The sequence below is a fragment of the Gorilla gorilla genome, chromosome 16, assembly GCF_029281585.2.
Source record: "Gorilla gorilla gorilla isolate KB3781 chromosome 16, NHGRI_mGorGor1-v2.1_pri, whole genome shotgun sequence".
NCBI lineage: Eukaryota > Metazoa > Chordata > Mammalia > Primates > Hominidae > Gorilla > Gorilla gorilla.
Window position 1 is genome coordinate 57,391,892 of NC_073240.2, and position 144,179 is coordinate 57,536,070.

At 35.7% G+C, this 144,179-nt stretch overlaps 1 protein-coding gene across 15 annotated transcripts; it reads right to left on the minus strand.

The window, feature by feature from the left end:
- Positions 1-9,294: 9,294 nt before the first annotated feature.
- On the minus strand, positions 9,295-111,574 carry ZNF280D (zinc finger protein 280D). Of its 15 annotated transcripts, none has more exons than XM_063699014.1 (22): positions 111,206-111,226; positions 85,711-85,754; positions 85,530-85,591; positions 82,548-82,694; positions 79,620-79,685; positions 79,380-79,519; positions 72,074-72,191; positions 68,366-68,536; positions 68,107-68,216; positions 61,418-61,641; positions 57,800-57,957; positions 56,712-56,812; positions 55,808-55,954; positions 48,134-48,268; positions 45,993-46,300; positions 45,710-45,850; positions 37,720-37,782; positions 33,690-33,808; positions 33,503-33,539; positions 22,232-22,277; positions 14,313-14,368; positions 9,295-11,239 (listed from the first exon to the last, which is right to left on the minus strand). In XM_063699014.1, the coding sequence occupies exons 3-22, from the start codon at positions 85,555-85,557 to the stop codon at positions 10,615-10,617; spliced, it is 2,940 nt and encodes a 979-aa protein (XP_063555084.1). In that variant the 5' UTR covers positions 85,558-85,591; positions 85,711-85,754; positions 111,206-111,226; the 3' UTR covers positions 9,295-10,614. The 15 variants fall into 15 exon arrangements, 14 of the variants coding, with proteins under 14 accessions (XP_063555084.1, XP_063555082.1, XP_063555083.1 ...); XM_063699012.1 differs by having other exon boundaries at positions 85,530-85,598; positions 111,206-111,224; XM_063699013.1 differs by lacking the exon at positions 111,206-111,226 and adding an exon at positions 102,586-102,941.
- Between the last annotated feature and the right edge of the window lie 32,605 nt (positions 111,575-144,179).

The window sequence follows — 144,179 nt, forward strand, 5'->3', positions numbered from 1 at the left end:
TAACGCTTCAGTTTAGAAGTGACATGTCGTATTTGCCCACAGGTCACAATCCAAAACCAGACAGATGGTCCCACTCAACCATGAGGAAAGTGTAATCCTGCTCTGTCTGGTTCTCTAGGGAGAACCACTATATGGCAGATAACCCTATGACTACAGCCAAAACATTATCTCTTCTAAAGAGAGATAACTCCAAAGTCCCATTGCCATCAAATGGCATCAAAAGTGGCACTGAAAGTCCTATTGGCATCGATGGCATCAAACTCAAAATCCACTATCTCCTTCTAGTCTCTAAATCAGTAAATGGTGTGCCCTAGTCTCCTCTTGATCTGTTAATCAATGATCTAAAAAGTTGTTCATACCCTACACATACAAGATTGAAGAAGAGATAGAAAAACTGTAATGAACACTTCTATTCAGAAAGGGAAAGATGGGAGACATAAAAGCAGTTAGTGGGCCAAAGCAATTCTCTGCTATGATTTCCTCTACAATGGGGGTGCACAAATTCCTGATTCAAGCCTGATTCTGTTCCTCGGGAGGTGATCCCCAATTTATTAGTGTCCAAGGCTCTTGATCCTATCATCCAGGAGGTCCTATCTCTTACCTTTATCCTTCTTGGCCACCTTTGAGGCAGACATTAAGGAATATGTCCTATTTGGGGCCCAGGGAGCTTTCTCACTCTGCTGCTTCCTATAGAAAGTTGGGGGCCCACAGGTCTCAAACAGTCATAAACTTTTAATCCAGGCCCATGGTTCCTTTAATGGTACAATTCTCTCAAAAAGTTTGTTTTTTGTTTATATGATTCGAGTCAGCAACGAGCCAAGAGGCACACCACAATTTTTAAAGATAGGTCTCCCCCAGCTCCTCCCACACTTGACTGGAGTACCTTGAGACCATCAGGCATTGGTGGAAATCTGACCCTTTAGTACCTGCTTCCTAAGCCATTTTGTCTAACTGAAAAGATATATTGGTCATTAGCATTTCCCAATTCCTGACATACTAATATTTGGGATGTGAGAATGAGGAATCAAAATTTCTGAAAATTCTCAGGAATTCCTAAATTATACAGAATCAGCATTCTGTAGTTTTCATAACATTATACTTAATGTATTTTTAAATAATTGTGAGTAACCTTAATAAATACGGAATAATTTTTCTGTAGTAGTTATACTAAATGTTTCAGAAATTTTTTTGCTAAAAAAATTAAAATGTGGTTTATTACTATGAGCCAATATACTGTGACAAGACGATATATTTTAATACCATTATTTCTACCTGATTTATTGACAACAGAAATGAAGGAAACAGTAACATAAATGTGAAATAAAAAATCATTTTAAAAACTGGAAGACTACAAATATTTGTTTAAAAGTTATTCCCAAAAGAAAAATTTAAAGCACATAAAGCATTAATTGTCCTACACAATAGTCTTTATCTTTATTTGGTTATGAATGTTTCAGATATAAAAATTTATTTTATTTCGCATTGATATGAGTCAAGTTCAAAAACCATGACTGGCCTCTTACTTTTTTTAATGATGAAAGTATTTTGTCTGCCCTGATTTTGATCTTGCTGTTGAAACTGATACTGCTTTTGTTAATTTAGAGTTTAGATCCATTTCTGATTTCTTTTTAAAATGTTCCATAACATTCACGTCTTCTTTTCTTTGCATTTCTTGTTAAAAGTATTTGCAAAGAACAGTAGAACACTGGGAAGTGCCAACAAATTGATTTGGTAGTATTTGAAATACGTAACATTTGGATCTCTTGGCAAGGTTAAAGCATTACACAGAAGCACTGTCAAAATTGCCAATTTAAGGGCTTATTTTGCTCCTACGTTGTGCTATTTCTTGGAACACCATTGATAGGATTCATATAAAGTATACTATCTACATAAACCTATGGATATTTATTATATTTACAAGAATGACTAACCCTCAGCAGCAGATGGGGCATGAACACATACTTACAACATGGCAATGGCTACAAGTAAGACCAAGTGATTCGATTGTGACCACTTTCCTTCTAAGTGCTCCCGTTCTGGTTCCGGGAAATGTTGACCTTACCCTTGAACTCCACATGTCAGCATTCCCTGCTCTTGCTTTTGAGCTTGACTTAAATGAATTCCTTCAAAGGATAATGGCTCTAAGTTGATTACTAAGCTTTAATTCTAACAGGAGAGTTACAATACTTTTCTCTGTCTCAACAATTTCTTGACTGATTTGTCTTGAAATTCAGAAAATACATAAATTTCCCAAAATATGCTGTTAGGAGTTCTCATATAGAAACACTATAGGACCTCTCTTTAATCTAGTTAAAAGTTTTAGGCCGGGCGCGGTGGCTCACGCCTGTAATTCCAGCACTTTGGGAGGCCGAGGAGGGCGGATCACCAGGTCAGGAGATTGAGACCATCCTGGCGAACACTGCAAAACCCCGTCTCTACTAAAAATACAAAAACATTAGCTGGGCGCGGTGGCGCGCCTGTAGTCCCAGCTACTCGGGAGGCTGAGGCAGGAGAATGGCATGAACCCGGGTGGCGGAGCTTGCAGTGAGTGGAGATTGCACCACTGCGCTCCAGCCTGGGCAACAGAGTGAGACTCCGTCTCAAAAAAATAAAAATAAAAGTTTTAACAAGTACTGTAATGGCCATATTCTTTATTTAATTAATTTCTGTTGCTTAAAGGCCTTCTTTTAATGGTTGGAGGTAAGAAGTTGTTGCCTCTCCAGCCTTGCATATATCTGAATTTCTAGAGTTCCTGTGTTCTCTTTTGTTCTCATTTGCAATCCTACCTTTTCTCATTTCTCAGCTGAGTTAATTTCTTTCTCAAAATACATTGTCAGGCCGGGCGTGGTGGCTCATACCTGCAATCCCAGCACTTTGGGAGGCCAAGGCGAGTGGATCACCTGAGGTCAGGAGTTTGAGAGCAGCCTGGCCGACATGGTGAAACCCTATCTCTACAAAAAATACAAAAATAAATAAATAAATAAATTAGCTGGGCATGGTGATGGATACCTGTAGTCCCAGCTACTCAGGAGGCTGGGGCAGGAGAATCACTTGAACCCAGGAGGCAGAGGTTGCAGTGAGCCGAGATCACGCCACTGCACTCCAGCCTGAGTGACAGAGCGAGACTCCGTCTAAAAAAAAAAAAAAAATCTTGTCAAATGCAGCTAATACAGTAATCAAAACATGCTGTTAACATTCTGTTATCCAAAGTCTTCTGATAGAGATACAAGTTTATTAAGAATATTATATGTCTTCCAAGTATTACAGGCAATAGTTTACCAAATCTTGCACATCAGAATATGGATCACCTCATGTAGCCACACCATCTGTCACCTAAGCCACTGTAATAGTTTAAGTTTGATTTTTTTTTCATGGTAGCACTCCACTTCCAGGATTCATGACTGTATTGATCAAGATAGGCCAGGTTATGTTGCAGAAACAGAAATTCCCTAACTATAGAGGCTTAAAACAAAAATACTCATTCTCTCTCATGTGCCCATCTGAATAAACAGGGAGGCTCTGTTCATAGTAGTCCCTCAGTAACCCAGCCTGATGGAGCAATCACCATCTCAAATATGACAAGGCACTACGACAAACGAAAAAAATTCTAAAAAGTTTCACATCAACAATTATATGCTCCAAACCAGAAGCCACTTTCACTCACAATGCACTGACCAGGAACTAGTTACATGGCCACACACACTAGAAATATTTGGTGAACTGTAGGAATGAAAATCACATTAGGTTTTTAAAAATTAATAAATGAAACTGACTTTGAAGAGGTGAAGAAAAAAAATCTAGATGAAAACATCAAGTCTTAGAAGTGTATGCCAGGACAAGAAGCTTTCCACTAGTATTGTGGTAAGAGAATTTTCCATTTTTACCTTACAAACTTAAGTATTGTTTTACTATTTTTCTATAAAGAGTATGTTAATATAATAATGGATATTTTGGCTGGGCTTGGTGGCTCACGCCTGTAATCCTAGCACTTTGGAAGCCCAAGGTGGGTGCATTACCTGAGGTCAGGAGTTCAGGACCAGTTTGGCCAATATGGTGAAACCCCATCTCTACTAAAAAATACAAAAATTAGCCAGGCATGGTGGCCGGCACCTGTAATCCCAGCTACTCAGGAGGCTGAGACAGGAGAATTGCTTGAACCTGGGAGGCGGAGGTAGCAGTGAGCCGAGATCGTGCCATTGCACTCTAGCCTGGACGACAAGAGTGAAACTCTATCTCAAAAAAAAAAAAAAAAAAAAAAAAGGCCGGGTGCGGTGGCTCACGCCTGTAATTCTAGCACTTTGGGAGGCCGAGGTGGGTGGATTGCCAGAGCTCAGGAGTTTGAGACCAGCCTGGGCAACACAGTGAAACCCCGTCTCTACTAAAATACAAAAAATTAGCGAGTTGTGGCAGCGTGCACCTGTAGTCCCAGCTACTCGGGAGGCTGAGGCAGAATTGCTATAACCCGGGAGGCAGAAGTTGCAGTGAGCCGAGATCACGCCACTGAACTCTAGCCTGGGCAACAAAGAGAGTCTCTTAAAAAAAATGATATTTTTTAATTAAAAAACTGAATAATCTTCAAAAAACTGCAAACTTGTAATTCTAGAACAGGAAATAGTAAGAAATGTGAACCAAATTTATAAACTAAGTTCCACTGTAATGTTTACAATAATGAAAATTAAAGAATGGTTATAAAGGTATGATATGGACTACATGGAAATATAAAGTAAGAGCTGGCAAACTTTTTCTTAAAGGACCAGATTGTACATAACTTAGGCTTGTGAGCTACATGGTCTCTGTCTTATATAACTGTGCTGTTGTAGTGCAAAAGTAACAAGAGACAACATGTAATTAAATGGTATGGCTGTTCTAATATTTTGTTTATAAAAATAGGTGGTCAACTGTGGGTCATAGTCTGCTAACCCCTAATACAGAGAATCAAAATTTTTTTAAGGAAGTGGAGGCCGGGCGTGGTGGCTCACGCCTGTAATCCCAGCACTTTGGGAGGCCGAGGCAGGTGGTTCACTTGAGATCAGGAGTTCAAAACCAGCCTGGCCAACAAGGCAAAACCCCCGTGTCTACCAAAAATACAAAAATCAGCCTGGCATGGTGGCAGGCGACCTGTAATCCCAGCTACTTGGGAGGCTGAGACATGAGAATTGCTTGAACCTGAGGGGCAGAGGTTGCAGTGAGCTGAGATTGCACCACTGCACCCCAGCCTGGGTAACAGAGCGAGACTCCATCTCAAGAAAAAAAAAATGTTTTTGTGGCACCGGATAAAGATGAAATATTTTAAAAGTTTAAAACTGGCCCAGCATGGTGGCTCATGCCTGTAATCCCAGCACTTTGGGAAGCCGAGGCAGGTGGGTCACCTGAGGTTGGGAGTTTGAGACCAGCCTGACCAACACAGAGAAACCCAGTCTCTACTAAAACTACAAAATTATCCAGGCATGGTGGCACATGCCTGTAATCCCAGCTACGCAGGAGGCTGAGGCAGGAGAATTGCTTGAACCTGGGAGGCGGGGGTTGCGGTGAGCCGAGATCACGCCATTGCACTCCAGTCTGGGCAACAAGAGCAAAAACTCCACCTCAAAAAATAAAAAAGTTTAAAAGCATACTTTATACTTCTCCAATCTCCACAAATAGCATGCTTTACTTTAATATTTCGGGGAGAAAAGTCATTTTAAGAAAGATGTTGGAGTGAATCAGCAATACAGTCAATTTTTCTATTCTGTTTTTGGTAAAGTCTAATGATCCTAGATGTACCTGGGGCATTTTCCAGAAACCAAAATCCAAGGTAACTTCTGTGATCAACTATCTTTCAAGCCATTAACTTCTGCAGCTACAGCATCCCTTAAAGTGTGGCCCAATAATCTTCATAATAATGGCACACTGTGCCATCAATGAAGACCAAATTATGTGTAATATATTTTTTAAAAATAAAGGCAATTTTACGGTACTTTTAACAAGCAATTAAAAGTTAGCTAGAGCTAATTATAAAAGTAATTTCGCCCAACATATCTCATTTCTTAAAGATGTTATAGTTGTTGCTACAGATGTGTTTAGTTCCTCACAAATGATCTGAGTGTATCTTTTAACTTGAAGCTTTTAAGTTGAAAATTAAATATTGTCATGGCTTTCAAAAATCTATTCATTTTGTCTACATTGATCTGCAGATGTGCATCAGTCAAAAAAAATAGTTATGCATCGCTGAATGATAGGGATCTATTCTGAGAAGTGCATTGTTAGGCGATTTCAGCGTTGTGTGAACATCATAGAGTGGTCTTACACAAACCTAGATGGTATTGCCTACTATACACCTAGACTATATGGCATAGTCTATTGCTCCTAGGTTGCGAACCTGGGCAGCATGTTACTGTACTAAATACTGTAAGCAAGTATAATACGATGGTGTTTGTGTATCTAAACATAGAAAATGTACAGTAAAAACATAGTATAAAGATAAAAATTGTACACCTATGAGTACTTACTATCAATGGAGCTTGCAGGTCTAGAAGTTGCTCTGGATGAGTCAGTGAATGGTGACTGTGAAGGCCTAGGACATTACTGTACACTTGCGCTAAATTTAAAAATGTTTTTCTTCAATAATAAACCCTAGCATACAATAACTTTTTTACTTTATATATTTAAAATTTTTTTACTTGACTCCTGACACAGGGTCTTTCTCTGTCCTTCAGGCTGGAGTACAGTGGCTTGATCATGGCTGACTGCAGCCTTGAACTCCCAGGCTCAAGTGATCCTCCCACCTCAGCCTCCTGGATAGCTGGGACCACAGGCAAGTGCTACCATGCCTAACTAATTTTTATTTATTATTTTTTGCAGAGACGCAGTTTCACCACATTTTCCTGGCTGGTCTCAAACTCCTGGGCTTAAGCAATCTGCCCATCTCGGCCTCCCAAAGTGCTAGGACCACAAGCGTGAGCCACTATGCCCGGCCTTTTACTTGACTCTTTTGTAGTAACGTTTCGCTAACAACACAAACATTTTACAGCTGTACAAAAGTACTTTCTTTATATCCTATTATATAACCTTTTTTTACTATTAAACAAAAAAATTTTGTTCTTAAACTTTTTTTAAAAAAACTAAGACACACACACATTAGCCTAGGCCTACATGGGGTCAGCATCATCAAGATGTCACCAGGCAAGAGTAATTTTTCAGCTTTATTATAGTCTTATTGGACCACCATCATACATGGGGTACGTCATTATGTGGCACATAACTGTACTTAAAAGATAATTGTTTTTCCTCTTAAGTTTAGAAACAGGTAAATCAAGTGTTTCACTTCTTAGCTGAGTAAACAAGTCTTACTGTTATAATAGTCTAGTAAAAATAAAACACTTGCAATCCTCTTCTAGTGCATACAAACTTCCTATTTCATTAGAGTTAGTATAAAAAGTAGTCTTGTCAACCATGAAGTCAAACAATGACCTAACAGAAGCCTACAAAAATGTAACGATATTAAAACTTCAATAATTATTTTATAAAGTATATCTTTACATGATATACTATCTTGCCTATTAATAAAAATGATTCACAACTCCTTCTCTTGAGGAAAAGTCCCCTCTTTCTTCAGGTTAAGAAGTCTTTGATTCCATATGCATTTAACAAGCAATTAAAAGTTAGCTAGAGCTAACTATAAAAGTAATTTCACCCAACATATCTCATTTCTTGAAGATGTTACAATTACAATTAGTATCATCCATAGGAGGATTATTTGCAAAAAAAGAAATATTTTAAAAGGAAATGTTTAATATAAATGCTAGTAACTAGATGTAATGGAAAAACAATAACTTAAGAATCAGATCAAACTGGGTTCAAATCTAGGCTTTGTAACCCTAGCCAAATAATTGCCCAGATATTTGGTTTCCTTATCTTTTTACTTCTAACCAAAATAAAGTGACTCACATCTTGTTAGTTTCTTTTAACAAATGTTTAGAATAGTTCTTTAAAACTTCATGGGGTGAAAAAAATTTATAGTTTCTTCCTTAAAACACTGAAGAGATGGAAAGGGGAAGAAATAACAAATAAATATGGTATTCAGATTTTCAATATAAATTAGCAGTGCATCCTACAAAATATAATGATTCTTGATGTTATTAAACTGCACTTATAATCCATCATAATCCTGTTGTTTTAACAGGGAACTATAACACACTAAGGTGTCTTGATAGTTCTCAGGCAGTCACTAGAGTGCATCACTGGCTTTCATATTCTTATCAAAGGAGTTTAAGCACTACAAAGCAGGAGTAGGCAAACCATAGTCCATGGGCCAAATCCAGCCAACATCCTATTTTTGTAAACAAAGTTTTACTGGAACACAAATAGGTTCATAATTTACGTATCATCTACAGTGGCTTTCATGATACAAGGCAGAGTTGGGTAATTGTAGCACATGGCCCACAATTATTTACTGTCTGGCCCTGTAGAGAAGGTTTCCTAACCGCTGCTCTAAAGCACTGCTACCAAAGGTTTGGTTTGCATACCTGGATTGGTTGTTCCTGATTGGAGATAAGGAGATTGAAAGAGAATGTAAACCAGCTATGGTACCAAATACAATTCTTAATTCAGCTATTTTTTTTTTCATTGCCAGACTTTCTCAATGAAGCACTTACAGTCCAGTATAGGTTCCCTTTCTCATAGTATATAGGTAAAAACAGTTCATTGACCTGCTACTTTGAATACCACTACTCAAAAGGTACATGGGGGCTGATGTAGCAAAGCTCCAAAGGGATTATGGTGTCATAATGTGATAATGTGGCAACAGACTGAATGAGACTCACAAGTGGTCCTTATAGAGACAGGCGTTTTTCCTAACCCTGCTCTTCTAAGGTGTATATTATTCCAAACATCTTCCATGATACAGAATTACATTTTAACAAGGTGAAGGATGAGAGCTAATGGCTCCCTCTCTCCCTACCTTTTCTTGGGAGCAGGAAAGATAAAAATATTAGCTCTCCTCCCCAAAATACTCAAAATAATTCATAACATATTTTGCCTATTTAGCCTCTTTAAATTGTTGGGCAGATAGAAAAGTATAATATTAAATTCTATTTCTCTTGAAGTAAAAGAATTTATAAAGCAAATCTATTCTCATAAATATTAGCAATATTGTCCCCTGTACTTTAAGTCCTAATTTAAAATAATGTATCAGCAGTTAAAGAATGTAGAATGGAATCCTCACCACTAACACTGATATTAAATTTCTTGAACAAGCATATAATTTCTAAAGGCACCAAAGGTAATCTGAATCAAGCAGTGATTGGAAAAATAGAATTATTCAGGGGCAGATTTTTATTGCAAATATTTACTCAAAAACTACTATATACAGCAGAGTTTTAATCGCCATTTAAAACATTGAACATTCAGTGAAACAAAATTTAAGAATCCAAAGCACATTTTAAGAAGTAAAAATGAAGCATTTGAAATAAAAGTTTATTAGTATTTCAAAGCAAACTACTGTTCTTCATATTATTCATTTCTATATCTATTATATTCTAGATGATAAAAAAAACTGAAAAATCAATTTAGCAGCCATCTTATAGATAAATTAGGCTAAATTTCCAAAACCAGTTCTTTTACATCACTGTTTTAGGTCCCATTTGAAGTTTTTATTTTACAATTACAGAAAAGTCACTTAAACATGGCTGAATACATGCCAGGACATGTTTTCAGTTTACTGCTTTACAATATCTACATTATACCATACTTTGGTTTGGCTTCCAGACCATTTTTATGGGCCTATTTCTAAGGAAGATCATTAAAACAATATTAAAAGCATAATAGCTACAGGAGTTTCAACAATGGGTTTCTACTTTACATTAATACAACTAATACATCAAAGAATTTCTACACAGCTTACACACTGACAAAAAGCACAAATATAAATTTATATCTTAATAATTCCACTTTCACTGAAAGTTTAATTAAGGTAAGCTTACAGCCTGGCAGGCTAACACTTGTATGGAGGTACAAAGATTCAAATATTCTGTTTACATGCGTCTGACTGGAATGTTATATTAAATCCAAAATTAAGTTTACGTTCATCCAAATTCTCATTAGATCAATTTAGTACTCTAAGCATGCTCCATTTACCAGCATCATCCTCACAAATAAAGCCTTCGTTAACAATGCCAATCAGCCATTGTTTTAAATCAATTGCTCCCCAAAAGTACATGGTTTCCAAATCCCTTCCTCTCAGTTAACTGAAAAGGATATACAGGTAATAAAGATTTTTAGCTTAGGATTGATGGAAGTTTGAAAGGCTTTATAAATATTACTAATATCATCAATTCATGTCAGCAACCAAATCCCATTTCCTTGAAAACCATTAAATGAGACCTTTCCACTGCAAATTTAATTATCATTAAAATCCTGTTCGTGTTTTTAAAAACTTTTTGGGAATCCCTACTAATCATGCTATTATTGGTGAATTGATTTGTTTGATAACATAGGTTGAACATACAGGTAAAGTGTATGTGTGACCTCCCTTACATATTTCCATTTCTGAACCTACAACAGCACCACTGAGCTCACCTGATAGCACTGTTCCAAATGCCCTTATCGTTGGTACACTGAAACTTAAAATGACTAATTTCAACTTCTTTCTTTTTCATCTTCCAGGTCTACTGTTGCCTCTGTTGTGCCAGGGTTTTTTCCTCCAGGAATGTCATCTGTTTGATCAGACACTACTTCATCAGTCTTGGCTGAAGGATCACCACTACCTTTCTGAAGAATCTCTGTGGCTTCATACTCAAGTACCTCGGATGGAGTCAGAGGTTCCAAATGAATACTGCCTTGCTCGCTAACATCAGAACTAACAGATTCAGGTTCATGTCTTTTTCTCAAAAACTGATCAATGCTTACATTATCTGATGCTAATCGCAAATCCTTAATATTCTTTGAAGAAAATCTGGCTTCACTGGAGTTGTGATCTTTAATCTGATCAGATAAGATTATGTTTTCTGAACTTTGGCACATCTTCAACTCCATTTCCTGACAAACGTCTTGTATTTCTTTTTTCTTTCCCACTTTATCTGCACCAATATTTGAATCACAACTGACGATGTTTTTTGAGCCAGTTTCCTGGTCTGCAAGACAGGTTTCATTTTCCTTATCTGAAACTGTTACGCTTTCTTCACTTTTTGTTGTTGATGAGCCTTCAAATGAATTTGCATTACATCCATTTTTTTCTTCTGAAGAAGCAGCTTTATCCTGTTTACTGAAAAATAAAGTCATTTATTATGTATTCCTTCATAAAGCAATGTTTTTGAACACTATCAAAATAAAGACATGTTCTAAAAAATAAAAAGTCAAGGTACATTTGCCCACCAAAAAGGAAAACAAGTCCAAGTTCCCAATCCTCGCTATGGCAGTAAAATTTAGGAGGAGACCATTTTCTTAGGCAAGATTCTGAGAAACTCTGGAATCACATACTAAAAGATGTCTATCAACTAGTTTTAGTCCTGGCTGTCATTATTTTCATCTGTTCATATCTCTTCCCTGTTTCTAGTTTAAATTTAAGTATTTTTATTAACTTGTAAAAGTACCTAAAATAAAAAAATATATTTGGAAAAAAATCTATATTTTTTTATGATTTTTTTTTTTTGAGACAGGGTCTTGCTCTGTCACCCAGACAGGAACACAGTGGTGCAAATATCTCACTGCAGCTTTGACCTCCTGGGCTCAAGTGATCCTCCCACCTCAGCCTCCCAAGTAGCTAGGAATATAGGTGCACACCACCAAGCCCAGCTACTTTTTTTATATTTCATAGAGACAAGGTTTTGCCATGTTGCCCAGCCTGGTCTCCTGGGCTCAAGCAATCCTCTTGCCTTGGCTCCCAAAGGGCTGGGACTACAGGTGTGAGCCACCATGCCCAGTCTCCTTTATGATTTAAATAGCTTCTTAGGTTTAGAATGTCTTTCCATACATAAAATCAGATAAGCATTCAAACATATTTTTCTAATTTTTAATAGCCCAATTTAAAAAAAACACATGCCTGAAAAACTATATGTAAATACATAACATACATACACATCTAAGTGTGTGTGCATGTTTGTACACATATATATATGTGTGCTTCTGTGTGTTTATTCTGGCCCTGAAGTGTTAACAGAAACTATCTAGTGAATCACAAAATATGAGAAACAAGATTTCTAAGAAGATCACCAGTCCATTATCTAGATCTAAGGATGCTTATTTTATGAAAATAAATTTAATGATTACATATACCTTATTTCTTACATTTAATCTGACATTTAGACGTATTCCCAATGAATTGCACAAATATCCTAGCAACATTTCCAAAAGGTAATTTATTTACTAAATTACTATTTATATAAGGCTATTTCTCTGCTATTTGTTTTGTTCTACTGATTTGTCTTTAGACTATTCCTAAACCAGTAGCACCCAGTTTTAACAATTATTGATTAACAATATACTTTAGAACTAAACAAATCACCTACAATCTACAACTCTTCCCCATAAATTTCATACTTTTAAAATGTAAAAGATATTTATCAAGGATGCTCATTAAAACAATGTTTAAAATAGTGAATATGAAAAGTCTAATACCTTTTTATCTTTTTTTTTTTTTTTTGGGGGGGGGGACAGTCTCACTGTGACGCCCAGGGTGGGGTGCAGTGGCATGATCTCAGCTCATTGCAACCTCTGCCTCCCGGGTTCAAGTGATTCTCCTGCCTCAGCCTCCCGAATAGCTGGGATTACAGGCACGTGCCACCAAGCCCGGCTAATTTTTATATTTTTAGTAGAGACGGGGTTTCACCATGTTCGTCAGGCTGGTCTCGAACTCCTGACCTCGTGATCCACCCACCTCGGCCTCCCAAAGTGCTGGGATTACAGGCATGAGCCACAGCGCCCAGCCAAAAACCTAGTATGTTATCCAACAAGAAAGGAATGATCAAATACATTATGGTATTAATAGAAAAATATAAATCTTTTTTTAAGTTTGTCAGTTTCCAAAACAAATCCCATGTTTATTAAATTCATAATTTAATTTGTAAAATAGTCTATCATGTAGTTAATATATTATTTTTTATCATGGAAAATTTTGCTTTTCTTCATCTGGATCCTGGCCATTTCTCTCTCTATATATAGATATAGATATTTTTAAGGCTAGTCAAGTGAATCAGTGGGAGTGGAGAAGGAACAAAGAACTCTGCGACTGGCTGTGATCAATTATTTGTACGATTTTTGTTACATTATGATTGAGTGAGTCTGTCCACTATATTTTGTAATCATATGATAGTGGTAGATTAGAAAGATTCTGATTTTTACACCAGGCTACTTTAATCAATACTCTCATTAATTTCAATCACTTAACTCATTTTTTGGATCTTAACTGGTCAATTACATATGGAAAAAATTATTATTTTTTTCCTCATTTCAAATTTGTATAATTCTTAGTTTTGTTCAGATCATAATGGACTAACTACAATTTACAGAAAATGTTAAATAATACAGAGATGACTAGTCCACATTTTCTAACTCCTTAGTTGATTTTTTGTTAACATTCCCCCAAGAACTTATAAAAAATTCAAGGTGAAGAAAGGGCGAGATAACTTTACTATTGAAGTATAAGAAACACCTTCATAGGAACTTAATCCATAACTAGCTTTTAGGGACAAAAGATTAATCTCAACAGACTAACAGGCAACCTACAGTAAAATATATAGCATACAGATATAAATGGGTCAAATTACTTAAAAGACAAAATAAAATTACCCTTCTTTGGAATAAAGTTCTAACTGGAATGTTCAGATTCTCTTCTGCTAAAAGACTTTGAAACATCTTGTGTTCTCTAACATTCTATCAAAGTATGAAAATTTTAAAAGCCAAACCCTGAGTTTTGAAACTATTGTGATCCTACCATATAAGTAGTCTTATAGCTTTTTGAAAATACTTTAAAAAATCTTAAGATTACCTATTTGCAACAACTGTTCCTGTCCAGTAACATGTAGCATCTTGTAAATGTTTTCATTTAATAGGGGCAAAGAAAATCTGCCAACATTTTACTTGCTGGTAAGTAGTTTTTCAAAAATTTAACAACATAAAATATACTCTATATGTTTAAAAGATTTAAAAACGAAGGATACAGAGAATATTTTTCTTGGATTAAAGTTTTTAAGTTTTATTTTAATTAAGAGCCATTACAGAAAATAGCACTATATACAAAAATTTAAATAGTCCTTTGCCAGTTAACTGTGAAATAATGCAGCTCAAGTGTTATTTTGTATACTTGAATTTTATGAAATTCAGTTTTTCCTTATATTTACCTTTCAGAATTTGATGTTTCTGTTTCTCTTTCAGCCATGTTAGGTCTTGCAATTTCCTGAAATAATTAATAATACTTTTCTTTTACATTCACAGTTCATCTTAAAACTATTTTTATTATACTAAACTTTCTGGATAAAAGAAACAAGTGTGCAACTTAATATAACAAAGAAATAGAAAAATAATTTATTAAATATAAAATATAATTAGAATACTCCACAATTATATGCAGGTTTTGAAAATGTTTTTAAACCTATAAAAGTTTCAGTGTACCAAAAGTTTCTGATTCAAGGTAAAAAAGCAGTTACCCACTCATGTCAATATCTGCTTTTTGTAACCTCTATTTCAAATGTGGATCATAATTACAATTACTTAAATAGAAAACTAGTAAAACACAACTTGAATTTGAATAACAAGATGCATCCATAGTATTTTATATAAATATATTAAGCACAGATATTTAGATAAAACATTTCTGAATTTATGATTTCATATTGAGTGACGGTAACCCTTCCACTGTCAAACCAAAAACATGAAACAGTACACAAAGTAAGAAACATTCTACTTATTTCAAATGTTTTACAGGGAAGAAAGAAAAGTGTAAAACCTCAGCAAGCCATAGGCCAACCTAACAGCTTGTAACAATTACCAGCTATGGAGTACATATGATGCATGAAGCAGTATATTAAGAACTTTACATTCACTATCTCATTTAATCTACATATTAGATTTTATAAACACTATTTTAATATATGAGAAATAAGACTTGAGTGGGAACCCAAGGCAATACCACAATAAGTAGTAAAGATTCAAATCTATATCTACCTCTTAACCACTATGGTAGATCGACTCAAGCCTGTAAAATTGATAATGGTGTATTAATCACACACACTTATCTACTCACTGTCTCAAAACCCTGCTAAAACAAGGGCAAAGAAATAAAATATTTTTCCTCATAAAGATGAAGAAAACACCAAAGTATACTAATTGCTAAACAGATTTCACTAAATGTTTAGAAATAGGAAAGTCATTGGAAGAGTGGTTACTGATTTAGCAGTATGGAGGAAGTTACAATGAATGTCTGCAGTGGAGGAGTGCAAGGAAAAGAGATCAATTTGCCCAGAGAACCAAAAACACCTGGTATTTGCAGGTGGTCAGTCTACTATTTAGTACATAAAAAGTAAAAACAAAGCATTGCTGGGAAATCTAAATGCTCCTTCCCCGCAACTTACACAACAGGCACCTATCCCTTCCCTTACCAAAGAGGCTAAAACTTAACTTCCTTCCTTCCTATTTTTTTTTTTTTTTTTGGACAGAGTCTAGCTCTGTCACCTAGGATGGAGTGCAACGGTATGATCTCAGCTCACTACAACCTCCAACTCTCAGGTTCAAGCGATTCTCCTGTCTCAGCCCCCTGAGTAGCTGGGATTACAGGTACCCACCACCATGCCCGGCTAATTTTTGTATTTTTAGTAGAGACGGGGTTTCACCATGTTAGCCAGGCTGGTCTCAGACTCCTGACCTCAGGTGATCCACCCACCTCGGCCTCCCAAAGTGCTGGGATTACAGGAGTGAGCCACCGTGCCCAGCCTAAAAGTTAACTTTCTGAAGTGGAGATAGTCTAGACTTATAAACACCAGGAAAAGAAAATACTGAGAAAACAAATACTGAGAAAACAAAGTTTTAGTAAAAGTCCACGTACTTAACAATCCTTCTCCCTGCCTGGCTTCCAGAATGCCAACAGCCAGAGAACTCACTCCCCAACCTAGCACCCTCAGCTAGAAGCTAGATTTCTCTCTGGAGAAAATGACCAACCCCAAAGAAAAAATTTTCCAGAATGAATTTTTTTTTTTTTTTTAAGAGACAAGATCTCACTCTGTCATCAAGGCTGGAATATAGTGGCATGATCATAGCTCAACTGCAACCTCGAACTCCTGAGCTCAAGCAATCCTCTCACCTCAGTCTCCTGAGTAGCTAGGACTACACAGTATGTGCTCACCATGACTGGCTAGTTAAAAACATTTTTTTTTTTTTGTAGAGACGAAGTCTCCAGTGTTGCCCAGGCTGGTCTCAAACTCCTAGCCTCAAGGGATCCTCCTGCATTAGCTTCCCAAAGTGTTGGGATTACAGGCATGAGCCACCACACCTGGCCTCTCCATAATGACGTTGAGACCATCCTCCTCAACAAAGAATCAGTCAGTTCAGCACCTAATTTTCCCACACTGAAGTCTACGCAATTTTCATGCAGATTGTGCACACAGTACAGTGCACAAATCCAGAGGGCAACACATTGTAATTCATATCATCCGTTCCCAAAGTATGACATATGGACACCTGGGGAATCCAAGCCACTTTCAGGAGGCATCTGAAGTCACAACTCTTGGCATAAAAACAGTAGTGTGTAAAAATGGTGGCAAATTAATACAAATCAAGGCAGTAGCACCAAACCCAACCTGTACTAGTAGTCATTGTATTCTTCACCACCATACACATTGTATTCTTCACACCACACTGAGACAAATTAAAAAAAAAAACTTTATTAAATCTCAATCTTTGAGCTCATATCTTTTTAATATTTTGTGTGACAAAATGCAAAGAAAGTATGCATAAGTCACAACCATTGCCTACTGAAAATATTTGGGTCTGTGATTGAGTTGTGAGTTGTACTTAACCACATTTTTTTCACAGAACAGGATCATTTTTATTTTAAAGAATGACTGTCAAACTATGAATATCTAGACTAGAGTTTCAGTAGACTTTTTCTTTTTGAAAAATTAACAAAGTGAGCCTGTCATATCAAGGAAAACAACTGACAGTATTCGTTTCCAGTAATAAAATCAAGCAAAAACTCCTACCCACCACTGATTAGATTAATGCTAATATTTACTGTGAGTGCTTGATATTATATAATGAAATATTTCAACATTTGGAAGATCCAGGGCACTTAAGGGGCCAATAAGTTCCAAATGACCAATGCATGATATTACAAAATTAGGCATGGATAAAAGATCCATTCAAAATATAAAACAGACAAACAGATTTTGATGTAACAAAGCAAAAAAAGTCAGTGATACGGAGTTAGATTCCACAGTGCAACAAGCAAGAAAACTTCCACTTTTGGTGCAGTATCAAAGGAGAATAATCACAATTATTGGAAAAGATTATTGAAGTACTGGGTGAGGCTGGGTATTCTTCATACATTTCAACCAAAAGAATGTATCACAACAGATTGGATTCAGAAACATGAGAATCCAATTTTTTTCTACTAAGCTTGACATTAAAGAAATATGCAAAAGTGTAAAATCAAGACATTCTTTCTCACTAAATTTCTGTTGCTTTGGAAAATAGTTATTTTTCAGAAAAAAATGTGATTTATGTTAACATATATTTATTATTTTTATTTTTGACAACAGTTTTTAAATATCATTATTTCAATTTCTAATATGGTAAACATTAGTAATTTTTGAGACTACAAAGGATATATTTAAATAGTATCCGCAGGAGTTCTGCAGTGTTCAACCTGAATGGCTATGCAAGACAGCCCTGTCTCCATTCAAACACATAGGGTTTTCAATGATTATTTTAGCCTCATTCTTTAATTATGTATGGGCAGGTAAGGATCACCACATAACAAAAGACATACCTTAACATGAAAAATACCAAATAAACAAAAAGGAATAAAGAAAGGGGCTTGGAGACATCAGATACATTGCTGGGAACAAAAGAAAAAAGTATATATACAATATTTAATATCTCCAAAGAGGTATATGTTATTATATCCATTAAACAGTAACAAAAACTGTAAAAAAGAGAATTAAAGAACAAATAAAAAGTTACAGAGCTCTTCAAAATTACAAATATGGCAACTAAAATAAGTAATTAAGTTTAGAAAATTATTGAAAAAGATTGAAACAAAAAGATGAAAGGCCAGAAAGAAAATAACATACAATCAAATGAGCTAAAAAAAAAAGGAGTTGATGCAGGAGGCTCAATGTCAGAACAATGTCAGAACAATAGGAGTTTCTTAAAGGAGAACACAGAAAATAAAAGTGAGCATTTACCACAGAAATGAAACAAGAAAACTTCTCCCAAACAGAAATCTCCAAACTCCAAAGGTTTGTCAGATGCCTAATGCAATGAATGAAAAAAGGATGGGTGAACATATCATGAGATTTCAAAACACCAGTGACAGAGATAATCACTAAAGTTTCCAAAAAGAAAAAAAGTAACCTAAATACCAAGAAACCGGAGCAAGACATGCATTAGACTTAATACAAATATTGGATATAAGAAGATAGTAAAAACAACATTTTAAAAACTGCATGGGAATTATTTTTATGTACTTCAGCCAAACTATCATTCGTATAAATATATTTTTAGACATGCAAAAACTGAAAAAAGATGCACACCTTCTGAGGAAGCTAGTAGAGGACACAATTCATCAAAATGATGAGTAAGCCAAGAAATGAGGAAGAATTCATGGTTCAGCAAACAGGACATCCAATACAAGAGAGTGGCAAAGGATAATCTTGACATAACAAAACTAAGCACAGGCTTAGGGAGCAACTAGTTTAAGTTGAGGCGGGGAGTCTGAGAGGAGATCTTCAGACCCCTTCACTCCCCAACAACTTTTTTTTATGCGTGTGAACACTGGAAAAACTATTTCCAAATATTTGAGAGAGAAATTGCAACATTAGAAAAAAATACAGCATTAGGTGCACAGAAAACTAAACAAACGAGTAAAAAAGATACATATTTTTAACTCCAGAAAAATAACATAAGGTACAGAAAAGGAAAACAAATCATGGGGTACTTTCTGGCTCAGCATAACAGTCTCAAAAATTTTCATGTGGCTGGGCGCGGTGGCTCACGCCTGTAATCCCAGCACTTTGGGAGGCCGAGGCGGGCGGATCACGAGGTCAGGAGATCGAGACCATCCTGGCTAACATGGTGAAACCCCGTCTCTACTAAAAATACAAAAAATTAGCCGGGCGTGGTGGCGGGCGCCTGTAGTCCCAGCTACTCGGGAGGCTGAGGCAGGAGAATGGCGTGAACCCGGGAGGCGGAGCTTGCAGTGAGCTGAGATTGCGCCACTGCACTCCAGCCTGGGCAACAGAGCCGGACTCCGTCTCAAAAAAAAAAAAAAAAAAAAAAAATTTTTGATGTAACTATTCTGCAATCAGTGCTATACCAAGCCATATTGAAGCCTGAGTTAAAGAAAAAATGAATGCCCCTATAAGTTTTGCTTTGTGTGTGGTGTGTTTTTGTTTTGTTCTTTGTTTTTAGCAACAGGGTCTCACTTTGTTTCCCAGGCTGGTCTCTAACTCCTAGACTTAAGCAATCCTCCCAGCTCTGTCTCCAAAGTGATGGGATTACAGGTGTGTGCCATTGTGCCCAGCCTGTTTTTGTGTATTTAAAAAATTTTTTTTCTAGAATGTCAGAAAAATATTGAAAAATTTAAAAGTAGAAGAATTAAACTCACATTAGCTTAAACTTAAAGATTTTATTTACGCCAAAAACAGTATTATTTTATTCTCCTGGCTAATGGAAGCAAATGCATCAACAGTACATTTTTAAATCTAATTCTTTTCTTATTTTGTTTTCAAATGAGCAAACTGTCATGTACAATTTCTCTTGAACAAGTGATAATCATAAAAAAATGTTATATTAACTTCAGTTTACAGTAAGCTTCATTTGCAGGATTCCACTGTGGCTGGAATTGTTTAAAATTTTTGAATACCATTTCCAAATCTGTTTAAGATTGCACTAAGCAAAATATGTTAAGAAGGTTTAGAAGACCCAAACACAAACTTGATTGTATGTTACTGATATCAAATACTGCTTCAAACTATTTCATATAGAATTTCTATAGAATTTAAATCATCAGGATATTTAAGTGCAAACTTAGTGGCTCGTCTTTGTAAATCAGATGTATTTATACAAAACAATTTTTCTCCAGTTTAGAAATTCAAAATCTGAAAACATTTCACTGAATTTTTTATATCTCTATACAAAATATGAAATTAGGGCATTTATAATCTTAATTTCTATTTAATAAGCACTGCCCTCATAATTATCAATACTCTTCACCCAGTGACATGCATTTCTCATTTGTTTACTTTTTTCATTTATTTTAAAATTTGAGAATATGCATATCTCTTGCTCAAGTTTTATGTTCATCAAATACACTTTCAAAATTACCTTCAATTGTTGTAAGCAAAGGGATAGGCCTTTTATTAAGCGTGTACCTTTATATATAGTCATGTTTACTGATTGTAAAGCTTTAGCTTCTTCCACTTGGCTCAAAATATCCATACAGATAATCTGCATAACACTTTGTAATCTATTCGTACCAATATGCTTTCAATTTCAGCATAATGTATTTTGTCACTTGATATTATATCTTTTAATATTTGATAATCATCTTTAATTTGTGTGCAAAGTGTCTCAACTGCATTTATCTTGATGCCCATAAGGTAACTATATGTGATTTTAATGTCGTTTTTAGACCAGACAAGAATATCCCGTTTGGTCACTGAATTCCCCTACCCCTAAACTATATATCCTTTGTACAATACTAAAAAAGTTGATCATATTTAAATTCACAGAATGCAGCATTTTCTTCTGTTAAATTATGATGAGTTAAACAAGGAACAAATTTGGCATAATTATTTTAGGGGCAAACAGTGGCTTGTATACCCCTGTATAAACCTGAAACATTTGCTCCATTATATCCCTGGCCAGAATTTTTAATGTAAATGTGATAAACAGAAATGAAGACTACATAAAGAAATGAAGAGCATAGGAAATGGTAAAAATAAAGCTAAATATAAAGCTAATTTTAAAGTTTTTAATTGCCCTAAAAAAACTGTCTAAAGTAAAAACTGTAATACTGCATTCTGTGTATTTACAACATCTTTAAAATTAAAATATATAATAAGAATAGAAAAAGCACACAAATTGTCAATATCATGAATGAGAGGGGATATCACTGCAGATCCCAAAGATTACAAAGACAATAAGGGATACTATAAGCAACTTTCTCAATATACATAAGATTCGAGTTCAACGTATTAGGTAAAACGAACCCATTCCTCAAAAAAACTACAAACTACCAAAACTCCCTCAAGAAGAAATAGATTAAAAAATTTAAAAATCTGCATCTGTTAAAGAAATTTGTAGTTAAAAAACTTTTAAACAAAAGAAAACTTTCTATGGTACAAAAGAAAGCTGCTTGGAAGAAGGCTGATACTTCTGCCTGGATTTCACTTATATTATGCACCATTCAAGACAAAGTATTCAAAAGATAAATGCCAAATCTACCTCACTTCATTACACTCAAAAAGAGGCAAACAATCATTAAGTAATACCAACATAAATTGACATCAAGAAAGCAAGTAGTTGAGCAAAACTATTTCTACACTCACCTATTAGACTGTCCGGTAAATAACATTTACATGATAATTCTGAGTTTTGCATTCAGAGTACTTGTTTAAAACATATTTAAGATACATCCAAAATATTTCTATTTTAAAAATTAGTTTAACCTTTTGACAATTAAAATATCCCAGAAAATTAAACCTGGAAAGATTAATTTTTCCAGTGTGCCAAACGATTGAGGTTTTACTGATTTGGGGATTTTTAATTCATAAATTTATCTCCATTACTCACTAGTTGAACTAAATAACAGGCAAGTGAAATATAAGATGTCTTTGTCAAAACAAGAATACCTTAAAATTTTACTTAGGGCTAGATATTTTTATACATAATGAAAAATTTTAAATCTTGATTTTTTTTCTTCCTCACAACATCCCAAATATTGTTGATGTATGCATGCTGAAATTGAAAAGAAATTTTATATCATACCAATAATACTTTCAAATGTATAAACCTTTAAGGTATAAAGTAAAACAAACTTTACCTTAGACACAGGTTCTTGTTCCTTTGTGGGAGCTTCTTTTTTTAATCTTGAAAACAAGATAAGTATTGAATATTTTATTTTATACGTACGATGGTAAAATATGAAACAGTTCTTTCTCTGCCAGCCTAAAATAATTAAAATGTAGATCGAAACTAATGTACATTTTATACTTTAATAGTAAATTGACCTCTGTAAATGTTTTAAGGTAAAAGTTAAACGTATGAGACTAAATAGTAGATTTGATAAATGTGCTAAATCAATAAAGACATTTATTTCCTTGTTCTCTAAAAACAAGGACACTTAAGAAATGTTCTCTTGGCTAAGTACAATTTAAAATAAAAGACATACACATTAGTAAAACAGTTTCAAAACAAGAATTACTCTTTAAAAATTAAAAGCAGGTTATATGCTTACATAAGTAATATGCATCAGTATTTACGATTACAGGACTTAAAAAGTGAAAAAAGATAAATATTTTATCTATTGTGAAATTCAACATGATAATGCCATTTAAATATATATTATAGTTAACTTACTCTGGAGGCAGTAAAATCACAGAAGTAATTAGAATTTTGAGGAATATATTCTCTTTAAAACCTCCATAAGCACTGCTCAAATATTAAAACTTCTTGATTTCTAAAAATATTAATTATAACTTATTAAAACATTAACAAAGGTATATGCCATCCAGAAAATCTTGTAAAATAATCAATTTAATCTAAGAACTAGCTTATCCAAAGGATCTTTGTTTTAGAAGCTGCAGAAATGACTAAATATTATTTGTGATATTATATATTAAACTCAATTTTAATCTGTATAAGTAGGGTACCTACCTGATCTGAAATGTCATTAATCAAGAGTTAAGCGATACATAATTTTATGAAGGCTTAATAGCTATACCTAAGGAATAACATATTTAACATAAGCAGCAACTATATTATCTTAAATTTCATTGACAAAAAAAAGATACCTAATAGGATAGAAACGTCAACCATCCTAAAAGCTACTCTCATGGCTAATCAATGAAACAGAGTTGGCAAAACCCTCCTTCTTCATTCATCCTTTGAGGGCATATTTGAAAAATTAGGGCTATAAATGTTTATACTTTGTTAAACATTAATAATTAACTGCATGAAATTACTTATCTGTATTTTAGCTATTAGGCCAAACTGCTACTTAATATAGATTATGTCCTTTGTAAAACCACTATATTGGCAGTGCACTACAATAATTTACAACCAACTTGTTAAGCCAATTAAAATGAATAAAACTTGCAGAAAAAATTCACAAAAGACACAAATGTCAATCATTTTGGAGGTTGAAGATTTTGTAATTGTCTCAAGTATTTAATTGTGCACAATACTTATAAAGATGAGATCACATCAAGTATACAGTGTAACTTCACTGCTTTAATGCAGTATAAAGGAAAATAAGTTTTAAGAATAAAATTAGTTATAAAGTAGTAAGAAAACATGAAACATTAGTCTAAAAAAGCAAAAAGCATGAAAAAGCAAATTAATGAAGTTTTCAAATAAATGTGTATATTACAACTCATTTTTATTTCTAAGCATTTAGTCATTTTAAATTCAGTTTGAAAAACAAATTGGTGACAGAACAATTTAAATATTTCATGAAAGATTTTTCTCCCTCAGCTTATCGTAGTAAATGTTATCAAGGTAAGACCTTTTATATTCTTATAAAAGAAATATTACCATGCTAATCATTTTAGCATATATCTATTATAATAAATTAATTGTATGCAGCTATTAAAATGAGCCCCGTTAAGTATGTGCTGGCATTTCAACAGAGGAAACACAGTCCTCTTGCTATCTCTGCGATGGAGGTTGGTGACAGAGGTTTTTATCACTCTTTATTGTACTGGCAAGAAACTGGTAGGTGAGAACAAAGTAAGTTATTGAAATAACTTGCATTAAGAGGCCTATGATTTCAATCTTGTTTTGTGCCTTTTACCATATTAGTACTCTCTTTAAGGAACAGAATCGTAATAACTAGTGAACACATTTAGAAAAATAAATCTTAAAAATATTTAGAAAAGCACACAATAAATTTTAAATTATAAAATGCATCACTAAAATGTACACTCAAACTTTGAACTACAAAAGTATACTTTAAGATTAATACTACTAACACATCATTAACACCTTTAGAAAAGAAAAATTTTCTTACCTATAATTCTTATTTACTAAAGATACCTGCTGAAATAGTCATTATTTTAGACATTCAATTACTTTGGTAGAAGACAGGAAATTTGCTAAGCTCAAAGTTCTGAGCTAATGACCCACCATTAGGTAATTATACTTTCCACCTGTGAATGTTACAATACTTCTTAATAGAAAAATATAGTGTAGTATTTATAGCAAACACTATTTAAAATTTCAATGCAAAGAGAACAGGACTGACTAGTGATCAATTTCAACATCATTACTGATCAAGATTGCAAGAAATAACTTTTCCCCTCTATGAAAACCTGCTGAAATAGATCTTTCTGATGTATTTCTACAGGACAAGCTTTTCCCTCTAAAGACTAAAATGACCCTATTTGCATTTTTCTGCAGGTCTTAGGAGCAATCCATACAAAATTTTTGTTTTGTTTTGCAGACGGAGTTTCGTTCTTGTTGCCCAGGCTGGAGTGCAATGGCATGATCTTGGCTCACTGCAACCTCCACCTCCCAGGTTCAAGCGATTCTCCTGTCTCAGCCTCCCAAGTAGCTGGGATTACAGGCGCATGCCACCATGCCTGGCTAATTTTTGTATTTTTAGTAGACACGGGGTTTCATCATATTGGTCAGGCTGGTCTCCAACTCCTGACCTCAGGGGATCCACCCGCCTCGGACTTCCAAAGTGCTGGGATTACAGGCATGAGCCACCGAGCCCAGCCAATCCATACAAAATTTAACATTCTGGCTCACTTATAGTAGTATGTTCCTTTGAGGTTTCATTCACACTATAAACATACCATGGGGTGAGGGGAAGAACTGTAAGGGGAAAAATACTCAGATTCATTTCAGCTAGGCCACATTCTTTCTTTCTGATGACATTTAAAAGCCAAAAATGTCAATGCTGATGTTAGAAATGTAATCTTTAAGAATATTTGTCAGCATACTAAAAAAGTTGAAAAGAGGCTGTAAAGCAACCAGTAGTAAAGTCAGCCAGTAATCATGACCTTCCACTTAGCCCAGGCGTGGTGGCACATGCCTGTAATCCCAATGCTTTGGGAGGCCAAAATGGGAGGATCGCTTGAGACCAGGAGTTTGAGACCAGCCTGGGCAACATAGTGAGACCTCATCTCTACAAAAAAATTTTTAAAAAATTAGCCAGGCGTGGTTGTACATACCTGAGTCCCAGCTCAGTCTCAGGAGGCTGAGGCAGGAGAATTGCTTGAGCCCAGGACTTTGAGGCTGCAGTGAGCCATGACTGCACACTGCACTCCAGCCCGCTGGCTTGAGCAAAACAGCAAGACCCTGTCTCAAAAAAACAAACAAAAAACAGCAAAATAAAATAAAAAGACCATTCACTGAGACATTCAGGGACTAAATTTAATATAGTAATCATCAGACTAAGACATAACAGTAAAACATCTACTCCACCATTTCTGATCATTTGTTCTGAGAATTATCAATATATTTATATGTGGAAAGGATGCCTGAGCAAAACATTTACCAGGTTGTACATATTTCAGGGATTGTACTAAGTGTTCCAGTCCAAAGTTAAAAAAGACTGTCTCTCCTCTCAAGGAGTTCACTGTGAAGAAAACACAATGAAGCAAATGTTTACATTATGAAAAGGTTTAGAAAAGACATCTTTGTTCAGAGACCTAAGCTACTATGAAAGGGAAAGAGGCAAGGAAGCAGTGAAGATACTACAGTGAACTTGGTTTTGCAAAAAGAGCAAGAATTAGCAAAGCAGAGTAAGGAGATCCAAGGCAGAGAAAAAGCAAAGAAGTATGAAACAGAGAAAGTATGAAAAAGCAAAGAAGTATGAAACAAGACGACAATATGAGAATTGGTGGTCTCATATCACTGAAATGTCAGGCACAAAGCAAAGTAGTCCAAGATGAAACTGAAAACATACAAGAGCCTCTTCAGGGAAGGTCTTGATTGCCATGCTAAAGTGTTCATGCTAAGAACTTTAATGCTAATAGGAAAGTATGACCAAATTTGTGCATCAGAAAGACAAAGGTCTGTATTGGTAGAAGACAAGCTGAGAGTCCAGTTAAGAGACAGTTAATGACTTTCTCAATTAAAACAGTAACAGTGTCAATGGAGAAAAGGTTGGTTTAGGGAGATGAGAACAAGTTAAAACCAAAAGAATGTAAGTATACACTTGATAAAGGTAAATGTGGAGAACAAATATGACCCCCTCAAATGCCTGCCCTAGGTGGTAAGAGATTATTCATGATATGGAATTCGAAGAAGGGAGAAAGCATTCTTTGAGGGAAAAATAAATTCAGTTTTGGACATATTGGATTTGTGGTGCTTACAGAACATTCATATGGAAATATTTACCACTCAGACCTGCCTCTTGTGTATCTCATCCTTATACACAATTCCAACCACAACTTCTATTTATTTATTTATTTTTTTAAACAAGGTCTCACTCTGTTGCCCAAGCTGGAGTGCAGTGGTACGATCACGGCTCACTGTAACCTTCACATCCCAGGCTCCAGTGATCCTCTCATCACCATCTCCTGAGTAACTGGGATTACAGTCACACCACAACACTTGGCTAATTTTTATACTTTTTTGTAGAGATGGGGTTTCACCATGTTGCGCAGGCTGGTCTCGAACTCTTGAGCCCAAGTGACCCACCTGTCTTGGCCTCCCAAAGTGCTGGGGTTACAGGTGTGAGCTATCACACCTGGCCACCAACCATCACTTCTCTTCATATAACTTCAAAATCAACATCCAGAGAATGACTCCTCCATTTTTAATACAATTTGTTATTTTTCAAACAGTTGACAATTCAGTTCAGAAACATCACAGTGTATTAGACTTGGGTCCTAACAGATTATATTATTCAACTACCCCCATCTTGCAGATAGGAAAATCTGAGGCCTAAAAATGCTGAAGATATAAAGCCATTAAGCAATAGAAGGATTAAATGTGTGGGTTCTACTTCAAATTTCCACTGCACTGCCTCAAGCCAATTCCTCTCCTGTGAACCAGGCTCCCTTATGATCATGCCAGGAAAACTGAAAACCTTAACCGATCTCTCTGCCTCTACATGTTTTCCACTCTAAAACATGCTGAGTATCACTGCTAAATTAATCCTACTAAAAGACCAGTTTATACCATTCTTTGCTCTAATGTTATATTGCCCAAACATCATTAGGGCAGTTATTTCTATGAAGTTTGAGCAATAGAACATAGGATTGGGACAGTAAACTGGTATGCTAGATTACTGTCCCAATCGTATGATTGTGTCAGTTGCTGCCTACCCTTCTGCAAAAAGAGGGCCTTAACACTGAAGCTTAGTCCTATCCAGTTTCTTGGCCAATCACAAACAAGGCAGGATGTACACCTGGAACTACAAGCAGAAGCAGAGAAGCAATAGAGGATACTACTGAGTAGTTTAGTCTCTGAAGACAGACTGACAGAATTTAAATTGAGGCTCTCCACTTAACAGGTATGTGCGACCTTGGGCAAATTATTTAACATATCTGTATCTCAGTTGTCTCATCCATAAAATCAGACAGTAACAGCTCATATCTCACAAATATGTGAGAATTAAATGAGTAAATAAATGCAAAACACTTAGAAAAGTGTCTGCCACACTGTATGTGCTCAGTAAATGTTAGTTATTATTGTCATGGGTATGGGTAGAGTATAGAATCAATCTTCTTGCTCAGAATCTGCTTGAGAGTATACAACAAATTTAGTATACCATCTAAATATCTCTACTCCCATGTTTCCACCTCACCCTCAACCCAACAGACATTAATTTTGATTGCTGGTCTATTCTCCTTAGGACCAGTTCTATTTTTTCTAGTATGAAATGATCTGCTAATCTTAGAACACCAGGGTATGATTTGGCCATCTAAAGCTATTATAACAAAGAGCAGAAAAATCATTTTAGATAGACAGAAGAAAGAACTAGGTAAAGACAGAGAGACAAGAAATAAAAAAGACCAAAATATTCATGTGTAAAAATGTGAAGAAAAAAAATAAGACCATCAATGTAGGCAGAAGACTTTAATGACAGTCTAGGACTCTATTTTATTATTTTGGTTTGTTGGTAATATTGAATTATACCCTGGATATTTAATTTATAATCTATAAGCAACAACCCTCAGGAACCAGAGACTGAAAAAAATGGTAGTAACCTCAGAATCACTGGTAGAGATTGGTACAGTTTGTCCTAAATGAAAGACTACACTAAAGTTTCATTTATTTTTCCATCTCACTGGGTCTCAAATTCTCCCTGCTTACCAGATATCAAAGGCAGAAGTCCAAATTGCCAGAAACCACTTGCAATTACATACCAGGAGCAAATATATTAAGTCTATTTTGAAAAGGAAGAACTATTTTACAGTTCCTAAAGATCGGTTTGAGATATTAATGTCTATGGTAGGATGATAGAATCTAGGGGCTACAATCCCGGTCACATTTCAAAAGTTTAAAGAAGGAAACAAGCCCAAAATGAACTCAATAGATCAGTTTGGTTTTTTTTTTAATCTTGCTAAATAAATGAAATGAAGTCTCCCGACAATTTTGAACACATAAGAGCTATAGAGTTATAATTTAGGATTATGACCAGAGCCAATAATTCCTCCAAGTAAGTTCAAAATTTCACAGGAAAATAATGGAATGAACCCTTATATATCTTCAATGGTCACAGGTTCAATGACAGTAAGTATCTCTTAACAGAAATAATATTTTAAAATATAAGATTTATAGAAAAAGGCTGCCATTCTGTTCCTAAGAGTTTACTTACTGATTACATTTATGAAAGATAATTAATGACTTATTGGTTTGAGAATGGCAGAATAAAGTGCTATTTCACCTTGAGAATAGGTCCAGATTCTCTTCTGATACAGCATTTCACAAAAAAAATCCCACAATGCAATATATACATGATATTAGTGGTTTAATTGATTATGAAATCAGTTGACTATAGTCCCTGTAAAAAATGTGGATTCAGTGTCTACACTTCTAATTCCCTTATTCTGTAATTGCTTTGGTGCTATAAACCATGTTTTATTCATGTTTCCAACACCTGACACAGAATCTTGCACACATAAAAAGTAGGGTATCAATGTTCAGTGACAAAGAATATATGGGAAGGTTATCTATATCATACTGTGAATGAGCCAGGTAGTTACTACTGGTGCTAAGTATAAAGCTCATTAAATTAGGGGGATTTAATAAAGTATAATACACACATTAACATCTGTAAAACACATTTTACATATTTCTAACATCTTCAAAACAAAGATATTTTCAACTCGATTTCACAGAAAAAGAAACTGAAGTAACTGTACCTTAAATAAAGTTAGTGAGGCAGCTGGGTCCTTTAACTCTAATATTTTGACTGTCAATGTCTTTCCCATTGTACTTTGCTTAGAACAAACATGGATGTCACTCAGAGAACTAAATCAACTTTTAAAATCTCTTCAAATTGTGGCTTTTAGGATATTTGATTCAACAATAAAATAGGCAACCAGTTAAGTAGCCTAGTTTAGCAAACTTGAGTTATTATGTATTTACCACAGATTCTTACACTCTCAAGATCTGTTAGAGGAAATTATCATTCTATTCTCAACTTTTTGTCAAGAAAAAGAAACTTACAAAACTCAAACCTTTACTTCTATTTTGTTATAATTCATCCATCCAGGTAGATATATAAGAAAACAGAGGAGGGGAGAAATGGAGGTAAGGGAGAAACAGAAAAGAACAATTTCATGACTGAGTTTGACTCTGCCTGTTTCATGTCTTCACTCAAATGTCATCTCTCAGTGAGGCCTCACTAAATTAAAAATGGCAGCCTTCCATCACCTACCCCATACTCCTTTATCACCCTTCTCTGATTCATATTTCTCCATAGTATTGATCATCATCTAACATATTATATGTTTTATTTACTTTTATTGCCTTTCACAAATATAATGTAAGTTCCATAAGAGCAGAGATTACAGTCTATATTTCTAGCAACTAGAACAATGCCAGGCACAAAGTAGATGCTCAATAAATATTTGCTGAATAAATACATGATGCCCAAAGAGGCAAAGTGTTTTGCCAAAATGTGACAAAAATAGGGCAAGAATCTGAGCCTCTGTAGTTTAATAATTATTTTTCTAAGAATGATGATGGACTCAAACTGAACCAATCACATATTTTATTCAACAGTAACCAAAAAGCACATATGCATGAAATGGCTATCTGACCAGATGAATAAACTAGAATAAAATGATGGTAAGGAGGGATTAGACTCAAACTAAAACTCATTAGCACCAAACTGAAAATTCAACTAATTGCTTACAATAAGCAAACTTTGTACTGACTGCCAAGTGTTTTATTTGAACCTTTTTTTAAAAATGAATTTACTGGGAAAGAACTTTAAGAGTTCATACTTTAAGAAAATGAATTTGATACATACTATAAAAAATAAAAGTCTATGTAAGACCACAAAGCAGTACAGTCATTCCCTGGTATTGGTAGGGGATTGGTTACAGAACCTGCCCCCACCCCACAGGTCGCCCCTACCTCCCCAAACCTCCACCAGGAATAACAAAATCCTCAGATGCTCAGATCATTTATACAATGTAAATGCTATGTAAATAGTTGTTATACTGTATTGTTTTTTTATTTGTATTTTTTATTGTTATATTGTTATTTGTTATTGTTTTTCCCCCCAAATATTTTCAATCCATGGTTGGCTGAATCTGCAGACACAAAACCCAAGGATATGAAGGATTGACTGTACTCCTACATTACTATATTAACAATGTGGTTTATCCTGTTTTTGACCTATGGCCAAGGTAAGGTGAATATCTGTAAATGAACTAATGTTAAAAATGGAAAAAGTTATTGTTTCTGGATAAACTTTTAAAAACTGGGTAGAGAGAGGAGATAACAAAAATTCCTAGAGACAAATAAGAAGAAAAAAAAAACTAGTATATCACTAAGTCCACTACTAAGAAACAAACTACTTGCGGAGATTTTGGAAAACCTTTCACTTAAAACATAAATTAGTTTGGAAATTCAGAACTATTAGATTCAACTCTTTTGATAATTAATTGCAAGAAACACGTCATATAATATGTGGTCATCTAAACCGGCTTTAACTGGTCATCTAAACTGGCCTGCCTATCCTTATGGCTATTAAGATCACAAAAGGCATTTTGCTAGTCTTTAAAATTTAAGAAATTAGTATAGTAACCTTTTCATTGTGCTGCAAGAAAAAAATGCAAGGTATACTAACTAGATATAGCACTGTCTGCAGCCAAGTAACAAGGCTTCCATATAACAATGAGAGCAATGTTCCCATTTATAAAATAAAATCTACACCCTTTATTCATTAGCAAATAATTCCTGAGGCACTTAAACAATATAATTTTTATTAAAAGGATAATAGTATAAAAAGTGTTTAGATCTATATTCAATGTAACTAAAATAAACACATGACAAATTTAAAATATATAAAGGAAAGAAATACATGCATTACTGGTTACCATATGCATGTTTTTTAACATGTTACCTTTACCCAAAGGAGCTACATTAATGGCTAAGTAGACATTACATCTTAGACGCACAAATACGTAACTTTAAAACTGGCTCTTAAGGTCTGCAAGTAGTATTGCCAATTCTTTACACCTAAGAACTCACAATTAAGGTAATATTAATAATAATCCCAATAGGACAGAGTATCTAATAATGTTTAATGGGCTTAGTAATGGCCAAATTTAAAATCTACTAATAGGCAGCTACACAAAATCTGTAGTGAATTCTAAGAAATCTCTTGGAGTTCTTAAAATAAACACTAAACAAATTTTAAATAATATAAAAATAGACATCATAAAATAGACATTAATAAATTTTGAGAACATAAAACCAAGCGATTAAATTAATTTTTAAAAAATCAAAATGCAAGAATCGGTATTGTTAAAAAATTACAGAATTAATACTGGTTAATAGATTTTATATGTCAGTAAAAATAACTGCAATTTTGGAACTTAATTGTGGAGACCTGTTGTTCCAAGGATATGAAAGTAGCCATGGTTTCCTAACAACTAAAGTTTTTATATTCCTTGGACTGCATTCATGCTAGAGAAAGATTTAAAGGCAGCAGCCAAAATGACTAAACTTCAACTTGGATGCTGAAGCAGTGGTTTGATGGGCTTTTCTTGGTCTGGTCATAATTGACTCATAAGCTTAAGATCATAAGCCAAAGCCCCCAGTGGGAAGTATGCTCAATTTGGTGGGCCTTAAAGCCATCTCTGGCCAAACAACATCAGCCTTATGGGAGGCCAGCCATGTAGAAAGGGAGTCTCCCCAAGATCTGATTCCTTGAGGCCACAACCTAAGAGCAGGTCCCACAGTCAAATTATTCACATTCCTTGGAAAGAGAGAACAGGCATCAGTTGTGTCCATCGAAGGGGGACACTGTCCAGGTATACCCTGGATATTTTTTGAAATCTCTGGGCTGCTTCTGCATCTGAAAAATAAGAAAAATAGCACAATGACAGACAACGAATGAGGAAAAAGACAATTATCTGGCCTAAAACTTAAGACGTATAAGAAATTAAGAAAGCAGACAAATAGACAAAAGACAAACAGCCATATAATTTGGAATCTATTATTCTGAAGGCAAGTACAGCAGAGAAAAACAAAAATTATTGTAAGCAAAGAAAAGACCATAGCAACAAACGTTATTTTTAGACAGCGCAAACTGGAGAAAAAAAAATATGTTAAGATATGTCAACCTGACACAAAGATAAGGTGGAATAAGAATCTAGTCCCATTTGAAAGCTGAAAAGAGCTGAATAATGAGAGCTAGTGTCATGAACTTGGCTGCTCAACTGCCTTTGTGTAAGAAAACATCTCAGAACTTTGAACTTAGGAAATTCCAACTTGTCTTGCACCAGGTCACGAGCTCCATAGAGCAGGAACCTATTTCAACAAGCAGCTTTAAAAAAAAAAAAACAACAACAAAATACTTTAATACTTTTCATTCGTATTAATGATACATTTAAAAATGCAATAGTGCTAAAATCCATCAAAGTAAAATGCACTGAATAAAAATTAAACTTACTCAGAAAGGTGCTCAGAAGTTGGGATACAAACAGAAACTGAAATTAGAAGAAAAGTTTTACATTTACAACAGCATATGAAATATGATGAGTGAGAATAATGATTTAGTAAAGAGACCATATTGTGGATGACCAAAAATACCGGAATAAAAGTCAAAAATCTAAAGTAGCACAGTTACATATACGTACCTTTCTGCATTACAACTTGGCAAGTATGAGTTTTATGTTGACTTAAGTGTGTAGCCATATTATCTAAGCCAGAAACATCACTTAGGAAATCACAATTAAGGCACACTAGAGTAATGCCCCTAAAAAAAAAAAGCATTAAAAAAAGATTTTTATCTTTTATGAAAATCCACTTATAAGTTTGATGATTATTTTTCCATAATTTGCTTTTTGTGCCATACATAACTATAACTTCCCATTTTTGTTATATAAATTTGACAGAAACTGAAATTATTCTCTGGAAAATGACATAGCCATGTCCAAATTATGCTACCATTTATTTACAGAAAGTATTTATTTTATACTTTTACCTGTCATACCAATTGTTAAAAGTTAGGAGTCAGAAGACCTAGAGTCAGTCTTGGCTCCACAACCAACTTGTGTAACTTAGGCAAGTCACATTCTATTTGTCCTCCCACGCATCTGCAAAGTGAAGATAGCGTATTCATTCACTTGATATTTACTGGAGCTATTTTTATATATACTGTACTAATAGGTATTGTGAATATAATGGTGAAAAAAATAGCACTGTCTATGCTCGAATGGAGCTTACTTAGAATCTGGTGTTTTATTCAGTTGGAGATAAAATCAGAAGAAAAATGGGAAGGCTTTAAAAACAGATCACGTTTTAGCCACCATCGATTGTACATTCTGTGTCAAGAGTTTTCCCATTTATTATTTCATCTGATTCTCACTACAACCATCAAGGTTGGTATTATTCTTACTTAACACTGAACTAGCTAAACTAGTTAATAAAATACTAAAATCTGCAAACTTGAGTTCCTCATCATCTCAGCACTGTGAACTAGGGAGTCTCACTCTGTCACCCAGGCGGGAGTGCAGTGGCTTGATCTCAGCTCACTGCAACCTCCACCTCCTGGGTTCAAGCGATTCTCCTGCCTCAGGCCCCTGAGTAGCTGGGACTACAGGCTCATGCTACCACACCTGGCTAATTTTTGTATTTTTAGTAGAGACGGGGTTTCACCATGTTGGTCAGGCTGGTCTCGAACTCCTGACCTTGTGATCAGCCCGCCTCGGCCTCCCAGTGCTGGGATTACAGGCGTGAGCCACCGCGCCCGGCCTGAGTGCTGTAGTTCTTAAATGAAATGTGTAATTATTATAAATTTTTAAAGAGGTTAGGAAACAATTCCCTAGTTATCAATACTTTATTTTTGAGTACAGGAAGAGTTTTTGTCCTCACTGGATCTAGTTGTTTAGCATTTGCTATTTGAAGTATTTGAATATACTTGACATAAAGTACATTAAGATTCTAATTTAAAATGCATTTAGACTTGCGTGATTTTTAGCTGAAAGGTGTTTTAAAATATTAAGCCTGTAAAAATACTAAAATGCTTCAGATAACTTAGCCACTATATGTTTAATTTCTTATAAGAGTTAAGCACTTGGGAGTTTGTTACACCAAGCATTTGAAGTGCTATTTAAAAGAAAATCAATTATGTTAAATGTACAAATGCTGTTAAGTTGCCTAAAGTAATCTGAATTGTAAACAGAACTCTTGAAAAAAATTTAGTCTATTGAACTAGAATGCCCCGTGCCTCTTCTACCAGTAGAAACAATACCCATCCTTTAAAGCCAAGTAGGCCTAATACCTATCCAGATCACTACAAGAACTGTAATATTTTTCCTCTCTGAAATAAGTCTCATTGCACTTATTAAAACTCATAGTTATTTATGTTCACACCTTAACTCCCACCCAATAAACTATACTGCACATTCCCTGAAGGCTGGTTCCAACACTGCTTCATCACTGTCATCTTTACAGGACCTGCTACTTCATGTGCAAGACAGATACGTAATAAATAGTTACGGAATGAATAGTCTATTTCAATAAGAATAATTACATTAATCATTGTCATATAGAATTATAAATATGCTAAGCTCTATTCACAGAAATTGAACAATTTTCAATTTGAGACTAGCCAGGTTTAGTGAAAAAACATCCCAGATCTTTAAAACCACATAGTTCATTGAGAAACTAAACACACAACTGAGCTTGACAACAATGAGGTAAAAACTGAATTAAACTCTCATTCTTAGAATGCAATAAAACCATATTCACTCTTGTAACTGTTTTTAGTAAAGGTAACATCTAATGTAGCTTAATTATTTCCCTAGATTCAGTAAATATTTTAAAAGTAGTACTAACATTTTAAAAATTGAATATTTTCTCTCCCTGTGAGCTACTAGTCTAACATCACAGATGGGACCTATTTTCCACGTACATCATTTTCAATATATACATTAATTTATTGAACAAATATTTACTGAGTGCCTACTATGTGCCAGGCACAGACAAAAAAACCAAACCACACACAATATAGTGAGAGAACACAGGCAATAAGCAAGTAAAATAAAAGTATGTTAGATGATCTAGAGAAAAGTAAAACATAAACAGGAGATAGGGAATGCTGGGATAAAGCAAAGGGAAGAGGATACAGTTTTAAATTTTGTAGTCAAGGAAAGACTCACTCAATCAAAGTAGAGGCCTAAAGGAGACAAAAGAGCTAACCATACAATATCTGGGGGAAAGCAAACTAGGCATAGGAAATAATAAATGCAAAGGTCCTGAGACATACTATCCCCTCTTCTACATTTTCCACTAATCAAAAGCATCAAAATAAGTATTGGCTAAACTTATCTCTACAGATCAGCTTGGTGGAACAAAGACACTGACATTTCAAGGAGCAATGGCAACATAAAATAAAGAAAGTTCAAGAAATCAGAAGAATATGAAACAATAGTGCTCAGTGGATTCTAAGTGTGTGGTATAACCAAAGATAACTATCAATGCCTTTAGAAAATTTTATCAACAGTTCTTTCTGTATAGTAAAATTGTATAATTCTCTTTATTTTCAAAAGAAAATATTAGAATTATAAAAATCATACACTGATTTCAAGAATTCCAGTGGTTAAAGGAAATTTACTTCAAAACTAAAAAAGTGTTCATTCCTTTACGAGATAGCTTAGTTATCTTTATAATATTCAAATATTGTTGGAGAGCCTTATTTTTGTTCTCATTGTACAATGCAAACGCATCAAGGTTTCCTCTGGACACCACCTTTCCACCGAAATAAATTCAGCAAGAGAACAATGGCTAATCATACTTCTGGTCTAAGAATACAATGAACACAACTCTCTAATGTCCAGTAGCAATCATTTACATTTTCAAATTAGGTACCCTAATATCAGGTTTAAAAAAAGTTATAGCAAACCACAATGAGATACCACTTTATACCCATTAGGGTGACTATAATCAAAAAGAGATAATAAAAAGTGCTGGCAAATATGTGGAGAAATTGGAACACTCAAACACTGCTGGTGGGAATGTAAAATAGTGGAGCTACTTTGGAAAACAGTCTGGTGCTTCCTCAAAGGCTCAGCATGGAGTTATCAAACAGACCAGCAATCCCAATCATAAGTATATACTAAAGAGAAATAAAAATACATGTCCATACAAAAACATGCACACACATGTTCACAGCAGTATTATTCATAAGGGCCTCAAAATGAAAACAATCTAAATAAATAAACTATGATGTATCTTTACAATGGGTTATGCAGCAATTTTTAACAATGAAATACTGATACATGCTACAACATAGATGAATTTTGAAAACATTATGCTAAATGAAAGAAGCCACAGAGGACCACATCATGTATCATTTTTTATATGAAATGTCCAGAATGGGCAAATATTACACAGACAGAAAGTAGACTAGTTGTTGTTTAGGGATGGGGAGAGCTGGAGAGAAATGGGGATGACCACTAATGGGTACAGGGTTTCTTTCTGGAGTGATAAAAATGTACCAAAACTAACTGGTGATTGCTGCAGAACTCTGTGAATATCCTAAAACCTATAAACACATAAATTGTATGGTATGCTAATTCTACCTCAATAAAGCTGTTGTGTTAAAAAAAATTTAAGTCATTACAATTTTTCAATAGAAAGAGTAAAAAAAGATCAACTAGTTACCTGAGATTTTCTGAATGCTTCTTAAAAATACAGAACCTTTTGCTTGGACGGTTACTATGAAAGCTGGAGAAACAAAAGAGAGAGTAAAAATTTTATTATACAATAAGTCACATTAATTTATAACTATATTTCAAGTCCATACTTAAGTTTCTAGTTTTTAAATAAAAGATTATAATGTAAATAATAAAATAATGCCTGTCACTTCCATTTAATTCAATATTTTATCTAATATTCTATTTTACCTATTATATTCTAATGACACTATTTTCCTAGGCATATTCTTAGATGGTTAGCACTGTACCGTACCATTATATTAAAAAAGGAAATACTGAGAATTAAGAAAATGTAAAGAGCATCAAATTACATATTTTGATTTACTGAGTTGAAAACAATTCTAAATTTTTGTTAATAACACGTGTGCTATAATATGAACAGTTATTAATAGTAATTCTTTTTTATTACTCTCCAATTTTAACATGTTTATGTAGGGGGAGTGGGGTAGGATCCAAATGATCTGGGAAGTAAACAGAACTTGAGCTAAATGCCACTGTTTACCATCTGTAAATTCAAACATTGACAGTGTTCCTTGTAATTACTAGTAGACTTTTTTTCTTCTTAAGAGATGGATCTCACTATGTTGCCCAGTTGGAATCAAACTCCTGGGCTCAAGTGATCTTTCTGCCTCAGTCTCCTGGGTAGCTGAAACTACAGAGGGAGGCCACCGAACCTGGCTTTCTAGTAGAGGGTTTTTTATTAAAAAAAAAAAAAAAAAAAAAAAAAAAGGAACTCATGAGTTAAAACAATGTTTCCTCTAAGCACAGAAAAGAAAACTAACCCAATTTTGTAGCCCATGATAATAGCTTCTATATACCCTTTTTAATTCCAGTAAGGAAAGTTTCCTGTACTAGAAAGCCAGTATTAGACCAAAAGCGTAAATATCACCTAACAGCTTACAGTTGTCCCTCCTCACCACCGTTAACCACATTTCACTTTCTGTGGCTTCTGTTACCCACATACAGCACAATAAGATATTTTAACAGAGACAGACTACATTCATATAATTTTTATTACAGTATATTGTTATTATAATTGTTCTATTGTTGTTAATTATCTTACTGTGTGTAATTTATAAATAAACCTTTATTATACATAGTATGTATAGGAAAAAAAAAGTATAGTACACATAGAGCTTAACACCATCCACAGTTTCAGGCGTTCACTGGGGGGTCTTGGAATATATACCCCAGCAGATAAGGGGGACTACTGTATTTCAAAATATAGTCTTCCCCCACCAACAACCCCATCCCCCGTGACAACCCCTCAACCTACAAAGGGCAGAGGAGCTCAGGAATTTGCTTTAAGAAGCATTTTCAGTGATTCACACACACGCTAAAGGTTAAGAAACAGCAGCCAACACACCTGGGTCAATGCTTACTCTCAGATACAAGGTAATTGTCCCCAGCACCACATGTATGTATAGGAAAAAAAAGGAAAAAATATATATATATATACATATATTCCTACCCATCTATCTGCAGCTTTCCTTCATGCAATCACAGACTCTGTATGTGTCACTAGCTATAATCCCCAGAAAATATCCTCAGATTTCTAATAGTCATTTCTTCAACCTAGGAGTAATTACTATTAGAGTTTACAAATTTAAGATGGTATCACAAAAACAAAGTTTTGTTAGAAGAGTACATTGGGAAGTTGGGAAGCTCTGAAATTATATGCAAAAACTTGTATACACAACTATATTTCCTCAGAGAAATAAGTCCAAGATTTTGTTTGATTACTAAAACATGTGAACCAAAATAAGTTATTTTTAAACGAGATTTAAAAGCTCTTTATTCTTTCTCTTCAAACAAGCAGGCTATTTTTGGTTTATTTATCTATTAAATATAAGAGGAGAGAAAATCTTATAGTATAGGGTCTTTTGATAGCCTCTGCATCTGTCTACAACTTATACCATATCATAATGTTGACCATTTTAAATTTTTAGTTACCTGAATTGTTTTGGAGTTTCTCATCTATAAAAAGGGATTTCTACCACCTGTTTGATTTCTCTGTATTTAATTCCATACTTATAGTTTTGTGTATCACAGGAAGGGAAAAGTGAATTCACAGCTCACACATAAAAAGGAAAAAAAATACTACCCTTCTTCCTATTAGCTCTCCATAAAGGTAATAGCAATATAGAAATAAATCTAAGAAAGGTTTTTTATTACAATATAGTAAAAATATAATGTTAAAACCTAATTTTTTAAAAAAAATCCCTTACCTGATTAGCTGACAGTATATAATTATCAAAACTCATTAAGCAATTCTCTAAAAATAGGTGAATTTTATTGTGTATAAATTATACCTCAAGAAAACTGAGGTCAAAAACCTCCTGTAATCATATTTTCTTCATAATCTTGATTCCATATAAGTAACAACCTTACTTTCTAAGAAACATAAAAGGAACAATTTCCTTAAAAATTTTAAGACATTAGACTAGAGGCCGATGATACAACAACAAAGGCAAGCTGCCTGCCCTAGAGTTTATGGTTGCTTGAGGGGAGTGTTTGGGGGAGAAAGGGGATGGCACAGAATGAATGCCCAATAAATATTTGCTAAATCAATGAATACATATTCATAAATAATTAACACAAGATAAAAGTCAATAGTGACACATACAGAGTTTGTGGTTGCATGAAGGAAAGCTGCAAGACAGATGGGGTAGAAGCCAGCTAACAATTAGGAGTTCACTGCAGTTACAAGATTCTTACTGCTTCACTTCCAGGCAAAGCAAAGAGTAACTGTGAAGATATAGAAGGATTTTCAAGAGAATAAAAGGAGTTGAAGGAGTTGAAAAGTAGTTAGGAATTTGATATGGAAAGGTGTTATATTTTCCAGAAAATCTGAAGTTCATTCTATCAATGTTAGGAAAGGATTTTAGGCCAAAGAATGACCTGACCAGATCTGCCTACAGCAAAAGAAAGGATGAACTGGAAAAAAGGGGGAAAACTGCAGGCAGAAGATATAATAGTCTAACTAGTCCTATGATTATCATTTAGTGTCAATAAATTTCTGTAAAATTTATAATGAAGTCAAGCAGACCTTTTTAAAATTCAGTACTCTGTCGTACCTACTGTGTAAGAAACAAATTTTTATACTAGCTTTCTTTTTCCTTGGAAATTTTTAAAATCATCCCTCAAAGCCTAAGTGAAATTTACAGAAAATCTTCCCTTATTTCTTGTTTAAAGATTTCATCTTTACCTCCTCTGTACTTTCACAGTCATTTGTTTATCACAATAACCTAGGTAAATTTATTTCCCCTTCTAAATTGTGAAAATTACAGTCAAGAACTCCCCCAATCCTAATAATGACAACTTAGAAATTAACAGCTATCATTACTTGAATATCTCTTAAGTGCAAATTGTTATTAAGCACTTTAATACAGTTTTTCTAATAATCACAATAACTTTCTTTTCAAGAAATGCAATCTGAGAGTCAGATTAAGTAACTTGTTCAAAGTTCCACACGTATACAGTGAAGGTTGGATTCAAATCCAGACTTGTTTGATTCTTCATCCCCAGCTTGCCATACTTCTTAGCAAATTGTGTTAAATACCTTCCTAGTAGGTACATAATAAAATACATGAACCTGGTTGAAATAATAAAACTCTGCTACAAAAAAGAGATACTGCTTATGTATGTTAACTTAATTCTATGTAAAGAAAAATGCTTCTTATACATCATTTTGAGGAATAATAGCAACATTATAGAGCAATTTATGTGCATTTTTTTCAGATAATTTCTATTACTACCTAAAAGCTATAAGCCAATAAGGTACAATAATTTAAAGAACTGAACCTAAAAAATGCTCCTTAAAAAAATTAAAAATTACATATTTAATGATGCTTTTCTTTGAAAAGATCTTACTCCAACAATACTCCAACTGCTTCAAGATTTTTGAACACCTTCTTCTGAGATTTTATTTAGGACCTTTTATAATTAAAACAAATAATGACTATCACCTGCAGTTTGTAATGTGCTAGGTGATATGATAAACACAAAGACCCCCTTCTTCTCAGGAAGATAATACAAACACAAATAAATACAATAAAAGGCAAAATAGGGCCAGGCACGGTGGCTCATACCTGTAATCCAGCACTTTGGGAGGCCGAGGCGGGTGGATCACCTGAGGTCAGGAGTTTGAGACCAGCCTGGACAACATGGTGAAAGCCCATCTCTACTAAAAATACAAAAATTAGCCGGGCATGTTGGTGGCACCTGTAATCACAGCTACTTGGGAGGCTGAGGCAGGAGAATTGCGTGAACCTGGGAGGGGGAGGTTGCAGTGAGCCAAGATCTTGCCACTGCACTCCAGCCTGGGTGACAGGTGACAGAGCAAGACTCTGTCTCAAAAAAAAAAAAAAAAAAAAAACAGGCAAAATAGATGAATAGTACACAATTCAAAGAAAGTAATGGCTGTGGTGATCAGACACTTGAAAAAAGAAGGTAAACTGAGAGGAAGGAACAGGGTATTCTGGGAACTAACAAGGAATACCGAATAGTCACTGTAGAAAACAAACATGGGGCCAGGTGCAGAGGGGGTGCTCAGCTATAATCATTGCACTTTAGGAGGCTAGAGTAGGCAGATCACTTAAGCCCAGGAGCCCATGACCAGCCTGGGCAAAATGGAAAAAATCCCATCTCTACAAAAAAAAAAATTATCTGAGCATGGTACTGCATGCCTGTAAGTCCCAGCTACTCAAGACGCTGAGGTGGGAGGATCACCTGAGCCCAGAAGGTTGAGGCTGTAGTGAACTGTGATGGAGCCACTGCACTCCAGCCTGGGTTGGAGTGAGACCCTTTCTCAAAAAAAAAAAAAAAAAAAAAAAGGAAAAAAGAAAGAAAATTAATATGGAAGAAACTATAGTCTGTGGAAGATTAACCAACTTACAGGGATGGATTGGGGCAGGTATGAGACCAAAGGGAAAAAGACCAATTGAGAGGCTACAGAGTTAGTACGGGATAGGAATTAAAGGTTCTCGTGCTTAGGAGAAAATCAGGCTTCTGTATATATAAACCTCAAACTTCTAACAAGAATCAACACTGCAGAGAAGAGTTCGCCATTCAGTGGGATGCACCTAATGCAATGAGGGAAGCAAGGGTACCACTGAGGTTGAGAAAAAGACAAAAAGACCTACCAAACCCTAAGAGTGGCAATGGAAGCTTTTAGTTTCATATGACACTAAGAGCTGTGTGTGATGACAATGAACAAGAATTTCTTTTATATTGCAAACCAATTAGAAGAGTATATTTTGAATGTTCCCATCACAAAGAAATGATAATTGTAGCTGGGCATGGTGGCACACACCTATATGGCTACTCAGGAGGCTAACACAGGAGGATCACTTCAGCCCAGGAGTTTGGGGTTGCAGTGAGCTTTGACTGCAAGACCTAGCACTCTGGGGTGACAGAGTGAGATCCCATCTCACAAAAAAAGAAAAAGAAGAAGAAATGAAGAAATGATAAAATTGGAAGTGATGGATATCCCTGGGTTTATTACATATTGTATGCTTGTAAAAAATATCACATGTACTCCACAAATATGAAGTAGTCTCTATAAAAATTTTTAAATTAATTAATTTCACATGGCTGCCAGGAACATTAAACCAATTAAGTTTTAAAAAGTGAGTGACAACAATGTCAAATACTCTAAAGAAGTCACAGAGGAGTAAGAATGAAAAACAGGGAGTAAATATGGTGATATGTTCATAACAGATAATCTTTAAAACAGGAATGTTAGTTGGTAGGTGGGGGCAATACTCAAAAGGTAAAGAAATGAATCACAATAAAGCTGGTAGCAAACACTTTTTACAAATGTTAATGGTAAAAAGGAAGACAAGAAATAAGGAAAACAGGCAGTTGGGACAAACTGTCCTCTTACAAAAAATTTTTTAAATACCTGAAAATGTTTGTAAGCAGAAGGAACCATACAGAGACAAAGAGATGAAGATCCAAGTTAACTGAATATGGTCATGGTGAACTGGGGGAGAAAGGACAGTTAATGGGGAAGTGAGACATGTTAGATTTTTAAGATTAATGTCTGATTGAAGGTAACAGAAAAAATATGTGGGGTTGAAAAGAGTTAATTTTAGGAAAAATAAAAAGGATGACCTACAATTGACTAATTAATAGGCCAAGTTAACAACTGAGAAACTAAAATAAAATCTTTAGGGTACTGAAGAAGGATTAAACAAATGTTGCAGGTAAAAATAGAGAGATCTTTTTTAAAAAAATAAGACCTAATCAGAATTAAAGTTTTTGAAATCAGAGTTGATTAAATCAAGGACCATTTGATAGTCTAGAAGTGAGCACAGAGAAAGTTCAAAAGAGAAGAGGTTCAAATCTTACCTCGGCCTTTATGCCAGTGAGCATGACTAAAGATGTAAAGGATTCTAGGACAAAAAGCCACAATCAAAACAGATGATCCTGAGAGTAAGGTTGACTACAAAATTAAGATGGGTGCTACTAGGCTGGAAAAAGGATTCAAAGCCCTGAACATCATGGGGTAATGGAAATCCAAAAGGAATGAACAGTTTATAGGAAGAGATTTAAATAGTACTGTAGTTTCAAGAAAAAAAAAAGACAGTATATGAACTTAAAAGTTGATGTGAAATGCTGGCACTAAAGAAGCAAGATACCATGAGGTCAGGCCAATCATGAAGACATGGAAAAACCGAGAAGTGCCGAAGCCACCAAGAAAGGTAGAAGAATCCTTGAAAGCAGTAGTTGATAATGACCAGCAAGTAACAGAGAAGTCATGTGTAATCTGCAAGAAAGTCACTTATAATACATTAATTCTAATTTTAAACAAAAATTGAACAAACTTACTTTGAATAAGCAAACTCTCAGGTTTATATCTAAACAACTTTTGCCTACTTAAAAAAAATACAAACCCATTCTGAAGGAATAAAGTATTCCCCTAATGAGATCTAAAAATGAAAATAATGCAGACTCTGAAGGCTTTTCCTAACATAGTGTAAATAGTAAGTACTCAAATAATCTAAGTTGAATGAATTAATGAAAAAGAATTCCAAAAGTGGCATCATGGTGGAATGGTGTCTCATTTTCACTGAATGGATGCAAGTATAGATGGCCTGACAGATGGATAAAAAGACAGCTGGAATACAGAAAGAGAAACAGACTCCACTGAAAATCTTAAAGTCTCTCAAAGTGACTGCTTTAAAGAGGATGACGCCACTCCAGCCTGGGCGACAGAGCGAGACTCCGTCTCAAAAAAAAAACAAACAAACAAAAAAATGGAGCATGACGCTCATGAGATTACAAGTATTTATTTAGTAAATATATTTAAAAATTTAAAATTCTGTTGGAAAATAACCATTATTGAAACACCAATGGGGCAATAAAAAGTTCCATGGAAAAACTATTTCCCAGCCGGGTGCAATGACTCATGCTTGTAATCCCAGCACTTTGGGAGGCCAAGGCGGGCAGATCACTTGAGGTCAGCAGTTTGAGACCAGTCTGGACAACATGGTGAAACCCTGTCTCTACTAAAAATCCAAAAATTAGCCAGGCATGGTGGCTCACACCTGTTGTCCCAGCTACTCAGGAGGCTAAGGCAGGAGAATTGCTTGAACCTGGGAGGCAGAGGTTTCAGTGAGCTGATGCCACTGCACTCCAGCCTGGGCAACAGAGCGAGACTCCATCTCAAAAAAATAAAAAAGAAAAACTATTACCCTAACAAACCTATTCTAATTTCATTAGCTTAATTTTTCTTACAATTTTAGTCCCATAATTTCTAGTTACTATGCTGAGAAATAGGACCAGGCAATATCCTAAAAGTTCCTTATTGTTAGATCCTTTTAGCTCCTTGAAGAGAAAAACTGGCTTCTAATAGGATAACTTTGTTTTCGAAACAGAAACTTGCTGAACTATAATTTTAATTGGCAATTTACACATTTAATTCATCTTACCTCATCATATGATTTACATAGGCTTTGCTACAGCTAGTGTTGTATCTGCAAAAACTACAGTGGACGTACGTAGGAAAGTGGTTTGCAAAATCTTTTATTTCGGAACAACACTCAATGCATTTGTGAATGCCCCGACGATACCTTAGGGAGACATAAAAAAATGATAAAAATATATTTTAAAACAAAAATAATAAGGAAGAGCCTTAATAATGTTCTCTTAACTAAAGTATAAGTTTTTATACTTAAGTTTAAATTATATTGTATATCAGGAATAAAAGATTACCTTAAATTCCTCAATGCTGTATTGACTTTACTTTTTTTATTGCTACTAGCCAATGTGCTTTGTTTCTTTTGCATATTAGAGATTTTTGGTTTGTATTTAGATTTACTTCCATTAGGCTTACTTGTATTAGGTTTACTTGCGTTGGATTTGATTGTATTAGGTTTACTTGTATTAGATTTTGCAGGATTTTTAGAAGTTATATTTTTAGTCCTTGGAGGTGAGAGCTGAAGGGTAGAAGCACTTGCACTAATGGAAGGTGTAGGTGAAGCTCCTGATTGCAGAGGTCCAACTGAAGCTCGAATAGTAACCTACAAAAATAAAGAGAAGATTTGCTTTAAGAGATTAATCAGTACATTAATATTAAAATATCATGGTACAAAAATAGTTAAAAATCAAGAATTTTGAAAAAAGCACATATAAACTACAATCAGGTAAGTCTCCCATTTATTCTAAATGTTCAAACTATTAAATGATATTAAACTTGATATTAAGTTGTAATATTACATTTTTGTATTGATATCAGTTATATGTTAACACAGTTATCAGTGAATAATTAGGAGTTAATACAAATTATATGAATATACAAAGAGCACATTCCATAGCTATTTTTATGCCCTGACTTAACTTTAAGAAATTCACAAACATAGAGCTCAAAATTTAAATCTCAAGCCTGAAAAATAATTCTAGAAAGGCCTAAATTACCCTTTAACAACTATAAAAGAAGCAGATCTACAGTAAATGTGATCTCCTCTTTCCAGGGGCTCAGTACCCAAGATTTATGCTTACAAATGTTATGGGAGGAGTTACATCAATTTATTATACTGCATAGAGAGCTAAATAATATTCAGAATTTTCTTAAAGTAAACTAATACAAAGTTCATCATTTAGTATTCAGAATGAGAAAATGTTTAATTTCATCTGTTGGTTGACAATGAAAAACACAAGTGCCTACCAACATTCTGGTTAATCATTTGACTATACCCTCCTCCCGTATTTGAGGAACAGTCAATAAGGAAGTCCTATGACATACATGTGCTTGGGTAACATACAATGGCACTGGACCAGGGATCAAAAGGCCTTCCTAGCCATGTGACCTTGAACAAGGAACTTATCCTCTCTATGCTTCTTCACATCTATAACATGGGGCAATACCTGCCTTATTAACCTCAGTGGATTGTGGTATGAATTAGACAACAGAATGTATGAAAAAGTACACTGAAAGTCTAATTCTAAGGTGCTATAAAAACATTTAGTATCATTATCATTAATATTATTATTAATAAGGGAAAAAATGAGAGAGGACTGCACTGCTTACATTAGTGTTCTGCATGTCTAGTCCCAACATGGAATGAATGGATTGCAGGGAAGGATGCTGGATAGCTTCTCTTGCTATCATGTCTTCAGAGCATGGCTTTATATTGTTTTAGTTAATTCAAATAACAGACATACCCACATTCAAAGGAAAGTACCCAAAGCCAAAAATAAATGTTTTGGGGATTATTCACTTTGGATTATCCATGCCTCTGTTTCCCTCCACTGGAGCAAATATTCAAGAGCTGACTGTATATAAAGAAGTCAGAGAAAACAGATGTACATAAGGCAAAAAGGGAAAAGTAAATTACAATCATCAGTATGCAGTCAGACATGTGTTTGCTCACTTAAAACACAATGCTATCCAGCAGTAGAACTTGCTTCTCAGAGTAAACTCAGTAATAACAACTGCAACAAACATCTGAGAACCTATGGCACTCAAGGCACTGTACCAGATGCTGGGGACACAAAGATAAATAAAACATGATTCCTGATCTCAAGCATCTTATAGTTTAGCAACTAAAGTCAACATATACACTTTCAACTGAAAGCTCAAAAATAGCCTATAAAATATTGAAACAACCCACTGACCCAGGAAAAGTTAATTGAGTTGTACTTTTTAGAAAGGACTACTACTCTAACCTAACAGCTATCACTGAACTCAAAACAATGGTTAGAAGTTTTTCCTTCTACACATAAAATTAAAACCTAAAATTAGAGTCTGAGCAAAAATCTGAAGTCATTTAAAAATACATTCAATACATAAAGCCGGGCAGGAGTTAATTTCTATTATCATACAAAATGTTAAAATACAATATATTTTAACTCACTTTTGTTCCAGGAGGCAATCCTTCTAGTTGTTTAGGTTTTATAAATGTTCGATGGTGTTGAGTCTTATGATCCATTTTCTCCTTGCATGTCAAAAACTGCAGCCTGCATTTTGTACAACGATGTATTCCTTTTTTCTGTTTAGAAAAAAACAGAAAAAGGGGGAAAAATAATTTCAACAACTACAAATCCTGTGTCCTGAAACTGCTGACTTAATTTTAATGATACCTAAATAATGTAAAAACTTGCGGTTTAACATCTCCTATCATAATAATATAAAATGCCTCATTTTTTAAAAGTCATTACATTAGTATTTGGGTTTCAAAAGTGTTCGCTACTATGTAAGAACTGTACATGAAAGTTCTATCAATAGGTTCTAATAAAACTTCTACTAATTGTGGTGAGAAATCTCTTTCAATTATAAACTTGAAGTAAACACATACTTTGAAAATGAGATGTACTACGTTTTTATCCTAGAAAAAGGAAATTATTTCTAATTTTTGCTATTTCTAGGTGGCTGAAAAGTTGGTAAAATAAATTAAACTCTCTAAAACCAAATAAATCTAACCAGACATTTCAAAGAAGGTTATTTTATAGAAGTGGTTACATAAACCAATGCTGTCCAATAATATCTCCTATGATAATGAAATATTCGAGAGCTGTATTGTCCAACACAGTAGCCACTAGCCACATGTGGTTATTGAGCACCTGAAATGTGGCCACTGTGACTAAGGAATTACATTTTTAATACTGTTTAACTTTAATTAATTTAAATCTAAAAAGCCATATGTGGCTAGTAGCTACTACATCAGACAATGTGGATGAAGAGGCATAAAACAGAACAACTGAACTTACTGAGAACCCCTTGACTGAGTCCCTCCTCAAACCCAGTCCTGTCATTATTCTACAGATGGGAAATGGGACCGAAAAAAATGCTAAGGCACTTCCCCATAGCTAGTTACTGACATTATCAGACCCCTGATCCACTGTTCTTTCTACTACAGATTATCAACTGCAATTTTTACCCTCATTATGGTTTTAGAGAAACCACTCTTTTGTAGTTATATGTTGTTTTACATATATATATATATACACACACATGCACACACACATAATTATACAACATATAATTATAAAGGAATGCCTTATCTAAAGCTGTATCTCTGCCAGATACATCACTATGTCCATTGAAATACAACTGTTTGTTTATTTATTTATTTATTAACTTTTAAGCTCAGGGAACATGTGCAGAATGTGCAGGTTTGATACACAGGTAAACATGTATCCCGGAGGTTTTTTGTACATATTATTTCATCACCCAGGCATTCATTAGTTATTTTTCCTGATCCTCTCTCTCCTCCCACCCTCTGCCCTCTGGCAGGCCCAAGTATGTGTTGTTCCCCTCTATGTGTCTTGTGTTCTCATCATTTAGCTCCCACTTATAAATGAGAAAACACGGTATTTTTCTGTTCCTGCATTAGTTTGCTAAGGATAATGGCCTCCAGCTCCATCCATGTCCCTGCAAAGTACATGATCTCATTCCTTTCTTTGGCTGCATAGTATTCCATGGTGTATATGTACCACATTTTTTTCATCCAGTCCACCACTGATGGGCATCTAGGCTGATTGCATGTCTTTGCTATTGTGAATAGTGCTACAAAGAACATATGTGTACATATGTCTTAACAGAACGATTTATATTCTTTTGGGTATATACCCAGCAATGGGATTGCTGGGTGGAATGGTATTTCTGTCTCTAGGTCTTCAAGGAATTGCCACACTGTCTTCCACAATGGTTAATTTACACTCCCACCAACAGTATAAAAGCACTCCTTTGCTCCATAACCTTGCTAGCATCTATTATTTTTTGATCTTTTAATAATAGCCATTCTGACATGTGTGAGATGGTATCTCACTGTAGTTTTGATTTGCATTCCCTAATGATCAGTGATGTTGAGTTTCTTTTCATATCATTGTTGGCCGCATGTATGTCTTCTTTTAAGACATGTCCATATCCTTTGCCCGCTTTCTAATGGGGTTGGTTTCTTTCTTGTAAATCTGCTTAAATTCCTTATAGATGCTAGATATTAGACCTTTGTCAGATGCATAGTTTGCAAAAATTTTCTCCCATTCTGTAAGCTGTCTGCTTACTTTGTTGACAGTTTCTTTTGCTGTGCAGAAGCTCCTTAATTAGATCTCATTTGTCAATTTTTGCTTTTGTTGCAATTGCTTTTGGTGTCTTCATCATGAAATCTTTGCCTTTGCCTATGCCTATGTCCTGAATGGTATTGCCTAGGTTTCTTCTAGGGTTTTTATAGTTTTAGGTTTTACATTTAAGTCTTTAATCCATCTTGGGTTAATTTTGGTATATGATGTAAGGAAGGGGTCCAGTTTCAATTTTCTGCCTATGGCCAGCCAGTTTCCCAAGGACCATTTATTGAATAGGGGAATCCTTTCCCCATTGCTTGCTTTTGTCAGGTTTGACGAAGATCAGATGGTTGTAGGTGTGCGGTTTTATTTCTGGGTTCTCTATACTATTCCATTGTTCTATGCGTCTGTTCTTGTTCCAGTACCAAGCTGTTTTGGTTACTGTAGCCCTGTAGTATAGTTTGAAATCAGGTAGTGTGATTCCTCCAGCTTTGTTCTTTTTGCTTAGGATTGACTTGGCTATTCGGGCTATTTTTTGTTCCATATGAATTTTAAAATGGCTTTTCCTAGTTTTGTGAAGAATGTCCATGGTAGTTTAATGGGAATAGCACTGAATCTATAAATTACTTTGGGCAGTATGGCCATTTTCATGATATTGATTCTTCCTATCCACGAGCATGGAATGTTTTTCCATTTGTTTGTGTCATCTCTGATTTCTTTGAGCAGTGATCTGTTTAATAGTTCTCATTGCAGAGATCATTCACTTCCCTTGTTAACTGTATTCCTAGGTATTTCATTCTTTTTCTGGCCATTGTGAAGGGGAGTTCATGATTTGGTTCTTGGCTTGCCTGTTACTGGTATATAGAAAAGCTAGTGATTTTTGCACATTGACTTTGTACCTTGGGACTTCGCTGAAGTTGCTTATCAGCTTCAGAAGCTTTTGGGCTGAGATGATGGGGTTTCTACATATAGGATCATGTCATCAGCAAACAAAGATAGTTTGACTTCCTCTCTTCCTATTTGAATGTGCATTATTTCTTTCTTTTGCCTGATTGCCCTGGCCAGAACTTCCAGTACTATGTTGAATAGGAGTGGTGTGAGAGGGCATCCTTGTCTTGTGCTGGTTTTCAAGGGGAATGCTTCCAGCTTTTGCCCATTCAGTATGATACTGGCTGTGGGTTTGTCATACATGGCTCTTATTATTTTGAGGTATGTTCCTTCAGTACCTAGTTTATTGAGAGTTTTTAACATGAAGAGATACTGACTTTTATCGAAAGCCTTTTCTGCATCTATTGAGATAATCGTGGGATTTTTGTCTTTAGTTCTGTTTGTGATGAGTCACATTTATTGATTTGCATATGTTGAACCAACCTTCCAACCTAGGGATAAAGCCTACTTGATCATGGTGAATAAACTTTTTGATGTGCTGCCGGATTCAGTTTGCCAGTATTTTGGTGAAGATTTTTGCATTGAGGTTCATCAAGGATATTGGCCTGAAGTTTTGTGTGTGTGGTTTTTTCTGTGTGTTTGTTTGTTTGTTTGTTTTTGGCACAACCAATTATTTATAAAAATCAAGTGAAGTAATATATAGGGAAGTACCTAGCACAGTTACTGGCATACAGCAAGCACTTCATAAATGAAAGTTCTTTATAAAATTCAAAGCAATATATAAATATGTGTTACAATTCTATTAATAGCTGGATCTTAAGTTTTTTTTTTTTTAACACAAGGTCTCACTCTGTCATCCAAGCTGGAATGCTGTGGTGCAGTCTTGGCTCACTACAGCCTTGACCTCCTAGGCTCTTAAGACTATTTTACAAGTGTGATACATTGGATTACATCACAGGTACAGGCAATTTAAACAAATTCACTCATATGTGCTCAAGGAAGAAGAGAAAGACCAAAAAATAGATACCAAAACAATAGAGCAGGTAAAAAGTTCACCAGAGTTGAGTTCCCAGAAATCTTTTCTCTATCTGTAACCACTCAGTAGGTTACATCATCCAGTTTCATAGTTTTTAAATACCATCTATCCAACTGCCTATGTAACATTACTGCTTGATGTCTAATACGCTTCTCAAATCAACCTGAACAAAATTGAACTTGAGATTTCCTTCCTATATCCCTGTCCCCCTCCTACAAAAAAAAATCTGTTCCTTATTCAGTCTTCCCCATATCTCAGTATATGAAAACTCCATTCTTGCAACTGCTCAAGGCAAAAAAATTAATCTCTTTCTCTTACATCTACTGTCAAACACATTAGTAAAACCTCTCAGCTCTACCTTCAAAATCATTCATAATCTTTCCACTTCTCATTACCTCGTTCGACCATTGCTACCATACTGGCCCAAGCCACTTACCTGGACTACTATAAAAATTTTCTATCTTCTCCCCCTAATATCCTTTCTTCTCTATGGACTTTTCTTTCCATAGCTGCCAGTAATAAAAACATGGCACATCTTTTTATATGCTTAAAAATGTCTAGTGCCTTTCCAAAGTCTTGGCTGTGGCTTACAAAGCTCCACATGAATTGGCCTGCATTCTATTGCTATAACCTCATCTCCTATTATTCTTCCTCCTATTAATTTACTCTGCTCCAGCCACACTGGCCTCCTTGCTATTCTTTGAGCATCCCAGGTATACACTCACCTCACTGCCTATATAATGTCACCTCACCGAGGTAATTCACATGGCTTACTCCTTTATATCCTTCAGAGAGGCCCATGTTTGAACATTCTTTATACAACATCCTTTTTTGACCACTCCTGTACTCCTACCACCTCCCCAATCTTTAGCACTCCTCATCTTCCACATTTTCCTCCCACAGTACTTATTGCCAGCATATACATTCTAACACACACATACACAAATATATTATCTTTCTCTACTATAATGTAAATTCCAGAGGGCACAAACTTGGTTTTGTTCAATGCTATATGATACCTAAAGCAGCCCCTAGCACATACTAAGGCACTCAGTAAATTGTTCTTAAATGAATAGTGAGGCAGAAAGCAAGAGATTAACAGAGAAAATGCATGTGAGTAGCATGTACAGTTTAGTTCAAAATATCTGCCTTTTCATTCAATGAACATTTGCCCAGAGTCCTAAGGTAGAATACATTAATCTACCAGTTCCTTAGTTGGACTCAAGTCTTACACATCTCTTTTATGTATGCATGCATCTCAATGCACTAAGGGTGATGAAGATACTTTTTTTTTATAACACTATGTTCAACAAAAGAAACAGTGATCTATTCCAAGAATAAATAAATATCTGTATTAAATTTTTTATAAGTGTACTATATTGTTTGGGAGACTTGAGAGATTTACAGGTAATTCTTACTATATGTAATTTCTACCTTTAGACCTAATGCCAATGTGAAATCCAACTCTGGTAGAGCAGTAAAAGCTTCGATGCTAAGTCAAACTTTGACTCTGCCTTTATTAGACAATGTGACATTAGGCAAGTTACTTTCTCTAAAGCTCTGTCTCCTCATCTATAAAACTGAAATAATAATATACATCTAGTGGTTGAGAGGATTAAACAAGAAAATGCATGTAAAGTACCAGCTGCTGCCATAAGGTAAGTAATTAGTGTATGTTAACTGCTTGTTTTATTAAAGCTCTAATGAGCATATTTAACACATCTGGAATTTCTATCAATATTTCTTAAAAGTCACACAAACTGGGTTATTAACTCTAAAATCACTAAAGACATAATAATATAATCTTTAAAAAAAGTTACGACTGAGTTCTTCAAAGACAATAAAATGAGGCATGGAGTCAACTATTCTGATTGTCTAATACTTTGGTAATAATGTTATCTCAACTATAAGTTTATAATCCCACTCAGCTATGGTCTTCCAGTCTTGTAAATCATTACACAAATTGTAAATACCTTCAAAGATGCCCGATGATCCTTACTAATAGACTGCCCCCTCTTTACTGCTGGCTATCTACCTCCCAGGCACTCCAAACAAAAAAGAAAATTGGCAGCCATGGCAAGTTAAAACATACAACTCAGGGCATGACAACTTGCTTATAAATCACACAGGCACATAGCAGGTCCCCAAATCTCTACCATAGTTACTATTCTTCCCACATCTCTATCTCACTCTATAGTTTGGCAAAGCACCTGGGAAAGATTATGTTTAAAAGCCCCATCATGAACTGGAGCTACTGCTTTACACCTCATTCTCCCTTTCAAAATTAAAGTCCAAAGATGAAATACAGGGTATCAAGAATAATGTTTCCCAAACTCTGTTCATAAAGAAATGCACTAAGGGTGATGAAGATACTTTTTTTTTATAACACTATGTTCAACAAAAGAAACAGTGATCTATTCCAAGAATAAATAAATATCTGTATTAAATTTTTTATAAGTATACTATATTGTTTGGGAGACTTGAGAGATTTACAGGTAATTCTTACTATATGTAATTTACTATACGTAATTGGGGAAACCTTAGAATAGATCTTGCCAGAAACTCTCAAGGATGTGTGGCATCCTAGTCACAACACATGCGATCCCAAATTGATCTGGAAATTCTACTTTCATGATCTTCTCCAATTAAAAACAGCAAGTCAATTTCATGATTTACTAACAACTGAAAATGACAGCAAAGTGAGCACCAATGCTGAATAAATTGGCATGTCAATTTAATCAATAATAAGAGAATGTATTGGGCTTTGTAGTGAGTTGACAAAATTTGATTACATGATCAGATTCAGTAAATCCATTGGTTTCTAATTTTGGCAAAGGCACTGTTGTTCTTTCAAGCACTCAAGAACTGGATTAGTGTTGCATCAAAATTTTTAGCCCAAATAAAAGATGGTTTAATTGCTTCAGGAAAAGAGCCAATAAGCATAATATCAGAATTCAAGGGAGGGGTACAAGCACTAATATTGAGTTCCAAAATTATATAGCAAAACTGGTGGAAGCCATCCAGGGAACAAGTGATGATCTAAATATAGTTCTCTGCCAGAGTTCATACATTGATCAGTAAGTGTCATTACTATTCCCATGGTCACACAACTATAAAAGACAACTCCAGGTCAATGACAACATGTCTTCTCATAATGATAAGGGGTTAGAAAGTTGAAATAAAGTTTGAAGAGCAAAACGAAAAATAAGATTATAAATCCTCAGTCTTTTCTTCCTCAGTTCAAACTCATTATTCCCTTTGTCCTGATAACTCCCTTCAAAATCATTCTCATATCTACCTTTACACCCTGAAATATTCAATCTTTTGGATATTCCACTCACTTTTTCTTTTTCTCTCAATCCTCAGCTTCCTATTTCTAGCTATCTTTCAGAATTTTCATTATTTATGACCCACACCATCACCAGAAAGGAAGTAAGGAAAAGAAGTGGAAGTTTCACAAGCAATTCAACATGAAGTGTAAATTAATAGTGTCATTTGGAACAACTCTGCTTCTCTTGCAGAACAAATCTAAAGATTCTCCAAGTCATAATCAGTTTTTTCACTAAGACAACATAATAAACAAATAAGAACTGGTAAATCTCACCTGATGCTTCATATAATGATGCATATATGGTGTTGCAATTTTAATAACTTTGAGGCAAAACGGGCATAGCAAGTTCTTGGTGTTTTCATGGGATGTTCTAAAATGAGTTTCTACATCAGAAAATGATGATGATCTATAATTACAAACCTAAAAAAAGAAAGAAGGCTTAGTTTAACTTGAAAATTTAAAACTGATATGCAATTACAAAGGAACAATGATGGATAATTTGTCAGGAGAACATTATGTACTACTAATCTAGCTCTGATGCCTTTGCAACCAAGAATCGCACTAAGGCAACACCAAAAGACCATCTTTGAGACATTAAACGTAGCTTTCAAAGTTAAGGGATACATCCCAAAACAAAACTAGATCTCCTTCTCTTTATCAGATCTTTTTATCTATCACCTTCTGTCTTGACTTGAAGTTTCAAGCTTTGGCACCTCTTGCTCTATAAAATGTTTTTCTGCTACATGAAGCAGCATTCTCCTTCAGATTGTTAATGGCCTCCAGGTTTATGGCAATGGCAATTTATCTTTTCCTTGCTTTCCTCTTCCTTCAAATTCTTCTTCTTTGGAAAAATACTTTTGCCAAAGCATTTGGTAGGGTTCTTTGTATCTAACAGCACTTTGTATTTCCCTTGTATGACTACATTCTTCCCTATGTAGCACAGTAAGTCCATATGTTTGTTTTTCTACATACAACAGGACTCATCTTTGTCCAGTACAGAGATAAGCAAACAAAAGCCTGTGGACCAAACCCAGCTTGCTGCCTATCCCTCATATAATGCATAAGTTATGCCAAATTATGCATAAGTTTGCTGACCGCTGGTCTAATAGGCTTAAATTTTATAACCGAAACAACAAACAAACCAAACACTTAAAAAAACAATAAAATGTATGTGTACCTGGCAGACATATGGCATTTCACCAGGTTTATGATTGTCCTTCATATGTTGTAAAAGAACATGTTCTGTTTCAAATGACAATTCACAGATTTTACAAATAGCTAAATGTGGGAGAGAAACAGTATTATAATATTTAAGATATTAATATAAAAATTAATTTTATACATCTATATCAACAACAATAACAGTAGCAGTAGGGACAGTTGTGAACAGTTAAATAGCTTGTTAACTATGTGCAAAGAACAGTTCTAAGCACTCACATTACCTCACCGACATTAACTCAACTCCTATTAACAACCCTGTAAGAAAGGTATTTCTATTATCCGCATTATTCAAGTGTTAAGTAACGTGGCTAAAATCTTGTAGCTGTATTAAGAGGCAGATCTGGGATTTAAAACCAAGCTATCTTGCTCCAACATCTGTAATTTTCTTTCTTTCTTTTTTTTTTTGGAGACAGTATCTTGCTCTGTCACCCAGGCTGGAGTGCAATGGCGCAATCTCGGCTTACTGCAACCTCCGTTTCCTGGGTTCAAGTGATTTTCCTGCCTCAGCTTCCCAAGGAGCTGGGATTACAGGCATGCACCACCATGCCCGGCTAATTTTTGTATTTTTAGTAGAGACGGGGTTTTGCCATGTTGGCCAGGCTGGTCTCAAACTCCTGGCCTCAAGTGATCTGCCCACATTGGCCTCCCAAAGTGCTGACTGGGATTACAGGCATGAGCCACTGCACCCCGCCTGTGATTTTTAACTAAAACAGTAGTTCCTTTTCCTATTAAAGTTTAAATGAAGAGCAATGATTTAATATTTTAAAACTATGATACTAGGCTCCTAATTTAGTCCCCAACATATAATGCATAGTTTAGGTCAAGGCAATTACCATACTGAATTATTTGCAAGAGGCACTTTAATATTAGTAACTAATTTTATTTAAAAGTTTATCACAGTTAAAACTTGGCCTTTCAATTTTGCCCTCAAATTCCAAAGTCTAGTTCTCATTCTCATTTTTCTAACAGGCTTCTTAAGGTTTTCTCACAATTTATATTAGCGAAATCAATAATATGGAATATTTAAATGTATTGGTAACTTACTAGAAAATTCATGGGGCGTATGTGTACTTTCGATGTGACACTGCAACTGAAATGGTGTGGGAAACTGACGGTAGCAGTGCTGGCAGGTGGTATGGTTTTCCCAGCTCTCACTGCTCTGCTTCTCAAGTTCCAAATGGTGTTTCATGTGGTTCATAAACCTATAAATGGTTGTCAACAGGTGCAAAACTTGAGATTTAAAAACAAAAAGGAAATCTCACAAACAAGAATCTGAACCTAAATCTTAAAAATATAGATGTATTACTCAAACTCTCAAAAGTCTTAAAGTTGCCTAGGAAACTTTTAAAAAATCACTTTTAAAAATCACTTTTAAAAAATCACTTCCTTTAAGTGGCTAAGTAAACATCTTTTTACCTTTGCTTTAAAATAATTCATTCACGTAATTAATCTGAAAGATCAACAATTTGATATAACTCTTAATCATTATTTCAGATTATTTAAAAAAATTTTTTAGATAAAAGAACAGGCTTCTGATCCATACTTGAAATCCTATTTACATTTTAAAATTAAATACTAAAAGAAAGGAAACCCTATATCCATACTTGGAATCCTATTTACATTTTAAAATAAAACACTAAAATAAAGGAAACCCTATCACCAAAGGCAGCTACAGAGTCAGGAGGAAATCTTTTAAGGCCTTGAAAATATACAATAGATTCCAGCTGCTTAAATGACAAATTACTGGTATTTTTACTTGTATCTTGGTTTCTAAATGCATGTAATAGCAGTTTTGATGCCTACAATTACAAGAACCTTTTGTTTTATTTAACGATACTGGTTTACTGTTAGCACAGACTGTTCATCTTAACTTGCAGACAGTGCCCTTTGTAGGCAACATACATTTTTCAGTTTTACATTCTGCTACTTCAGCTTCCCTAATAGGCTTCTATGAGCAGGAATTATGACCTTCAATGGCAGAGGGTGCAATATAAATGGTAATACATTTAAAAGAGCTTACTAAAGCTTTTTGCTGAATTTGAGAGTAAAGTTATTCAATAAAAACAATAATTTTTAGACTAGGTCAACTGTTAACAATTATTCACTTTGAATCCCTAAAAGAAATTATCTTGAAACTAACTGATAATGTCATCAATCTAGATAGCAATCATCATGAAGATTATAATATATACCTCTTTTCACAAATTTACAGCACTATTCTCTTTAGAGTGGGCTATGGTACACCTTGAAATATCTTTTCCTCCTTTGGTTTTAATAACAGCTCTACAAATGCTTACAAAAAATCCTGGTCTTTGTTAAATATTTATGTTTAGAGTAAAAATTATGAGCCATTAAACTTTCAGCTCACAGCTTTCGGCACTTAAAGTCTATTAACATAAAATGTTCCCTTAACCAATTCGCTTTTTCCCAATTATTATATGAGTTCCCATCAGCTCATACTTCTCAAACCAATAGAAATGAGGGAAACAGCAAAACCTCTTGCAAGGATGTTCACAGAACAAGATAAATCTAACTATTTTTAGTGACACTCAATGTAGGAAAGAAACTCCATACCACAATATATTGACATGGCAGAGAACAGAAATGAAATGTTGAGCTATCAATTTCTTATTATTCTCTATAAATATCAAGTTGCCTTCCCAGTTTTTACTGTTGAAGTAAAATATTATATAATACATTTAACTTCTTTGTTCATGAGGTGTTTACCATTAAGGTTACATTTAATAAATGATCAGTATTTTTAAAAATACTCAATTCCTGGATATTATCAGATACAATTTTCTTAAAATCTGTAAATATTATGAAAGCCTAAACATACGTAGCTAGTCTTCATAAACATAAGCAAAAAAATGAATTTTTCATTTTCTTTTTATTTTGAGACCATCTCGTTCTGTTGCCCAGGCTGGAGTGCAGACGCACGATTACAGCTCACTGCTGCCTCAATCTCCCAGACTGAAGTGATCCTCCCACCTCAGCCCCACAAGTAGCTGGGACTACAGGTGCGCGTCACCACGCCTGGCAAACTTTTGTATTTTTTGTAGAGATGAGGTTTCACTGTGTTCCCCAGGCTGGTCTGGAACTCCTTTGCTAAAGCGATCATCCTGCCTCAGCCTCCCAAAGTGCTGGGATTACAGGCGTGAACCACCATGCCCAGCCTCATTTTCATGTTTGATATTAAATGGGCTAATCTTAAAGGAAAGGCCAAAAAAATACTGCTGAAATAACATAACCTCATATTTCAGTACAAGAAATTAAGTCAACGAACCACACTGCTCTGCATTTTACCATATTTACTAACATGATTTCCCGATGTTGGCATGACATCAGAAATAGGTGGTAGAGTTCTACTGCAACACTGTTTCAACGTTTTATCTCAAAATACACTTTCCCTTTTGTTAAACTACTGCAACCATTAGCTATTGATGGCCCTTAAAGCTTGATAAGAGGAGGTAAAGAAATAAAAAAATTCATATAAAATAAGTGAAAAAACTTTGAAAATTATAAACCACTATCATAAAGAAACCATTAATAACTGTTATAGGTGTATATCACAGTGTATTTCAGGATTTTTATATATGCTTCTTTTTGGACCCAAGGACTCACAGGAAAACAAATAAATGCTGAACTCAGAAGTAACTACAGCTGCTTTGAAATGCTAATTACAGATGACAGTTATCAAGAATAAACACAAAAGGCATACATATATGTATATGCTGTACACACATGCACAAACACAATGCAGATTACTTTGAAATGCACCAAAAATCAGATAGTTCTAAGAAGGATGAAGAGATACATAATAAAGCAAGTATAGTAAAATGTTAATGGTAGAATCAAGGTGGTAAAGTGTACAAGGGTCCAGTGTGAAATTTTCAAAACTCTGCTTAATATCTGAAAATTTTTATAGTAAAGTGATAGGAAAAAACCTTATCTAATATAAATATCAGGCTACATAATCAACAAATAATTTCACTCAATTTCTTATTACTTTTCTCTTGTTACTAATTTATATAGAATAGTTTCAAAGATTACAACTGAATGATTATGAAGTACAAATTTCTAATATTTAAAGCATTCATATATTCCACTGGGAATTAAATCCCCAAATTCCTAAAGCTGTTAAATTTTAAAATCAAAACAGACATGCTTCCTAGAACTGATACATCTCTAAAACTGATAACTTTTCCTGCAAGATTAATGTTCTAAAAACTATAAATATAAATTGAAAAATTTGAGCATCACATAGATTAGTATGGAGGAGCTCAACCTGAACAAACACAGAGTGGTTCTTCTTGTAATGTGAAGAAATATAAAATTCAAAGGCAATTAGAAAATAAAAAATGTCTAATAAAAATTCAAAAATCACTACTAAAACAGAAAAAAGAAGTTCATTTTGTCTTAAGTTAAAATAAACAGTCTTTTCTTAAACTATGTGAAAGAAATATAACTAACTGGATCCAAGAGTCAAACTCCACAACACAAGAAAGGACAGCTTTTCAACAAAAGAATCCGCCTTTATTCTCAGTAGAAAGTGTTAAAATCACTTACCTAGAATGGCATAGAAAACACAAAATAAAGGTATAACACTTTTATTTGCAGCATTTCAATTTTCAATAGAAATAAAAACAAGTATTTACATACCTAATGTTATTTTTTAGAATTTTCAAGCAACTGAAGCATTTAAAGGTTGTGTGAGTCTTCTGTTCTTCCTGGACATCTCCTTCATGTTTTCCATAATAAAAGTCATTAACTAACATGATCAATTTTCCTTTCTCTGAATCAATAGTTGTGTTTTTATTTACTGTACTTGAAAATTCTGTTTTAGCCAGTCCCAAAAAGTTATTTATCATGTCTGGACAACAATACTGAAAGAGAAAAAAAAAAAATACAAGCCTTACTTATTCTTTAAAAAAACCACATACCAAAAAGTGATTGTGTGTTTACACCTAAGGCCAGACCATTAAAACTATGCTTGTAATATATCTAGAAAAATAGTCACCAAAAATTCGTGGTGCATGTACATAGTCTAAAAATTCAAATAATAAACACCTATTATCTTCATGTAAAAATTCAAAAAGATTTGAGAAACCCTAAAACCAAGACATGGCCATAGCTCTAACAGCTTTACCCTTGCAATTTGCCTTTTTAGATGTAAATATTTAATAATAATCTGTTCCTTAACTAAAAATCATTCATCTCATGTCCACGTCAAGATGTATAGAAAGGAAATGTTTATATGCCTTGATGTATATATTTAATTATCAAGTGATATATAAAATTTCATAAAGCCTGGTTGAGGAAAAATTAAAATATACAAAAATTATATAATATAGAATAGGCTCCTTAATTAGAAATGTGGATAATCTTCTGTCCGAAATGTAAAATTATCAAATTACATTGCAAAGTTAGTCTATGAACATTAAAGATTACCCTAAAATACCTATAAATTATGATACCCATAATAGATGATAAATTACTTGCTGTTTTTCTATTTTTTTTAACAGAAAAGTAGGATAGGATGAGATTTTTAAAATAAACATATAAACTTTGTTCACAGAGTACCTTTTAAACAATGTTTCATATCTCTATAAAAGAGCTGAATAATAAACCATTGACAACCAAAAATGGACAACAACTTGTAGTGAATTAGGGTGAAGGATTTAGTCATTGAGAACAGCAAAGTATCCTTGCTTATCCAAAAAACAAATAAGCACTTTAAGAGATGAGAACCAAGCTTAGATTTAAGGTTTTATAGGAGGATAGAGTAAGCTACGGAGGCGCATAGCTGAGCTGTGGTACAATATCAACTGGTCATCTTTTATTCAGCCCTGGTACCTTTTAGTTTTATTAATAGATCTTCACTGCAACTCCTTATTTATCCCTTATTTTTGTGGGTTAAAGACTCTGCAAATATTAAATATGTACTTTAATGCCATATACTATAGTTTGACAAATATCAGGCACCATCTATCTATCATTCTTATCTTTACTCCTCCCAGTACACAGACCATGTTCTGTTGCTTTGTTAGTGCCCTAAAAATTTAGGTGGGTTTTTCAGAGTAAAGGAGGTGAGATCCTATTTTTATAGTTAAATAGGGCTTCTCATGTGAACATCCAACATCAGTCAACATTTTCCTCTTTTCCTCCTGAGAGTCATCCAAAAGCTACACAACCACATTCCACAAATTGGTTTATCATTGAAACTAAGGGTCAGATAAAAGCCACAGACTCCATAATATACGAAAGCACTATTCAAAGCAGCCAACATTGAGCAGATGGCATTTAGCTAGAAGTAAACCAGAGAAGTAAAGGGGACCCAGTGGTAACAGATCTTAAAGGGTCAGTAAAAATATACATCTTAAAGGTGAAACACATATTCTGAATCACAAGGGTATATCCTCTGTTTGCAAAAACAGGTGCAGAAGCTGAGGCAAGAAGGATGGCAGCAGAAGTACCCCAGACCTGATTCAGTACAGAGAAGCAGAAAGGCGGTGCTACATAAAAGAATCAGACACACAAGTCACAATTGCAGGAAGCCTTCTGCCCAGCAAAAAGCTGTTTAAATCAGCTAGCAAGCTGTGAGACTATCCTGGCAACCTATGCTTCCTCCTAAAAGGAACTTGTATAAAACAGCTGGCCCAAGAAAATCCAACTTGTTAAACACTATAGGCACTCACATCTAAACAAAAATACCATGTAATAAAAGAAGGCAAATAACAGAAAAATGTAAAATTCTAACAAAAACATCAGAAATATGCTGCCATGGAGCAGATGCAGATGAAAACAGTAGCCACAAATTTTAAAAACATAATGAAGCAACTGCCTCTATTTGGAAGACCACAAAGCAAGAAAATATGCCAAGACAACAAGATATTTAGAAGGAAAAAAAAAGAGTGGCAAAATCAAGGGTGAAAGTATAGGAAAAAAATAAAATCAGAGACATGAAGACAAATTAGGAAGGAATACAGTGGTGAGTAGACACTGCAAATAAAATAAAGGAAACATATTAGTAGGAGAAAAGTCCATTTAAAAAAATTAAGGATTAGAAAAAAAAAAGACATCTGCCAGGGAAAGAAGATAAAACAAATTCATATTGGAGATGAAATTGTATGGAATAAATATTTTAAAATACAATTCAAATAAACTGTGCTAAATCCAAATATACAGGTTGAAAGAACAAGGTGTATGCCAGAGAGGACTCACCCAAAATTCCCAACACCAAGTTATATCATTATAAAATTATCAGTCTTCAAAACATAAAGAATGTAGACAACCAAACAGCTACAGACAGCCAAACAAAAAGATCAAACCACTTATAAAAGGCAAAATAATTCAGCTTGTCCCAGATTCCTCAAAAGCAACACTGAATACTAGAAAACGGGAGCTATACCAACAAAATCCTGATAGTGGGATTCAATTTACTTTATATTAGATCAAACTGTCTTTACAGAATGGACTATAGTCAAATTGCTTTGAACATGAACGACCTCACAGAAAGATGTTTTCAGACTCCTCCTAAATGAAATTACTACAGAATGAACTTCAGCCAAACAGAAAACCAAATAAACCATGACAAAAACACTGATGATGAACACTGGATTACAGTTACTGTAGAAAAAGATCAAAACAAATATGACATAAGGTAAAAACAAAAAAACAAAAAAAAACCACAAATGTAATGTCATATGCCCTGACAATGGAAAAATAATACAATGAACAAAAAAAATTGGGAGAGGATAAAAGGACAAAGAGTACAAGGTGAAGAGTTCATAGATTGCCTCACAGTTCATAAAGGAATATCAGTTAGAGCCACCAAATAAAGTAATATATGTATAGACATTTTGACAGCAAAGGTAAACAAATGCTCAGACAATATTGACTAAAATCAAGTAGCAAAAAAGAAGGGAAAGATGGGTGGGTTAAAAACAGGAAGTTTCATGCTACTTTAATCCTTCCTCATAGAAAAGAACAGCAGAGAATTGCTAAAGGAATAGAAGACTAGTGGAGTTATACATTAAAATTAGAAACATAATCAGGAGAACAAAACTACAAATCTCTTAGAAACCTAAGCTACACACACATAAAGCAACCACATTGTGAAAGGCTTTTAAAAAAGAGAGAAAGAAAAATTTTAACAGAACTAAGACCAAATAAATCTATCATATTGGTAAATCTAACCCCACTATTAAAAGAAGAGATTTTCATATAGGATCACAAAAGAAAAATCAACTTTGCTAAAAGCAAAAGGCATACCTAAAACAAAGTAATTCAGAAGAGTTGAAAATAAAAGAATAAACAAAGAATACACCAGGTAAATGGAAACCATAACAGGGGTTGTGAGTCTAACATCAAAGTAGAATTTGGGCTAAAAGGCACTAACCGTTAAAACCAAGAAAAGGATATTTTATTAAAATGCTAAAGGATACATTCACAACACAGTTATTTATTTTATTTTTGAGACAGTCTCACTCTGTTACCCAGGCTGGAGTGCAGTGGTGCCATCTCGGCTCACTGCAACCTCCGCCTCCCAGGTTCAAGCGATTCTCTCGCCTCAGCCTCCCAAGCAGTGGGACTACAGGCGTGTGTCACCATGCCTGGCTAAGTTCTTGTATTTTTAGTAGAGATGGGGTTTCACTATGTTGGCCAGGCTGGTCTCGAACTCCTGACCTCAGGTGATCTGCTGGCCTCGGCCTCCCAAAGTGCTGGGATTACAGGTGTGAGCCATGACTCCCGGCCTCACAATATAGCTATAAAAGCTAGATTCTTCTATATCATAAACAACAGCAACAACTTTGAAACAAAATTGCAATATATGAAAGAAAATACTGGTAATGAAAGCTGTGGATTGAAACGTGGTGTTTCCCAATCCAGGACAGATCAAGTGGACTAAATGGAAGTGAAGACACAGAAATATAAATATAATTAATAAGCTATATTTGGTTGATAAATATCAAATTCCATACCCCAAAGGAGAAGTAATATACCTACTTTCAATCTTCCACATAATATTGAATACCCCCATACTTTACAAAAAAAAAGGATTTGTGAAAACTTGGGCTTTACCATTAAAGAAACTGAGTTTTGAAAGCTAGTTACGCCAGTTAACTGGTTATACAACAATGAGAAAAAATATCTTAAAGAATTTTCTAAGGATTAATGAAATAATGTATTTAAAGCTTAGTACTGTGTCTGACACAGACTCAGATAAATATATTTTTCTAATTATTGTAGAATATTTGATATTTTAAATATTTTTCCATTGAAAGAAAACATTATATGCTAGTTGGCAAAAAAATCATTCACAAATAATATAAAAATCACATTCTTTTCAAAATGAAAGTTATTATAACACTAAAACTTTAGCTGATACATAAAAATATATAAACTAGAAAATAAAAAGTCCCCACAGATTTAAACTTACCCTTCCTAGATTTGGAGACTATTCTTTCAAGATTTCCTTATGATATAAACACATAAACTGTTCATATTATCTTCAACTTAGTTCAGTTGTAAGAAATACAATTTCTTACAATGACAGAGATACTTTCCTTATTTAAAATGTCATAATGTTCTATTATATTAATATGAAAATTCTATGAAGTTCTGGTTGTTTCTACTGTAAGTAATTACAAACCACGAAGTTAACACATAAAAGCCACATTTTGGAGAATGTTGCCATTCTCTCCAGATGCAGAGATATATATAACATGCCACAATTTCTGTACAAAATAGAAAATAAGAACACTCATGTTTACTTGTACATCCAGAAAGAAACCCAGGGAGCATTCAAAACAAACTAATAAAAAATAATTTTCTTTGAGTCATACTAGGAACCAGGTAAAAAAAGACACAGAGATAAGATTCTTCACATGTATATCTTTGCAGGCTTTTTAATTTTGAATCGTGTGACTGTATTGCTACCTACTTAAAAAATTAAACAGATAAAGAATGTAGTCTTTGTTTTCTTCATCTATAATGCAAAACACAAAAAACATCAGAAATCTCATCAAAACATTACATAGAAGAGGAAAATTGAAAGTACTTCTACAGGATAATTCTCCTATAAGACCAAAGCACAACGTGCAGTTATCCAGGGCTATACTCTGAGAGTAAGGACAGACCAAATATGGTTCTGTACATTTATAAGAAGACTGTATTTATAACTTTTTTAAGTTCCCTTATTTTTTCTACCTTTTTTGTAAAATGCTGAATTTCAATAAAAATATGTCGATCTCTGAAACAGCAAAAACTTTTCCTAAGTTACTTCTTTGCCATTGCACCCCTCTCCTTCCTTCTTTTCCTTATATAATCTACACTGCCTTTTTTCTGATCTCTTTTCTCCCTTCCTGTCATTTATACTGGGCATGCAAGGGGAGTACAGACCATCTCTACACAAACACAGCAGGATACTATAATATCTACTAAAATACTTTAAATGTTACCTAAATCTCATACTTCACTAGTACTTTGAACATTTCTTAAAACCTAAATTCAGGGGCTTCTTGTACCAATAAAAAGCTCAAATTCTGTAATCTCAGCACTTTGGGAGGTTGAGGCGGGCGGATCACGAGGTCAGGAGATCAAGACCATCCTGGCTAACACGATGAAACCCCATCTCTACTAAAAATACAAAAATTAGCCTGGCGTGGTGGCGGGCGCCTGTAGTCCCAGCTACTTGGGAGGCTGAGGCAGGAGAATGGCATGAACCTGGGAGGCGGAGCCTGCGGTCCACACAGATCTGCCACTGCACTCCAGCATGGGTGACAGAGCGAGACTCCGTCTCAAAAAAAAAAAAAAAAAAAAGCTCAAATTAATTTACACAATTATATGAACTATATTCTGGACTGAGTTAAAACAATTATTTCATATGAAATGCTTCAACATTTGGAGTTTATACCTGAGTGTTAAAAACTAAAATGTAAAACTCAGATTTTCATTGTGTAATGTGACATGTACATGTTAACATGGACACAAAAATAAGGTAACAGAATTTTTAACTTATATGCAAAAGTAAATACGTAATAAAATGCCTGTTTTATAAGACATTTGAAGAGTATGACCTAATAAATAAAATAATCGGATTAATACATTTTTATTTAAAATTAAAATACAATAAGCATACATTATAATATATACAAATTTAAGTTTTAAAATTTGAGGATTTAGAAGGAATTTGAGAATCTATATAATCATTATGAATGTAAATTTTTATTTAAATTAAATGGAAATACCAATGAGATTATTTCTGGACAAACCATTAATTACTGTAATCATCAGTATTTTTAGAAATGTGCAAACTTTTTACAAATTAAATTTTGAAAGAGTTTTACCTTCATGTGATTTTTCAAAGGATCCAAAAGATTGAAATGAATGTTGCACTTTGGACAAGCTCTTGGAAAAGGTGTTCCATTTTTAGATTGATTTGATGAGGTATTTGCACCTAAAAAAAATTCAGAACATTTATGACTCAAAATTCATCACTTTTTAACCTTAAATAACCACTAATAATACTTTTAAAATTTATAGCCACTTCAAAAATATATGTATAAATACTATAACTTCTTTTTATGTACCACATTTCATATTTACCTTTTGCTAGCATAGCCTGGGAAGAAGTCACTGAAGGAGATTTAACTGAAGGTAACACAGCTGAGGAATTTGCTCCAGAAACACTTTCGCTGGCTTTAGGCTTCTTTGGATTAACATTATTTACTTCAGAAGTAGAAGGACGTTTTGATAAAAATGAACTTTCACTCATACCTACAATAATTTAAATAGTGAGAAAAATATTTTTAGAAATTAGAATATTATTTACATCTGAGTAAAAATACTTTGGAGCTAAATTAAAGGTAATATAATTGAATTATCATATCACGACAATAATGATAAAACTTGATATGATCCAAACTCAAGGGTGTAAAGAAATTGCACATATATTTATCATGGACTACATACATTTAAATAATTTAAAAAATAATCCCTCTATGAAAGAAAATTCTAAATATGGCTTCAAATAAAGAAATATATAAATAGCTATCACAAAGGGAGCCAGACCAATATTCCAAGCAAAAAAAAAAAAGTATACCATGAATAAGTTCTGACAAATGAATTATCTTTAGATGCTTAAGTGCATTGAGTACACTAGAGTTTGTAAAAAAACAACAATTACCTGTTTCAAAAATTTAGAGACACTCTTAAGATGTTTTAATTTAACAACTTAAAATGTCTAATGGAAATTTAGTTCTTTCCTACCTAACACACTGAAGAGTGTGTAAGAGCGGTCTACTCATGGCTTTGAGTGGTATTACCCATTCATCGCTACGTAGAAAGTGGAAATAACTAATTTTGAATGATAACACTTCATTCATTTATATGAAAGGACACATAGGCCAGGCACGGTGGCTCACGCCTGTAATCCCAGCACTTTGGGAGGCCGAGGCAGACAGATCACGAGGTCAGGAGATAGAGACCAGCCTGGCAAACATGGTGAAACCCCATCTCTACTAAAAATACAAAAAATTAGCCTGGCGTGGTAACGGGCACCTGTAGTCCCAGCTACTCCGGAGGCTGAGGCAGGAGAATGGCATGAACCTGGGAGGCGGTGCTTGCAGTGAGCCGAGATCGCGCCACTGCACTCCAGCCTGGGCGACAGAGCAAGACTCTGTCTCAAAAAAAAAAAACAAAGGACACATAATGGAAGTAGTAAGTATAATGATTTTCACACATAATGGAAGTAGTAAGTATAATGATTTTCACACTATGTTCCCCAGAAATTAATGGGTTTGTTTTAGAGAATATATTGAGCATGTCTAACAGAGAAACTCTGTTTTATTTAAATTTTGCATAAAATTTTTATATAAGGATTTCATTCCTAAAAATACTTTCCCATTTGAAAACCATTTTGTTAAGGCTGAAGGATTTTAGTTTTATTTAATGCATTCTCAAGAGAAATGAGGATATCCAGGCTATAACAAGGCTCGGAAAAGTTTTTTTTTGAAAATAACATACAACTGTACTTTGTAAAAGAGATTCTAAAACTGTACATCATATTTTAATCCTCACAATTGTACATTAAAAGTAGAAATGGTAAGGTAACTATATTAGAAGTATTCCAGGTTTTTAAGTCAGATAAGTTCAAATCCACACCTTGTCACTCTCTAGTTATGTATTCTTAGCTTAATTTCTCTAAGCCTCAGTTTCCTTTTTTATAAAATAAGTTACAAGTTTACAGAGCTGCTTTAAGGACCAAATAAGATAATGTACTTAAGGCACCCAACAAAACATTTGGTACACAGAAAGCACTCAGTAATAAATTACAGATATTATCATTACTAACAAAATATTTTATATTTAACTTACCTCAGAGGGGAAAAATATAATAATAGATTAACCTGTCAGCTTTTTAATAACGGCAAACATTACAGCAAAATAAGAGTATTATACTACTTGGCTTCTCTGTTTCATCCTTTTCAGATAACATAAAAATGATTTTTTTCCATCTTCAAAAGACTCGATTACTGATAGATATACTGTAGGTACATGGGAAAAATTCTGTATAATCACATTCACATTCTTGTGAGATGTTTAAGTTACCTGAAAAACCAATGAATGCTGGAATTCTGACTTAAGCATCTGATTATATAGGAGGCTGGACAGTAGAAACAGACTGCTTTAAGAATTTTTAAAACAAGAAATCTCAAGATTAAATAAAATCACTCTGTATTTGTTTTAAATTTTGATGCTTTAACTTATTTCTCTGTTGTGTTTGGCTTGTGTTGCTCCCTACCCTCAACAGCTCTCTCTCTGCTGGTAAAAATCCTATTCTCATTCAAGATTTAGCTCAAATCCAGTTTTCTCCAAACCCCCATAATCTCCCTAGATGGTAGTCTGTTAATCATGTTACTGAACATGTGGCACATATCATTCATAATTATCATTCAGAATAACTGTGTTGTCAAGTCTTTTAAAGCTTATAATGTATTCTCACATTTCACTTGAATTTGGACATAAAAAATCCCTAAGTAGAGCAAGAATTAACGTTACATGTCCAAATGAATGGTTCCAGATGTGAAGAATGAATGCATTCTACAAGAAAAATTAAAATCTCCCTTTTAACAATATGAGAAAACCAAAGTGGTTAGGTAACTTAATAGAGACTACAAAAATCTTAAGAATAGAGGATCAAATCATCCCACTTACTGCTCAGGCTAAAGTCCCACTCACTGAAGTACAACACTTATACAGAAAGAATAGGAGTCATTATTTCTCTTTATTCCCAAGAAGTTTCAAAAATTTAGACTTTTTCTATGAATAAATCTACATGCTTTATGAAACCAGACTTAAGACAACTATTTTTTTCTCCCTGTTTCTTTTGGTTCTCACCTATTTCACAAACCAGATTGTTACTAAATATGTAAGTGACACCCAGAGAGGTGAATATCAAATCAAGTATTAAAAAAATGGAAAAACAGTTTAAGTTTATAATAAAAGTATTACTATTAAAAAAAAACTGGGAGAGGGTTTGGTAAATTCTCCACAATGATTTGTTAGTAAATCTAAAAATTCCAAAAAATCATGTATACGTCTGTTTAGTCAAATATTTGAATAGATACAAATTGCTAAGATACAAAGAGTAACTGCCTTGATTACAGGGAATTTTCAATTAGATAAAATTATTTTATAGTACACTAATTTATTTTAGATTAATGAAGAACTTTGTTACAGTATACAATCAAAGAACTTTAAATGTTCCTCAACAGGGAAAGTTCACTAATCCTTCAATGTACATTTAATGAGTACTTACTATGTACAAATCACTATTTATTTATTGTTGGCAGTTTATAATAGCACTTTACAATCATATTGAACTATCATGCTGAAACAATTAGAATAGAAAGACATTAAACTAATTAAGAAATCAACTATAACCATATATTTTTCACACTAGTGTCCATAGAAACTAATTAATACTTTTTTAAACAGAGTATTCAGGCTACCTGAGAAGTTCTCTAACTCACAGAAATTATTTTAATATTTCTCAGCTATGGTTAGCTCCAAGTGAAAATGAGTTCAAAGTTGGTTAGCTTACTTAATAGGAAGAAATAAAATATTCTGTCATTAAATAGGATTTTACAGAAAATAACCCACATAAGGTATTCAACTACTAGTGACGTTCCACCTTACAATATATGAAAAACTTCACACAAGGGTAGGGACTTCAAAACAGAAAGTCAATCTCATATGCATATTCACCAAGTTTCTTTCTATAATCTTTATGAAAAAAATACTAAAACCAACCTGCCATAGAAAGTGTTGGTCCCCCTTGGTAATGTGATAATCCTGTATCCTGGGTCAAGTCAAATAGTAACTCTGATGACTTATTAGACACAACTCGTGATGAGTTTGCTATATAACCCTGTTAAATAGTTCAAAGGAAAAATAATACATTTATTCAAGTTATAATTATTTCAATATAATTATATATTATGTAATTTTATATAATTATATAAGAATTTTATTTCATAGACATTTATAAAAGTAAACTTAATTGTATGCCCAATATTCTAAGGAAACCCTTTGATAACTCAATTATTAATAAGTTAAAAACACAAAGATAATTGCTACTTTGCCAAAATTATCATCTACTGAAACTGAAAGCAAGCTATTACTTAGAGCTGGTTTACTGCTGACTAGAAAACTAAAATTGGGGGCATATTCTTAGTTCAACTTCTTCAAGGTAAAAGAAACATAAATCAACTTATATATCAGTAAGATTGATACACTTTAGATGACTTCTAAAGATTCAGTATCCCCATTAAAGGGCAAATAATAGAACTCAGCAAAATCTTTGGGCAAAAGCAAGGAGAAAAATAAAAACCATATTTACATGACCAAAAAAATTAAAAGCTTCTATGCCTCTAAAAACCTCACATCTGAGATATCAGGGCAAACAAACGGAATCAATCTGCAGTATTGTGCATCAGTGTTAAGGATGAATATATCACATAATGTGAATTTTGAAATCATCTTTATTGGAGAAATGTATAAGCTATGTGTCAGAAAGAGAAAAAATGGGCCCCACACACTTTCCATCATCCCATAGAAAGCCATGCTAGGCCAGGAATCTTCCGTCTTATCAGGCAAATATGAAAGCAAACCGGTCAGTAGAGTGAACAAATAAGAATGCCAGGCAAACAGGGTTTAGAACAGAAGTTGTTTATGGGAATAATTGGGGCCAGCTGTCCTGCTCCTGGAGGCCTCGGGACTCAAAGGAAGTTTTGGCCCTTCCATCAGGAGAAAGGGTGGTCCAAACTAAAAGGAAGATCTTAAGAAGAGAGGAGTGAAAAGTATGAGATGAATGATAATGGGGTCAAGTATAAAGCAGTATAAAGTTATATATGAGCATACATACATGGTGTACATAATTATGAAAAATATGGTCAATATAATTTAGGGACATACACTCCGATATTATTATACATTAAATATAATGACACATACACACACACACACACACACACACACACAAACAAGTATACTCCAATACCATTAATACTTCTAAAAGATACTCATTGTGGACAGTAAGCTCTCAGAGTGACTTTTGGACCATTCTACATGTCATAATACATAACAAGCAGATTAACAATGATTAAAAATTAAAGGAAAAAAGACTATCACTTTAGGAAAAATATGGGCAAAGGACATAAACTGAGAGAATTCAGAAGTCAAATACTAATGAACAACACATACGAAATACCTTTTTTCCAAATTACTAGCCAAAGAAATGCAAATAAAAACAACAGCAACATTTAACTAATGAATTGGCATGTTACCATAATATCTACTACAAAATAAATTAATTAGCCACTACTCTTTAAAGTGTCAAGTTCATGGAAGACAAAGAAAGAATGAATAACTAGAAAATACGAGGAAATTAAAAAGAAGTAACTGCAAGGTAGGATCCTGAATAGGATACTGGGCAGGAAAAAGAACATTAATGGGAAAACTGATGAAATTCCAGTAAGGTCTATAGTTGGGTTAATGTTAATTACCCAGTTGTGATAAGATGTTAAAATAAAGGGAAACTGGGTAAGGGGTATATGGGAACTGTTTGTACTATTTTTTCTGTGTCTAATATTAGTTTGAGTTAAAAAGCAATGATAACATTCATTATTGGCAAAGTAGAGCTTATATTTTAGTATAATTTTTCTGCATAAAAGCTTTGGCAGTAGCTACTGAAGGCTTTAAAAGGTTCACTTCCTTTGTGTGTGTGTGTGTGTGTGTGTGTGTGTGTGTGTGTGTGAAATGGAGTTTCACTTTTGTTGCCCAGGCTGGAGTGTGATGGCCTGATCTCCACTCACTGCAACCTCTGCCTCCTGGGTTCAACTGATTCTCCTGTCTCAGCCTCCTGAGTAGTTGGGACTACAGGCTCATGCCACCACACCCAGGTAATTTTCTTATTTTTAGTAGAGACAGGGTTTCATCATATTGGTCAGGCTGGTCTTGAACTTCTGACCTCAGGTGATCCACCTGCCTTGGCCTCCCAAAGTGCTGGGATTACAGGGGTGAGCCACTATGCCCAGCCAGTTCACCCCCTTTTATCTAATTATTCCATTTTTAAGAATTTATGGTAATGAAATAAAAATGTTTAAGGGAAAATTAGTTATAACAGAAAAACAATTATAACCTGTATGTCTAACAATGGAGAAATGATTAAACTGATAAAACTATTGTGCAAAAATTAACTTTTTTTTTTTTTTGAGACGGAGTCTCACTCTGTCGCCAGGCTGGAGTGCAGTGGTGTCATCTTGGCTCACTGCAACCTCCACCTCCTGGGTTCAAGCAATTCTCCTGCCTCAGCCTCCCGAGTAGCCGGGACTACAGGTGCACACCACCACGCCCAGCTAATTTTCGTATTTTTAGTAGAGACAGGGTTTTACCATGTTGGCCAGGATGGTCTGCATCTCTTGACCTTGTGATCTGCCCACTTTAGCCTCCCAAAGTGCTGGGATTACAGGTGTGAGGCACTGCACCCGGCCAAATTAACATTTTTTTAGGAAATGTTCCAAGCAGAATGTTCAGTGAAAAAAGAGAAATATGTATTTGCAAATACTATAGGGTCCTGATACACTCTTCTCACTTTTCTAAACTCTGTCCCCAAATACATATTACTTCATAAGAGAAACATAAAAGTTTTATTATTATAAATTAAGGACTATTCAAGTTTTAAGAATTTTGCTTTATTACTAACTTTTCTATTGACATGGGTTTGTTAAGAAGTTACGGAAACAAGCTATTGATGTAACTCAAACTAATCCTAGAATTTGAGGCCTAATAGGCAGATGTAGGCATTTGGGCCTCAACATGTAGTATTTTCTTTTTATCATGCCCTATGATTTAACAGTAATAAAACATAATCTTACTTCAAAGTAAACATTTTCTCCAAATATTTGTGAAAAAATGGAAAAGTTACTTCTGAGTTTCAAGTTATTCACCTTTCAAACTGAAATAATAATCACAATTGTTTGTTTTAAATGTACTTACTCTTCATGGTACATGTATCATATCAAGCAGCTATCACAACAATACTAATAAAGACCTAATATTATTCCTCATTTTATAAATAGGTAAACTAAGGTTAGGTGGGGTCGAGTAAGGCTCCCAGTACAGCCCCACTTGTTGCTGATGGAGCTGGAAACAGAATCCAGGTCTGACTGATTACAAAGCCCATGCACTTAAGCTATATCACATTGACTTTCTGGGTCATAATAATATATCCCATCCCCGCCAAACTGAAAGCGATGTTGAGATACCACATTCCATGAAAAAGTAAAAACACACACACAAAATATGACATAAAATAAAAAACTACTATAGTTTATTAAAATGACTTCCAAAATTCAGAGAAAAGTCACTTAAACAGGATTCTCAATTCATTCCAGAATACTCCTCTGTCATTCTTAACTTTGACTGCACAGTAGAATCACACTTGAAGAGCTTTTAAGAAGCTATCATTTCTGGGTTCCACCCAGACCAACTGGCAAAACCTCTCATTTTTTAAAAGAAACCAAGTACTGGGAACCATCAGCTGAGGTGCTTTGATTTAAAAACTATGCCCAAAACATTCTGAGTCAGAAAAGAATCTAATTCCTAACTCTTATAACACCAAACGTACAAACTCTTGCTTTTATTTTTTTTCCCCATCGTCGGTCAACGTTGGAAAGATTTTTACCTAACGAACTATTAAATCATGTTTTTTCTATTTTTTTTTCCTCAAACGCCAAACAGCTTATAATAAGCATAAAAGGAACCACTAAGTTAATTTGATTCCAACTAATAGCAAAGAATTTTTACATTCTGGGTACCTTTCCAGCTATACTTTCAGGAACACCTATTACTTTTTTTTTTTTAGATGGAGTCTCACTCTGTCACCCAGGCTGGAGTGCAGTGGCAGGATCTTAGCTCACTGCAACCTCCGCCTCCCAGGTTCAAGTGATTCTCCTGCCTCAGCCTCCCAAGTAGCTGGGATTACAGGCGCCCACCACCATGCCCAGCTAACTTTTGTATTTTTAGTAGAGAAAGGGTTTTGCCCTGTTGGCCAGGCTGGTCTCAAACTCCTGACCTCAGGTGATCCACTCGCCTCGGCCTCCCAAAGTGCTGGGACTACAGGCGTGAGCCACCACGCCCAGCCACCTATTACATTTTTTAAAACATTAGAAATAGCCTGTGGAACCTTAGATGATTGAAGATAGAGACTCAGCAGTCTCCCGTATTGCTCTTATTATTTAAACAATATACATTTTTAGGAAAATGTACTACTATTTTTCTGAGACAGTGGTGCCCTAACTCTTTGGCTTCAGAATCACCTTATGCACTTTAAAATTGTTGAACCCAAAAAGACGTTTTATTCACATTGGTTATATCTATCAATATTTTCCATATTAGAAATTAAAACAGAGAATATTTTATAATATTTATTTATTCATTTTAAAATAACAAACTCATTACAGATTAACATAAATAACATTTTAATGAAAAATGACTTGCAAACGCAAAAAAAAAACTAGTGAAAAGTGGCATTGTTTCACATCTTTGCAAAGCTCTTAAGTATCTAGCTTAATCAAAAATTGTTTTAGTCTCTTATCTGCTTCTGCCTTCAGTCTACTATGACATGTTGTTTTGGTTGAGGAATATTATTAAATTCTGCCTCACAGGAATATATAACTGGAAAAGGGAGTGTTTTAATAGGGTTTTAATTAACTGTGGATATACTACTTTGATACTATACCAAAACTGAACAGTTGGTACTTTCTTAAAGGTTTGTTGCAGTGTGAAATCTGAAACCGTATCCCAGAACACCCATTCCATTAAAATCATTGGTCTATCTTAGCTTTTAAATGTACGTTTAACCCATGCATACTTTTGTAGTATATATACTAGTTATGTGGAAAATACTAGTTTCACTGAATTACACAGGTCTTCCAAATGGTGACATAGTTCATTACACAATATTTTAAAAATCATTATTTATGAACACCACCACCCATCAGAAAACTCTTATTCAAAAGCTGCCAAGATCATGGTGGCAAATGAGTTTTCCAAAATTCTAATTTTTGCTTAAAAGTTCAAATTTTACCATTGGTAAGAAATATTACTATCAATTATTTTTGCTGAAGTGATAGATTTGAGGAAATGTTTGCCAAACAATCAAGATTGATTAAGTGTGTGTGGCAGACAGACTCTAAAGTGGCCTCCATGTAAATGTCATTACTCATAATCCCCAGGTCCTGGTGTTCAGGTCCTGTGTAATTCCCTCCCACTGAGTGTGGGCAGGACCTCTGACTTGCTTTTAACCAACAGAACACAACAAAGGTGACAGGATATATATGATTTTTGTGTACGTAATTATGTTACCTAAGACTGTAAGGGCATCTTGCTAAGGACTCACTCTCACCTGCTAGCTTTGAGGAAGCAAGCAGCCTTATTGGGAAGACCTACGTGGCAAGGAGCCAGCCAAAAGCCAACAAGATACTGAGATTATCAGTCCAACATCCCTTAAGGAACTGAATGCTACCAACATCCATGTGAACTTGGAAGCAAATACTTCCCCAACAGAATTTCAGATGCAACTGCAACTTCAGGGACCACATCTTGAATGCAGCCTTGTGAGATCCTTAAGCAGAAAACCCACCTAAGCCATGACCTGATTCCTGACCCACAGAAATTGTGAGATCATGAGATAAAGAGTGTATGTTGTTTTAAGCTGTGTAAGTTTGTGGTAATACTGACACACAGAAATAAATATCTAACACACCACGGTTTGTCAGTCATTCTTTCATGTAACAACAAAAAAAAATCAGGTGGTTTACCTCACAATTCAATCACACAAGTGCTTTTCCTCAAGACAACTATCATACTTCAGACACAGAGGTACTTTATGCATACTACCCATGTCATCACACAGAATATTTTAAAAAACACACATTCAAGTATAGAGAGTTAACAAAACTAATAACATTTTAATACTTCATCAGGGATTGGGTATAACTGGGTAATACTCAGTTGAGTAATGTAGTTTACTGTGAGTGCACGGCAGGTGACTAATACAGAAACTACAAGTACACTTTGGTGGCACTACCTTGATTCACACTAAGGCACCAGCAGCTTATCCACCATTACTTTAGCATCGCCAGTGCAAATGCCAACACAGTGGAAAAGGAAAACAGTCTTTGATTATAATGACAACACTGTTGACCCTCAAACCTCTGAAAGGGTCTTGGGGAACCCCAGGGGATTGCAAACTACAATCTGAGAACTGTTCAACTAAGGCAATTCTTTCATGTCTAAAAAAGTGTACATTTATACACAACATATATGTATGTATGTGTGCATATACATATAAACTATGGGTTAGGCTGGATTGAAATCCGAGATCCATCAATTGCCAGCTTTGGGATCTTGAATAAATCTTTCAACCTCTATGAGCCTCAGTTTCCTTAACTAAAAAATGAGGATAATAATAGTGTTTACTTCATGGGGATGTTTAAGAACTAAATGAAATGAATTTACCTATAGCATTTAGCACAAACTCTTATACATATTAACAGCTCAATGAATATTAACTATTACCATTTTCTATTACTTTTTGTAACCAAAAAAGTGGGAGTTTTTTGTAATAGGAAAAAATGTTTTTTTTTAACTAACTGAACTATGAAGGAATGTTTTCAGAATAAAAAGCTATGATGGTCACTTGACTGTTTTCCCAATTAAGAATACCTGGTCCCATCTGCAATCTTAAATATTTGTCATTATGCAATATTTATGGCTGACTATAATTTTATTCATATTTTGATAGTATAGTTTTCATTACTGTACCTATTTAGGCATACTGCCTGTTATTAACAGGTTGGGTAGTTAGCTCCTTCAGTTATTACTTGGGGTACTGCTTGAGCTAGCAAAAATATGGTGACATTTTCTGATGCTAACTATGCTTCTACTGGATGACTACTTATGACAGTCCAGAATTTTAACTGGGTACTGTTGGTATTGATAAACAACATCCAATGGATCCCTGAGCTGGCCGTATAGTTTTAGAAACACTTACAGGTTTAGAAAAAGGCTGAACAATAACAGAACTATCTGAAGATCTAGACTCAGGATGAAAATTTATTGGTGAGGCAGGCACTGGATTTGATGTTGGATTCGTGTAGTGTTGACTTGCAGGCTTGAATGCAGCAGTAATACCTGTATTTTAAAGTAACACAATATATGGAAATTATTTGTACATAATCAATTTTGTCAAAATACTTCACTTTAAAATTAAAATAGTATAATAATACTGTACCTCGACTGAGTGCACCATTCTTTAGTCCCCTTGAATATGAGCTGGGGTTAACTCTGTTCAAAATATCTATAAAAGATTATTTTAAAATTCATTGTTTGAATGAAATACAAATTAAGATAATAGAAATCATGAATTGAAAACATTTAAACAGATTTATGGAAGGAGTATATAACTAATCACTGATTTAAGAATATAGTTCATTTTAAACACATACATCTTTACCTACTAAAGAAACAAAAGAAACAAGATAACTAGGCTTTGTTTTACAGACTAAGAACAATCTTTCTCATTGTAACTCAAAATCCAAAAATCAGAAGGGAATGACAAATCTGACTACAGGTGAGTCAAAACATTGTGCTTGCAAAGAAACATCACATAGTTGATAAAAATTTTCCAAAAACATACTTATATATAACCTATAATTTAAATGTATATCTTTCTTTGCATGATGACAGGGCTGTTACATACAGTCAGGTTCCTATGATTCAAAATCAAATCCTTGCCCAACCTCTACACTGCATTCACTCCTCTAAAAGCCTTGAAGTTGCATTACAGAAAATCTCATTGGATTATCTACTATTAGTTTTGAGTTAAAAAAGAAAAACTATCAGAGATTGCATACTGAAGTGAACCAATAGTTTATCATAGCATTTTATTAGTTAAGAGGTTTCAAATTTACCACTACACCAGAAGTCAATCTGAGCCTGCCATGACTTTGAGGATCAATTTAAAGTTCCTCATTCTTGCATGCATGTAAACTCTGTAACTTCTAGCTTATCAAATTATAGTTTGGAAGCATGAGGATTTGCCTAAAATTGCTGGTTAGAAAAAGGTAAAAAGCACCCCCCAAAAAAAAAAAAACACCCACCAAATCTCATAAAAATTTCTTTTATCTTCCTCACAGTAGAAAGAAACCAGATCCCATTAAGTAATTCTATAAAATAATGGTTCACACAGAAATACAGTTGTTTTCTGATAAGGTTGATGCAGTGCTCTGTAATTAAACACTACAGAAGTCTTATTAGAGAAAGATCTACTCAAAGAACTTGAAACTGTTTTCATTCAGAAATTCAGGATTAAATATTTACTCAAACCATGAAAGAGCTATTGCTGTAGTACTATTTAGTGGGTGTAGTCTATGCATCACAAGTTTTTACCCTCCTTTCTTGCAGTTTTATATAAACATTTAACTCATGTTCCATATGTTAACATATTTTATGGCTTACAAATAAAACAACAATAAAACCATTTAAATTATTCACCTTAACACTGTAGAAAAGAAATTCTGTTGGGGTCAATCCCCTTCTTGATGGAATTATTTTAAAACTAATGTACAATGTTCTACCCGAATACCATGAAGAGTCATCTACAATCAGTATAAATTCAACTTGAATCTTAACTGTCATGTTTTCAATAAGAGTTTGAATTTTGCAATGTAATATTTCAGTATAAAACAATAATCAATAGAATATTATGTCCCACTATCACCAACGATGCCATCATGCCTAATTCATTTTATAATCCAAGTGGCACTCTGTTTAGCATTCCATGAGAGATGACCAATGTGCCCCAGGAAACAGTATTGAAAATTCGATTGGTGAAATTACTCTCTCTCTGATAAAACTGAATAAAGGTGCCAATCCAAGTTTAGAGGTAAGCGAAGCAAGAACTAGGCTTTCAGAAAATTTTGGTCTCTTAATCACACTTTTAAGCACTACCATGGTAAGTAAACACACACACACACACACACACACGCATACACGCTAGTAAACTGGGTACATAAAATTCTTTGGTAAATTCTCCTAGCTTCAAACAAACAAGTAAATGAAATGGAAAAGGATCTATTTTCTTTCTCCCTGAAATTTGTACATTATTTCTCTGCACTGTCATACATTTTTGAGTGGACATTTTAACAAACGTCATCAGTATCTGCACGTTAATATTATAACAATGTCAAGCCCAATTCTCTAATTCAAAGCTAATAAGCCACAAAGGTACCAAGTTGTTCTGCCCAAAAGCCTTAAGGATTTAAATGTACTAAATGCTACATCATCCAAGTACAGTGGCTGTAGACAGCGCCATTCTCTTTCATGAATATAAAAAGGAGTTGCTGGAAGACGGATATGGTCAGAAGCTGCAGCTTCTATTGGTACACAGGCCAGAGTCTGTGCAATCATTGATCACCTATACATTTTGTAGCCACGTATAGATGACATTGCAGTGAGGACTGGATGTGAGAAGTCCCGTTTGAGACTAACAAAAACTCACTTAGTATATTCTGAAATTTTAAGCAAAGCATTCCAAATGTTTTATTTTCTCTTCTTCTGGGTTTGAGAAAAATGAAAAAGAATAAACAGATAAATATGTTACTTAAGGCTAGGTGCAGTGACTCACACCTGTAATTTTAGCACTTGGGGGGTCCAAGGCAGGTGGATCATTTGAGCTCAGGAGTTCGAGAGCAGCCTGGGCAGCATGGTGACACCCTGTCTCTACAAAAAATACAAAAATTAGCCAGGCATGGTAACACATGCCTGTAGTCCCAGCTACTTGGGAAGCTGAGGTGGGAGGATCGCTTGAGCCAAGGAGGTTGAGGCTACAGTGAGCTGTGACTGTGCCACTGCACTCCAGACTAGCGACAGAGTGAGACCCTGTCTCAAAATAAATAAATAAATAAATAAATAAATTACTTAACTCCATTAAAAATTATGATTTCTAATCTCAGAAGACCTCCAGGGTCACCAGCTAATCTCAGTCCATTTCTCTTTTCTGACATCTGATATTTAATCTCTTACCTCCTTCCTCAAGTCCCCAATCATGTTCCTCTTTACAGTAGAACATGAACATCAAGTACCTATTAAACAGTTCACAAGTTTTTCTATTAGAAATAATACCTTATAAAGCTTGGTTTCACTAAAAGTAAATGCTTACTTGAAATTGCTGGTTTTGAACTTGATATCTCGCCAACAAAGATTGGCTCATCATCATCGTCATCCTCAACTTCTTTTACTTTCTTCTGCCATGGTTCCAGCTCCTCTTCTTCACATTCCATAAACAGTTCTGCCATTTTTGAATTACCTAATTTTCAAAAGGAGAGAAGTAAACCTCATTTTTGAAAATAAAAACATTTTTGTAATACATAGCATTAATTTTAAGGTGTACTTTAATAATCTTAATAGCAATTTCTGAATTGATATTTGTAGTCAGTATGTGGTAACAACAGTGAGAAATTGGTAACAACAGTGAGAAATACAGAGCTTACTCTCTAAAATATTAAACAGTAAAATTTAGATAAACAAACAATCAATGACAGTAGTTCTTTACCGTAGACAGAAAATCTGGAAGTCAAATTCAGTGAAAGTGAGTTTTAGTCATATACACAGAATATGATTATCTCTACAAAAAGGATAATACCCACTGTCTTTTTAAAAATGTATTCACAAAAGGCAGATAAACTAAGAATAATAGGCAACAGGTGGGAGATAAACTGGATAAACTAAACCAGATTCAAGAATGCCAGGCAGGATGGGAGCAGTGGCTCACACTTGTAATCCCAGCACTTTGGGAAGCCGAAACAGACAGATTGCTTGAGGTCAGGAGTTTGAGACCAGCCTGGCCAACATGGTGAAACCCCACCTCTACTAAAAATAGAAAAAAATTAGCCAGGCATGGTGGCCCGCATCTGTAATCCCAGCTCCTTGGGAGGCTGAGTCAGGACAATCGCTTGAATCTAGGAGGTGGAGGTTGCAGTGAGCTGAGATCATGCCACTGCATTCCAGACGGGGGTGACAGATTGAGAGTATGTCTTAAAAAAAAAAAAAAAATGCCAGGCACAGAACACAGCAGGGAAGAGATGCTAGAATAGAATATGGAAAACTAATTAGGCTTATTCAATTAAAGGCAAAGTAGATATTTCTCACAGGAAGAATGTCACAAATCATTTCCCAGTCTAATGTTATAGTATAGTCCACCTACCAAAAAAAAGGCCTTCCCATTTTCCTAAATGCCATCAATATCATGAAACTTTTTTCTCTAAACTGTACTATTTTACTAATTATACAGAGTTCTTCAAATCTAATAATTAAAAATACTAATTTTCATTGGCAACTCATAACTTAGCATTTGTGTTTTTTAAATACTTGAAATACCAGCCTTATTGTGTGTCTCAGAGTGATTATTTATACCACGTCTTCTACCTAGAATATCTTTCCTTCTCAGTTTTACAATCTATACCACTCCAGTCTGGAGCAAAGAGAGCAGAGAGTTGATATCAAGCTGAATAATTCAAATCTTTACTCCACTGTTTCTAACCATATGACTCTAGAGAAGTTACTTGAACCTATTTTCCTCATCTATAACACAAGTATGGTATCTACCTAATAGAAGTATTACATAGATTCAAGAAAATGCCACATAAAGCACCTAAAATCAAGTGGATACTCAACAAAATATTAATTCCCTGGCCCTCCTAACTCTTCGTTCAATTATAATTCCTCTTGTAAACCATTAGATTTTACTTTCCTTCAAAATCTGAACTACACTGATAATCAATATCATGCAATTCAAGATTTAACATATACGATCTCAAACTGCTATTTTTTCATGTGTCTTAATTTTATATGTCTAACGTCATATAGGAATACATTTCCCCCTATACATTAGAGGGGCAGTAGGCACATGGCATATAATAATCTATGGACTAGGCGAAGTCAGAAAATGCATAATTTTAAACAATTAGGGAGACTCGTTGTATAGTAATAACAAAAGTATCATTTATATCCAGTTGGTAAATGTATATGCTGAACTGTGTTTTCTCAAAATTCATATGTTTAAGACCTAACCCTCACCATCATAGAATGTGACTATATTTGGAGATTGGGTCCTCAGAAATAACTAAATTAAAATAAGGTTAGTAGGGTGGGCCCTAATCTAGTATGACTGGTGTCCTTAATAGAAAAGGAGATTAGGACACAGACACAAGCAGGAAAGGAGATCACAGGAAGATGTAAGGAGAAGATGGAGGACAGGCACAGTGGCTCACACCTGTAATCACAACACTTCGGGAGACTGAGGCAGGCGGATCACCTGAGGTCAGGAGTTCAATACCAGCCTGGCCAACATGGTGAAACCCAGTCTCTACTAAAAATAGAAAAAAAATTAGCCAGGCGTGGTGGCGAGTACCTGTAGTTCCAGCTACTCAGGAGGCTGAGGCAGGAGAATCACTTGAGCCCAGGAAGAGGAGGTTGCAATGAGCCGAGGTCATGCCACTGCACTCCAGCCTGGGTGACAGAGTGAGAATCTGTCTCAAAACAAACAAACAAACAAAAAACAAAAACGAGAAGATGGCCATCTACAAGTCAAGATGAGAGGCCTCAAACCCTTCCCATATGGCCCCCAGAAGAAATCAATCCTATCAACACCTTCATCTTGGACTTCTAGCCTCAAGAATTATAAGAAAAATGTCCATTGTGTAAGCCACCCAATCTGTGGTACTTTGTTATGGCAGCCCTAGCAAACTCATATAGTATACAAAGGTCTTCCTTGTTCTTTTTAACAGGGCACTGTCATTGTTAATATACCCAGGACATATTTTTGAGAAAAAAAAAATTTTAAGACATAATAGCTTTATAATTTTTTTAGAAATAATTTAATTTTTGTCTATGTACAGAAGAAACATGTATGATTATATGTACCAAATTGGTAAAAGTAGTTTCTTCTGATAATGGGGGAAAACACTTCTATTTTACTCACTTTTTTATTTATATTACTTGTTTTTATGTGAACATTTGTTACTTTAACAATTCTAAGCATTTTTGTTTTTTAAAAAATGTCTCCCAACTTTCATCCTTTCTCCTGAGGTAAAGTGATACAAAAGCCACACATATTAGTATTAGTTGTGGCAGCAACACTTACTTTTTGGTTGAAAAGGGTTGTCGCCCATCAAGCTGCAGAGATGACTTTCTGTAAATTGTCACCTAAGTACTGACACATGATATCAGTCAATTTAATGAGTCACTTTAAGTAACACCAAATATTGAAACATGAAACTTGGGATTCACAAATTATTGGATGTAAGGTTAACCTCTAAACTCACCATGTGACTCCAGACAAGGCAGCAAGTTATTTCTGTTTTCCTTCCTATAAAATAAAGATACCAACTATTAGGGTGGACTTCATTAAATTAGATGTATACATATTTAATCTTTTCTCCTATACAGAGGTCATTTATGTTTGATATATCTGATATACACATATAGTTCATTTTACATAATTGGTTAATTCCTGAATAAACCCAAATTTAATAAATAAATGGTGATTATACTTGGCACTTAATACTTGAAGAAACGTGATGATTTGTAAATTACAAATAATTTTTTAAAGTATTTAGTAAAAACGAGTAGACACCTTACAATGTACTGGTTTTGGAAATCTAACTTTTCAAACGCTGAGTAACATCAATCTTTAACTGTTCTCTTTTCTTTGTATTTCAGAAATACATGTAATTATTTCTGCAAGAAAACACAATTTTAAACAAATTTTAGTTTATATCTTTCTGGCTTTTTATCAACCGAAAGGGAACAGAAAATTCATTGCAAATATTTCATCATAGATTAATTCATTCAAAAAATAACTACTCATGGCCTTCTGTATGGAAGGTAATGTGCTAAGCTCAGGGGAAAACAAAAATGAGTAAGTCACATTCTTAGACTTCAGAAGTTTACAATCTAGTATGCCAATAATTTATTTGGCTTTAACAATGCTGTTAGAATAAACATTTTTTAAAAAACTATTTGAATTGCTTTATTCAAACTGGGAATCTGTTTTTTGAATTTCCATGCACACGCAACAGCATAAATTTTACAAAATAAACAAGCTTTTATAAAACTGAGTTATAAAGCAAAAAACGTCAACAATTAAACAATGGAAATCTAAAACACTGGAATATATAACTAATTCAACCTTCACTTTCCTCTTTATCCTTAGGCTGACAAAAGCAAGCTTTCCTACTTTTCAATTTCCAAAGTATGTAAACTGAATTACTACAAAGGAAAAATTATTACTTTAATTTCAGAAGTTATTGTTATTAATTCAGTTATTCAGAGTTACTATCACATGAGACTCTAGCGAATCTTGTGCTTAACTAAATATCCCCTAGTTCTAAAGTTGTACTATTAAAAATCTCTTTAACTCAATTTTTGAATAGCTGTAGCTTGTCCCACTAGCAACAGTATGATGCTTATTTCAGATAAATACATGATAATCCTTGCTTCACATTAAGGACTTATCAATACCAGGAACACGGAATATTTTTAAGATTCACAATTACATATCCTATGGACTCATACATAATGTTTTTAAGTGATCATATAAGTATCTACTGGCTTCAGAATTTTGTTGGTAAAGCACAGAATTCTATGAAAGATACCTGACTTCAAACTATACTACAAGGCTACAGTAACCAAAACAGCATGGTACTGGTACCAAAACAGAGATATAGATCAATGGAACAGAACAGAGCCCTCAGAAATAATACCACATATCTATAACCATCTGATCTTTGACAAACCTGACAAAAACAAGAAATGGGGAAAGGAGTCCCTATTTAATAAATGGTGCTGGGAAAACTGGCTAGCCATAGGTAGACAGCTGAAACTAGATCCCTTCCTTACACCTTATGCAAACATTAATTCAAGATGGATTAAACACTTAAATGTTAGAACTAAAACCATAAAAACCCTAGAAGAAAACCTAGGCAATACCATTCAGGACATAGGCATGGGCAAGGACTTCATGTCTAAAACACCAAAAGCAATGACAACAAAAGCCCAAATTGACAAATGGGATCTAATTAAACTAAAGAGCTTCTGCACAGCAAAAGAAACTACCATCAGAGTGAAAAGGCAACCTACAGAATGGGAGAAAAGTTTTGCAATCTACTCATCTGACAAAGGGCTAATATCCAGAATCTACAAAGAACTCAAACAAATTTACAAGAAAAAAACAAAGAACCCCATCAAAAAGTAGGCAAAGGATATGAACAGACACTTCTCAAAAGAAGACATTTATGCAGCCAACAGACACATGAAAAAATGCTCATCATCACTGGCTATCAGAGAAATGCAAGTCAAAACCACAATGAGATACCATCTCATACCAGTTAGAATGGCGATCATTAAAAAGTCAGGAAACAACAGATGCTGGAGAGGATGTGGAGAAATAGGAACACTTTTACACTGTTGGTGGGACTGTAAACTAGTTCAACCATTGTGGAAGACAGTGTGGTGATTCCTCAAGGATCTAGTACTAGAAATACCATTTGACCCAGCCCTTCCACTACTGGGTATATATTCAAAGGATTATAAATCATGCTGCTATAAAGACACATGCACACGTATGTTTATTGCGGCACTATTCACAATAGCAAAGACTTGGAACCAACCCAAATGTCCATCAACGATAGATTGGATTAAGAAAATGTGGCACATATACACCATGGAATACTATGCAGCCATAAAAAAGGATGAGTTCATGTCCTTTGTAGGCACGTGGATGAAGCTGGAATCCATCATTCTCAGCAAACTATCACAAGGACAAAAAAACAAACACCGCATGTTCTCACTCATAGATGGGAATTGAACAATGAGAACACTTGGACACAGGAAGGGGAACATCACACACCGGGGCCTGTCGTTGGGTGGGGGTAGGGGGGAGGGATAGAATTAGGAGATATACCTAATGTAAATGACGAGTTAATGGGTGCAGCACACCAACATGGCACATGTATACATAAGTAACAAACCTGCACGTTGTGCACATGTACCCTAGAACTTAAAGTATAATAAAATAAATAAATAAATAAATACTAAATCTGCTGCCAGAGAATATATCCAACAAAGATGTTCAATGGAGACATCAAAGGCCTCAGCTCAGAGTTGGCTCTTTAAGACAGCCCGAAAAGGACGGGCGTGGCGGCTCACGCCTGTAATCCCAACACTTTGGGAGGCTGAGGCAGGTGGATCACCTGAGGTCAGGAGTTCGAGACCAGCCTGGCCAACACAGAGTCAAACCGTGTCTCTACTAAAAAATACAAAAATTAGCTGGGCATGGTGGCACATGCCTGTAGTCCCAGCTACTTGGGAAGCTGAGGCAGGAGAATCGCTTGAACCCAAGAGGCAGAGGGAGGTTGCAGTGAGCTGAGACTGCACCACTGTACTCCAGCCTGGGCAAGAGAGCAAGACTCTGTCTCTCAAAAAAATAAAATAAAATAGCCAGGAAAAAAAAAAGAGGACTCTCAACTTCAACTACTAACTCAGGTACAGATTACATGCCCATATTTAATATACTGTTTGCATGGGGGAAAAATGAATTCCAAGTAACTGACTTAAAATAAATTCCATTCATTTATGGATACTGCCCACATAAATAATTATAATTCCTATTTTATAAATTTTTGGTTTCAGTTTTTATCTAAAATTAAACTGTATCTTATTTTTTCTATAAAAAAATTAGAAATCAATGGAAATGTGGGTCTAAGTGTTTTAACTATCTGAAATTTTCACTTTCATCCATTGATAGATATCACCCGATGTAATGCTGCTGTGTTAAATAATATTAATAGTGCATGTGATCAAGTACAGAGCACATACTATGGACACAGGTGTGCTATATACTAGATATAGTCCTCTTTACTTTCTGATAAGAAAAAAATTAAGCAATTTCACAAACTACAACTGTAGTATCTGCACATTTAAAAAAAGAATATCGCACTAGAAACCAGGAGAACCAAGTCATAGTACCAGCATGGCCACAACTTTCTGCCAAGTCATCTTCAATTCTAGCTCTCAGGCTTATAGTTCAACTGAAAGATTCTGGCTTAATTCAGCTCAAAATCTATTGTATACTTTAAACATTTAGTAACCATGAAGAGTAAAACATGATGAAGAATGAATGCCAAATTCAAATTCTGACTCAATCACTTATTACCAATATGATGTTGGACAAGTTAGTTAACCTAGTGCCTTGCTTTACTGCTTTTTATATATACATTTACCATTTACATATACATATAAAATAAAAATAGACTTATGTCATTGGATTATAGTGAAGATTAAATGAGATAATATATGTAAAACACATCTCAGTGCCTGGCACATGGAAACCACTCAACGATGTATAACTATTTTTAACTCTGAGACAAATCCCATTTTAAAGAACTCTAGGCCAGGCATGGTGGCTCACACCTATAATTCCAGAACTTTGGGAGGCTGAGGCAGGTGGATCACTTGAGGTCAGGAGTTCAAGAACAGCCTGGCCAACATGGTGAAACCGGGACTCTACTAAAAATAAAAAAATTAGCCGGGCATGGTGGAGCATGCCTGTAATCCAAGCTACTCGGGAGGCTGAAGAAGAATGGCTTTAACCAGGAGGCAGAGGTTGCAGTAGTGAGCTGAGATCGTGCCACTGCACTCCAGTCTGGGCGACACAGCAAGATTCAGTCTCAAAAAAACAAAAAAAAGAACTGATCCCAATTCTATTATACTGGAATTTACGTGCTATCAGCTAAGCATTTAGAAATCATTTTGTTTTATGGTCATGCATCACTTAACGACAGGGATAAGTTCTGACAAATGTATCATTAGATGATTTTGTAGTTGTGAGAACATCGTAGAGTCTACAGTACCTACACAAACCTAGATGGTATTGCCTACTACACATCCAAACTATATGGTATAGCCTATTGCTCCTAGGCTATAAACCTGTATAGCATGTTACTGTACTGAATACTGCAGGCAATTATAACACAAATCACTAGGTAATAGGAATTCTTCAGTCCATTATAATCTTACAGGACCACCATATTATATAATGCAGTCTGTCCTTGACCTAAACATCATTATGTGGTACATGACCTTCATTACAGTGAAATTTCTGATGATGAAACTTTAGCTTTATAAATATATCTTCCAGACTGTGGCTGTCAAATCTATCCTACCACATTTTCATCTTTTTAAAAAAGCATTTCTAAACTAATTAAAATATACACCAAAAAAAATTTTAACCCTCATATAAACATAACACACTGTTAAATTATATACTACTAATCTAATAGAATAAGTATTCAATTCAAAAGTACCAACATATAAAAACTAACATTTAGATAAGGTATCTTTATACCATTTCTATTAAGAAAAAAACGTTCAGGCTCGGCATGGTGGCTCATGCCTGTAATTCCAGCACTTTGGGAGGCCAAGGTTGGAGGATGGCTTGAGCTCAGGGGTTCAAGACCAGCCTGGGCAATATGGCAAAACCCCATCTCCACAAAAAATACAAGAAAATTACCGGGAGTGGTGGCACATGCCCCTGGTCCCAGCTATAAGAGGTTGAGGCTGCAGTGAGCCGAGATTGGGCCACTGCACTCCAGCCTGGGTGACAGTGTGAGACCCTCATACCAAAAAAAAAAAAAAAAAGAAAGAAAGAAAAGAAAAAACACTCATTCTACATGTATCTTAGTATTTTATTTTCTAAAAAATAAATAAATAAATAGCTGGTAATTAAAACACAAAAGTGATTATGAGGAACATGGTGAATGGCTTTTTTTTTTTTTTTCTGAGGTGGAGTCTTGCTCTGTCGCTCAGGCTGGAGAGCAGTGGCACCATCTCAGCTCACTGCAACCTCCACCTTCCAGATTCAAGTGATTCTCCTGCCTCAGCCTCCCGAGTAGCTGGGATTATAGGTGCGCACCATCATGCCCGACTAATTTTGTATTTTTGGTAGAGATGGGGTTTCACCATGTTGGCCAGGCTGGTCTTGAACTCCTGAACTCAAGTGATCTGCCCGCCTTGGCCTCCCAAAGTGCTGGCATTACAGGTGTGAGCCACCATGCCTGGTCAAATGGTTAACTTCTACATCTCCCCCAGTCCCATAAATTCAAGATATATAATCAATGAAATAATCCAAAAAATCACATTATAAAGTTAATCTTTCTTTTTGTCTCCCCACCATAAAAACGTTTTAATTGGGGATTGCATTACTAACCAAGAAGTTGGCAACACCAAAACAAGATATGATCAACTTGATAGATACAAAAAAGAAAACTATTTCAAATAGTGAAAATTTATACTCAAAATAAGTACTGCACATAAAAATGAAGTTCAACTAACTCATAAAGTTAGTTCAAGATAATGTTCTATCTATAAAAAAAACTAACAATTTACTTATATACTTAAAACGAGTTTTTCAGTGGAATCATTTAGATGACACTGGCTTATTGGTTCAGTAAAGTTTGATCTTTCATTTTTTTACTCTCAGAAATTTTCTAAGAAATCAGGCATTTAAGTCATTCTACTTAAATCAGCTTTGTTTATATTCTATTTCATTTTATAAGCAATTCTTTAGTCTTTATGTCACTAATGGCATACTGAAATGGAAGACTATCATTTTAGAATTCCAATCTCAAATGAATAGAGCTTAAAGGATACAAAGTGAATTCTTAACTATGAATAACAATCTAATATTTCAAACCCTGATTTTGTGATCCCTCAAGCACTTCCAACTATCTCAATAAAGTATTCAAAAATTAATTTTTATTTAATGTTCACCACCTTACAATCCTAAGAAATATTTTGAGTAAAAAGAGCAATTTTTAAAACTCCTGTTGTACATCCCCTTACTATCCATTGCCTGTTGATTCCATTATGGAAAATTGGAAATTACTGTAACAGGATTAGAAAAGCAGTGAATGATGATACCTACTTTGGCACTATAAGACAAATCTGTGTGATAGAAAATGTAAATCATAAGCGATAAACAATAATATAATTAAAGGAGAGACCTATGATTAAAATGATTTAATAAAATTTAGGTATTTAGCTATGAAATTTTGTAAAGAAATTAGCTTACTATATTTTTTATTTACAACCTTTAAGCAGATGAAATTTCAAATCAATACTTCCTTTTGTGCCTCAAGTATTTCTTACAAATGTTTTAGTGTTAGAAAACTAAGTATCTTTTTCAGAATCAGTCCAGTTGTTACTGTTAAAAACCAGTCTTATTCTTGAAAAGGGCACATTCCCACCACACAAACTTTATTACTAAAAACACCTGATCAGCAGCTAAAACACTGTAGACAAAATGCGGGATGATTATAGAATCTTAAGAGACTGCAGAAGATAAATCTCATCCAATTTCTGAAAGATTCTAATTTTTATGAAGAATATTGTCTCCCGATAATAAGCACTCTAAGGAAGAAAAGATCTTTAAAAAGGAAATATATGGATACACCATAGTTTTTATTTTTAAAATAAACCAAAAATATCAAATGTCATTTTTAAAAGACTATATATTTGAGAATCTTAACAGTGAACAGGCAAAGAGAAGGGAAAAGGTTGGAATTCAGTCTTGAAAGAAGTGGCCTTCAAAGGCGATCAGGACTAGAATAGGGAAAATCCAGGTCCTGGAAGAGGCTGCTCTTTCCAAGAATAAAAAGATAGAGCAATGAGGCCAGCTTTCCCTGCCCATCTCCTAACTTACGCAAAAAACTTCATTCTCTGAAGGTAACTTATCAAAGAATTAGCAAGTTAATTCTCTGCAATTAAGATAAATCCAGATGGATTCCTTGAAGCCAAAACAATTCTCCAAGTTAGTGAGCTCAGTCAAGACTTTGAAAGGACAATAAAATACTTGATAATATTAACGATTAAGAATTTGAAAAATAATATACTTATTTTCTTTCTAATGCAAGATGCAAATCTCAACACTTTTTTCATAGGATATGAAAAGGACCCTATCTCAAAAAGTTACCTATTAGAGGGATTATGATGAATACATAAATATCTTATAAAAGAGGATATGGTTGCTATAATTATAAAAAACTAAAAGTGGTACAGCAGAGGTTCTTGATAAGGTGTTGGGGGCACCATAGAAATAAAAAAGTTAGCAAAATTTTGTGAATACTCAATTTCTGGAGAGATAAGACAGTGCATCAAATTCTCATAACAGCCTATGAACCAAAAAGTTAAGAGTTTCTAGGTTAGGAGTTTGAATAAAAGCAATCACATTAGCCAGGGGTTAGCAAATACCCTATCATGGAAGAAACATATGCATTAATCCTTAAAGTAAAAATGTTTTCCTTAGCACTTTTTTAAAAAAATAAAATATGTTTACTGAAAATGGTTCAAACATACAGTGTATATAAAGTACAAAGTAAGAATCCTATTCCCTCTCCTGCGCTATTCCCAATCCCACTCACCAGAGTTTGGTGTGTGTGATGCAACAGATGATAGTGATTGAAGATAGAGTTGTGGTTAAGGGATAAGAAGGGTATTCCAGTGCCTTGAATGACTTAACTAAGGGCAATATTTATAGCAATGATTTGAATAAAAGCTATACTGTATGCGGATTCAATTTATGCATGAGTAGAGAGTATAACACATGTAAACCAGCAGAATGAGGCTTTACCCTGTCTGTCCCTGGATCTAAAAACAAATGAAGGAATATGTTAATTAAATAAATAAATGGAATGAAGCTTTAAAAGATCTCAATAAGAGAATGAATGGTAGTAACAGTTTTGTATTTGCCCAAAAAAAAAAATTAACAAAAATATAAATTGAAGATGTACTGCTGAAGATGTACCAGAAGATCTACATGACAGAAGGTCATTTATTCCAGAAGTGCACATTTGGCCCTCCCTATCCGTGGTTCCACAACCACAGATTCAACCAATCATAGACTGAAATATTCAGAAACAAAACCAATAAACAGTAACAAAAGAACGATAAAAAATGCACCTTTAAAAAATATATAACAACTATTTACATAGCATTTACTTTGTATTAGGTATCATAAGTAATCTAGAAATGATTTAAAGTATATGAGAGCATGTGTATAGGTTATATCCAAGTACTACACCATGTTATATAAGAGACTTGAGCATCCTCAAATTCTGCTATCCACTGGGGTCTTGGAACCAATCCCTCAGGAATACTAAGGGACAGCTGTACTGATTGAACATGTACTGTGTGTCGGGTAGGAATACAATAATGAACAAAAATTAATACATACTTACTGCACTCATGAAACTTGTGGTCTAGAGATAGGGACAAACACCCATACAAAGAGATGTAAAATGACAATGGTAAGTGCTATGAAGGTTATGAACCTGGAATTATAGTCAGCATAATCAAAATTGGCTTTGCTAAAAAAAGAAAAGTGATAATTAAGTTGTTATTTGAAGAAAGGGTTAGAGTTAACTAGGCAAACAGGAGAAGGAAGGGAGGATTCCATGAAGAAGGAACTGAATGTGCAAAAGACCTATGGCAGAAGATAAGCCAGCAAATATGAAAAGCTGCAAAGAAACTATTGTGACTGAAAAAAAAAAAAGCAAGGAGTTACATGGAAAGAGATAAGACAATAGAGATAGACAAGAGTTAAACAATGAAGCAACTATGGACTGTGTTAAGAAATTCTGTCCTTATCCTAAAAACAATGAAAAACCACTGAGGGATTTTAAGTGGGGACTGATGTCAGATTTGTGACACAGTGTCAAAATAACAGAATTTGAGTATTAAATCAGAGAGAAGACTATTTTACCCTATTCTATACTAATCAACACCCCCACTTGAAATACTACATATTGGCCATGATTCTTTCAACTATAAGTAACAAAAACCCAACTCAAACTGGCTTATGCAAAAGGATATTTATTGGCTCATTTGTAGAAATAACTACAGGCATAATTCAAACAATATCATGTGAATCTGGTTTCTTTCTCCATTCCTGGGCTTCACTTCCTCTGTATTGATTCTATCCTCATAAAGGATCTCCATTGAGGATGACTGTAACAGCTCCAGTCTAACCATCTTCAATATTGAAATCCAGGACAATGACAAGAGGCCCAGCTATGATTGGAGTTGGTTGGCTTGGCTAAAATTACATGCCCTTCCCTAACCCAAGCACTAAGGGAATGCTAAGGCATTGTGATAGGTTTGGGCTTACATCACATGCTCTCCCTGGTACCAGAGGGAGAGTCTTAATCAAAAAGCACAAGAATAAAGATTGGAGGAAGAATGGTTTTCCAAAGGAAAACCAAATAAGGGTAAATAGATGCTGGGTGGCAAAAATAACAGATGTCCACTACAAGGAATTCAGAACTAGAGCTTTGTCTAGGTCAAGTTGAAAGGACTAAAGTTATTTAACCTAAAAAACATGAGACTATAGGGTGGGAGAAGTAAAAGCTATTTACGGAGATTTTAAAGTTTGTCATGAGAAAGAAGGAAAGAAGGTGACTTGATCTTTGTGTGGCTCAAGTAATAATAACAACAACAGTAATATTTACTTGTTTTGAGCAAACTAGAGAATTAATTGCTAGTATTGAGCTTTAACATTACTTCATTCCTTACATTCTACTATGTTATCGTCATTATAAATTATACAATATGATAAATATATAATTATAAAATAATTGTAATTAGTATACATTAACATTAGCTAACATTAAATGCATATATTATTTCACCTAATCCTCAAAAACTCCTATGAGGTAGACACTATCATCATCCCCTGTTTACAGCTGTGGAAATTTAGTTATACAGGGTAAGTACCTCGCCCAAAGTAACAAAACTTAGTAGAGGAGCAAGGATTCAAACCCAGGCACTTCTAAGGCTGAATATTTCAGACACAACTCTATTTGCCTCCACCAGGAATACTGGAATATTTGGAATACCAAATTACAGGGAGGCAGACTTCATCTCAATATAAGAACAAAACAATTAGCAGTTAAAATATCAAAAACTAAGATGAACTCTAGGTGAGAAAGATCACCAAAGAAAAATATGAAAAATTTAAACATTATGTGATTGAAAATGTTCACTTTCAAGATCCCTTCAAGAACCCTTCCAACCCTAAAATATTTCCGTCTAGTGGAGGTATGTAAATTTCTGCCTAGACTGAAAGATACGGAAGATTTTTCATTATTTCAGTAAAAAAAAAAAAAATTCTAATTAGAAATGTTGAATTACGAAACTTCATTTTTGAATTAGCAATAAAATATTTGATAATCAACCTGCTATATCCAAATATTTTCCAAGACCCTTCAAGTACAATATAATGAATGAAGCAGTTAGGCTGAAGCTCAACACTGAGAACAAAAGTCTTGAGTTAATTCAAAACAAGTATATTCTTTAAAAAAAAGTAACAGCCAATAATCTTAAATTAATTTCATTTTAATAAAGATGTTTGAGGGCTTAAATCAAAACTCCCAATGAAATCAACTGCTTCACAGACACAGATTCAGATCAAACATCTCAAATATTATAGCATCATGATAAATCAACTTTTTAGAATTTTAATGTTTTTGTAAATGCAAAATTCTTTTAATATAATATTAATACATAGAAAGGCTATGCTTCAACAGACTGCTTAAATCTACAATGAATCTAAATCAGTACAGTTATTAAAAGCTTTAATATGAAAGAAAAATTTTCACACAGGGTACAGGGAATATCTTCCTCTTCATCACTTCCTCTTCATCCAACTAAAATCTCCTGCAAATCTGATCTAGGTTGCAAACCACTTGCTCTAGTTACTGCTACCCACTTTGTCAGTCAAAACTGAGCTGAGCACAGCAGGGCAGCTACAGCATTATCTACTCCACAGTGCTTTGCTAAAAGCAAGTATCCACCTCAAGATCCCGAAAACCCTCCCAATAGCCAAATCAAATTACCTTTTCTTCATTTGCATTTTCCTTGCTTATCTTGCAGCTATTTTAACACCATTTCTTGAAATATCATGCTCAGTAATTTTCTATACACCAATAGTCCTGTGTACTCACCTACTCCTTTTTAACTCTTTAGAGATTCTCCAGATCACTTCCTCCTTAAATAATGTAAAAACAGGTTTTCCACAAAGTTTAGACCTCAGTCCCACATAAACTGTTCCCTAACAGCAGATCTAATAAATCCCATAGTCTCAGCTATCAATTCTCAACAGCAGCCTATAAGATCAGAAAATATTCACCTCTGCTACAGTCTGAATGTTTGTCTCTCAAAGCTCAGGTTGAAATTTGATCCCCAATGTTGCAGGTAGGGTAATGAGAGGTGTTTGGGTGGAAGAGACAAATCCCTCACGAATGGCTTGGTGCTGTCCTCACGGTAATGAGTGAGTTTTCAGTCTATTAGTTCCCACAGGAAATGGTTGTTTAAAAAACAAAAAAAAAAACAAAAAAAAAGCCTGGCACCTCCCTCCTCTTTCGCTTCCTCTCTTTCACCTTATAAATCACTACCCACACAGACTCCCTTTTGTTTTCTGCCATGAGTGGATGCAGCCTGAGGCCCTCACCAGAAGCCAAGCAGATGCTGGTACCACGCTACTTGCAGAAGCATGAGCCAAATAAACCTTTTTTCTTTATAAAATGCCCAAACTCAGGTATTTATTTATTTATAAGAACACAGACAGAGAAAGACACCCTGACATCTCATCTAAGTCCCAGTCCTTCCTCTTTTACTACTGAAAACTGCTATCTAGATATTTAAACGCACCTCAAATTCAGTACATGCACACCTTGGAGATATTGAGGGCTCTGTTCCAGACCACCACAATAAAGTGAATATTGCAATAAAGCAAGTCACATGCATTGTTTGGTTTCTCAGTGAATATAAAAGTTAGGTTTACAACTATAGTGTAGTCTAAATGTACAATAGCATTGTCTCTAAAAAACAACATATATACCTTAATAAAAACTACTTTATTGCTAAAAAAAAAAAAAAGATAAAGCTCATTTGAGCCTTCAGTGAGTCATAATCTTTTTGCTGGAGGAAGGTCCTGCCTCCATGTTAATGGCTGCTGACTAATCAGGGTAGTGGCTGGCTGAAGGTTGGGGTGGCTGTGGCAATTTCTTAAAATAAGACAATGAAGCTTGGCACATCCATTGACTTTTCCTTTTACAAAAGGTTTCTCGGTAGCATACGATGCTGTTTGATAGCATTTGATCCACAGTAGAACTTCTTTCCAAGTTGGAGTCAATCCTCTCAATCCTTGCTGGTGCTTTATCAACTAAGCTGGCGTAATACTCTAAATCCTTTGCTGTCATTTCAACAATGTTTACAGCATCTTCACCAGGAATAGGTTCCATCTCAAAAAAACTACTTTACTCATCCATAAGAAACAACTCCTCATTCATTCAAGTTTTATAATGAGATTACAGCACTTAGTCACATCTTCAGGCTCCACTTCTAAATCCGGCTCTCCTGCTACTCCCCATCACATCTGCAGTTACTTCCTCCAATGAAACCTTGAAACTCTCAAAGTCATCCATGAGGGCTGGAAAAAACTTCTTCCAAACTTCTGTTAAGGTTGATATTTTGACCTCCTCCATCAATCACAAATGATCTTAATTGGATCTAGAATGGTGACTCCTTTCCAGAAGGTTTTCAATTCACTTTACCCAGATCCATCAGAGAAAACATAATCTACAGCAGTTATACCCTTACAAAATGTTATTTCTTAAATATTAAGACTTCAACTGAAAGTTGAAATGACTCCTTGACCCATGGGCAGCAGAATGGATGTTATGTTAGCAAACATGAAAACAACACTAATCTTCTTGTACACTTCCATTAGAGCTCTTGGGTGACTAGATGCACTATCAATGAGCAGTAATATTTTGAAAGGAAAATTTTTTTCTGAGCAGTAGGTTTCAACAATAGGCTTAAATTTTCTGTAATTCACGTTGTAAACCACATTCACATCTGGTTCAGTAAACCAGATGTGCTGTCATCCAGGATTTGTGGTTCCATTTTTAAAGCATAGGCAGAGTAGATTTAGCATTTTTTGGGGGGGGGGGACAGAGTCTCGCTCCATTGCCCAGCCTTGAGTGCAGTGGCACCATCTAAACTCACTGCAACTTCTGCCACCCAGGTTCAAGTGATTCTTGTGCCTCAGCCTCCCGAATAACTGGGATTACAGGCATGCGCCACCACGCCTGGCTAATTTTTATATTTTTAGTAGAGACAGGGGTTTCACCATGTTAGCCAGGCTGGTCTCGAACTTCTAGCTCCTGACATCAAGTGATCCACCCACCTCCACCTCCCAAAGTGTTGCGATTACAGGCATGAGCCACCACATCTGGCAGATTTAGCACAATTCTTAAGGGCCCTAGGATTTTCACAATGGTAAATGAGTACTGGCTTCAACTTAAAAGTCACCAGCTTCATTAGCCCTTAACCAGAGAGTCGGCCTGTCCTTCAAAATTTGAAAGCCAGGCATGACTTCTCCTTTCTAGCTATGAAAGTCCTAGATGGTATCTTCTTCCAATAAATAGAAGTCTATTTAATCTATATAGAAAATCTATTGTTTAGTGTAGCCGCCTTCATAAATTATCTTAGGTAGATCTCCTGGATAACTTGCTGAAACTTCTGCATCAGTACCTGCTGCTTCATCTTATACTTTTATGTTATGGAGACACTGTCTCTCCTTAAACCTCATGAACTCATCTCTGTCAGCTTCAAGCTTTTCTTCTGCACCATCTTCACTCTCACAGCCTTCATAGATCTGAAGAGAGTAGGGTCTTGACCTCGAGCCTTTGGCTTAAGGGAATGTTGTGGCGGGTTTGATCTTCTAGCCAGACCATTACAACTTCCTCCATCTTAGCGATAATGCTGTTCCACTTTCTTATCATTCATGTGTTCAGTGGAGTAGCACTTTCAACTTTCTTCAAGAATGTTTCCTTCGCAATCACAACTTGACTGTTTGCGACAAGAGGCCTAGTATTTGGCCTACCTCTGCTTTCAACATGCCTTCCTCACTAAGCTTAATAATTTCTAGTTCTTTTTATTTAAAGTGAGAGATGTGCAAATCTTCCTTATACTTGAACACTTACAGGCCATTATAAAGTTATTAATTGGCCTAATTTCAATATTGCTATGTCTCAGGGAATAAGGAAGCCCATGGAGAGGAAACTAGGGAAGAGATGGCTGGTTGAGCAGTCAAAACACACACATTATTATATAAGTTTACCATTTTACATGAGTGCAGTTTGCAGTGCCCCAAAACAATTACAATAGTAACATTAAAGATCAGTGATCAGAAATCACCATAACAAATATAATAATTTAAAGTCTGAAATATTGCAAAAATTACAAAAATGTGACAGAGACAAGAAGTGCTCACGCTGTTGGAAAAATGGCTGAGATAGACTTGCTCAACATAGAGTTGCCACAAACCTTCAACTTGTAAAAATGCAATATCTGCAAACCACAACAAGTGAAGTAGAATAAAACAAGGTATGACTGTATTTCCAAAACTGAACATATCTTCCCCTGAAAAATTATGTCTACAGCATTATTCATAATAGCCAAAAAAGCAGAAACAAGCCAAATGTTCAACTAATAAATAAAATGTGGTGTGTCAATACAATGTAGCATTATTTAGCAATTTTTTAAAATGAAGTACTGATACATGCTACAACATGAAACTTTGAAAGTGAAAGAAGTCAGTCACACACTGTTTGATTCTATTTATATCTAATATTCAGAATAATGGGTAACAGGTTTCCTTTTGAGGAGCTGAAAATATTATGGAATTAGTGTTGACAGTTGTACAACACTATGAATGTACTAAATGCCAGTGAACCATATATTTTTAAATGGTGAAATTATATGAATCTTACCTTAAATTATAAAAGTTAGTTTTACTTTTGCATTTCCCTTTTTCTACTAAACTGCCATCCTTCTGATCTTGAATCCCTGGAGGTTTTTTTCAATGTCTCCCTCTTTTAATTATATCTAGTCAATTCCCCAATCCTATAGACTTCCTTCAAAATATTTCCCACACCATCCTTGCCTCTCCATTCACTCAATACTTGACCACGCCCATAGAACCTCACACCTAAAGTGAAACAGATTTACTTTATAAGATTCACTTTATATAGTTGCTCTTCAGCTTATGATGGGGTAATGATTAAACCCATCATAAGCTGAAAATATCGTAAGTTGAAAATGCATTCAATACACCTAACCTACCAAACATCACAGCTTAGTCTAACTTACCTTAAATGTGCTCAGAACCCTTACATTAGCCTGCGGTTGGGCAAAATCATCTGACAACACAGTATACTGTATGTTATCAGTTGTTTACCCTCATGATCATGTGGCTGACTGGTAGCTGCAACTTGCTGTTGCTGCCTAGTATCACAATATGGTATCATACGACATATCACTAGCCCGGAAAAAGATCAAAATTCAAAACTTGAAGTACAGTTTCTACTAAATGTATATTGCTGTCACACCATCATAAAGTCAAAAAAACTTAGGTTGAACCATCTTAACCTGGGGACTGTCTGTACTTGGTCTCTCAGCATCCAGATTTTTGCTTTCATCTCTTCAATAAAGAGCCCCCAAATTAACAATTTACTAAAATAATGCTTTCATTCTGTCATTTACCAATTCCAAATTGTTTAATAACTTTCCAACCTACGCAGAGCTCGGTTAGGTTATCCTAGTGCTAAAAGCTTCCAGGTGCAGTGAGGTGCAGAATAGGTCAAATGCTCTAAGGAGCCAGCACTTCTAACAGTTCTTGTCACTGCCAGCCTGTAAGGCTCACCTGCATTGTATAGCCCAAATAGAAGAGAACATGTAATTCTGAGATAAAAAGGCTGACGGTGAAGTGAGGGAAAACCAAGGCATCGTATCTTATAAAATGAATACACAGTATCTGGCACCCAGTGTTATTCCAATGAATAAAATGAACTTTTTCTAAGACTTGATTTCCTCATCTGTAAAGGATGATAACACCACCTTTTGCAAAGAAGTATTTGTTCTGATGATGGAATATGGTAACTGTGAACATACTTTATAATCTCTAAAACACTACAATAAAAGAAATCAAAGAATAGAAAGACATCTGTTGTGTATAACTTCTCAAATGAACAGACACTACAATGTAGTGTCACCGAAGTAGTGCCAATTTTCTTATTTACCTTTTTCTATTCAATAACGCTGTCAGATCTATTTTTTTTTCTCATGGAATGTAAGAAAGCTATTTCCATGTTGCATTTTGGTTATGAAGGCCTTTCTAGCAGCAGTCAGCAATCCTGTATAGTTGAGAGTCAGATAATCTTAAACCTTGAATAGGAAAAGCAGAGCAAGTAAAAAAACAAAGCAAGAGATACAACAGAGATTAGGATTATACCTAAAACCCCCAGGCCTCTCTCAAGCCCCTCCAGGCTTAGCTTCTTAGATTTGCCAAAGGTAACCCACAAAATAAGGAACGCACAGGAGTGAAGCCTAGAAGCAAGGGGCAAATTAGTTCATAGACTGATCATCTTTGCTTTGGTTAGTAGCCCTAGTCAAAATGCATATCAACTCAAAGGCATTCAGTTAATAATGTTAAAAAAAAAAAAAAATCCCAAACCTGATCAAAAAAAGATGTGTGGTTGACTAAACTTTAAGGATGGAATCTTTGCCTGGGAGTCCAGAAACCCCAAACCTGAGAAATTTTTTTCAATATGTATTCATTTACTTAAAGATAACAATAATGAAAGCAGCACATATTAATATATTTTTACAAAAAAAGCGTATTTCTCAAAACAAAAAATTTAAAGAGTGGTATTGTTTTGCATTTTTGCATACCTCATTAATATGTCTTAATAAAGACAGGTGGATTCTCTTACGACCTTCTGCATTCAACCTGTTGCACTACACGCTTCTGTTGAAGAAAATACAGCTTCACAGGAAAAGTACGTGGTAAAGGGAGGACCTAGCAGAATCCTTCGAAGAGTCTCAAGTCCAAGACCACATTTAGAGAACTACTGTACTAGATAAACACAAGTCAAATTCCTTTTAAAAAAAAGAAAGCTAAATTACTATACTAGCTGGTCAAAAATTTGTAAGTTACATACCAATCCAAAAAGTAAAGCAATAATTTTAAACTGTTGGGGAATATTCAGGTGATTAAAAAAAAAAAAAAACTAAGTATTTATCGAACATTAATTATGTGTAAGGCATTGTGTTTACAAACACAAAGAAGCAAAGCACACATCATCCCAAAAATTACTTTGGTTTCATCCTGTTATACAAAACCAGAAAAACAGGAATGTTTGCAATGAAAATGACTGAAATGAAATATTTTTTGGTGTAATCCATTTAAGCAAAAAGCCTAAATACAACGCCTGATGTGCCAGGGTTCCAATTAATAATTTTTTATTATGAAAGGTCTCTGAAGGTAAAGCTTGGAAGAAAGGTTTAAAAAAAAAATTGGTAACAACGAAAAAACTTTAGAACAGAAACCTCAAGGAACAACTTTCTAGGTACTGCCTGTATTCATTAGAGATGTATTAAAGTACAACAGGCTAAAAAAAAAAATACCTGTTGTGGAAGTAGAAGAGGCAGGTAGGTTTAATGTGTGTATTGGAGAGGGGTGGAACTCTAACTGTCCAAATTAACCATTAAAGTCCAGTATACTATCAGAGTCCAAAGGAAACTATTTTAGTTTTTTACTTTCTTTCTTGAGCAGTTCTTTTTAGAAAGACTGACATTTTATTATTCACATTGTTTCCTAGAGATCTTTAAACAAAGAAGGGAAAATTTACTTACTACTTTAAAATAGATTAAAAATCATTATATCTTATAATTATTATGTGGGTCTATAACAGAATCCTTTCATCAATCTAAAATACATTATGGGATGTTAGTGGCTTTATTTTTCCTACATCTTGAAATATTTTGCTAACTCCATCATTCTAGGTATTATTTCACCATTGTTCATCAATTAATCCCAACTATGCTAAAAAAATAATAGGACTGCCCAAAAGAATAATACAACAGTGAAATAAATCATGACTAATGCATTAGCCTTAATTGTTCTCATTTATTTTCCAGTTTTCTTATAGTTTTGCAAAAATATTGCATCAATTTTCAAAGACATATGGAAAACTGAAGACATTTTTGTAGTCTATGTCAGGGAGGGAAAACAATTCCTCTATCACCTTTGGTTCAGTATCTCATGGCCTGTAAATTAAACTATGAAAAGACAGATTCACAAGAGAAGAAGCATACAATTTTTGTTAATATTTACATGCACAGGAGTTCACAGAAAAGAAGTGAAACTCAAACAAGTGGTTAGACGTAGAGGCTTTTATACTATTTTAACCCCCCCAAAAAAGGGAACTTGGAATTTCAGGGACAATAAACCATGGGAAAGTGACTAGAAAAAATGGGAGAACTAATGGAAAATAACGGTTATTTTAGTAAAATTTGTTTATATAAACTCATCTCTGCCTTGACTCTCAATCTCAAGGGAAAAGAGTTGCTCTTCCCTCCCTGTTATAAGAAGGAAACTGGCTGGGCGTGGTGGCTCATGCCTGTAATCCCAGCACTTTGGGAGGCTGAGGTGGGTGGGTCACCTGAGGTCAGGAGTTCGAGACCAGCCTGGCCAACATGGCAAAACCCCGTCTCTACTAAAAATACAAAATTAGCCAGGCATGGTGGTGCACGCCTGTAGTTCCAGCTACTCGGGAGGCTGAGGCAGGAGAATCACTTGAACCCGGGAAGTGGAGGTTGCAGTGAGCTGAGATCATGCCATTGCATTCCAGCCTGGACAACAAGAGCAAGACACCGTCTCAAAAAGAAAAAAAAGAAAAAAGATAGAAATTAATGCCCTGGTACTACTAGGCAAATAAGGGGAGGGCACAGAACTCTTCCAGCATCTACTGACTCTCAACTGCCTTCAACTCAAAATAATCCTCATGCTTAAGTGGCAGATTCTGATCCCCTTCATCTGTTTCTAGTTTTCACTGAACACAATTAAGAACTCAGACTTTATTTTCTGCCCAAAATGGAAGAGAAGAAAATTAACAGAGGAAGGCATTTCACAACTATTAGACGAACCAGAAGATTAACACAAAGATAGACAGCAGCACTTTAGACCCTTAATGATGGTAGTGAAAATGACTTTATAAGGGAAATCTCAGACTGAGTCCTCGGATGAGTTACTTTAGATAAATTCCCTCAAACTTAATCAATGAGAGAACAACGTATTTCTAAAAACAAAAAGGAAATAAGGCATTCTCATCCAGTTTTCACACAATGTTTTTACATTAAGAATATGGACCATGCTGTTCTGCTCAAAGAAAACGTGACAGTCTTTCATCCCTTACAAGTGTGTGCTAAAATTTTACTTAATACATTTTTTTTTTTTAAGAGACAGGGTCTCACTCTGTCACCCAGGCTGGAGTGCAGTGACACAATTGCAGCTTACCGCAACCCAGACCTGCAGCGATCCTCCCACCTCAGCCTCCCAAGTACCTGGGACCACAGGCACATGCCACTACACTCGGCTAATTTTTTATTTTTTGTAGAGACAAGGTCTTCTTATGTTGCCCAGGCTGGTCTCAAACTCCTAGGCTCAAGCAATGCTGCCTTGGCCTCCCAAAGTGCTGGGATTACAGGCATAAGCCACCACACCCGGCCTTGATACAACGCTTAAGTGCCCAAGTATTGAATGCAGGGGTATGCAAAGGTGACTGGAAGGAAATAGAAAATATAGACATTTTAAAAAATTCATTGGATTGATCATTCTAATTAGTTGTTTATAAATCTGAAATTGAAAATATCTTGCAATTGTGGAGCAAAGATGGCCGTCCTGTCTTCAACAAAATTATGAACCATCAAAGGTTTCAAAAATTCTTCCAGTATTGCATTTTGATGATGTACATGCAAAAAGACAACCCAGAAGGAATGACAAGCAAGAACCTATCAGGGAAGCATTTGAAATTTAGAATCAGTATTTATAAGACAAATAGTTCCAGGGTCATGTATGAAAGTTGCTAAGTACAGACAGTCTTCAACTTAAGACGGTTCAACTTACAACGATTTTTCAACTTTATAATGGTGTGAAAGTGCATTCATTACTTCCAGTACTCATACAACCACTCTGTTTTTCACTTTCAGTACAGTACTCAATAAACTACATGAGATATTCAACACTTTATTATTAAAAAATAAGCTTTGAGTTAGATGATGTTGCCCAACTGTAGACTAATATAAATGTTCTGTGCATATTTGAGGTAGGCTAAGCCAAGCTACGATGTTCAGTATGTTAGGTGTATTAAACGCATTTTCAACTCATGATACTTTCAACTAATGATGGGTTTATCAAGGATGTAACCTATCGTAATTCAAGGAGCATCTATAGTTAATTCCATTCAGATGATGTTGCCCATTTCAGGTAGAAATACCTTCAAAAGGTGAAAAACATGAAATGAAAATCTGAGCAACAGGTGACAATGAAATATGATAAGCTTGGACAATGCAGATCTACACAGAGATTTGGAAAAGGCATGAAAGTAGAATCAAGATTGATATATACGAAATGACAGAAAAATTTCAAAATTCTGTCAGACATATAACTTGTGACAAATTTTTTACAAATTTAGACTTGGCTGAATATTATACAGCATCAAACTCTCCTTAGTTGGCACTGTTAGGAAGAACAGCATTGAACTTCTGTGAATTTTCACAAATGGAAAAGCAAAAGAAGTCAACTGCACAAAATCTGGATTTCGAATATAATTCATGATTCTTATTGTCCTAAGGAAAACTATACCTACTCTTCTCAGCTCAGTGCATTCTCAACCACCAATGAATTTTAAAATCCTTGCATAAATTAATCTGAAGTGATCTGTATTACAAAAAGACTACAGGAGTGACACATTCAAAAAGTGGGTCAGAAACAATACTTGGAAGAGAATGACTTGAAGATGGCTTATGACTGATATTAGTTCAGAGTATATTTTCATTATATGGGAAAAGCTTCAGTTACAAAACCGTAAGTTACCAAGAAGAAATTCCTCATGCAACTAGGAAAATAACTTGCAGAAAATAGGAAGGGAATGTTGTCTTACCCTCTAACTACAATGATTTCTGCACAGATCTGAAAATGGGAAGAAAGGAAGATGTTCTTTGTACAGATACAGAAACTCAAAAAGAAAAAAATGTGTGTTATAATGGGAATGTTTATGCAAAGCGTTCAAATGTGATGTATATTTGTTGTAGGAGTGTTATGTAATTAAATGCATGAAATAGATTTTTTGTTTTTTTATTTTTCTAAGTACACACAAAGATATCTGCTATATTTAAATTCTTATTAAAAGCTCCAATAAGTTGTTTTACATTACGCTTTATTTTTACTCCTATAAATTATACATAATAACTTAAAATGCAAAAAAAACCAGTCCCTTTTGACCCAGATGATAGTGATAATTATACACTTTTCCTCGTATACTGAGGGTTAAGAGAATCCTTAAAATTGCTCTGGAGAAATAAATCAAAATTCTAAACATACAATTTTTGATATAAGGCACTGAGTAAATCAAGTCATTATTTAAATCACTATTTAAAGCAATCTGAAAATTCAAAGTTTTTAATTCCTTTCTAAAGCAAGAAAAAAACTATTCAGGATTTATATATTTAATCAGTGAATATGTCATAAGTATTCCTCATCTTCCAAAACTTGCTTTTGGAATAACAAAATATGTTGTCAATAGAAATATCCAATTTCCTGTCACCTAAAACTACAGTTGACTTTTCATTTGTGAAAACTGCTATTTCAGTGAGCCAATGCTGATTAATAGAACACTGGAATGAAAAAGGACTGGATTAGTAGCCTAACTGGACAGATGTTCCAGTTGAAGCACTTGCAATCCTCCAACATCAAACTACTTCAGAACTTTTCTATTTACCATAGCTTACTACGGCTAAAATGGTCCTAAGCAAACTTTCAAAGAAGGCAAAGCTTTCTGACATCTACTTTCTGCCTCCTCTCTCCTAGTCTCCCTAGGCTCTGATGCGAACACATAGAAGCATTCCAAGTTTCCTAAAGTAGATGGGTTAGTATTTCCTCCAGAATTGTCTCCACTTCTCCTTCTTCCTAACTTCCAAAGCCATACCTAAACGACTGCTCCCAACTGTGTTTATCAGATTACTGCAGGTAAATTCCTACCAACTACTAATGCCAAAATATCACACCACAAATGACTTGCTAATTGCAGAAGGAAATGCTTACAATGGAAAGATAGCTTGTCACCACCTTATCTAAGAGATCAAATTTAGGATTATTAATAAGACAAGCCTACTTTATGTGCCTTTGGATGTTGTATGCAATGAAGCATACTGCATGGCTTATGAAGTATTCCTGTCAAAAAAATATTAAACCTAAATATATTCAAGCCTTTAGACCCAATTCCAAGTTTAGAGAAAACACGATAGGGGGAACAAATTTAAACACTATGAGGAGGAACTATCACTAAAACATGGAATATGGGTTATTCTGAAAGACTACAGACCAGGTCTCTTCAAAAGGTCAATGTCGCCTAGTGCTGTGGCTCACATCTGTAATCCCAGCACTTTGGGAGGCCAAGGCAGGTGGATCACTTGAACCCAGGAGTTTGACACCAGCCTAGGTAACACGGCAAAACCCCATCTCTACAAAAAATACAAAAATTAGCTGAGTCTGGTGGCGTGCTCCTGGGTTCCCAGCTACTCAGGAGGCTGAGGTGGGAGGATGGCTTGAGCCCAGGAAGGAGGTCAAGGATGCAGTGAGCCAAGACTGCTCCACAGCGCTCCATCCTGGGACACAGAGCAAGTACCTATCTCAAAAAAAAAAAAAGACTGAAAGGGAATTTTGAAGAAATGGGGGGAAATGTGAATATATACTACACCACATGTTAGATTTTAAGGAATATTCTTCACTTTCTTAAGTGTGATTGCGGTATTGTTACACAGAAAAATGGCCTTGATCTCTTACAAAATACATACTGACACACATACAGCATTTAGGGCTAAACTGTCATATCCGTAATGCACTTTGAAACGTTCAGAAAACAGAATGTGAGATAAGTGGAAAAACGCAAATATGGCAAAAAGGTAGCGTTAAAACTAGGTGTTCAAATGGGCTATTTAACTTTCCAATATTTTCGAAAAAAATAGCAAGTTGCAAAGTTAAGAAATTAACTCGAAAATAAAAATATAAAAGCCAGGCTAGATGGTGCACACCTGTAATCCCAGCTACTGAGGCTGAGGTGAGAGGTCAGCTTGAGCCCAGGAGTCTGAGACCAGCCTGGGCAACATAACACCCGCATTTCAAAAGTAAAGTATACAAATATCAACGAAAGGGCAATTGAGTAATATTTCTTAAAATCTTTAAGTGAGCCTCCTTGCCTATTCTCATCTACCTCATTCCCACAAAAATGGTATATACTAGAGTTGAGCACCGGAGAAGGAGTCAGAAGACCTAAGGTTCTATTAATATTATTGGCCTTGGCTCTTCCTAGTCAGTGACCTCATTAAAGTCCTCTCCCTGAGGCTCTGTTTCCTCGCCTGCAAAATGATTCCAGCAACCCAGACCACTTCAAAAGGGGCTAAGAGATACAAATCAGGGGTTATCAACGAAAGGCACAAAAGCAAGACACAATTACAACAGTATGTGTAGTGATGTTAAAACATCAAGAGGCACACAGCCCTAACAACGGTATAAACAAACCAGTGCCTTCCCTGGTTAAGTTTCTGCGTGGAGACAGCTGGAGTTGGCACAGCAGTCCCCCAAAGCAGGACACCTTACAGATGCTAAGAGGCAGCTTTTGTGCTTTAAAACTGTCCTTCTAGCGTTCCATTTTATGTTTCATGGCACTAAAAAAGACAAATTCTGTCCAAACCTGAAAATAAAGCCAAATATTTAAGATGATAGATTTTTTTTTTTTTTTTAACAAATCTTCGCAAACAAAGGCCTTTGGCCAAAGGTCTCCCGTGCTTGCAGAAGCGGGTTCACCTTGACGTTTTTCCTCTCCAGCAGATTTCTCCTTAAAAGCGTTAAAACTTGAGATAAGTTGGGAGGAATTCCTTCCATCGCTGGAGCAGGCTAAAACCTCAGAGTGAGATCATTCTTTCCGTCTCAGTAAGTGAACCTTGCAAAGCTCAGAAAATTTTGTCTCCAACTCCACGTTTCTCCTCAGGGCCCTTCTTCTGTAGACAATAACGGGAATTCTATGGCAGAGGAGGGGAGGTCCCTTTGACAAAAATGAGGGTGCAAACGTGGAACGACCGGTCATCTGGGCAAAATGAGGGGCCCTGTGCCTGCAAATCCCGAATCCCCTTTGGTCTCCTTTCCTACGACTGAAGAGACACGGGGGTGGGCTGTGGTGTGAGGAGCATGGGTCTTGGCCAAACATCGGCACAAAATGTACCAAAGGGAGTTGCCTCCAGAGAGAAAAGCCAAAACCAGGCTGGGGACAAACAGGCGCACACGCCTGGGAGAGGAGGTGGCGGAGGAGCAGAAGGCGGCGGCCTGCGCGGCCCAGGCCTGCAGCAGCCGAGGCGGTTGCCGCGTCGCGCCAGGATCCCTCCTCCCCCGCCTGGGCCGACACAAGATGGCGGTCCGGCCGCCGCCGCGCAGCCGGTCTCCTCCCCCGCGCTCTGGGCGCTCCCGACGACCCGCGCCGGCCTCAAGACCCCCAGTCCAGCGCCCCCGGAGTGAGGCGGCGCAGGCCGCGCGGGAGGGCCTCTGCCTGCTGCAGCGCAGGGCGGGCGGGGGCGGGGGGCGCTTACCGTGAGCGGAGCGGATCGGCCTGACTGGAGCCCTGAGGAGGAGGAGAAAGAGGAGGAGGAAAAGGAGGAGCACGAAAAACTACACTGCGGCGACGGCGGCGGCTCCCATTGCGGAGCTGGCAGCCGAGCCGTGGAAAGGGGGGGGCTCTCGTGCAGCCGGCGCGCTGCCTCATGGGTAGGCTCCGGGTCAGCCTCCCCGTGTCCGAGCTCCCTGTCTTCTCGCCGACGCGGGAGGCGGGCACCGGCATGTGCGCCGCGTCGCGGGCCCTCGAAGACCCACGCGCCGGTCGGGGGCGAGGGCCAAGGCCCTGCCCCCATGTGGGTGCGAGCTCCTGTCTGGTGTGGCCGGGAGGCAGCCCCAAAATCCGGACTGCTCGGAATTTGCAGGCGAGGAGCCGTGCGTTCCGGGCCCTCCGCGTGTGTAACGACCCCCAGTCCGTTGGCTTGGAAAGTGAAAAAAGGTCATGGGATACAGCCGCCGTTCGAAAGAAGCAAGGGGCCTGCGGGTCGAAGACTAAACCAGAAGAGAAAAAGGAATAGTCCGTTTCTTTAAATAACGAGCTGATTTTACCAAGTCTGTTTTAAGTGTGTGGTTTTGCTTGCGTCCCCTGTCGTAGTCAAATACGAAGAGACGAATCTGTACATTTAGTGTTTTATTTGGGACACAGGAATTGCAAGTTCAGGTTATTTACACATACAGGGTGGTCTTCAGTATGTCAGAAGAACAAAGAGGAGTTAGGGGGTTTTATTTTTTTAAAAAAGTTATCGTTTTTCTAGAAAGTTCGTTGACATTTAGTAAAGTTTTGGGTAGCTGGTTAGTTCTGATTGGTGAGGGAAGGGGGTTGGTAAAGCTTGCCCTACAGCTGCAGCAGGTTCTTTGAGAAGCTAAAACCTGAAGATAAAACCTGTTTCAGGTTACAGCAGGCGGTTTCAGCAGCCAGGCTTGCTGAGAATTCCATTCTTAGAGCAATGTTATGTGCTCTGAGGGCTTCCCCCGGCACTGGCTTATCCATTCTTTAGTTGGCTATGACAAGAGTGACCCAATTCGAATGATTAACTTGCACACTCTAATTCCTAACTGCCATCTGCATGTTAACCTGTAGTAGCATTTTTTAAAGTTTGACAACGAGAAGTATAAGAAATTTACAAGAAGAACACTTGCCAAGATACTGCTTGCGTAAATACTTGCTAAAGGTTGTACTCTGATCTGTAAGGAAAGTTTCCTAAACTGATTGTCTTCTCAAGAGCAATGGCATTACTGGTGCAGCTTGTGAGTGACTAAGACTTGAAGTCTTGCCTGTTAGGATCCATAACAGACACCCCGTTCAATCACTGAATCTTGCTAATTCGTCTTCCTATTTGAATTCAGTTTCTTCTCTCTCATCTGGCTTTCCCCAGTTTTTCTCAAGTGTTTATCATTACTGTAGTCTCCATATTGATTACTGCCCCCAAATTAGTCTTCCCCAAAGACCACCTGGATCACTCCTACAGATCTGGTGTACTTGGAGGTAACCATGACCTATCCTTCTCCCACATGGGCCTGGGATCATCTACCCAGCTTTCCCTTTCCTGCTGGCCCTGAAAATAAACTTTACAGGAAAAGACAGAAAATAATCAAAACAGCAAACATGGAAAGTTTAAAAATTGCAAAATCTTGGAACATTCTTAAGACATCGTTTTTCAAATGTCCCTAAAGGTTAGCAAAGCATGCTACAGTGTCAGGCGAAATTACAACAAATTTAAAGATCTCGGTTGGCTTTATTGCAATTCTAGATTCAGGCACCACTTCATTCCGTAAAACAGAATAGGTGTTCCCATGAATGGGGCAGATGTGGTTGGCTTTATAGACAGAAAATGGGCTGAAGAAAGAAGAAACAACAAAAAACAAGTTGGTCATTTCAAAGTTACTTTCCTTGTAAGGTGGGGCAGTGAGACAGAATAATAGAAAGAAAATTGATTGGTTAATACCAGGTTACTCCAGATTACTATTGTAAGAACAACAGCAGCCAGGTGTGGTGGTGTGTACCTGTAGTCCCAGCTACTGAGGAGGCTGAGGCAAGAGGATTCCTTCAGTCCAGGAGTTCAAGGCTGCAATGAGCCATGATCCTGCCACTGCAGTCCAGCCTGAGCAACAGATCAAGACCTTGTCTCAAAAACAAACAAAAACGACTTAAAACAGGGAACTTCATTATCATGGGGATTGAAGGTTTAAACTGGCCTGTTTGGGAAATTAGGCTGTTATCTCTCTCCTGATTTCTCAGAAGGCCACATAACAACTCAGTTTCAGTTTTGTGAGCATGGGTAACTCCATGTTGGTTTTTAGTCTAGTCTGCTGGGGCTTAGTGCAGGAGTTTGGTCCAAAATAATGGCATCCTCATAAAAAGGAATGAAATAATGGCAGTTGCAGCAACCTGGATGGAATTGGAGGCCATTGTTCTAAGTGAAGTAACTCAGGAATGGAAAACCAAACATTGTATGTTCTCATAAGTGGGAGCTATGTTGTAAGGATGCAAAGACATAGTAATGATAGAGTGGACTTTGGGGACTCCGGGGAGAGCGTGAGAGGGGAGTGAGGAATAAAAGACTATACATTGGGTAGAGTGTATACTGCTCGGGTGATGGGTGCTCCATAATCTCAGAAATCACCACTAAAGAACGTATTCATGTAACCAGACACCACCTGTTCTCCAAAAACCTATGAAAATAAAAAGTAAAAATAATAAAATGATGGCATCCTGTTATTTTTATTTATAACAGGATGAAAGAGAAGATTGCACTCTGTATTCTAGAGTCTAGTCCTCACTTTGTAGAGACAAAAGCTCAATGTTGCCAGTCTCCAGAACTAATTTGAATCCTGGGGGATGATTCGTACCAACCAAACTTACTGAGACTGATGTGTAAACCAAAATTGCAATTATTTTTTGTTGTTGTTCATGAAAAACACAACTGCCATGGAGTCCAAAAAGCTGGTTAACGTATTTTCATTCAAAGGAACGTTTACATGAGAGGCCAAATTACAAAAGATGACTCATGAGTCTAGAATCAGCACACAGGAAGTTATTTGGATGATTGTGACATCGTCCTTCAAACTTCTGACATCATACGCCCTTGGCCTCTAGAACGCCGTTCTTTTGGTTCTCCTGACTTACGGTCTGAGCTTTCCCGTCATTTTTTACGAGCTTCTCTGACTTGCATTCTCAGCCTGTTTTACATGTTACACACTTGCTATAGATATCCTCACAGTACTCATTCTCCTTAAGTGAGATTATGCTCCACATCCTTACCTGAATTATTGCAGTGAATATGGGTGATCTCCCAGCTTTCATTCCACAATTACTTTGTGTTCATCCATGCAATTTGGACAGACGTAATACACCGCACAGCAGGTCCAAGAATTGTCCAACTGGCCAAAAGTTATCAGAGTTACCCTCACCCTTTGAACTAGTTTTTGTTGCAGAGGCCAATCCAGAGGGAAGCCTAGGATTTTTGTTTTATTACAGAGAATACAGAAGTTCTTTTTTTTCTCTGAATGGTATGGCATTCAAATGTAAATACTGGAAGAGCTACATTCTCCCTCTTTTTTTTTTTCTTTGCTACTAAGTAGAGCCAACTGAAAATAAAGCCAACACGTGAAGGAGGAATGGCTGGGAGAATCAATCATAGGGAAAGGAAGCCAATCCCTGAGAGAATCATAAACCTTCAAATAAAACATCACCGGAACCCATACTGCCTCTAGACTTTTCTGGTTTATGAGCTAATAAATTCCCTTTGTTGTTTAAGCTGAAGGGATCCAGAATAAGCCATTGTGGCATAAAAATTATTTTGAGCTGAATATGTTTATGTTCCTGAAATCCCTTATCTACCTAAAAGCAGAGCCTTTCAAAAGAACCCAAAAGAACTCAATTGTTATAAATTCCCTCCAGGGAGCAACCAAGGAAGATTGAGTCACCGTCAGAGACTGTGAGAATGTCACCACATCTAAACAGACATTGTCAAAACAACTATGATATCTCCCATCTATTCTCCAAAGGGCCCATTTATCTTTCCCAAAAGTCGTTTCCATAAGTGCCCTTTCTGCTCCTTCCCCTTCTAAGAAGTCATTTGTTTTCCCATAAGTGCTTTTCTCCCCCTCCCCTTCAGGGAAGTATATCAGTCTCTAAGCCCCAAATTCTAACCACCCTCTGGAGTCAACACTTCCTTGTGATCTCCTTACGTACATATGTGATTAAAATCTGTCTTCTCTTGTCCTTTGTCAGTTTATTCACAGGCCCCCAATTATAGAACCTCAAAAAGTAGAAGAAAAGTTTTTCCTCCCCCACAAGGCCAATTTGAGTTGAATTTTCTCTTACCTGCAACTGAAATCATCGTTAAGTGTGACCGAGATAATGATACATATTCACCATCTTATTTTCCTCTTTGCACCCAGGAAACCTATGTTTCCCAGCTTCCTTACCTTTTATATTGGGCTGTGTAACTAATTCTGGACAGTGGAATGTAAACAGAAGCAGTGACCCTCCCATGCAAGCCTGACCTTAAAACTTCCAGTAATTTATAGTTCCTATTTGTTTTTCACACACCAGTCAGCTAGATACAGAAAACTCTGAGAAGCTGGGGGATGGCAGCAACATTATATAGAAGGACTCTGGGTTTCTTAAAAATTGCATCAACACACTGATCCTCACTGGACTGATTGGAGCAAAAAATAAACCTTTATTGGTTTAAGACCCTGAGATTTGAGGGTGGTTTGTTGCAATAGCTCAAATCATTAACTCTGATTAATAATAGTGATGGCCTACAATGACAAAGACTAAAATGTGTGTCATTAGCTTAGCACAGCAATCAGGTGGGAATTGAGGAAATAGATGTAGGAGGGTGGACAGCTGAAGGTTCACTTTAGGCAGTGGCTAAACTCTTGCTTACAATATCTCACAAGGCAGATTCGTATCTACATAACTTGTAGAGCTAAGGGAAGAGTTCAGAAAGCAATATTAATGGTAGATGTTGGTGATTTTTGATATTTTTAGCAAGATATTATCAGGAGATTAGCATAGAACAGAATTAACCAGTTTATTGTTGGGGGCGAAGGAAATTTTTCACATCTGAAGGTTTGAGTCTGCTGAAATTACCAACCATAGAGAGAATAACAGGAGAAAAGGCATACAAAGGTATTCACATGGTACTGTGCACAGGAGTCATACAAAACATAAGACTCAAAGAAGGGCCAGACAGTTGACACTCAAGTACCCTCTTCATAGCGGAGAAGAAAATAGAAGACATAAGCAATTTTGAGGGGTAGCAAATGATTTTCAGAAGACGTGAATGAGCTCAAACAACAGACAATGGTCTGGGACAAAGTTTTCTGAGCTCTGAGGGAGGTGGCAACAAGTTGAAGGAAGGTGAGGGGCAATAGAACACCAATAGAATAGGTGTTCCCATGAATGGAACAGATGTGGTTCACTTTATAGACAGATAAAGGACTGAAGAAAGAAGAAACAACAAAAAACAAGTTGGTCATTTCAAAGTTACTTTCCTTGTAAGGTGGGGCACTGAGACAGAATAATAGAAAGAAAACTGATTGGTTAATATCAGGTTACTTCAGGTTACTATTGTAAGAACAGCAGCAGCCAGGTGTGGTGGTATGTACCTGTAGTCCCAGCTACTGAGGAGGCTGAGGCGGGAGTATTCCTTCAGTCCAGGAGTTCAAGGCTGCAGTGAGCCATGATCCTGCCACTACATTCCAGCCTGAGCAACGGAAATGAACAAAGACGGTCTTCTTATGCAGATAAAGTCTCCCAGGTAATCTCAGTTGCCCTGAGAAGAATAGAGGAACAGTCTGTCTGGGCATGATGATGACTTTTAGTCTTTTCTCTTCTCCTTATGGTTAATCTTCACTGGTTATTTGATGAGATTCCTAGGGAGGAGGCTTTAGAACAATTGCATTTCTTTTGAAAAAAGTTTTCTTCTGAAAGATAAGGGAACTTCCAGGGAGAGCCTCTCCCTGTGTTTGGGGGTTGCGAGGACAGAAGAAGTTTAGAAAGTCCTTTATTCTGAGGCAACTTCTAAGCGTTTCCAAGTTTCTTTAATTCAGAAGTGCTCAGCACACCCCAAAGCACCATACTTTGAGGTATCGTTCTCTGAGCCCTAACATTACAAACAGAAATGAAAGGGAATAGAGAGAGTCCACCAATGGGGGACTTTGCAGGGTTGGAAAACACTACTTCTTCTACGTTCCAAACAGAGATGTGACTTTCAAAGGCTTTGAGCAAGGAAGCACCAGTAGAATCTGAACAAAGTGACTTGCACTTAGGAAAAGATCAGATTACATATGTTTCAGATAGCACCTATTATTTCAGATAGCCTCAAAGTAAAGGCCATTAAATTGAAAAAGAAAAATTTAGTCAAAAAAGCAGAGAAATAGTCAGCTTTTAGAACTATGCCTCCAGAATAAATACTGTTGATGCTTCAGTATTTAAAGGTAGGTGATATTCATCTACCTTTTTTGAGTGTTCCCATTACCTAAAGTTTCACTGTGCTTCTATTTCAACAGCTGGGATCTGCAACTCTTTTTCACAGGACTGTCCTTAGGCTTTTGGAACTACTTTGCATGCTTTCACAAGGACTGGAAGTCCCTGGGAAATTATATCCCTCAAGGGCAGTTCTTAACCAATGACGGATAAATGCAGGAGTATGGAAGCTTTAGCTCCCCCTGTCTTGGGTAGGAACAATTTAGACACATAACTTACACTCCAGAATTTCCCTGTAGGATCAAGCTGAATATACCCTCTGTAGGGTTTTACCTACAGCTGTATCCTTGGCTTGTGGGCAAGTTAAACTACTATTTATTCCAGTTCCACAGCCACCCTTCTTGCTTTGTGATGCTGGGAGCTAGGACTCTACAAAACAACTTTGTGCCTTGCCAGTTGCTGGTAGGCTCTGCCAATAGGGGGAACTAAAGAGGCACTGGAAGACTGGAGGAAGAAGAAGGGCTTTGCTCCTTCCTGTTTGCCTGTTTTTTCTTCCTGTCTTCATGAATCCAGCAACTTTTCATCACTCCAGCAGTGACAATTCAATCCTGTAACAGAGGCTCCCAGCACCATGTATTGAATAGGGTATCCTTTCCTTAGTGTGTATTTTTGTTGACTTTGTCAAAGGTCAATTGGTGGTAGGTATGTGGCTTTATTTCTGGGCTCTCTATACTGTTCCATTGATCTATGTGTCTGTTTTTACATTACCATGCTGTTTTGGTTACTATAACCTCGTAGTATATTTTGACATCAGATAACGTGATGCCTCCAGCTTTGCTCTTTTTGCTTGGAGCTTTGGCTCTTCAGGATTTTTTTTTTTTTTAATTACGTAAGATTTTTTTCTTTTCTTGAGACAGAGTCCAAGTCTGTCGCCCAGGCTGGAGTGCAGTGGCACAATCACAGCTCACTGCAGCCTCAACATCCAGGACTCAAGTGATCCTCCCACCTCAGCTTCCCAAGTAGCTGCACTACAGACACATGCCACCACACTCAGCTAAGTTTTCTCAAATTCTTTCTAGAGGTGGGGTCTCGCTATGTTGCCCAGGCTGTTCTCAAACTCCTGGGATCAAGCAATCTGCACCTTGACCTCCCAAACTGTTGGGATTATAGGCATGAGCTACCATGCCTGGCATTGGTTCTATAAGAATTTGAAGATTGTTTTTTCTAATTCTGTGAAAAATGACATTAGTAATTTGATGAGTTGCATTGAATTCATAGATTGCTTTAGGAAGTATGGTCATTTTAGCAATACTGTTTCTTCCAATCCATGGGTTGTTTTTCTATTTGTGTCATATACAATTTCCTTCACCAATGTTTTACAATTCTTGTGGAGATATTTCACCTCCTTGGTTAAATGTATTCCTAGGTATCTTATGTTTTTTTATTTTGCAGCTATTGTAAATGGGATTGAGTTCTTGATTCGGTTCTCAGCTTGACTGTTATTGGTGTATAAAAATGCTACTGATTTTTGTATGTTGATTTTATATCTTGAAACTTTACTGAAGTCATTTGTCAAATCTAGCAGTCTTTTGGAGGAGTCTTTAGGAGTTTCTAAATATAAGGTCATGTTATCAGCAAACAAAGATAATTTGACTTTCTCTTTTCCAATTCAGATGCCTTTTATTTCTTTCTCTTGGCTGATTGGACTAGCTAGTATTTCCAGTACTATATTGAATAGGAGTGGTGAAAGTGGGCATCCTCATGTGTTCCAGTTCTTAAGAGGAATGCTTTTAACTTTTCAGTAAAATGTTGGCTGTGGGTTTTCATATGTGGCTTTTATTATTTTGAAATATGTTCCCTCTGTGCTCACAACGTTACAACATTTTTATTGTCTTTTACAAAAGTAATGGTCTGCAGCAGATTGGAATTTTTTTTAATTGGTCCTTTCCGACAGATAGTTTGAGAAGCTCCATTTTTTTTTTTTTTTTGAGATGTATTTTTGCTCTTGTCACCCAGGCTGGAGTGCAATGGTGCAATCTCGGCTCAGTGCAACCTCCGCCTCCCGGGTTCAAGCAATTCTCCTTCCTCAGCCTCCCGAGTACCTGGGATTACAGGTGTGTGCCACCACACCCGGCTAACTTTTGTATTTTTAGTAGAGACGGGGTTTCACCATGTTCACCAGGCTGGTCTCAAATTCCTGACCTCAGGTAATCCACCGGATTTGGTCTCCCAAAGTGCTGGGATTACAGGCATGAGCCACCGCGCCCAGCTGGAGAAGCTCCATTCTAACATTACTTCTAGCCTGACCCCTAAAACTTGTTAACATTCTCCCAGCTTTTTTTGTTCTTGGGTCAGTCAGATGCAGAGGATCGACCAGAGTATTCTGAGCTCTAGAAGACATGGGAGCTACTGCAAAGAAGTAACCTGAGGTTTCTGAACGGTTGATGGAATAGAAATATCTCCCCCACCAAAATCAGAGGATTGCTCTGAACCATGAGGTGCATAGAAAATAAACCTTATTATCTTAAGCCAGTAAGAATTTTTGGTAATTTGTTTTAGTACCTAGTGTTAGTTATCCAAATACAATGTCATTGAATTTTCCTGTGATACTGACTTTTATCTATGTGGCCATGATTTCTGAATTTATACCTTCAAACCACATCCCTCTCCAAAGCATCAGAGCCATATATCTTATCACAAACTTGAAAACTCCTTGTAACTATCCCACAGGACCTAAAAGCTCAACATTTCTAGAACTAATTATGCTTCTTTCTCTTTTTCTTTCTGTATTCCATTTTGTTGAATCATATCACCACTCCTTCAGTTATCCAACTCTGAAAACTGAGAGTAAACCTCATCTTCTCTTTCTCTAACCCACTATAACCAACTGACCCTGTACCATGTTCTGAAGAGTCTACCTTCTTTGTATTTCCCCAACAGTTACTTTACTCTCAATTCCTAGTTATTCTACGATATCTCGCTTGAATTACTACAAAAATATTTTATTGTATATTCTTGCAATTAATTCCTTCCAGTGTCACAGGGACAACTTTTCAGAAAGCAAATATAAGTGTGTAATATCTATACTTCAAATATATATTAACCATTTTCATAGTCCTTGAGATAAACTTCATACATAAAATGACATACATGGTGCGTTAGACACTATGGATTGGCCACTTTAATGTCCCTCCATTCTCCTCATAGGAGATGATGGAAATCTAAAAAATAAAAAAATAAACAAACAAAAAAACCCTAAATTCCCCATACAGTAGTGCCACCGGAGCACCAGATGTAGTAGATTCTGCCAATTTGATGTGCTACCACCAGATTTGGAAGATAAAAATGAGGTAGAAGTGATATTCTGTTGTTGTTGCTATTGGCAAGCAAAGTTATGAAGATGTTGGTGTTAAGAGGCAATTGCAGTAGTTAAACTTGGAGTCCTGATATCCATTCACCAGCTTCATGGGTGTGAGAGGCAACTGATGCAGCCTCAGTGGTAACAGCAGCAGTGGCTTCCTGAATCCTAGATCTCAGCTATGAAGTTATAGCAGCCCCTTGATTTCTATTCTTCCATCTTTTCTGCCAATGTTATATTTCCCCGAATTAAATACTTTTCTATATGAAATACCTATTTTCTCTTTCTCCTACGTTATAACTTGACCAATTAACATTACATAACATACAAGGCTTGGCCAGGCACCATGGCTCACATCTGTAATTCTAACACTTTGGGAGGCCGAGGCGGGTGGACCACCTGATGTCAAGAGTTCGAAACCAGCCTGGGCAACATGGTGAAACCTCGTCTCTACTAAAAATACAAAAATTAGCTGGGCATGGTGGTGGGTGCCTGTAATCCCAGCTACTCAGGAGGCTGACGCAGGAGAATCACTTGAACCCAGGAGGCAGAGTCTTCAGTGAGCCAAGATTGCACCATTGTACTCCAGCCTGGGCCACAGAGCAAACACTCCATCTCAAAAAAACAAAAAGTGGTTTTCATGATATATCTCCTATTTCTTTCACCAACAATTTCATGACACTTTTCCATGACCGCTCCGTACACATCCATTCCCATACGTTGTATTTAAGCTGTGCTAAACTATTGCACATCCACAAGTGTGCCATTTTCTCATGACTCTTTCTATTTCAAAGGCCATTTTTACCCTTTGTCAACTCTCTAACTCCTCCTTATTCTTTAAGATTCAACTTGAACCTAATCTATCTACTCTGGGAAGACTTTCCTGATACCTCTGCCTCCATCTGTGTGCTTGTAATGGAAATTCCTCATTCTTACTTTTTGCCACACGGCATCTGAGTCCCCTACCTATGTTTGAGATGTTGCTATTATGAGATGGAGGCTTCCGTCTCTCTAAAAACTGAAAAAGCCAAATGCTTGCTTTCCCACATCCCTTGTAATCAGGGCATGTGCATGTGATCTAGGATCTGCCAATCAAATACATATGTCCCAGATTTTGAATTAGAAGCTAATGGCATGAAAAAGAGCATCTTTTTGCAGAACTCTGACAATGTATAGCAACAAAGAAGGCAGCTAAAATCAATTTTTAGAGGCAATAGTGCCAGTAGTTATAGCAACAGTGTTGTATTAGTGGTGTGGGCAGTTATAGTGGGAGTGTCTGTGCTACTGGCAATAACAGTGGTGTCCTCTCCAGCCTAGTTTTGTGTGATTTTGGAAGTTGTACCTGGTTGCATAGTCTCTGGGACTGGTTTTTAGACCTTTCAAGAGACTTTATGTACTAACCAATAGCTCCTTAATAAATTCCTTTTCTGCTTAAATACTCCAAAATCTGTTTCTACTGGTTATAACCGAGAGCTTTGAGTTATATAATCCCGCTCTGCTTTTTCCAATTGCACTGTGTATGTGTGAGTTTGGATTATTGTTCAGCAAATATTTGCTCCTATAGACTCCAATTATAGTTTCTTTCCTGCCCTATTGACATTAGTCTTGATCATATGTTTTGGGTTTTGGCCAATGGGATGTCAGCATCTGTAATTCAGTGGTTTGACATATGCTGTGTGCTTGAGCTTGCCCTCCTATTCCAGTGATGAGAAGAGTATTTCCCAGGTTGCTGCTGATTATTCAGCCTAGTCCCTGAGTGAGACACATGGAACAGACCACATACCCCAGGCACCTTCTGGTCCAAAGACGAGGAACATATGGAGCTGACCTAAACCCAAGCTGTATCCTAGAGCCCAAAACCCAGGGATTGGAGTCTTACCTATCTAGCCCACAGACTTATGACCTAGAGAATACAATTGCTATTTTAAATCACTGCATTCTTATGCAGTATTGTGTCCATAGCTGACTAATACAGTATGTAATTATTATTAATAGTTACAGCCATAGCCAGCCTGTATTATAATTATTGGTTTACTGGTCTGTTGCTCTCTACTAGACTGTAAGTTTGTTGTGAGTGGAGACTGTGTCTTATTGATCTTTACATTTTAATGCTTATTACAAAACCTACACCAAGACTCCGTGAATGTTTGACAAATGCATAAACAAATGAAGGAATAAATGGCAAGCATTCTTTGCATTTTTTGGTCTATTGCACCACTATAGGAGCCGTGTAGGACAATATGTCTTTATTAAAATATTTCTTCTGCTGCCAAAGTATGGTAAAATTGATTAGATTGAGGTGGATTGAATTATAGCATAGCAATATATTCATCTTTTCCTGAGACTATTCTCTTTTTATCTTGTGTGAAGTTTTGGGCACTCCTCAATCAGGTAAAAACACAGGACCAGCTCATAATAAATATGCCCAAAGAATTTCATTTTAACTTGCTTTCCAGAATTCCTTAGTTACTGATTTACACACAGACCCTTCTGCTTCTTTATAGATAGTTGGTTACTTCTATTATGTACAGATTCTACTAATTTCACTCTCAAATATTAGATTAATTTCTTTGCTATCAATTTGGGCTTATCTTTAGTATCTCATTATTGCTTTCATGTACCAAATAACTAACCCATAGCTGAGACATAGTAAAAGTTTGTTAAATCATTTTGGCATTTGTTATATTAATAGTCTCCAGAGTATGTAAAATTTTGATGCAATCGTTTTGACTAGGGTACATTTTGGTACAGACTAAAATAGAAACTCTTATACTTTTTTTTTCTTATTTTGACATAATGTGCAAAATGACTGTTTTCAGCCCATTCCTGAGCCTCCTGCAATTACTGACATCCTCAGCTAGGGTGAAGATCAGAAATGTGATGAAGCTCAGGAATGAAGTGAGTATAAGGAATAAGGTATAAACAATAAAAATTAATTTATATTTTGTCATAACCATGGCCATTTTGATGAGTCTGTAACTACAGCAAAGTGACTATGTCAGAAACAGAATTGAAAGCTATGCGTACATCCTGTCTCCCTACGTTTAAGCCCTAAAGCAGTAGTAGTAAGGTACTGGACCATAAATAGATATGTTGTCTATAATGCAGAAAGTCAATCAATTTCTTGGGAAAGCAAAACTGCTTGAATTAAAACCAGAAAATAATTTCTCTATTGGGTCATTACAGGCAAGATTCTATGTATGGTATGTCTTAATCCAGAGGTAGGTTTTCTTGTATCCAGAAAAATGAATGAATTGCAAATCCTTCCAATGGCCCTCTTTCAGCTGAGCTTTTAAAATACAGTGAACAGCTCTGAATGTGAGATTAACTCTCCTGAGAAATACCTAGAAAACATCTATTAATCGTCACTAATTAAGTACAGAGCCTTATGTTTTAATAATCAGCAGAGCTTGGGGGAGTAGCATTGACATTTTCTGGCAAAGATTAAAACATGAAAAAAGCTACATGGATAGAAAGTCACTCCACCTGGTACTTGGAATTGTGCCAAAGAAATAAAGTACTAGGAATAAGGATGAGATTGTCTTCAGAAAGTAATGTGTGTCCCCTCTGAATTACAGACAAATGAGTTATTGATGTTTCAGAGTTCCACACCATAAAACATGGCAGCAATAATTTTAGTATGGAAAATGTTAAATACCATCACCACCCTTTAACAATAAAATTTGTATACTAAAATATATGTAGAGCATCAAGATGTTAATTTCTTATTATAGAATGGCCCACCTGAAACTTGCCTGCTTTTTGAACTTAATATTGGCCCAAGATGGCTACAGTTGAAATTTATCAGGTATGAAAGTGGAATTTTAAATGACATATTAAATAAGCAACACATAAATGAAGCTTCAAATTTGTAGATGATGAGTGGAATAGTGTTTTTAAAATGGAATAGCCTGTGTTGCAAACATTTGAGATCTATAGTGAGATGGACAAGTCATCTGAAATGAGTTTCTTCATTAGTTCTGGAACATCCCTAGTCATTATTTCTTAAAGTGTTTCCTCTGCTCCTTTCTCTCCTTCCTCTTCTTTTATAACTCTGATTTAAAAATGTTAGATTCCCCCACTCTCCTCCACGTCTCCTAACTTTTCTTATATATTTTCTTTTTTGTCTATCTATGCTACATTCTGCATAATTTCTTAATATATATGTCTTCTAATTTGCTGTTATATTTATCCACTGATTTTTTTTTAGGAGACAGAGTCTCACTACGTTGCCCAGACTGGACGCAAGCTCTAGGGCTCAGGCAGTCCTCCCACCTCAGCCTCCCAAATAGCTGAGATTACAGGCACACACCACCAAGCCAAGCCTGTCCACTGATTTTTAATTTTTTCATTTTTTATATTTATTTCTATACAATACCATTGGTTCTTTTCAAATATGGTCACTTGTTAGAGTATTTTGATGTTTTACATTGTAAATAGGCTCTGTCTGATAATTCATGTATCTGCTAAATTTCATGTCTATATTTTTTCTCATGAGATCTTTTCTGTTTGTGTGTGTGTATGTGCATGTGCACATGTGTGTTTTACTGTACACTGATTAGTGTCCCTAAAATATTATGTAAAGGAATTCTTCGAGGCCTAGGATGAAGGTTACCTTCTTTCAGTGAGGATTTTCATCTACCAGTCAGAACCACATTATCCAACTTCATGGTTTCATGTTCCCTGACTATCCAAACCCAGCTCTGTAATTCTTGGTGGGGCACAACTTTTCAGGGAGGAGTTCTCTCCTTTTCTTTTTACATCTGTTCTTCTCAGTGTTAAGGCAACATTCCCCTCTACCCCTGGGAGTATGGGAGTGCAGTATAACTAAATATCTGAGATTGGGTAATTTATAAAGGAAAGAAATGTTTTTTGTTTTTTTTTTGAGACAGAGTCTTGCTCTGTCACCCAGGCTGGAGTGCAGTGGCGTGATCTCGGCTCACTGCAACCTTCACCTCCTGGGTTCAAGCGATTCTCCTGCCTCAGCCTCCCAAGTAGCTAGGACTATAGGCTCCTGCCACCATGCCCAGCTAATTTTTGTATTTTTAGTAGAGACAGAGTTTTACTATGTTGGTCAGGCTGGTCTCGAACTCCTGACCTCGTGATCTGCCCTCCTCGGACTCCCAAAGTGCTGGGATTACAGGCATGAGCCACCGCACCCAGCCAGAAATGTACGGAGGCTGGGAAGTCCAAGACTGAGGGACTGCATCTGGTGAGGGCCTTTTTGCTGGTTGGGACTCTTTGCAGAGTCCTCAGGCACTATAGGGTATCACATGGTAAAGGGGTTTATGATAGGTGGCCCTACTGGCTTTTTTAAATAACAGATCTACTCTAGTGATAACTAACTCATTCCCAAGATAACTCATTAATTTATTAATCTGTTAACCTACTAACTCATTAATCCATGAATGGACTAATCCATTCAGGAGGGCTCTGCCTGTTAAAGGCCCACTTCTTAAAAGTGTTTCCTTGAGGATTAAGTTTCAACATGAGTTGAAACCATAGCAGTATATTTCAGGTTTTCTTTTACTCTGAGGGTGACACCCCTTTGGGGTGCTAGCTCAGTTAGGGAGGGGTCATCTTGTAGGATCCCCTCCTTGGATAGGCCCTGGGCACATCTGCTAAAACCAAGGTTCAAATCTGTCCAGATCAACAAGTCCCCTCAGAGAAAAGCCATCTTCAGTGCATTCGTGCTCAGCTTATCTCTCCAGATTCCAGTGTTTTCTTAGATTTTGGCCCGTAATTCCTTACTACCTTGACAGTTCTACAATGCTTCTGAGAGAAAAATTAATATTTTTTCCAACATTTTTAGTTTTTTCAGCAGGAGGATTCAGAATAGAAATAAAATACATAACTTTAAAATGAAGAGAGGAGATAAAAGGGAATGAAGAAAAATTGATCACGGAAGACAAAAAAGAAACACAAACTAAAAGCATGGTAAATAAAAAAAAAAAACTAAAATAGAAATGAATCCAAGTTGCAAAATGATTCATTCAGTATGATACCATTTATATAAAATTTTTTAAAACATAAAATAAAATCACATAGAATGTATTAAAATATTCATGATAATGAACATACCAACTTCAGTAGAAATGCTAGTTCAACAGAAAGGAAAGGATGAAAGGGAAGAAATGGAGAACTTTATTGTATTCATTTTGTTTATCTAAAAGGAGAGAGTGAGGCTGGGTGTGGTGGCTCAGGCCTGTAATCCCAGCATTTTGGGAGGCCGAGGCAGGTGGATCACTTGAGCTTATGGGTTCAAAACCAGCCTGGGCAACATGGCAAAACCCCATCTCTACCAAAAATACAAAAAATTAGCCAGGCATGGTGGCACATGCCTGTAGTCCCAGCTACTCAGGAGACTGAGGTGGGAGGATTGCTTAAGCCTGGGAGATGGAGGCTGCAGTGAGCAGTGATCATCCCACTCCACTCTAGCCTGGGTGACAGAGTGAGACCCCATCTTGGAAAAAAAAAGAAAGAGAGAGAGAGTGAGCTGAAGCAAATATGGCAAAATGCTAATGTCTGTAAATACTGGTAGTGGGTACATATGTGTCTGTTACATTATTGTTTGTATTTTTCAGTATGTTTGAAATGTTTCCTAATTTAAAATATTTTAAATAAAACTTAATTCAGTGTGTTAAAAGTTTAAAGGAGAAAGTCATATGATCAACTTAGTGGATGCCAAAATTATTTAATAAAATTCAACATCCATCCCTAAGGGGATTGGGAAGCAACCTTAGTAAAATAGCAATCAAATGAATGTTCTGTATAATTTTTATTGGCTCTGGAGAAATGCTAAGAGAGCACTAGGAGATTCAGACTTCAACTTTTCCATTTTAAACAAACTTGTGAAAACAAAGTTGTGAAACTCTTGGCAAATATAATAGTTCAAGAGAAGGAGCAGAATGGCTAAGTTACATGCAAGTCCAGGACTAGGGTGAAACCAGAGAAGCACCTAGGATGCAATTTAAAGGAGACAGTCTCCTCAGTCATCTCACTCCAGTCCTGGCCCACATGGCAGGTGTTATGTTTAACTTTTTAAGAAACTGCTGCATCCTTACCAATACTTATTATGATCAATCTTTTTTAATTTTAGACATTCTAATAAATGCATATATGGCTTAAAATTTTGCATGTTCCTAATGACTAATGATACTGAGCATTTTTTCATGTGTTTATTTGCCATCCATATATCTTCTTTGGTAAAGTGTGTGTTCAAATGTTTTACCCATTTTTTAATGGATATTTTTAAATATTTAGATTTTGAGAAATCTCTATATATTATGAATACAAGTCTTTTATCTAATATATGGCTTGAAATTATTATTTCTGGTCTGTGGCTTGTCTTTTCTTTCTCAGAACAGTGTCTTTCAAAGAGCAAAAGCCCTTAACTTTGTGGTATAATTTATCACATTTTCTAATGACTCACACTTTGGGTGATGATGTGTCTTTACGTAAGCCAAAATCACAAATATTTTCTCCTGTTTTCTTCTAGAAGTATTATAGTTTTAGGTTTTAGATGTAAGTCTATGATCTATTTTGAATGAATTTTTGAATATGTTTGTATATGGTGCAAGATATGAATTGAGGATATTTATTTATTTATATACTTATTGACTATGGATATCCAATTATTCCAGAATCATTTGCTGATAACCTTTCTCCATTGCAATGCCTTTGAATCTTTGTCAAAAATCAATTGATCATATATGTGTAGGTCCATTTGTGGATTCTCCACTCTGTGTGGTTGATCTGTCTGTCTATATTTTTACCAATATCATACTCTCCTGATTAAAATAGCTTTATTTATCATACTCTGTTGATTAAAATAGCTTTACTAAAAGTTTTGAAATCAGGTAGTGTTGGCCTTCCAATTTTTTTCTTTTTTGCAAAGTTGTTCTGGCTCTTCTAGGTCCAGTGTATTTTCATATGAATGAAAAAATCAGACTGTTAATTTAGTCAATAAAAGTCTGCTGGGATTTTGAATGAGATTACATGGAATCTATAGATCAATTTGGGAGACAATTGGCATCTTAACAATATTGAGCTTTCATTTCCATAAATGTGGTTTATTTTTTCCTTTATTTGGGTCATTAATTTCTAGTAGCAATATTTTAGTCTTTTTAGTGGACAGGTCTTACCCATGCATTGTCAGATTTTTTTATATGTATTTCATGTTTTTGATGCCACTGTAAATAGTAATTTCTTAAATTTCAGTTTCAATTGTTTATTGCTAATATGTAGAAATAAAATTGTTTTTTTAAAAAAATTTACCTTGTAACCTGTAACCTTGCTAAAGTCACTTATTAGCTCTACCAGCTTTTTTGTAGAGTCCATGGGATATTCTACATACATGATCATATGGTCTGCAAATACAGTTTTAGTTTTTCCTTCCCAATATGGATGCCTTTCTTTCATTTTTTTACATTATTGTACTAATGTTGAATAGAAGCAGTGACCGTGCACATTTTTCTTTTTTCTTTTTTCTTTTTTTTTGACACGGAGTCTCGCACTGTCGCCCAGGCTGGAGTGCAGTGGTGCAATCTTGGCTCACTGCAACCTCCCTCTCCCAGGTTCAAGTGATTCTCCTGCCTCAGCCTCCCGAGTAGCTCGGATTACAGGTGCCCGCCACCACACCCAGCTAATTTTTTGTATTTTTTTAGTAGAGACGGGGTTTCACCATGTTGGCCAGGCTGGTCTTGAACTCCTGACCTCGTGATTCACCCGCTTCGGCCTCACAAAGTGCTGGGATTACAGGCGTGAGCCACTTTGCCTGGTGACAGTGTACATTTTTCTATGGCTTCTGATCTCAGAAGATAGAAACAAAACATTTAGCTTTTTATCTATAGGGTTTTTTGTCAATGTCCTTTATCAGGATGAGTAGATTTCCTTCTATTTCTCATTTGCTGAGAGTTTTTATCATGAGTGGATGCTAGATTTTGTCAAATGTTCTTATTGCAACTATTGAGATTATCATTTTTTCTTTTTTAGTCTGTCAAAATAGTGAATTACATTGACTGATTTTCAAATGTTAAGTCAGCCTGGTATTCCTGGGATAGACCTTTTTTGGTTCTTTTTATATACTGTTGGATTTGATTTGTTAAATTTTTAAAAATATGTTTACATCAAACTTTATGAGGGGGATTGGTCTGTGGTTTTCCTTTCTTAATAATATCTTTGACTGATTTTGGGGATCACGGTAATTCCGGCCTCACAGAATGAGTTGGAAGTAGTTCCTCCTGTTTAATTTTTTAGAAGTGTTTATGTGGAACTGGTATTATTTTCTTCCCCAAATATTTGGTAGAATTCACCAATGAAGGCATCTGGGCCTGGATTTTTTTTGTGGGTAAGTTTTTAAATACAAATTCAATCTTTTAATAGATATGTAGATATTTGTGTTATCTGTTTCTTCTTGGATAAGCTTTGGCAGTTTGTATCTTTCAAGGAATCTGTCCATTTCATCTAAGTTGTCAGATTTATTGGCATAAAGTTGTTCATATTCTTTTTATCCTTTTAATATCTGAAACATAACCTGTATTTGTGTTACTGCTCTCATTTCAGATATTGTTATTAGTGTATTCTCATTTTTTTTTCTAGATCAGTCTGGCTAGAGATTTATTTATTTATTTATTTATTCAACCTTCTCAAAGATTTAGGTTTTCACTGATTTTCTCTAGTTTTTCTGTTTTCTATTTCATTGATTTCCACTCTGGTATGTAGTATTTTCTTTCTTCTGCTTATTTTGGGTTTTTGTTTTTTCTTCTTTCTCTAGTTCCTTAAGGTAGAAAACCTGAGGACTTTATTATTTTCTAACACAAATATTGAGTGCTATAAATTTTTAAGTACAGCTTTAGCTGCATCTCATAAATTTTAATTTGTTGTGTTTTTATTTTTGTTCACTTAATACTTTCATTCACTTCAAAATCCTTTAATTTTTTTCTTTGACATATAGATTATTTAGAAGTATGATATATATTTTCCAATATTTGACGATTTCCCAGATATATTTGTTATTGATTGTTAATTTTTTAGTTTGCTTTTTAAATTAATTGTTAATTTTTTAGTTTGCCACTCGCCTGCCCCCACCACTTGCCCCAAACCCCTGGACCACTGATCTTTTTATTGTCTTGATGGTTTTACATTTTTACAGAGTGTCATGTAGTTGGAATTGTACAATATGTAGCCTTTTCAGACTGGCTTGTTTTACTTAGCCACATGCATTTGAGGTTGTTTTCATGGCTTGATGCTCATTTCTTCTTATTACTGAATATTTCATTGCATGGATGTACCACCATTTATTTATTCACCTACTGAAGGACATCTTGGTTGCTTCCAGTTTTTTGCAATTACGAAGAAAGCTGCTATAAACATTCATATGCGGGTTTTCGTGTGGACACAAGTTTTTAAATCATTTGGATAAATACCTAGGGCACTAAGAGGCTGATTTACTTGCCCAAGGCCATATAATTATGGAGCAACACAGACAGAACTTGAACTTGAACAACCTGATCCAGAGTTTATACACTTAACCACTATGCAAAACTGCCTTTCAACATTTGATACAAGTCAGGCGAACTCACTAAAGGAAGAGTCTGCAAATGAGGGGGCTTGAGTCAGATCTTGGATGAAGACTAACAGTTGATAAATAGAAGTAGAAAGAAACTTTCAGTGTAGGGTATGGTGAAATGCTACTTGGAAAAGCATAGTGTGGGATAATGGTGATGATTGCACAACAATGGGAACGTACTATTAAGTTATTCCACTGAATTATAAACTTAAAAATAGTTAAAATGATAAATGTTATTATTTTTATTTTACCGTAGTTTTCTAAAAAGTGTGTATGTTGGGTTTTGGGTGCAGGAGTAAATTATTCTGATTAAAGTTTTATTAGGGAAACAAAAGGAGATGAATATGTAAATTTAGAATAAAATCAGTATGAACTTTTAATTATATTCTACGGTCTAGGAGAATCTGAAAATTTTGCAAGGTGGAATGGACATGAAATCTACAATTTCAAAGTGTTAACCTGTGCTATATAAAAAAATGTATAGAAGTCTCATACAACACAGGTTATGACAAGGGACAAGGCTGGAGAGAACAGGTTCTCTGTTGTTAAGAGAATGAAATCAATTCAATCTAGGTGCATTTGTATATGCATTATTTCATTTCCTCTAACAACAGCTTTATAAGGTGGATATTACTGTCTGTTATCTATTTCTTCTTGGATAAGCTTTGGCAGTTTGTATCTTTCAAGGAATCTGTCCATTTCATCTAAGTTGTCAGATTTATTGGCATAAAGTTGTTCGTAATATTCTTTTTATCCTTTTAATATCTGACTAATATCCTTTTAATATCTTGACTAATCTATAGTCAAGGAAGCTAAGACTTATGCACATTTGTATTACGTAAAAGTGCAGTAATTAAAAACCAGATCTCTTAATTTCAAATCCAGTGGGATTCAAAAGGGGTAGCTGAAATTGAAATAACATGGACTGAAGAATCATACAGACCTTTGAATCCTGGTTCTGTCTTATTAGCTATATGGCTTTGAGAAGATTATTTAGCTTGTCTGAGCCTCAATTTTCTCATCTGCTAAAGTGTGATGAAAATAGCCATCTCCTATGAATTAAATTCTACATACATAAAGTGCTAAGTACATAGCACCCAAGAAGTGTTCAATAATTGTTAATCCACTTTCTTCCTCCTAAATCTCTGACGTTTATCTGACATTTATTTTGTAGAATATATGTGAATCAAGTTATTTGTTGATTGATGATATTTAAAACTTCTTATTTGTAAATTTAGGCTTTCCTGCATTGACAAATGATAAATTTTCACACATTAATCTCTTTCTGGCTAGAAGAAAAGCACATTTTACTAATTAAAGGCAAAAAATTCCAAAGAAAAATTATGAACATGGTTTGGAAACTCATGTACATATTTATTTAACACCATTTCATATCTTTAAGAAGGCTTTTGGAAACTTATTTAGAAAACTGAAAGTCCTTGAATACCAAGTAGTTTAACAGGAATTTTTTAATGAGTTAAGTGTAAATGAATTAAAAACACATGAATTCTATTTTCTGTAAATAACACATGGTTTTGAAACTGAAAACATACTTGGGAAAAAAATGTGTCCTGTGTATTATTAAATTAAAACTCTTTAAAAATGGTGCTCCCCAAAATGAGGCAAGCTTCATTTAAATTCTAGAGTGCTATGGGTTGAAGTTCTCTTGGAGAGATCACAGCATATTTTATATGTTTGATTTTGAGATAAGATTACTTTAGGATAGTGTCCAAGGCTCCATCTGATGAGATGTTTTAGGTATTTCCATTTTCACAAGGGGTAGAATTAATCTTTTTTTTTCTGGACAAAAGAGAAAGCAGTTGTGTTCATCAACATAAAATGTTCACGTGGAAGCAACCCTAGGACCTCAGACATGAGAGTATTGGGGTGGGAATGAGTGGAGAAGTATTGGTGAAATGTAGCACCACAATTTCCCAGGATGAATAATTTATTCTGTCAGAAAGGCAGGAGAACTAATCAGCTAAATTTTCATCAACATATTAAAGCTTTTCACTAACATTGCCAAGTAATATGTGTCTCCAAATATTTTAGATACACTGTGCCTATGATTTCCTCTCTCTCTCTCTTTCGCTCTCTAGCTCTGTCTCTGTTTTTATTAGAAGGAGACAGCTACCACATCTGGGATCCAGATGAGGCAATCATAATTTTAATATTACTGTTCTTCTGGTTGGAATCATCCAATTCCTTCCTCTGGTATTCAGAAGAATTTCCACTGATTTGAAGTAGGAGACATTGCCTTTTATTATTTGCCGTCCTTCTCTCCTTTCAGATGGTAAAACTGACTACATTTTGTTAAATGTACAAACTACATTTGTGGAAACTGACTGCATTTGTGAAATAAAAACATGCAGATAAAATTGCTTTGGAATGAAACATATGTTTGTGCAGCGAAATGGGCCCTGAGATATGACCAAACAGACATTGATTAAAAGGACCAGAGCACTGGCAGAAGAATAGACATACAGATCAATGAAATAGAATTGACAATCCAGAAATAAACCCTCACATTTACAGTCAATTGAGTTTTAACAAGTGTGCCAAGACAATTCAATGGGGAAAGAATACTCTTTTTTAAAAAAAAAATGGTGTTGGGACAATGGGATCTCTACATGTGAAAGAATAAACTTAGACCCCTACCTTATGCCATATACAAAATTTAAGTAAAAATGGATCAAAGATCTAAATGAATCAAAGACCAACTCAAACGAATCAAAGCTAAACTATAAAACTCTTAGAAGTGGAAGAAAACATAGGCATCTGCATGACCTATAATTTAGCAATAGCTCTTAGATGTGATGCCAAAAGCACAAGCAACAAAAGAAAAAAAAAATTTAGACCTAATCGATATTTAAAACTTTGTGCTTCAAAGCATACCATCCAGAAAGTGAAAAGACAATCCATAGAATGGGGGAAAAGTTTGCAAATCATATTTCTGATAAGGGACTTCTATCTAAAATAATAAAGAACTATTACAACTCAATAATAAAAAGACAAATAACCCAAGTTAAAAATGGGCATAGGATTTAAATAGACATTTCTACAAAGAAGATGTACAAATGACCAATAGAACATAAAAAGGAAATCGATGCCATTAGTCATCAGGGAATTGCAAATCAAAACCACAAGATACTTTGTACCTACAAAAATTAAAAATAAAACATTTTTTAAAATGATAAAAAATTAAAATAAATAAAAATTTAAAAAACCACAATATACTTCATTACTACTAGGATGGTGATAATAAAAAATGCAGACAATAACAAGTTTTGACAAAGGTGTGGGTACATTAAAACTTTCATGCACTGCTTGTGGCAATGCAAAATGGTGCAGCTTCTTTGAAAAACAATTTGGTTATTCCTCAAAGTTTAAACATACAGTTACTATAGGACCCATCAGTTCCACCACTGGGTACTGTATATAACCAAGATAAAAGAAAACATATGTCTACACAAAAACTTATACATGAATGTACATGGCAGCATTATTTTTATAGCCAAATGTGGAAAGACCCAAATGCCCATCAACTGATGAATGGATAAATAAAATGTGATAGATCCATACAATGGAATATTATTTGGCAATAAAAAGAAACGAAGTACCATTGTCCCTCAATATCTGCAAGCGATTGGTTCCAGTACCCCCTGAAGATACCAAAATCCATGGATGCTCAAGTTCTTTATATAAAATAGTGTAGTATTTGCATATAAGCTACACACATCCTCTCTTATACTTTAAATCATCTGTAGATTATTTATAATACAATGTAAATGCTATGTAAATAATTATACTGTATTTTTATTTTTAATATCTTTATTGTTATTTTTCCAACTATTTTCAATCTCCTATTGTTTTAATTCATACATGCAGAACCATGGATATGGTAGGCCCTCTATACTGACAGATGCTATAACATGAATGAACCTTGAAAACATTATGCTAAATAAATGAAGCCAGTCACAGAAGAACACATATTTTATGATTCCATTTACATGAAATGTCTAGAAGAGGCAAGCCCATAGAGCCAGAAAGTAGATTAACCATTGCTTACTTAGGAGCTGGGAGAGTGGAGAAAAATGGGGCAAGAGCAGTTGACTGCTAAAGGATATGGGCTTTCTTGTTGGAATGATGAAATATTCTAAAACTGATGGTGTTATAGATGCGTAACTTTGTGAATATACTAAAAACTATGGAATTGAACATTTTAAATGGGTGAATTGTGAGGTGTATGAATACTATATCAGCAAGGATTTTACCAAAAAAGGGACCAGTAACAGTTGATAAATAGTAATGTGTGGGCCAGGCACGGCGGCTCAAGCCTGTAATCCCAGCACTTTGGGAGGCTAAAGGGGGCGAATCACTTAGGCCAGGAGTTTGAGAGCAGCCTGGCCAGCATGGTGAAACCCCGTCCCTACCAAAAATACAAAAATTAGCCGGGTCTGGTGGCAGGTGCCTGTAATCCCAGCTACTCGGGAGGCTGAGGCACAGGAATCGCTGGAACCCAGAAGGTGGAGATTGTGATAAGCCGAGAGTGTACCACTACACTCCAGCCCAGGTGACAGAGAGACTCTGTCAAAAAAAAAAAAGAAAAGAAAAGAAGGAAAGAAGGAAGGAGGGAAGGAAGGAAGGAAGGAAGGAAGGTTAGTTATGTGATTTTTTAACCCTTAAAGTATTTTAGATAACTTACACTTGAACTACTATGTTGAACTTCAGGTTAAGAAGTAAGAGAAGGAGGATAAATGGTCTCTAACAGTATGAATATAATTCCTTTCTCTTTCTTCTATTTATTTTCTAGTCATTTCTCAATGCACTTATTAAAATATAAAACTAACTTTAACACTGGTTATATAATAATTGATCTGACATATATTTCCTTCTACCTAGCATGTGTCATGCCTTGTTTTTGGTACTGGACATGCAGAAGTCAGAACAAACTCCCTGATGTCAGCTTATATTCTAGTGAGGAGACTAGAGTGGAGTTGGCAGAAAGGAAGTCCACTTTGAGGAAGTGATATTTGCACAGAGACCCGGATAATATGAAAGCTCTGGAGGAAGAGAATATCAGGTAGAAGAGAACGCCAAAGAATAAAGGCCCCAAATTGGGAGGAAGCTTAGTAAATATTAGAGCAGTGGTTTTCCAACTTGAGCTAACACCAGCATCAACTGGAGGGCTTGTTAAAACAGATTGCTGGCTCCACACACAGAGCAACTGAATCAGTAGGTCTGGGATGGTGCCCAAGAATTTGCATTTCTAGCAAGGTAATGCTGATCCTGATAGTCTGGGGAACCATGCTTTGAGGAGTACTGTCTTAGAGGAACAAGAGAAAAACTAGGTAAATTTGAGTAACAGAGAATGGTAGGCAGTAGTGTGCTGAAGGCAGCTTATACTAGCTCATGAGAGCTGAAACTGTACATCTCTTTCCAACCTTGCAATCAGTGATGTTACCTTGGTAGCTGATATCAGGCATGGTAGGAATACTCATACTTTGGAAATTGACAAATGCTACAAATCAAGGATCCTGCTGCTGGTGGTAGGGATGAGGTCAAAGAAGTAGGGAGATGCCAGAATTGGAAGTCTTATATTCTATAATGAGGAATGTGGATTTAAGTATAAGGATAATGGGAAGCCTTGAAGAGTTGTGAGCAAAGGAGAAACATTATCTGACTCCTGTTTTAAAAGGAATATCCTGGCTGCTAACCGGAATATAGATTATAGGGGATATGATTGTACCCTCCAAGTTCAATCTCTCCTTCTTGGGTGCAATTAGCTGCTCAGCTAAAGCTACATTTCTCAGCCTTCCTTGCAGTTGCATGTGGGTATGTGCCTAAGTATAGGCCCTACAGGAATGGAATATGAGTAAAATGATTTGTGAAATTTCTGAGTCACTGGATAAAGAATAAATTCCTTGCCCTGAATGTCTTTTCCCTTCCTGAAAGCCACAACTCAGACACAGCAGAGACCTTGTGTTGATATGCAAATGATGACAGTACCCAAGGAGATGAGAAGCAAGGACTCAGAAGCAGCCCTGGTCTTGGGGTTTTGAAGAGCAAAGCTCCCATCAACCTATCAACCTGTGAGAGATAAAGCAATGTATTTAAGCAATAAGCCATTGTATCATTGGGTCTCTGTTACCATAGCTTAATCTTACCCTAACAGCAGGAGAGGTTAGTAAAGGCAGGGAGATGACTCAGGAGACCATTGTAATAAATCCATCAACAGATGATGGTGGCTTGAATTAGGTTCCGTGCCAACTGGGCCTATTTGCTCTCAGACCCATTCTTCTCCCTTCCTTTGCTCTGCTTAGCTAGCTGGTCCCTGCATTCTGCATTTTCCATGTCCATTTCATCCGGCTTCTGGCTGGCTTTAGGCACTGTTTGGAGATGGAAGAGCCCAAATAAGAAGCAAGTTCATTTCTTTCTTTTCTTCTCTCTTTCTTCTTCTTCTCCATCTCCTCCTTCTCCTTCTCCTTCTTCTTCTCCTTCTCCTTCTTTTTCTTCTTCGTCTTCTTCCTCCTCTCTCTCTCTCTCTCTCTCATGTGTGTGTCCCAATCAAGCAGCATTGCTGGCAGGGACCCAATGACTCTTGCTTCTGCTATTCCCACTGTGGTTAATCTCTAGGTAACCTTGCCATCCCCTCTAGCTTCTCGCTTCTTGTATCATCGTGTAACTAATTCTGTGCATTAAATCGCCTCTGTTTTAAATAGTTTCTGTATTCTTGGTTTAGCCTGGACTGGTACAGAGGAGGTAATGGATTACTGAGAAATATTGGAATAAGGACATATTTTGAAGGTGGAAAAGACAGAATTGATGAGGCATTGGATATGTGGTATGAGGAAAGTGCTTAAAGCTCAAAACAGCCCATTTCCTTGCAACTTCCCCAATAAAGTGCTTCTCGGTCTTACCAGTCTCAGATTGCACCATCATTTACTTAGTAGCTCAAAACAAAAATCTGCGGCTTATACTTTATTCATTGTATTCTTCATCAAATCCATTTATAAAGCTTGATCCCAACTTTTGGGATATGTGGGAACTTGTCTGGAATTATAAGAATCCAGGTACACCTCATCATAACTTATCAAAAAGCTCAGACTGGAAACAGAGCCAAATTCAGACACTACTGATAGTTTCAAAAACTCCAGTGAACTTCACAAAGACTGTACTTTGAGAAAGAAAGCAGATTCTGTATGTAGGCTGGACAGGCTGGCCACTGGACCATTGCCAAGACAACTTCAGGGGGTGTGGGGAAGTACAACAATCCAGGTTTTACTACATCAATTGGGAAACCAGAGCATTTTTAGGTAAGCTGAAACATGGGAGCTCAAACATGCTTGAAGGATCCTAAGAAAGTGGAAAGGGATTACCAGTTACAAGGCCTGAGGCTCAGAAAACGTCTGTTTTCTTTTATTTGAGACTACTGAAGAGAAAGATAATCTCTGGGAAAAGAAAGGCTTCCCAGTTTATTAGCTGTGTGACCTAGAACAATGTTGTTATCTTCCAGGCTTTAGTTTGCTACTCTATTAGAAACAGGCAAAGCATTACCTCCCTTGCAGGATTGTTGTATTAAATCATGTGATAGGCCTTCGAACATGGTGCATAGCGTGCATTCATATTCATTTTTCTGTTCTTCCCTTCCTCTTCTCCCATGTGGATAACATTGTAGAATAGATTAACTGTAACTTGCTGTGACTTAGTTTACTCTCAGTTAATAACTATTGATCTGCTACACATGTGGTCCCCAGAGCAAATGTAGGCTGTGGTTTGATTCACAATTAAGATAAAATGTTTTCACTGCAGAAATTCATTGCCGGCTTATTTAAGTTTGTGGAGAAAATGTTTGTGGGTAATAGAGTAGGGTGCAAAAGTTTTGGTAAGAAAGGCAATACATTGTCATTATTTGTGTTACATGCAAGATTAGCAGTTGCAAATGTAAGGACCATGGCCTCATAAAGAGCTCCTCTTCAATGAACACTATTGTTTGATTCTCTTCACTTCCTTGTTTGTATTAAAAAGTGGCAATGACCTATTGCATACTGTAGGCAGTTTGTATTTAGTTGCTTCGTAATAAGTTTTCTTAATACATTTTGTAAACTTGATTTTAAAATATTCCTTATTTTAAAAATCGTAACTCCCAATTTATGAAGCCATTCTAGACAAAGTCTAATTGAAAAATATAACTCAGGATTATGAGGACAGAGTGAGTTTTGTTTTATTTATTCTATTTTTTGACATTTAAAAAATGTATCATAATAAACAGGCATTAATTTTTCTTCTGAAAAGAAATTAAGTTCCAAAATACCATAGTGCCTGTATTGATTACTTTAAATTCTCTCTGCTCAACAGTTGGCCTGCTCTTTCTCTGCTCTCAACAGTTGATAGCCAAATTGGAATAAAAAATTAAAATTACTGTAGTTACTTCCTCACGTAAGTGGGTATAATTGTTAATTTTATATGTCAACTTGGCTAGACCATGCTATCCACATATTTGGATAGTCACATATTTGGACATCTAGACTGGGGGGTCAAACACCAGTCTAGTTGCCACTTTGAATGTATTTTTAAGATGGCATTTAAATCAGTAGATTTTGAGTAAAGCACGTTACCTTTCATAATGTGGGTTGGCCTCATCCAGTCAGTTGAAGGCCTTAAGAGAAAAAATGGATCCCAAGGAAGAGGGAATTCTGCCTTCAGCCTGCCTTTGGACTCAAGCTGCAACATCAACCCTTCCCTGGGTCTCCAGCCTGCCAGCCTGCCCTGCAGATTTCAGACTTGCCGGCCCCAACAACCACATCTGCCAATTCCTTAAAATAAATCTCTCTCTCTCTCTCTCTCTCTGTATATCTACATTGATATTGGTCTTAACAGGTGTTTGTGACCGGGGCCTGTTGTAGGGTGGGGGGAGGGGGGAGGGATAGCATTAGGAGATATACCTAATGTAAATGACGAGTTAATGGGTGCAGCCCACCAACATGGCACATGTATACATATGTAACAAACCTGCACGTTGTGCACATGTACCCTAGAACTTAAAGTATAATAATAAAAAAAAATAGGTGTGTGTGGGGGTGTGGGGTTGTGTATATCTGTATCGATATTGAGACCAATATCAATATAAATACGCACACACACACACACACAAACACACACACACACACACATCCTACTATTGATTTTATTTCTCCAGAGAACCTGACTAGTAATACAGTGGGGAAACACTTAACTGGGCATTAAAGTAGCCAAAATACTTTGCTAGATAAAACATTTTTAGAGCTTGTAAGGATTCCTGTTGTATTGTTAAGTTTTCATTGATACTCCATATCAAAATGCCACCAGATTTTTTTCCCTATGACTGTTAGAAATGTGACTGATATAAGAATCTCACTTTCCTTTTTTCATTTTTTTAACGGATTAAGCTAGACATAATTCACATAACCATATAGGTCACCCATTTAAAGTATATAATTCCATGATTTTTAGTGTATTCACAGAGCTGTACAGCCATCACCACAATCAATTTTAGAACATTTTTATCACTCCAACAAGAAATCTCATATCCTTTAGCAGTCACTCCCATCCTGCTGCCCTCTGCCCAGCCCTAGGTAACCACTAAGCTATTTTCTGTCTCCCTAGATTTGCCTATTCTGACATTTTATATAAACGGAAGCATACAGTTCAGTAAGCAGTCTTTTATGACTGGCTTCTTTCACTTTACATAATGTTTTCAAGGTTCATCCATGTCATAGCATGTATTGGTGTTACATTTCTCTTTCTTGCTAAATAATATTCCATTTATGGAGATACATATTTTATTTATCCACTCCAGTTGATGGATACTTGCATTGTTTATACCTTTTTGGCTATTATCATTTTCCTTTTTCTTGATCTTAGTACTAAAATGTAAAATGACTAAAAGGGAATAAAAAAAAAGTACTAGATCCTGGAAAAATTCTCAATTAAGTGAATGATCACTGAATAAATAAGTTATAAGAACACAATATTTATTATAGGTGCAATTTTTATTAACTAATCATTTCTAAAACCATAACTATTAATAAAATGGCTTGCAAAATATGTTCTTATTGCAAGTATTTGTGCCTAAGTGCTTCTGTTTATGAGACAAGAAATTCAAATAGCTGTCTTGGCAGTATCACTCCAGTTGTATAAGCCAAAGGATTAAGAGTACTTTTAAGAAGGAGTAACAATGTGTTCTGCTTGGCTTTGGAAATGATGGTAAATTTATACATAATGTATGGATGATTATATTATACCCATATGAGGCTGTCAATCAAAACAGGATTTCTGTCAGATGATAGTTTCCAATTCACAAAGCTTATTTTTTACATTAGAATCTTTGCTGGATTCAGATCATATTGAACGTCCACATTTCTCTGTCACTTTATTTTTAAAAATCCATTTCTAAAAATGAAATGACTGGATAATTATGACTTTGAGCAACAACTATCCATGCCAGCCTGGTACAGGAAAGCTTAATTCTAATCCTAACATCACTCTTCATATAAAATAAGAGCTGTTGATATTGCAAAATCCCAGGGTGGAGCTTCTTTTAATTTCCCTTAAACTAGCTGGTCTGGCCAGTATTCCTTCACAGGATATAAACAGAACAGTAGCTAAGCTTCCATAGAGCAGAGGTATGCTCTAGGAAGAACAATAAGGTCAACTGGACTTAGTGCGGAATGAAAGGCTTAAAAATTCCATAAAATAAGGAAAGAATGCAGGCATTACTTATAGGCATTTTAAAAGTTTTTGCCTTCTCACCAGAAGTACTTACCTACCAAATTTTACATTTAGTTTCCCTACAGGTATGGTTATATAATTTTACTAATATAACTATTAGTAAAATAATGTGAGTAGCAACTTGACTTGCAAGCTACATCAGATTGTTAAGAGAGTAATGTTTATCTTGGATGTTTCTTAATTTCCATTTCCTCTGTTTCCTTTCTCAGTGTTCCTTCCTCTAGAAACAGTTTTTTTAAAGTAATTTCCACAAAGATGTCAATGAAAACTTGCTTATTTTCAAAGAAATATAGGCATTTTAAAAGAGGCCCTAATAACACAAAACAGTAAATTATTACTGATGAGATTTCACATATTGTACATAGATCAGAGGTACATTTCAGGGCCTTCCTGAATCTACACTGTCTTCACAGTAGAGCAAGCCCCTGCTATACACTCATAGATGTTCAAGTTTTTGTTGTTGTTATTGTTGTTGTTTTGGTTTTGGTTTTTGGTGTTTTTTGTGTTTTTTTTTAATACCGAGTCTCACTGTGTCGCCCAGGCTAGAATGCAGTGGCATGATCTTGGCTCACTATGACCTCCACCTCCCAAGTTTAAGCAATTCTCTGAGTAGCTGGGATTACAGGCTTGCACCAACGCACCCAGCTAATTTTTGTATTTTTGGTAGAGACAGGGTTTCTCTATGTTGGCCAAGCCGGTCTTGAACTCCTGACCTCAGGTGATCCGCCCACCTCGGCCTCCCAAAGTGATGGGATTACAGGCGTGAGCTACGGTGCCCAGCTAAAGTCAAGTTTTTCATACGCAAATGTGTTTAGTTGGAAGAAAGTGGAGGGTCATTTTTTTTTTTTTTTTTTTTGAGAGATGGGGTTCTTGCTATGTTGCTCAGGCTAGTCTCAAACTCCTGGACTCAAGCGATCCTCCTACCTCAGCCTCTGGATTCGCTGGGACTACAGGTATGCACCACCATGCCCAGCTGCAAGGGCTATGCTTAGATCACAATCACAGTATTGGCTAGTAACAGCTGTTTTCCTTCAAATCTGAAACTTGTAGGAAAGGTGGAGTGATAGAAAATATATCGATGGTTATGACCATAGACTCAGAGAACACAAAGGTGTCGCATGCAACATACACAACTAGGAATAAGCCAGTGCCGGCCTCCTTTTGCGAGGCTGCTGCTTCTTGGTCTGCCCTCTCATCATCATGCTTGTGATTGCAATTGTCAGCTGGGTCTTCTTGGTTCAAATATAAATAATCTTACCTGAAAGTTTCTCTAACTTGAAGGTTTATAAAAACGATAATACATTTATTTGAGAATCACTTATCCTAAGCTATGGAAGAAGAATTAAATACAGATTTCCAGTTTGAATATAATGAAGTAAAAATTGGCATTTCCCCCTTTTGCTCTAGGAAATCACCCAAAAGAAGAATGAGAAACAGAAACACAAGCTAGGATGCATATGAAACTTTAAGCCACAAATAGGTAGAAGGGCTGCCAAAAGCAATGAAGAACAAACAGGATGTGGGAGGAAGCAGAAGGAGATGCCTGTGAATGCAAATCCCTGAGACAACTGGCACTACCCCAAGATGCGGAGTACTCCCAAGATGCAGAGCTCTAATCCTCATGTGTCCTAACGGGAGGTGGGGTGGTGACAGAAGCATCCATGACCATTTGATTCTGAGAAGTAGAGGTGGTAGGACTGAACAGACTCACATGATAAAGCCATATTTTAAGAAACAATCTGTTGATGAGCAGAGGATTGAAAAAAAGAGCTGGTGTGAGTCGTAGAGCTGCCTATCTTTGTCAGTTGGGGA

What these genes read in the sequence shown, in the direction of transcription:
- ZNF280D (XM_055364012.2), bottom strand. Translation starts at nt 111,453, where the DNA reads ATGCCGGTGCCCGCCTCCCGCGTCGGCGAGAAGACAGGGAGCTCGGAC. An exon ending in TACGCCCCATGAATTTTCTA is followed by an intron (nt 56,813 to 57,799) that starts GTAAGTTACCAA and finishes TCCCACATTTAG; the next exon opens with CTATTTGTAAAATCTGTGAA. An exon ending in CCAAGTTGTAATGCAGAAAG is followed by an intron (nt 33,540 to 33,689) that starts GTACGTATATGT and finishes TTCTAATTTCAG; the next exon opens with TTTCTGTTTGTATCCCAACT.